This window comes from Lygodium microphyllum, chromosome 18 (genome assembly GCF_053477565.2).
Source record: "Lygodium microphyllum isolate KBCC chromosome 18, Lygodium_microphyllum_v1.1.10, whole genome shotgun sequence".
NCBI lineage: Eukaryota > Viridiplantae > Streptophyta > Polypodiopsida > Schizaeales > Lygodiaceae > Lygodium > Lygodium microphyllum.
The window spans coordinates 79155827-79300005 of NC_141152.1; the positions used below are offsets into that span (position 1 = coordinate 79155827).

The following is a 144179-nucleotide window of genomic DNA, read 5'->3' on the forward strand; positions in this document are numbered from 1 at the left end:
TCTTGCACTTTGCCATTGCCTTTTTCTTTGTGCTTATCATCACGCATCTTATAGCACTACAATTGAATATGACCTTGCTCTCCATAGTAATGATATGTGAGAGAGGACTTACGACCACGGGACTTACTATGAGACTGCTCGCAAGAATGAGACCTCTGTGAGTCTCTACCATGACGGTCATTACCACTTTTACCATCATGTCTACCCCTAATAGTCAAATGTATGAGAAGTACAAGTTGCCGTATTCTTTCTATTTATCTCCTTTGTGATGAGTAGCGTACTCTTAACATCTTTGAGTCTCAAGCCATCCTTAGGCATATTAGCACACATGGTAGTGTGAAAAGTATCCCATGACTCAAGAAGTGTCACAAGCAAGAACAAGGGAGATAAATTATTCTTGAAATCAATACTTTGTAAAGTCAACTAGCTAAAAATCAAACGAAATTCATTCATATGTGCAAACACACTAGTCCCTTCCTTCATGCAAAGATCCATAAGTTGCTTCAACCAATACATATGTTAAACAAGGCTTTGCTTGTTAATAAAGATTGCATATATTTTCCCATAACAATCAAACAATATCCTTAGGTGCCATAACATTGAAATAAGCCTATTTAGATAATGATAGTATAAGCATGGATTTATATAGCTCACCCAACTCATGCCAATCATCTTGATCCATGTCTTCCGGCTTTACACTCTTGGTTTTCAAAGGCCTAACCTATTTCTTTTGAACTAGGACTTCCCATACTTGCATCTTCCAATAGGTAAAATTAGTGCCATCAAGCCTTTCAATATTGAAAGTAGCACTATCATTTGAAGAATCAACCATAATGATAGTATACCAATGCAAAATCCAAGAGAATGAGCTATTGTAAATGACTACAAATTAGCCCAAAAAACTCAACCAAACCAAGGGTAAAATAGAAGGGAATACCAAAGTAGAAAGTTGTCCACTAATTGCAGACAATAGATTGGCAAAGTAAAATGTTTGCTCTCCAAGTCAATGCGGAAAATTGTAATTATAGCCCTATTGTAATAAATGCAATAGTATGACTAAGACCACCATGGGTAAGTAATCGTAAAATACCAAGCTCCCACTACCATAGATATTGGGGTAACAACCGAGATATGTAAAAGCAAGTAGCAGTGAATAGGCATACAACCGGTACTTATATTTGTCATAAACTCAAGGGAGTTAGTAACCAATACATTCCATAGGCGTAGACATCGTATATGTAAGAGATCTCAAGATCAAGCGTAGAGATATATCAAATACACAACTCACTAAGTAGAGAGTAATGAAGCTCAATACATAGCTAAGAAGAATGTATACATCATTGAATCTTGCTAACAAAGATAAGTGCCAATATCCAAAGCATATAAGTCAAATAAACCCATTAGTAGGTGTAACTACATCTAAAGATATCCAAGAGAGTAGGTATGTAAGGCAAGAGTCCCACTGTCTCTATAAATCAAGCTCAACTTCGTAGAAAACCCAACAGTCTAATGCAATGTATCCAAGTAAAGACAAATATCTTAGAAGTGCATCCACTAAAGCATATTTGGAGTGTGAAACAACAGTGCAAGGCTCAATACATCAAGTACATGACATCAGGATGACCACAGACATCACTTGATACATTTGGGAGCATAAAACCCATATAAGTTTTCAAACCCGTAATGTCAATCATTGAAGCATCTGAAGCATATATAGACAAAGTTGCATGTTAGGCTTTAGGCACTGTATGTTGGAATATATAAAAAATATAAAAATATCATTGTATCTTAGTTTTTGGTTGATTTCTCGATACAACATTATATATTTTCTACACTGCTTAAAGCAATATAGTCTATTCCTATAATATAAGGTAGTTTAGCTCTATTATGCACTCTGCATAGATTTGGGGTTGAAACGCTTTGGTGATCCTACCATGATCTTGCCATTGTCATCCTAAACCTCTTGGTGTGAAGCTTTGTGAAAAATGACTTTGTTTTATGGATGAAAAATGAATTTGCTATATGTAGTTCAAAGGGTTTTTTGTGTGTATACCCTGACATTGTTTCTCTGCATCTTTGGTTTTAAACATGGGCAAAAACAACTTTGTTTGATGGCAAAAACTCAAAATTTCCATATGAAGCAATGATATATTTCAAACAGTAAGATGATGCATTTTTATCATTGCTGCCCTCCTATATCTTTGATTTTATAACTTAATTAGAAATGTCTCTGTTTAATGCTAGAAATATGATTTTTTTGGTCACAACTTGCAGTAGTAACAATTGTCTGAAGCAGGATGATGCAGTTCACAGGGTTGATTTTACATTTCTTCTTGTATAATAGACAATTACTTTGTTATTTTGTCTAGCAACATGCCTTAGGAATTGAAGAAACCATTCATAAAGCAATAACAACAAGAGTTTCAAAAGATTGTAGGAGGAGAGAATGAAGATTTTCAACCTTGGATGAAAATAGAGACATGTTGTTCACATAAATATTTCAAAATGCAAGCACTATTGTAGGAATATCCTCTCTATGTAGCAAACTCTGGCTAAATCTACTAAGAAAGAGGAAGCAATATCTTTTGCTTGCTATAGGAAGCCTATGTAGGATTAACAAGAGAGCATTCGTGTTTCATTTTCAGTTTTGAAGTTTAAAATTTCAATATGATTAACCACAATGGGTAAATCAAAGGAGAATAAAAGAGGTGCAAAGTTTGTTTTTAGTTTGGACATACTTCAAACAATTGTTCTTATATTCATGGGTCTTGTGAAGAAGGAAAATCATGCAAGTATTTTTACATGTTTGATTTATGTAATGAGTTTGATGGTATTCGCAAGAGGTTTTTAGTAATAGCAAAGAAGGGTTCAAGTTCGAAGATGGATAAAGCATGGGAGAAGTTGGATTCTTTTGAGGATATTCTTCATGATGCTTATGAATGGCATGCTAATCATGAAGGTAAGAAATTCAAGTCTTGTTCAAGTGTTAAGCATGTTAGGAGATTGCTTATAGTGGTTGAAAAGCTCAAGGAAAGATATGAAGATACTTTAGATTCCGAATCAAAATCTGATTCAAGTTCAAGTGATGATGATGATGATGCTTGGTGCTCTTTACTCATGGTCTTGCCAAAGATTGAGGTAAAGGGAGCGAGAGAGGACAAGAGCCAAAGAAGCCAAGAATCCTTGAGTGCCCTAAATCCAACATCAAAACTTGCCAATGAGAGAGTGGATCATCACACACTTCACATCAATAATCTCAATGTAGTTTCCATATTTTGGTATTTTTCAAATTGCCATAATCAATCTCCAATTAGCTTTAATTAAGAAGAAAATAAGCCAAAACTTATGAACAATGAAGGTGATCGATTGGTGATCAAGAACATTAGTTATGTATTCAAGATTGGTGATGTTGTTATGGATGATAAGTTTGAGGATTATGATTTTTGCAATGAGGATATCATTGTGGATGATTTTCTTAGCTCTCTTATTGATGTTAAGGAAGATAATGCAACAACTAAGTTGGATTTCGATGAAGGAACTTTGTAAGAACTTAAAGAAGTGCCACTACTCTAGTGCAAAATGCACCATCTTTGGAAGAGAGAGAGAGAGAGAGATTGAAAAAGAAAGAGTGAGAGAGCTCTTGTAATGTGCAAAGGTTCATTGTGGATTCATCTTCTAATTTCCATCCTTCTATCCCTCTTTTCGAACTTCCATCTTCCTATCCCCCAAAGACATGTCAAGATTGCAAAGCCTTCTTCCACAAATGAGTGCAAGCTACAAGCTGCTAATAATATTCACGTGAGCTCTTGCCCTAAATTATATATCTGCCACCTCATTAAAATAGTTCATGATGTTATACTTATATGGAATTATGCAGATAAATTGATTTGCCCAAGAAACATTTGAAAATTTAGTTAGGATCTCATACCTAACATTTAAAATCAAAACTTGCCAACTACTATTTTAATTCTAATATTAAAAATAGTATATTGTGCTAATCCTAATAATCAAAATATGGTTATGACTATCCATGTAGGTTTCTAGCATCACAATAATATTTTATTTATTAACTTGGCTCAATGTTATCTCAAAAAACAAATTCATCTACATGGAAGTAACTATAACAATTCATGCAATACTATTTGTTTGCTAAAGGTCGCATAGATTATTGAGTTAGAAAATTATTAGTAAGGTTAAATAATTTAAAAATAGGCATGATATAGAGATATTTAAACTTTTATTTCATAATAGGGTAGATATTAAAATTTTTCTTTATTTTATTTTATGTTAATTGTAGCGATGTGCAACAATCTAACAATTTTATATCAAGCCTTAATATCAAAAGGTCACGCACACGCACACATTTATATAGCTGATTACATCCTCCAAAAATAAGTCACATAAATAAATCTTCACAACTAAACATATATGTATTTATATATATAAATATGCATATATATATATATATATATATAAAATATAGGTTTCACCAAAAAGTTTTTAAATATATCAATATAAATATTACATGGATACTAAGGAACCATATTTTGAAATAATTAATTGGACCTTCTATAAATGGAAGAGTTATTAAATAATAGTTTTATCTTTTAGCTCTATTTTTCAAATTAAGTCATTTATTTTATTGGGTCTTGTTTGAAATTCTTTAAAGTCATTGACAAAAGTTTTTTTTTTAAAATTAGAAACCATGAAAATTTCCCTCCCCTCCCCTCTCAAAAACATCAATGTACCGCTTCTTTGGAAAAAATTTTAATCCATGACTCTAGCACAAAAATGAGTTGCATCAAAGGTTTGAGGATTTTGATTTTTGGAAATAGGACAAATTGACAATTACTAAGAATTTGCTAGTTACTTTGGAGTTTTGTAATTTAGAATATAAATTGTATTGTTATTAGATGCTCAGTGGTTTCAAAATTTGTTTTCCCTATTGTGAGAAAACTTTCTTTGTCTTGGAAAGATTGCATGGTAATTTATTTTTCCATTAGATATGGTTGTGATTTCCACCAAAAATTGTAATGACAATCTAAGCCTATAGAAGCCAAATGGGGATAATGGCAAAATGGCTCCCCTAGGATTTCTCCATTGGGACTCTTCATCGAGAGTTGTTATAAACCACCTAACTTCCCAACTCCATTGATTAGGTAGAAGGTCTCTTGTATAAGTAAGTTCCCCCTTATGTGGGATGAGAACTAGCGGGGCTCTAGTCAAGTGTGATAATCTCATGCCCAATCCTTGAATGGGGGTCTAAACTTATAGGATCCCGATGTGACATAAAATTGGAAGGCTCAAGATCTACAAGGTAGGGTGGTAACCTAATTTTGTGTTGCAACTCTTTGGAGCAGACATGATGTAAATATTGCAATAAATTAAAGTGACTTGCTTGCAAATGAATGCTTTCGTGTACATGTCTAAGAACATGTTTAAATGAACCCCATGTAAAGGTTAATTAAGAAATTTATTTTTATATGTCCCAACATCATGATTAGTATACTTATTTAAGAAACTAAAGTATGCCACAATTTTATCTAAGGAAATTGTGTGGATAGACTCCCCAATGGGCATGACCTTGGCTGTTGGTGGGTGAACTCTGTTAGTTGGGTGGCTTCTCACAAAAAATTGGTCTACATCCATGTTAGATGTGACCATCCTAGGGTTGAGTCTTAGAACTAGGATAGTATCGTTTTGGGGACCAGTGTAGTGCTCAACTCCCCCTCGTTCCTTACTTCTATTGAACCAAGTGCAGTGCTTGTTCGCCTTGAGTCTTCAATGGGTTTCACAGTACTGACCCATCTTAGCTCAATGCTAGAATATTGTTAGAGACCTTAGTCATGTCTTTAGGAACTCACCGATCAATCCTTGTGGGATGAGGTCATAACGCTTCACTTGCAATGTAGACCTAGGGAATCCCTAGTCATTGGAATCTGAACATTCACAGTAACTTGGGTAATGATGGTAGGGATTATTTCCCTAGATGACTACCAAATGTCCCATCCTTGGATAAGGGGTCGGGTATGTCTCGTGTTCGTCAATACCTACTATGCACATTGTAGCTTTGTTTATTTGCACTTTGTGAGGAAAGGTTTTTATCAAGTATTAGTGGGCTTTCAAGTTGAGAGGACTAGGATTCTCTCACTTGTAATGAAGATTCAAAGATAATCTAGTACATAGCTTGCGTTTAGTCAATGGCTTTCTCTTAAGATGAGATTTTGCTATTGGAATGCCCTATATGGGTGTCCTGCAGTGTTGGGCCCCTAGAGGTGCTTGAGATTCCAGATAGAGAGTGCTTACCATGGTATGCATAATTAAGTTCTCAAGCTTCCCTAAACTTTGCTATATATACAAACAATCTCACCATTTTGCCCAATCTTGTCCTCAAAAGTAAAAAAAGTGAGCAAAACATTTTTGCTATTGATCAAAAGGCTATGCATGAGGGAGAAAATATGCAAAGAGAAGGCATATTCATTCAATAACATGCATGAAAAAATCCTAGCAAACTCAAATAGACTAGCAAATTCAAGGGTAAAAGATCTAACTATTCAAGCAAATGAATACAAAGGAAAGCAAGTTGTCAATTCAAGGATGAAAGCTCCAATTGTTTAGGTAAAGGAGTTCAAACGAAAGAAGGTGGTGAATAGTGATGGTAGAGCTTTACAACTTGTGGATTCAAAAAAAGATAAGGTGGTTAAAGGAGAAAATAGAGGGATGGGTAAAGATAAGGTAGAAAAATCAAAGTCAATTAACAAATTGGACAGGGCATACATGCATTTGCAAATGTGTATCCTTATTATGAATAACCAAACTCCTAATCTATTTGTTAAAATGAAATAGCATCTAACCATATATCAATCCTTGGAATGTTAGGTGGCTCTATTCCAAATATTGTCCCAATTAGAGCTTTGTCTTTGTTGAGAAGATGTAAACTTGGCACAACAAGAATTCAAGAAACTTAGGAGTAGAGGATAGACTAGAAGTAGATTTACCTAGCTCCTACATCCTTTGTAACTTTGCCATGGGTAGTGGTACTCAGAGAAAAATTGAGTGATCATTGTTGATTAAGGATGAAGATGGAGTTGTGTTGGGGATGGTACTATGTCATAAAGTTCTTTGGCTTTGGGTTCATGTTTTGTAGACTGATGAAAGTACATTTTGCTCATGCATCAACAATATTTCGATCAATGGGTATACATTTTGCTCATGCATCAACAAATATTTCGATCAATGGTGGGTATGCTTTAAGCAAGTTTGAACTTGAAAGGAGTATTAAGAAAGCTTTCCCCTTGGAACCCTTATTATTTTCATTGATAAAGCACCACAACTATGTAATATTGATTGTGCTATCAAGAGGGGAATCATCAAGCCTCTCCCAATGTCGGATGGGCAATATTGTTGTTCCTATCATGGGGATGCATGCACAATATAAGCTTAAATGAGATCACAAAAGGAAAAATGATTCATTATTTAGGCTTTCTTATCAATGTGGACATCTCCATGGAGCAATGTGTTGAATGGTTTAGGAAGAAGATGTGTTCAAAGATCAAAAGTAAGCTGGGTCCCACTTTTGGCCTTTCAAGTAGATTAGTATTGTTGAAATCTATCCTCTCCCCTATGCTTTTGTTGCAATAACCTTGCCATTTACAATTGCACAATGGAATAAAATTGAAATCTTGTTTAAGAATTGCTTATGAAGCTATGGAGAGGGCAGATGCTAGCATATGATTCCATGGGATTGGATCACCTCACTAGTATTTGAAAGTGGAGTAGGTCTAGAACCTATTAGGGAGAAATCCATGCAATTGACATTTTCTAGAATCAAGAGCATATTCAAGGGTTAGCCTTAAACCAATATATTGGTGCATTAGATTGTTGCTAATAAAGCATTTATTAAGGTTTGAAATTGCTATAAATGGCATGAAATCATTGCTACTGATTCAGATAAAATAAAAACTAAGCAATCTCAAGCTACATGATAGCTTATCAATGCTTGGAAGGAAGTTATTCCAAAGCTAAATTCAAAGGAAGCTTATGATGTTGCAAAGTAGACCACATGGTGAATCTAGTGTCTCAAATCTTAGATATAAGCAATTGAATTAAACATAAAAGAATTTAAATAAGTTAGCAAATTTATATAGAACAAGAGAAAAACATATTATAGGGCCTAATCTCCCCATAGCAAAGCTATGATTTGCCATCCACCATTATGGAATATTGATTTACATAACTATTTGCATTTATATCATATATCTAATTGCAAAGAAAATACAAATATAAATCAAAATACAAAGTTTTGTGTCTCAAAAGATTTCACGTAGCTTGCTATAATTATTACCGATGAGCTACACTATTATAGTAGAGTGATAGGCATTTGGTCGTGCATTTGGCTAGATAATACCATGAATTTATTGCATTTTCTTATACGAGGGGCATTTTGGATCATATGTTCAGCCACATAATGCCCTCACCTATAAGAGGTTTTAATAAAAAAAGTTGTACTATTTTTGCATTTTTAACTTTTGACATGTAATTTATGTTACATTACGAATGACAATGTTGCATGAATGGTAAAAAATTAATAGAGCTTATACAATCTAACACCAAACATAAAATGTAATGATACTTTTTCCACGAAAATAACAAATTCCAAGATCAATTAACTCATTGTTAGCATATTTGTTACCTTGTAGTCTTTATCACACTATATCCACGTGAGGTAAAACACTAGATTTTGATTCTTTTTCACTCACACACACACACACACACAGACACACACACACACACACACACACACACACACACACACACACACACACACACACACACACACACACACACACACACACACACACACACACACACACACACACACACACACACACACACACACACACACACACACACACACACACACACACACACACACACACACACACACACACACACACACACACACACACACACACACACACACACACACACACACACACACACACACACACACACACACACACACACACACACACACACACACACACACACACACACACACACACACACACACACACACACACACACACACACACGTGTCTCTTTACGTATACACTCTCTCATCTCGCACATCTCTTTCTTGTCTTAAATTTCATATAAATTGTTCTTACTAAAAATAGTTAGTTTTGTCCAAGACAATAATATCAACACATTTATAATGGTCACCTTCCTTCGTTGCTATATCTTGCATTAACTAATGTTTATGTAAATTCCCAATTCATGTATATACCTTGATTCTTAATAATGTTTACACTAATACCTTGCGGCTCTCACAACCTTCATTAGATAAAATAATTGTAACATCCTTATCTTTAACTTTCCTAGGAAAATCAACTCGTATATTAGCACACACTCTCGCTCTATCTTCTCAATACTAATTGCTATAGTTAATCTATCCTTATATGTAGTACCACAAATGATATTAATTTCCACACGTGAGCACATCTCTTCCTTATCTTATCCTAATTGTGATAACGCTTGCACATATATTTGATACCTTAGTAACGAACCTCTATTACCTTATAATGTTAATACTCACAATTTCCCTATACTTCTCGCATAAACAAAATAGGCCTATGTACTACAAACTTTACAATAATCCCAACCTTTTTATTCTATTCGTGGTGTTACCATATGTAACCCATCCCTCCCTCCTCCTAGCCTTTTTTGTTTTTTTTTTGGCCTTGGGTACTTTGTACTCCATGTCCCCTCTTTATCACCTCAATTATCCTATCTGGCCAAAAGTACTCTTAAATAACCCCCCCTTTTTTCCCATTTTGCCACATTTTTTTAAAATGCAATAATGTATTAAGATTAAGATAATGGTAAATGTACATCCTCCTAGGAGTAGGCCAAGGCAAAGAACCTTTTGTTCAACAAAACTAGAGGTGTGGAATTACATTAGTTTAGTTAGCTAAAGGCCTTGCAAGCTATCTTATTGGTATGGGCTCTAGGCCTTAGCACCTTGAAAATGCTCTTGAGCTCTAACAAGCATTTCTTTGTCAGGCTGTCTACATCAAACCTAGTAGCTCCTCCCACTTTATGCAAGGTTGCATTCCTCATTCTCCATACTTCTTGTAGCATGATTGCCCAGATCTCACAGCCCACATATGCCAAGATTTGTGCGTCATAGGCCCCTGATTGCCTAGTAGAGCTTGTTTCATTGTTATGGTGCAATGAAATCCCATCTAGAACATCTTCCTCTCTATTTTTTTGTATGCAACCCTTACTGGTTGGCACTCCTAGAATAAGTGTGTTATATCTTCCTCCTTCCTCCTACACAACAAGCACATGGAGCTCACTCCTTTAAATCTCCCCAATTTGTTCTTTGTTGGCAGCTTCTTGAAAAGCACTCTCCATGGGGTTAGGTTAATATGTGGGACATGGTAGATTTAAATATGTTTTTAACCCTCCTCTTCCATGCCAGAGTGTCATTGGGAAATCTACTTCCCTAGTTATCCTTTAACTTCAATAATAGCTCCACGCTTCTTCCTTCAAAGCTAGGATGGCTTGCTGGTTTGCTTGACCACTCCCCCTCCAGGGTTTGCCAAAACTTGAGTGGTGAGTCCTCAATTAGGGTTAATGATGTGAGCCAATTTGGCAAGTTTTTCTTTTCACTAATTCAGTATCAAGATGATCACATCTTCGAATGCTGCAGGTTGCATCAAGCAGGAGTCTTCCCTGCCGTCTCCTTGCCATTCAGCTCAAGCAAAGGTCTCCTTCCATCCCTTCTGAGCTTGGAGGTTGTAAGCGGCTCTAGACCCCATCCTGCCGCCCTTGTCGTTGGCAGGAGTAATCTGGCTCCATCCCAGCGCGTGCCACCTCCTGATCTGCTCGCGATAGCTCCAGAGAAATGCTCGGGATAGTCTCTCTACATGATTCTAGTTAGCCTTGCTGAAGGGGAAGATGGCTCGCTCTCAACTCTCGGGTTTTCCTGTATAATAAGGGACCCGCCTCGCTCATCTTCCTCCCCTTCTTCACTAATCAGCACTCCACTTAACTTCCTGCCTACTACTGATCATCATGCCGCTTCCTGCACTCCCAAAACTTCTACTGCCTTCATTCCTCTATTCCGCTGTCTTTTTCCTCCACCAACCCCTGGTTCATGTGTACCACCTCTCTCCAGCTCGTAACGCCAACTTCCTGCGCTCCCTACTCAGTACTACCGCTTGCTCCATTCCTGATCCCCGCCATCTCCTTCCACCACCAACCACCTGGTTGCGTTCCCCTTCTCTCTCTCTAGCAACGCTCATACACGTAGTGTTTGCTAACTTCTAGTCTTATTATATTTCAAGGTTTTCCTCTTTAATTTTTTAAAATAAAAAAACTTCATATTGAGAAAAAAATCTCTCAATCCTAACCCTATATTGATATATCCTTTCTTGGGATTTCACAAAAAATAACTTTTTTACAATAGTATAATAATAATATCATAATCCACCATCCCTTGCATCATAAATTTCCTTCTTTCCAAAGCACCTACTCTCAAAAAGTTATACTAGCCAATTATAAATGCCCCTCTTTTTTTCACCTATATAAAGGGAACCCCACGAGGCATCTTACTCCCCATGATACATTTGCAATAGTTTAACAACAAGTGGCAAGTAGTGTTTCTACTCATGGATGTCAATAAGGTAAAAAGCCATATGAGTGGACATGGACAACAACTAGGTGGGTCTAACGCTTGTAATACTCAATAGAAGTCATGGTTGTTCCTTTCTTCTCTTGTATGGATGTAAATGCTATACTTCACCTCTGTTCATATTGTAGTACATCATTATTGGATCTATATTCATTGTAAAATGTTGCAAGTTTAAAACTTCATTTTTCAATAGATTTTTTTTGTAGGACTATCCTTTTGTTGTTGTTGAGTTTATTATTGGGCCTAATATAATTTTAATCTCCTCTTTTTCCCTTTAGTACCTAAATTTTTCATTGTTACGAATGCTCATTTTAAAATCCTATGTTTATGCTTTTGGTGGTAACACACTCATGTGGGAGAGTGTAACTTGTAGCTCATCCTCTAACTTGCAATATGAGTTACTTCCTTATTACTGCCCCCTTCTATCTTTGTACAAGCAATACTTTGCCACATCAACTTTGTGGAGCTACATTGAACAATTATTAACAATGATTTCATTGATCACCAAATACTTATTGATCTAGAACGGCTTTTGTTATTGCACATGGACACTTCTAATTGGTTAAAAATCTAACTCATTGCTCTCTCCAGCTTAGGAAGTGCAATTTCTAAATTGAAACTTTTTGCTGACAACCTAAACAATCTTATCAAAGAAGATGAAAGAAATCACAACCAATAGATGGAATCCTTCAAAGGTATTGTCCACAAACTTTTCTCTCACACTAATATAATGTTTATGGATGAAAACCCTAGACCAAGGAAATCTATGGAGGTTTTCACCCCTTCTCTTTACTGAACCTACCTTGAGGAAGGATCTTATCCCCTTGGAGTTCTTTGAATCTGATGTCAAAATTTTCAATGCCACCTGGGATACTCCTAAATGGCTTAAAGGTAGTGACCAAGACTCTTATGTTGATGCCTTCATCCCTCCTAGGCTCCTTGAACTCTCTCTCAACTCTTATAGAAAATAGCATTGGGCTTATGGGGTGTTCACCCTCACATCTCCTATCCCAATAGAAATGTGGCTCTTGTTACTTTGGAGAAGATGATGTTCTTAATGCACCTAAGTACCATGTTGGATTGAAGGGGCATCATCTCTTTCAAAGACTACTATATTAAATGGGCCTTTAACAATGGGTCTATTTGAGGTTGGTAGATGTTGCTCACCCTATGGTGTATGTATACCTACCAAATCCACCAAGCCTAATGAAGGCAAGCATGACTTCAAGTTTCTATAGAGTCTATTCAACTATCTAAGACATTTTATTAAATGTTGCTGTGATTTTGTTGGTCACAAATCTGAAAGCAAAAACAACTCAATATCATATATCACTTGATCATGTAATTTGGATTGTCATGCACAATATTGACTAGGTTTTCCTAGAAAAATCCCTTCGACGCTCCATGATACTCTTTTTTAAATGGCTTTCCACATAGGCACATGGCCCTCTTAAGGCCTCCTTGGTTTTTTCATACTTTTGAGAAATGGTGCTTATTATGGCAAATAAGAACATTATGTTCAATAATGGTCCTCAAAGCATTCTTGACAAAATCAAAGGTGAACGGGCTAGACGTATTGAAAGATGCTTATGCAACAACAAAGTTTCTAATCCTATAAATAGTAGCTCTATGCAAAGAACTCACAAGCTTTCTCCCATGGTAGCTAATGACCACCACAAGGTCACTATAAGCCTAAAAGCTTTGGCTCAAGGAGCATAATCAATTTTGCTCATTGTTCCAACAATAGTCTCAACACTTTGACTGCAATTCAATGGCTAAACACTTGTTGTTTGACTATAGATTACTCTTATCTAGTATCATTGTTGTAAGGAATTATTTCTATCAAGTCTCATGTTAAGACCCTTCACATTTCATCTTGTAATGGCTTACTAGGTTTAGATAAAGCCAAAAAGCTACTCTAAAGAAATCTTCTACTTACTAAATTAGCCACTCCCCCCAAATGTTTTTGATGATCTCATCCTTGGATGGATATTTTTCCCATCCCTTAAAGGATTCATATACAAACCCGTGGCATAAAATATCTCATTTCAAAGAAAAGAAGGGAGTTATCAAAGTAATCAAACTTGAGCACCCTAATAGATATTAAGGATAGAGTTCCAGATACTACCACGAAATATGGTAAGGTTAGGTATATTGATCAAAAGGAGATCATCCTAGTACCAAAAATATGGTAAGGCTAGGTATATTGATCAAAAGGAGATCATCCTAGTACCAAAAGGGTTGGATAAAGTTTTTAAGAATGTCATACATATTAAGTATATTAATCTCAAAACGACATCATCATATCTATTAAGAGAGCCAAGGTTTTATAGAAGTTGTATTCAAAGCCAGCCAAAAAGTGATTGTACCATAATGGTGAGCAAATGAAGCCCATAAGAATACCTTTATTTTGTCTTTTAATGGTAACATCCACTATGATAAATGCATTGTTAATGATCCAAGAATTGAGATATATGCAATCTTCAAGGGAAAGTGAAAGATCCTTAGAAGTTTTTTTGTTAGTCCAAATCCAAGCCTTCTTGAAAAGAGAAGAAACTTTTTTTATTGTGACTAAAAGGCCACTTGATAATAATAATTGTGGTAAGGCCTAACTTACCATCATATGGAATATTTTTCATAACATTTCTTGATGTCTAATGAAAAGGCACTAAGTATTTTATTCAAAAGTTTAATAAACACATGTTCACTAGAATCAAACATTGAAAATGATTGGATATTAAGTCCAAATAAAAGGGCTATTTTCTTATTGAGTTCAACACATGGACCCATTAGTTCGACCTTGCAAGAAGAAAGAACTTTGGAAGACTTATGAATTATTGTGAATAGATATAGTTAGACACATTTGTAATCCATCTAATGTTAACTTTTGTGAGCTTTGTAAATACACCATTAAGAAGGGTACATTTTCAAAAGAGTAAGCCTTATCTAAATTAAGATAGGGAAGTGATACATGTAGCTTTTCACAAATTGAGTAGCATAGAGAATGTGTTATTGTTAGACTCCTGATAATTAGTGTAACTAGCAGAGGTCAATGCTACTTTTAATTTTTGAGTTATATACAAGGAACAACCTTTTAGATAGCAACTTGTATTAAGCTTTAGAATATACAATAATTTGTCAAATCCAATAATTAAATAGTCACATGCCTCTTCAAGATTATTAGAAGATTATAACCTCTAAAAGACATGATTTAACACTTTAGGCATGAGCAACCTAATACTTTGATTAGTAATAATGGTAAGCTCCACAGTACCAACATGTCGTGAGTCTTTAAAGTAGAAACTATTATAATAGGAATTGCAATCATAGGAAGATCGGGTGCAAGTCTTCCCTACCCCACCAGGACCAAGTGGAGTGCCCTTGTGAAGGGTTGCAACCAAGCATTCACCCCAAGGAACATCTTGCAATTTGTGGCGCATTTTGTGATGTTGTTCCCTACTCTGCTTGCCCCATTCTCAACTCTACTCAACCTCCTTTGTGATTCCCCATGGCATTGGTGGTATTCACCTCCTTGACCAAGTATTGGCCCTCATTTTGCAAGGAAAGGTCCTCAAGAAACCACAATTCCTAAACAATTCTTATTAGTCTCTAAAGAGCCAAACCTAGTCTATTGAAGGAAAACCATGAGACCCACAACTCTAGGGCTCAACAACATGAATATATTGATCCACTAGTAATGGCCAAAGCTTTGAGAGAACCATCCTCACAAGCAAAAGAGACTATTATCTTCTTGAATATGGAACTCTCTTGTGCTAATAGTCCAAACCTTATAAAACCACGATAAAGCAAAAAAATTCCCCTTCACTCACAATAGGTACCTACATCAACCAAGCAATCGCCCATAGCGAAGCACTTGTTGATGGAATGGATGCATGTTGATGGGATACTGAAAGTGGAGAAAGACTTGTGTATAAAGCTTTCGTTGAAATGTTCTTCTAGATTAGATAAGAACTACACATCCCCTTTGCTTTGGGTCTAAATCATGCTTGAAGATTTCAAAAGTTACAGATGCATTGCCACATGGACTAGCGCTCTAGATCATAATAGTCATTACATTCAAAGCAACAAGCTGCAATAATATGTGGTCTACTAGTGTCAAGTGATTTGTGTTACCATGGTAGCTTACCACTCTATTGTACTAGTAGAAAATGACGAATTAAAAAATATAGAACCTAAGTGTGGGCTAAGTCCATAGCTCTCTCTCTCTCTCTCTCTCTCTCTCTCTCTCTCTCTCTCTCTCATATGCATTGCTTGCATGCATGCATTGATCAATAGGCCCTACACTAACAGTGATAATGATGGTGTCTACGATTTGTATGTAAACTTGCAAGGCATAGTTAAAAGTTTTAACTCCATTCAAATTATTCATTTGACATGATTAATAAAAACATTGTTGCTTGCAAGTTGCTCATCAGCGGGGAGAATCTTTATCGTTGGTGGCATCATTCACGCACGAGGTTGTGATCACGTAGAATGTTCAGCCACTCTGTATGAAGTGGTCCACCAGTCTGCACCATTGTGCAGCTTGAGTAGCTCTTGTATCTTGGGGGATTATATAGGGAACAGCACCCTCAGGTTGGGGTAGCATACACCGGTGTGATACGCTTATTTGCTGGAAGTTGGAATACTCTGCAGAAGAATTTGCAAAATCATAAGAATGTGGCACTCCTTTGAAGTAGGGATGAAGTGTAAAATGAAATTCTACTTTGTGTGTGTGCTCACTACTAAGATTTTCTGGTTCAAAAGAGGGGTTGGGGATCAGTCATATCCTAGGTGTAGATTGCATTCTGAGACACCTGCTCATGTTTTCTAGAAATGTGCTAGGATCTGGAGGCTTTGTTGCTGACATGCTATGGAAAGCTTTTGGATGCAAGATCTTCCCCCACACAGTAGGTTCTGGGGATTTCAATGTCTTGGATAAAGATCTTTTTGTGGTTCTTCAATTTTGTAAGGGAATTGTTTTGCTCAAATTTGAAACCAAAGAGACAAACGATAGTTTGTTTGAGATCAGGATTATCAAGCTTAGGGTTCATCTCTTTTGGTTCTAGGATCTGGTTGCCAAGCTGAAAATTCTGAAGAGGGGAAATGTGAAAAGAAATTGCTCAGAGTTTAGTTCTGGCCCTGTTATTTGGTTGTAGTTTCTTATGTGTATTTGTGGTATAGGAGTCGGTGGTAATGTGAAAGAGTGACTGATATGTCTCAACTTTAAAAAAGAAGGTATGAAGCCTTTACCTAGCTCACTGTTAGACCGGATTTTCTCGCTAAGTTTGAAAACACTTGACCCCTGTGCTCAAAGTTCTGAAACTCGTCAAAGCTTGCACAACCAGGACTCAACACTATGGCATCCCCTGCTTGTCAAACACACATAAAAAACAGTCTAAATAATCTCCCTGCTTGTCAAACACACATAAAAGACAGCTCCACGTCCGAGTTGGCCGCCTGGTATTTATGTTAAAGGGAGAGAGAGAAGCCTGGCTACTTTAAGAATCAAACAGGTAACACACCATCAGATCATTATACTACACCCCAGCCTCTCTTTCTTGTGGTCTATCCCACTCGCATTCTGGACAAGAATCCACCAATATTACCACACAACAGTTTCGTTACCAGCAAGTGTGATACCTACAGCCTTTTTTCTGAAAATGTGGAGAGTCTTTTCAAGGGCTTGCTAAATTCCAGAACTTTAATGGAGAGAAGAGTAAGGTTTTGACTCTGTTCTTCATGGGTCCTTATATGAACAGTCGAATACATGGTCCCCAGGTTTTTAGCTATACATTGGTTTAGTCAATGCCACTTTGCCAAGGGGCTGCTCTAGCATGGCAAAGAGAATGTACTAGAAAGAGAGGGCCTTCCAAAGTCCCAGAGTTCAAAATGAACCCAAGGTTACTTCCACCAACTACAACTCATTCCAAACAGACAGCTTCGTCATTCATGAAGGCCCTCCCTCACCATTTTTATTCTTGGTTTATGTGCAAGACTAGCAACAGTAGACCCTCCCTTACCTTCCGAGACCAATATTACTTATCTTTGTGTCAGTCCTAAAATTCTTATGTTACACACAAGCACCAACTATGCAATATGACATCCTCAATTTCTTGCCATACAACACACACACACAGACACATTGATCTTACCGTGTTGAGCAATGGATTTTGCAAAATCTACTGCCTCAGATAAATCTTTGCTCAGTAGACAAGGTATTCTCAAGCCTGCTTTTACAAGATCTTCATGTATCTTCCTTCCAGACACTCCAAACTACCCATGGAGAACACAAAACAGCCCAGACTAACAAAAAAATTAGCTCCAGCACTAATGCCCACTTCCATAATTGTTCTTCAAATTATAATCAGATGGTCATAACACTCTTGAGCACAAAACCCCAAATAATCAGGTGTAAAGAGAAGGAATGGAAAACCAAAAAGAACGCAAAAAAAAAAGTCCCAGCAGGAATTTCCTGAAACATAAGAAAGAGACCTGTAAAATACTTGAGAAAATCTTTGCATATGATAATAATAAATAATTACCGTAATCACAGCTCTGTGACTTCGCAGAACTTCAACAAGATTTTTGAACCCAATATCTCCACCTTCATTCAAAATCTAACACAAGAATCATGACACAGCTTCACTTGATCTGATACAGTACTGAAAAGCACAAAACACTCTTCTACCATAACTCAAAAAGTAGTGAAAAAGTAACACACTTTTGCCAAACCTCCAAGAAGCACCACACAATGCTGCTTGCTGAGGCCCTTCAAGCCTGCATAAGTGGCCTCAACATTTGTCGCTTTGCTGTCATTTATCCAAACAATACCATGTTTGTCCTGGAAGACTGCGAACAATCAATGTCACCACATTTTCTTTCTTTCTGAAACTGGTGAAAACTTCTTATAGAACTTTTGCCACGCTTATAAAATAGTAACACAGTTTGAACTACCATATTACCACCCAAAAACACCACTAATGGACATTTAAAAAATCAAATGTAAAATATGATATCTGACCAACTTGCATGCGATGAGGAGGTGGCTTCAGCATTGGAATTGCAGATTGAATATTGCCTTCATTGAGCCCTACATCAATTCCCAGTGCCAACAAGGCAGCAGTTCCAGCATTGTGCGCATTATGACTACCAAACACCTTTAAAGCCTTTAGATCTAGACATGCCCCTTGGGATGTGGTGGGGACATGAATCATTGCACAAGTTTCTGTTTCATCCAGCTTCACCAAAACCTCAGTCAGTTCATTATCCTTGTAACAGAAAATTTGATTGATGTGCTTGAGTTGATTTAATGTCGTGCACATATCTATAAAGAGAACAACATACCTACTTGCACAGTACCTGCACACCTGGAAGGTCCCCAAGCCAAGCTCTTGTCCCATGACCTCCTGCTTGAAAAGCCAAGTCTTCCAGCAGTTTGTCCTCTGTCCTTGTGCATGCAAGAGAATTAGTCAGCAGGAAATCATGAAATCAGCATTGCTAGGTTATTATGCCGAAACAGTAAGTTGGAAAAGTCCACTCATTGTGGTTCAAACCCATCTCATTATGCATAGGGCTTACTGAATGCTGAAAATTCATACTCACGCATCATCAAAATTCCAGAGCAACTTAACAACTTTATTCTGATAGATAAGATGGTCTAATGAAACAGGTTAATCTAGGAGCATACTGGAAGAGGGCTGGCTTTATCAATTTCTAAGACTGCACCTTACCATAGGAGTCATGAACACCTTGCAGGAACGCTAATCACTCAGGATATCCAACATGCTTTGTTCATGATTAGTTTCAGTCACAGAAGGCCCCCTTCCATTCCCAGATGACCAAGAGATTCAGCTGGCTATTGGGACTATTTGCATTCTCTGAGTAACAAACATGTACAAATACAAGATGGTCTAATAAAACAGGTTAATCTAGGAGCATACTGGAAGAGGACTGGCTTTATCATTTTCTAAGACTGCACCTTACCATAGGAATAATGAACACCCTGCAGGAACACTAATCACTCAGGATATCCAACATGTTTTGCTCATGATTAGTTTCAGCAACAGAAGGTCCCCCTTCCATTCCCAGATGACCAAGAGATTCAGCTGGCTATTGGGACTATTTACATTTTCTGAGTAACAAACATATACAAATACTTGGATGTCTCCATCCACAGCTGACCTGTTTTGGAATCAGAAAGCTGTTGCGATTTTAGTTACACCACCTTGTCGGATTTCACATTGTTGGGCAGGAGCTCAGCACCACACACAGATGGCTGGCTGAATGAACAATAGATGATGGAGGAGTGGAGTGAGGGGCCAGGCTACCTATACACAGGCAAACCGAAGCTACAACTAGTATATTAGCTGGCTATGCCCAAAATATGGGTGCCCGAGTCAGCCTGCCCAATTGACAAAATCTCCACCGTGCTAGAAATGAAATGCACTGTCACCTCCACCTAAAGTGTCTGAGACTGATAGAATGATAGACAAACATTGTGTTAGAACTCCAAATGTACTGATCTGACTCTGACTCACTCACATGCAGGAGATGACTAGACATGACACACATGGCAGATAACGCCCCTGCTGGATGTGGCAAAACGCCAAAGAAGATGGAATGGATCGAAGGGCCGCAGGAGAAGTGCCACTACCAATGAAGTTGGTTGATGATGATTGCCAGCCAAGGAGTAAGGCCCCCTCTCCAAATGAAAGCCTCATCTAGTGGGAGGCCATCATAGACCAAGGGAGTGGAGAGGCCTCCAATTGATCACTCTAAAATTGTCTAGTCAAGAATGGGGGAACCATGCCTCTGACCCACAAAAAAGGATAGTGAGGAGCTATTGAAGGTGCCATAACCTACCAAAGGAGGACACCAAAGACCAAGGGCCATGGGATAGGCATGCAAGTGGCAAGGAATGGTGGCTCGACGAGACAAGAAGAAACTATTGCAAGATCAAAAGGCCCATAGAAGATTGCAAGCCCTAAACGATCTCCTCACAACCCTAGGAATCCTCCTTTGAAACACAAAGGGCCATGGAATCCATAGCTGCATCACCAAGATCTTCCTCCTCCAAAAGGGATGGGGGTTAGAAGAGAACCACCAAAGAAGATGGTGGGAGATGGAATAGAACTTATGGGATGGATGGTGTACAAATGGGCACACATGCAACAAGAGAAAACTACCGCAAAGGGCCCTTCACACACGAAGGGAAATGGAGCCTGCATGGCCTCCTCTCTTACCAACATGTCGCAAGAATGGCTCCTCAGGAAGAGTCCTCACAAATAAAGCCTACTCAATGAAGACAACCTGGGTATCAAGTTTTGAAAGGCAATGAACAAAGATGAGATTGAAGCCCAAGTTGGAATATAGGGCTTCCAAGATAGAGCTCGAAGATGAATGGTTGTGCAATAGAGGCAAGGTGCTAACACCACAAATAGGCACAAAAGTAATGTCACCAACACTAGTTATACCCTCCTAAGTATGAAGATCCTAGGGCCCATCTCCTGAAGGAATCATATGACGTGATGCACCACTATCAATGAGCCAAGGCCTCTTAGAATACAAGACAACCAAAGAAGGCTCCTCCAATTGATGGGTGTGAAGGAATACAAATAGCACATGTATAAGTAGAGGTAGAGGGAGCCTCCAATGTAGCTCCATCCTTCGCTCCCAAACAAAGGTGAGAATGTTTCTTTCAACACTTCTCCTCATGGTGTGAGGTCTTCCAATAGTTCAGACAGGATATCTCGGCTGAAGTTGTTCACCATTTTCTTCTACCTTTGGTGCTCGCTTCTCCACATCCATCGTAGATTTTTACTATTTCCAGCCATCTCCGCATTGCTGGTCAACCAATCGGCTGCTCTCTACATTAGATCTTTGCACTTGCTGCTCTTCATCGCTGGAAAACTTTTGTTTCAGCTAGATTTGCAGCTGCCCGCAGTTGATAATAGCCTAGACAGCTGCATTTTGTGTGAAGAAATACTCTTATGCAGAAACATACATGAAAGCATACGAACAAGTATAAACTCAAAAAAACACAATTAGGGTTAGGGTAACATATAGACAATGAACATAGTGGAAATCTAAATGAATGACTGAATACTAAATGTACCATGCTCATGCAGCAAGCAAACCATATAGGAATGAAAACTGTACGCCGAACTTGTGTCTTGAGGACTAAGGTAGAGATGCTGTGTGGGAGAGTGTGTTGTACTCCTGACGAATCTCAAAACGCAGCAAGGCAGCCTCCAAATGTTAGGCAGCAACAAACACAGCAATGTGTGCTGCCGGATTAGGCGATGGAGAGAGAGAACAGCAAATGTAGATTTGTTGATGATGTGGATTGTCAGGAGGCAGTAAAAACTGGTCAAACGCAGCAACAATTATGGGATGGACTGCAAGGCAGCAACTGGACTGGTCAAACACAGTCTACCTGGGAGTGTAGACAGCAAATGCAGCCTGTGATCAAGTAGCCAAGCTTTCTAGACAAGGGCTAATAGCTAGCAACAACAAACATGGCTGAAAAACTACGTGGGAGGTTGGAAACAAGCGCCTAATGGATGTGGACAGCAACGGGCAGCTTCAGCTAAGATGTCCTCCACGAATGGGGTGTGGGCAATGAAGCTAGAGGGCTTGAAACCTGCCAAACCGAGATTGGACTGAATGGAGGGCTGTTAGAGCTGGTTAGCTGATCATTCCCTAGATAGGAGCAGCAATTATAACAGCTGGTTAGCAAGTGTCAAGTGCAAGAGGCATGCCATGTGGCAATTGACATGGCACAAGCAATCAGACAGCAGTTTGTAGCAGTTGGACGGGCTGCATTTAATGCAGTCAGACAACGTTATTTGTTGTGTTTTTCTCGGCCCATTTATAGGCCGTGGTTTAAGCAGTCTTGATCAGTTGTTTTCCACAAATTTCAGGCTGCAAACCATGGAGACTGCTCTCAGGGCTGACAAAGACTAAGATCTTCAAGGTGGAGACATACATAGATATTCTCTTTGCACCTATGTATATTTCTGCATTCCTATACAGCATTCTTCATTACAGATTTCTGTGTATCACTCGCTCTCTCTCTCTCTCTCTCTCTCTCTCTCTCTCTCTCTCTCTCTCTCTCTCTGTGTTCACCCTTTGTCCTAGTCATTTGCTTCCGCATTGCCTCACTCTTACATGATATTAGAGCATTGAAGGACTAACCTAGGGTGAGGCCCATCTGAAGAGGAGATTTCAGCACGACACAAGACTATGTTTTCAGCGTTGAAAGTGCGAGCACGAGGGCTGCGCATCAAAACAAGGCTGAGGCAAGTGTAGACGTGCGAGAAAGGAGAAGATTTGCTGAAGCTACAACTCGTTTTTGCTGTTAGAGAAGGAAGAGGGCTGCGTTTTGGGCTTTCAAGTGTAGATTTTACATTTTCATCGCCTCTAGCAGGTGGAGGAGGAGCGAGATAAGCAATCAAGAGCCCTAGAAGGCTGTATTTCCACAATCAAAGGGGGCTTCTTTTTGTGTTTTTTGCAGGCATTGTAGGTAAAGGTGTCTTTTGAGGCCGAGACCGAGTTTCAAGCAATCATGGACCGGAAGGTGCCCATCTTACTGGCTCTTCCATCAAATCAAAAGCTTGATGGCGAGAATTACCACATCTGGCGGGTCATGATGCTTGCCATTCTGGAGTCATATGATTTGGTGGAGCTTGTTACAGAGGCTATTCATCGTCCTTCTTCGCAAGACAAGTTCAAACTCTCTTCCAGTGATACTTATGTTACGTTGTAGGTGTGTTGGCCAAGTTCATGAGTGAACCCGGGATGGTGCATTGATAGGCTGCTCAGAGGATTTTGCGGTTCCTACGAGGGACTCCTGATCTTGGGATCTATTATCTTTCTGATACCGGTGTTATAGCCTTGGTATTTACATGTTGGAGTGATTCTGATCGAGCTAGTGATGCAGATCATCGAAGGTCCCTTGGCCTTCTATCATGTCCAAGATCTGAGAGGGGTGTTAGAGCTGCTTAGACAATCATTCCCTGGATAGGAGCAGCAAATACAGCAATTGGTTAGCAAGCGACAGGTGCAAGAGACGTGCCACATCGCAGATGACGTGGCGCAAGCAATCGAACAGCAGCTGGTTAGCAGGCGATAGGTGCAGAAGACGTGCCACATGGCAACTCACGTGACGCAAGCAGTCAGACAACAGTCTACAGTAGTCACCTACATTTGATGCAACCAACCTGCATTATTTTTTGTGTTTTTCCCGGCCTATTTATAGGCCCTAATTTTAGCAGACTTGATCAGTTGTTTTTCGCAAATTTCATGCTACAAACTGTGGAGACTGCTCTCAAGGCTGACAAAGACTGAAATCTTCGAGGTGGAGGCATACGCAGATATTCTCTCTGTACTTGTGTATATTTCTACATTCCTATACAACATTCTTCTTTGCAGATTCTCTCTCTCTCTCTCTCTCTCTCTCTCTCTCTCTCTCTCTCTTTTTTCGTAAAAGGTCATTGTATTAATTACGAAAAAAGAGTACAAGTTTTCATGATTACAAGATACACGAGGGCTCTAAGCCAACGTGTAAGATCCCAGTACTAAGCCACACAAAAGTTACACAAGTGATGGCAAAGACCCAAAGGAAATTGCCATATGCCAGGTAAGCAAATCCTCCCGAGGGAGCAAGTCGGAGTGCCGAATGAGATCTATCTGCCAATGCAAGAGACCTTTAAGCCAGGCAATGTGTTTCGGTACATTAGAGGCCGAATCAAAAAGAAAGGCATTCCGAGTGGTCCAATTGTGCCAGCATCCCCAGAATCTGAAGAAGTGAAACAAGATCTTCATATGCAACTGTGGCGGCGTGGGGTATTTTGGTCGCACAAAAACCCAATCGAAAGGGGTTAGCAAGGACCCCACCACTATATGCCAAACCTGTGACAAGAGCGACCAGATCCTCTTGGCCAGCGGGCAAGAAATAAATCGATGGCGGGCCGATTCCACAGTAGTGGTACAGAAGAAACAATTGCTATTCGAGATTCGACGCTTGGAAAGGGCCGAGGCAAGAGGAAGACCACCAATCATCACCCGCCAAAGAAAGACCTTGCATTTGAATGGTGTCTTATTCAACCAGCCCTCCATCACCGTTGCCTTCCACCATGACTGAGATTTCCGCAAACCCCATACAGAATTAGCTTTAACACCCAGCTATTGATGATCTTTCATCAGAAGATGATACACGTGATTAGCAGAGGCCTTTTCCAAACTCAACCAACCTGTAAGGTCCCAGTCCTGCCAAGGACGATCCACCGCAAGGGCAAGAGAAGGTTGCCTCGCCTGAAGTACAAGCAAAAGCTGCTCCCATAAGTCATGATATCCACGCGGGATTCTGAAAAGTCTCCTGGCCGTACGAAACGATGCGAAGACATGACGACTGGCAAGGGTAGCATCCGCAACTGAAGTCACCCCCAGACGGGCCATGCGGTTAAATTTTGGTCGAAGCTCATGTTTGTCTTCCCACAAAAGTAATCTTGAGACTGCCAACAATTCCAGTTGGAAGGAGTTAGCATGCAATCGGTCCTCCGCTGGATGTCAACTCGCCTTTTGGAGCACCACTTTCCAGGAGCCGACCAAATGCAATAATAGAGAAGAGGCGGGGCTGGAAAACCGAGAGTCTGCATTAAGGACATGCCACCAAGAGCCCCGAATTTGTGTATTGTCATGTCGAAGTTCGCTGTCCTCCAAAAAATAACGGGCTATAATGGTCCAGAGGTGATGATCCATGCACATAGCGCGAGAAAGTGACCAACGAAGTGCCAGCATATGAGATTCAGCATCCAAAATAGCCCCACCACCCAAGCGTTTGGGGGTACATGTATGTGACCACGAAATCCACGAAATACCTGCGTGCAAAGAATCCTTCTTCCATAACATGAAACGAATCGGGCGAGTGAGAACCTTCAAAGTAGTAGGAGTCCAGGGCAGCAATGGCAAGAAATATGTGAGCATTGGTAGCATAATTGTTTGCGCCACTTTGAGGCGGACATGAAAGGGCCACGCTTGCAACTTCCAATACATAAACTTAGCTGCCAGTTTCTGTGAAATCCACTCCAGTAGCTGCTTTGGCCAAACATCAACACCCAATGGGTACCCAAGATGCCGGACAATGGAGCCACGGGGAACAACCTGACCTTGCCAGCCCAATGACTGTAAATCCGACTCCGTGCAGCTGAGAATGGCTGATTTGAAGGCATTGATGCGAAGACCCGAAGCCTAACCAAAGAGTGTCCAAACATCTAATGCCTTGCGAATGTTGTCATTGTCTGCACGCAAAATCATAAAGCTATCATCAGCCAAAGATTGGCTAATGAAGTGCTGCCCCAAAGGAAGAGACAATCCGGCCAGCTAATCAGAAGCTGCCATTGAAGATAACATTGAAAGAATCGGGTGAGTCGCCAGGGCAAAGAAGAGAGGACTCAAAGGGCAACCCTGTCTCACCGAGCGTGCAAGAACAAATGGCTCTGTAACCCCACCATTGAGCATAACACGCGAAGAAGCCTCAGTACTAATGGTGTAGATCAATCGGGACATTCGCGCACCAAAACCCCATAGCAAACATAAGTTCAACAATGGAGAGAGAGAGAGAGAGAGTCAGAGATAGTCAATTCTATCAAAACTGTATGACTGTATGTGAGAGATTGAGAGAGAGAACTATGAAGATATTGAAGATGAATAATATGTGATTGATTTCCATTCAAAGATGGTGTATTCCCTTGTGTTCTTTGTTCTATTGATGGATTTTGTGAAGATGTTGGAGAATATGGTTGATTCTATCAAATCCGTGGGAGATATCTACTATGATCATGTATGAAGAATTGCTGTTTTCTTTGTTTTAATGATCAAAAGAATGAAATAAAAAGACCAATCTAAATAGTCAAAGGCCTTTTCCAGATCCAACTGAATCAATACCACTTCCTGGCTAGTGTGCCTTGCATAGTCAATGGCCATTTGCACATTTAAGATATTATCCAGAATGTTGCGGCCCTTAATGAAACCATATTGAAGAGGATGCACAATAGCTGGAAGGTGCTTGTGGAGCCTATTCGCCAAGACTTTGGAAAAGATTTTATACATCGAGCCCATCAATGAAATTGGTCTCCACTATTGCAACATTGACAGCGAAGGAACCTTTGGAAGCAATTTGATAAGGCCTTCTTTCCATGAGCAAGGCATGACCCCTGTTACCCAAACCTGCTGAAACATAGCCACCAATGGCTTCACCAGTTGGATAGCCGAGCACTCAAAGAATTCATTGGTGAGGCCATCCCCACCAAGGCTTTTATCCTTGGGCAGATGTAACAAAACATCCATAACCTCCTCCTCACAAATATCTGCCTCCAAAGCAGATCGCATATCAAGTGAAACCTGATGGCGGACCAGATCATAGAAAACTGAACGTGCATACATAACCTTGTCAGAAGGCGACGAAGAAGAACCAAGAAGATCCCGAAAATAATTCCTGCACATATCGACAATGGTGCGCGGATCAGTAACCACGCGACCTTCTGAATCCTGAAGTCTGGTCATATTTTCTCGAGCAGAAGAAGCATGCAAGGCGCGAAAGAACTTATGAGTCTGGCAAGCATTATCTTGCAAATTGTCAGTCAAATTGTGTAATTTGGCCTGCTGATAGGATTTCAAGTGAAATTCTTTAATGAGATCGGCCAAACGCTGCGCCAGTGATAATAAAAAATCATCATCTGGGATATCCATCAGAAGCGAACGAACCAAAGCCAGTAAGCCTTCCGCTGCATGGCGACGCCGCCGACAAAGAGAGAAATGATGTATCCCATACTGGCGAGCGACCCGTTGCACATTAAAGACCAGTCGTTCAAAAGAAACTGTGCCTTCAGAGGCAAAGTCCAATAAAAATCTCTCAATCAATTGTTGCATATAGCCCTGAAAGATTGAATGCTTCAAATAAGACGAGTTGAAACGTAAAGGGAGTCTATCCAACAACTACATAAAAGGTGCAATGGGTTGTGCCAGTATCTCAAGTTGGAGAGGGAAATGGTCGGACAAGGCATATTGCTGCTGTGCTGAATGAAAAGTAAACCCTAGAGAGGAAGGTTGTAACCACGACCATAGATCTTGCTTAAGAACCACAAGAGCAAAGGCATTCCACGCCCGATTTTCCGGAGCGTCCATCACCGAATGCCCTGAAGTGGACTGCGAAGAGTCAACACACATATTGAAATCTCCCATCAAGAAACCCCTTCTGCCAAGTGACATGGAGCTCTGTACAGTCTTCCAAAGATCCTGGCGAGATACAGGGTCATTCGGAGCATAGAGGCCCAGCAACCATAAGATCTCTCCTTCAAATAAAATTTCAATTACCACAAAGCAGCCCTGCACATCATTTCTAATAAAAATAGGCTGATATTTCTCATGGACAATCATAAGTACTCCAAAATAATGCATAGCATGTGTCCCTGCATAAAATAAGTGAAAACCATGGCAATCCACCACTTTTCCTACATCACCGTGACTCTTGTGCTCCACCGCACACAAGGCATCCCACTGATTCTCATGCAAGACAGTCCACATGGCATGTTGCTTATGGCGAGAACAAATGCCTTGCACATTCCACGTGACTATCTTCATATATCTGTAAACAGAAAAATCAGGAAGGAGGCACCGTTTGCCTCGATTTTACCTTGTCTGCTAGAATGTCAAGGACACCATCATCCAGAAAATCAGCCAAGACTGCAAAAGAATTCGGCCGGCCAGCTTTAGAAGTAGATGGGATATCCACTGTCTTGGGGGTGGCACGGGGATAACGACGATCCCAAGGTGTAATCACATTGCCTTTAGAATCAAATGCCAACTTAGCAGGCGGGCCCTTGGGCCCGTCTGTATATACTTTCCTCGTAGACTAATTACGGGGAGCAGAAGGAGCCATAGTACGCGCAGCATGCTGTGAAGAGAACATTTCTTTCCTGCGCATATAGGTGCGCATTGAATCCTGCGACACAGTAGGCCCAGAATCCGGCAAAACAGCATCCAACTTCTTACCTTTTTTGGGATGTGCCTCTATCCATTCATTGCTACGAGAATCCAAACCCAAAACCTGTTGTTTACCTTTATCCAAAACACTGGATGGTTGGGTTTCCTCCTGTGAGGGAGCATCAAGCACCATGTCATCCCTGGGCGGCACAACATGCACATTATCTGAAGACGGTTGCCTTTCTGGGCATTCGGCCATAAAGTGTCCCAATTTACCACACGAAAAGCAATGTCCCGCAAAGTTACCCCATTTCAAGCGAAAATGCAAAGGATGCATGCCGGAGCAATTAAGGCGCAGCCACGCGGGCCTCTTCCTGGTAGTGTTCCATAACATACACAAACGGTTTCTATTCATTGCCCTTAGGCTTGGGGGGACCAGGACCGTTCCCACTACGGCCATGGCATCCTTTAACAATGGCCAATAAACAACCGGGCAATTTTCCACCTCAACCCACACCGGGCATTCACGTTGAAGTAGGCGCTGAAAGTCTGCCATAGGGCGCCATGGCACAACATGGACCAAGCGGCGATCAAAAAATAATGGTAGTTTGGACAGGAGCTCAGTTGTCCAAGTTCAGCAGTACCTCATAGAAGCCTCGAGGGCCCACAAAAATCTCCTCAACACACTCCCCTTGCAGTAAATGGTGCAACCACTGGCCAATATGGGAAAGCACTGGGATCCTGCCAGTGAAGAAGAGTATAATTGCACGGTCATAAAACACTGAAAAAGAGCGCAGGACTGTTTTCGGATCCACCGTTGCCTCCAAAACCTCTTCAGTTCCCGTGTCAGAAAAAGCTTCATGATTATGCTGGACATAGTCACCAAGCAACGTATTATCAAACTCCAGCAAATGCTCCCAGTCAATCTCCTGGGAATCCACAGAATCAGAGGCTACCTGAGCATAAGAACGATCCTGATGACCGATTATCTCTTCGGGCGTATGCTTGGAGCGTTTACCCGCAGGCTGAAAGTCACGAGCAGGCAGCATCTCCTCTGTACACGGCACCATATCCTCCGGTTCCTCTGCATCAGAATCCGGACCAAGAACGGCCACCGTTTGTTCAATAAAAGCCATATCCAAGCCAGCGATGCTTCTCTCTGATTAGAGGTGGAACTGCAAAATCAGTGCAACACCCGGATACAGCAAGCCGACTGCAACGGAGAACAGGACCGACACGCGCAGATGAACCGAGGTGCCGGGCAACGGGTCAACCACAGGTGTGGCTCACACGCGGCTGCGATAGGCCTGCACACTGACGCAGATCAGTCAATGGGGCAGGCGCCAAGGGATCAGGCACAGGCGGTGCAGGCACAACTCTCTCTCTCTCTCTCTCTCTCTCTCTCTCTCTCTCTCTCTATATATATATATATATATATATATATATATATATATATATATGTGTGTGTGTGTGTGTGTGTGTGTGTGTAGACCAGAGAGCACTCTGAATTGTGCAGGATGCTATCTTGCACTGAAAGATGATGAAACTCGCTCACCCTTCTCAGCACCGCAGCTTGCAGAGTGGCGCCCAGGAGCAGCAGGACGTAGAGCAGATGGTTAGCGGAGCAACAGATGCAACATACCTGGACGAGATGCTCTATTTGTCTGACAACCGTCGAGATTAGGGTTACAGCAGGTCGGCCCTTCTGCAAAAATGGGCGAACGCGAGCAGGAGGGCCAAAGGACAGCCGGATGATCGAGTCAGGGCAGGCGTCTGCGACGTGGCAAAGAGATGGGGCAGTAGTAGATAGGCATGACGGAACACCCAACAGGTCCCGCAGGTCTAACAAGCGACAGCAGCGACAAGCAACGGTCGCGATCACGACCTGCAAGTCAGATTGGCGGCGGCAGGTCAGACGGGCTCTCCTCCCGCCATCGCTTCTCTCTCTCTCTCTCTCTCCCTCCCTCTCTCTCTCTCTCCCTCTCTCTCTCTCTTTCTCTCTCCCTCCCTCCCTCTCTCTCTCTCTCTCTCTCTCTCTCTCTCTCTCTCTCTCTATTCACCCTTTGTCTTGGTCATTCGCTTCTGCTTTGCTTCACTCTCACAAGGGCAACATGCCCATTTATAGAAAGCTTCAGTGTTGTCATGGGCACGAGGATTCAGATAGAGTGCAGCTGAGATATGCACAGTGAGAGGGGGAGTGACTACAGAGTAGAGAGTGAAGGAGAAAGTGAGCATGACTCGATGTGGGTACAACCGTTCAAGTGTACCACTTTAGGTTTTTTTATAATATATATATAAAGTACATGTATAAAGGTGCGTGCACACCCAAACATTGTAAAAGGCACGGTGACCCTTTATTCCCAACAACCTCCTATCTAAAGGCAATGTGCCTAAAGAAAGAGGAAAGAATCAGCTAAGTCTATGTATGTACAAAGTTGAAATATACATATACTATCCAACCCCCATCATCTGGCGACAATAAGCAAACCGCTTTGCTGGAAGACCCTTCGTGAGAAGGTTTGCACAGTTATCATCGATATATACCTTGACAAACTCAATGCTCTTGTTGTCAAGTACATCCCTAATAAAATAATAATTTACATATATGTGCTTTGTCCTTGAATAAAGAGCAGGATTCCATGCTAGCATGATAGCACTTTGACTATCACAGTGGAGGATAGGAACCTCTGTAATGCCAAGCTCTCTCACCAAACGTGAAAGCCATAAAGCCTCCTTGCATGCCTCAGTAGCAACCACATACTCTGCCTTTGTAGTAGACAATGCAACACACTTTTGCAACCTGGATATCATGAGAGATCCCATCTTTGACAACACAGCCTTATGCCATTTCTTGATGTCTTCTCTGTCCATTGCTTCCTTGAAGCATGACGGCTCACCACAATCTATCAACATGACATAATCAGCCACATAACTGATACCAAGAACAAACCTATCTGGCTGTCTTTGCATTCTGGTCGACTTACAAACCCAATGATCAAGATTTACTGGCTGTTTAGCTTGCAAATCTACATTAACAGCTTGTTGTTCTACAGGTCCAACATGCTTTACAGCTGGTCCTAGTTGTTCCAAACATAATTTTTTCATATGGCAATCATACGTCATACGCAAATGGGTATGAAGTATTATTGGAGTATGATCCACACCTTGGGGCTGAATCATATGTTGCCCTAATTTTAATTTTAAAAATTTGTAAAAATACATCTAGATCTGGTATTTTATAGTAACTTAAGCAAGCAAGCTAACAAGCTGAATGAAAACTAGAATCCCAAGTGTTCTAACACCACTTGCACTTGCATACCCCTTCCACTGCTTCACAGTCGTTACAAATTCCCACTTTTTTTCTTTCTTCCCATTTGTGTTTCCCTAAAGCAGAAGAATGGGGATGAGACCTCCTCACATGAAGACATTACAACTAATTTAGTTTGCTGAAATGTCAATTTCAGCTGTAAAATCAGGAATATTAGAAATTTTTAAGCCAATACTAAAGGGAAAAAGAGTGTTTCTCAAGAAATTTAATGGCTGTTAATGTCAAAAATCTCTGAAAATTTCAGATTTCTAATCAAAGACTTCAGAGATCCTTAAGCTAATACTAAAGGGAAAAGGAGTGTTTCTCAAAAATTTGAGAGTTAAATGGCTGTTAATGTCTGAAATTTCTAAAAAATTTAGAAATTTCGGACTCTAGTCCAAGGAAATTTGCAACAATGATCAGCTACTCAGAGTTGAGAGTCAAGCTACGAGAGAGAGAGAGAGAGAGAGAGAGAGAGAGAGATGCAGTCTGAAAATTCAGACAGACAAAAACAGCACATTTAAAAGATGAGAGAGGGATAAAACAGCAAGAAAAAGCACTCAACTCTGGGGCGTCAATATCGAGGCTGAAGGCTGAGTCAACCTGTTGCACAGTCCACAAGCAAGTTTTCTAAGTTTTGCGGCAAGGAAAAGAAGTGACAGCAAGTGACACCTTCCAAGGTGAAATCGTCAAGTGGTTTTTAATGTTTTTTTGCCAAGCAACAGTCTTTTTGGCAAAATTGTGATGTTTATTTCTGTTTCCAGTCTGTTTTCTTCCTAAAAAGTATGTCAAGTATGAAACAGGATTTCATACTCCTGTTTTCATATGTTTTTCATATGTCTCATTAGGCAATCAAACGCATCTAATAAAAACTATGGTTTCAAAGGCATCTGTTCTTGCTGAAATTGTGGTACATCATGGGCAATATCTTGCTAATCATTTTCGGCATCATTGCGTACAATTTTCCTTTTTTCAAGATCCCATAAACTATACCCCATTTCACCCTCATCACCATATCCTAGAAAAATACATTTACAAGACTTGGCTCAAGTTTGCTGCGTTCTTCCTTGCGAATGTGCACAAATGCCTCACAACCAAACACTCTCAAGTGAGCATATGAAGGTGGCTTGCCCCCCTCCCAAAGACCTGTTGGGTGACCGATTAATCAAGTGTACGGCTGTCATAACATCCTTTGCCCAAAATCCATGAGGTAAAGCAGCATGTGACAACATTGTACAGACTCCGTCTTGAATGGTCTTGTTCATACACTCTGCAACACCATTCTGGGGTGCATTGTGAGGCGTAGTGAGCTCCCTTTTAATCCCTTTACTGTCACAAAAGTCATAAAAGACTTTGGACACATATTCCCCACCATTGTTGAAGCAAAGACACTTTAATGTCTTGCTGGTCTAATTTTCAGCAAGTGCCAAGAAATTTTTAAATTTATCCAAGGCCCTATCTTTACGACGGATTGGATAAACCCATACTTTGCGTGTGGCCTCCTCAACAAAGGTAATGAAATACTTCTTTCCCCCTAGAGATAACCTTGGCATCTGACATACATCTGAATGTACCAACTCAAGGTGAAGACTTTGGAGAGAGATTTTTTTAATGTGACGTTTGAGCCTGCTTACCATAAATACAATGATCACATTGTTCAAAATTAGCATACATCAAAGACCGAAAATAACCCAAACAAGAAAGCACTTTCATTCCAGTTTGACTCATGTGTCACAACCGGCTATGCCACAAAGAAACACTTGGCTGCTCAATTATGGCGACTACATGGTCGCACGCTAGATACATGCAAATGATATAAAGTATCACTTTTGGAGCCCTTGGCAACAATGCGAGAGCCCTTACAAGTTTTCCATTTGCTATCCCCAAAGGTGATGTGATAGTCTTCATCATCTGCATCACCCAAAATTTAAAAAACGGCTCCCGACCATGTGTGCCGACACCCCACCATCGTGCCTCCCCCGTTTCTCTTGCCGCTATAGAGCCTTCCCTCCCTCTATCCGTCAGCGTGCCCCCCCTCCCTACCCGCCATTGCACCGCCCTCTCACTATCTAGTCATCTCACGATTCCCCCCCTCCCGGCAACCACCATGCCCCCCTCCTTCTCTGGCCGCCAGTACGATCCATCTTCCCCCCGGCAACCATCACACCCCCCCCCCTCCTGTATGCCTGCCTCTATGCCTCTCTCTCTCCACGCCTGTCCACCTAGGCCTCCCCCTGCAGTGCACGCCCCATCATCGTGATAGGCACCCCCCCCCAACCCCTTCTCACCAACCTTTCATCACACGCTCCACACCTCCCCCACCTGCTAACAGCCAAAAAAAACCCCCCTCCCCACATTCCTCACAATCACCCCCCTTGTTGCTCCCTCCTTTTGCAGCGACACACCCCTCCCCCCCGGTCAACAACACTACAACGTGTTTGGTAGGTTCTCAGCAAAGACGCACAATGGAAACCCCTGGTCAGACGCCGGTGCATTCAGCGAGTGCCCCTCCAATCAAACACCTTGCGCGTCATCCTCTCTAAGGAACAGCTCTTAGCCGTTCGTGCCACAGAGCTGGAGCTTTAAAAAAACAACAATCTTTGGTCAGGTAACAGGACACTCCCCATCCAAAGCCCAGCTTTGGGACTGGCTTCACTCCATGCTGCGCATCGGCACAGCGCAGATCGTGGAGGCAATTCTAATGGGCCAAGGGATTTTTATGGTATGGCTCACCTCAACAAACGCAACCCGTGAGTTACTGGCCAATTCGCCTTATGCTTCTACGAAGGGGATCATTTACATGATCCCTTGGTGCAGAGGCTTCACAATGGAGACATTCGCGCTCCACAATAGGTTCCTTCGATATGCAGTCACCCTTCTCTTTCCCGGACTGGCGATAGAGTATCGCCAATTGGTGAAAGACTTTGAACGGCTCTTCGGCACTGTCCTTCCCGCCTCTTTCACCGACACAATGACAGCTACAAGAGTCCCAAAGGTACGGGTGGCAATGAAAGTGATAAAGAACATACCACAATTTCTAGAGATTGAGGCAGGCAGACACTCCTTTAGGTAGTAGATCATCGTGACTAGACAACCAGGGCAATGCCTGTGTTGCTATGACTTTGGGCACCAGGCAGCAGAGTGCACACACTTCGGAGCTAAGGCGGCGTTGTCGACAAGCCCACAAGTGGACACGGATGGCTTTACACGAGTACAAAGACGACAGAGAGAGAGATGGTAGGGGGGGTCGCAGGCAACCCCTCAGATACAACCACGGCAGCAGGGAACAGAAGGGCGAGCGTCTCCCCACCGGCAAAGCACCACGCCCCCCCCCCCTCCTCGCCCTACCCGACAGGACCACATGCCTACAGATCCACCCCCCACGGAGGCGTCACAGGTTGCCTCACTTGACGGCCCAAACCCCCCCTCCCCCCCCCCCCTCTCCCCACAGCTCCCCGCCCCAACCCTAGTTCACACCCCCCCCCCAGAGCTACCAGCCTCTCCTCACACCCGCCAGGTGCCTCCGTCGATCCTCCCCCAACCCCCACCTAGCACAAGTGACCTCCCCCCAACCCATCCCCCCTCTCCCACAAGAGATGAGGAGCCCCATACGCGACATCCTCCACCCACCGGCAATCTAAGCCCCCCTCCCCTCCCCACACAACCACCAGTTCATTCGTCCATGCCGCTCGTCACACTTTTCCGAGTCAGACGCAGCTAGTATCATAGGAGTTTTTTCATAGCGGGCCGTGGTTCTACCTGAGAGTTGCGCAGTGTAGAGAGTCCCCACTACCCTTGGAGGTGGAAATCTTCGTGGTACATAAGTCTAGGAGCGGCAAAGTCCATCTACTAGCACCACTGGATGGACCAAACTATGCCTTCTTCCTTCAGACCTCTTACATTGGAGACTGGACGACGACTCAGATAGAGGAGGAGGTGAAGAGCCGGGTGGCAGACCACATCGCCCAATGGATGGGAGAAGGTGGACTGACACTTTTCTCCCAGCAGTGGCCAAGTTGCATGATGGACACTAACTGGTGGACTGGGGCCATGGTCCCTCATCTGAGCATTATCTTTCGAGCTCCTCCGCAATGGAGAGCGCCGATGGATGTGATAGAGTGGCCCATGGCACAAGCGGCCCGTTTCTACCAGTGTACAAAGTCTCGCCTCTCAGCTTAGTCGATTGATGCCCTAGTGGTGCCACCAGGCGCATCCATCACGCCCATGGTCCGTGCCCGAGGGCTACCATGGGGGAATGGAGTTCACCGTCCCGGCTGACAGTGAAGCGTATACGCATGCCTCATAGTTCCTCTTTTTCGTCAACAGCTTCCACACCGAATAGATGCATGTTCCGTCAGTCACAGGTTTCCCTATAAGTTTATACCTTGCATCTTGGAATGTGGATAGCCTCCACTATAGTGGGGCACGAGGTTCCAAGAAGTTGATTGTTTGGCGGGAGTTGTAGCTTGCCCTTGCCGAACGGATCGACATTTTAGTCCTACAGGAGCACAAGCTCACTCCTACCCAAGCCCAGCGGGTAGGGAAGGTACTCTCGGGCAATTCACACACTGGGAGCACGGCATCGATGCCCACGGCAAGAGTGGAGAAGTATGCACCTCTATTGGCCCGAGTCTCACCGCCTATGTACGAGACCACAGAACGATAGTCGCAAGGAGGGTTCTATGGATCAGATTGGAAGTTGATTATTCGGCAGGAGCTGCAGCCTGCCCTTGCCCAAGGGATCGACATTTTAGTCCTACAGGAGCACAAGTTCACTCCTGCCCAGGCCCAACGGGTAGGGAAGGTACTCTCGAGCAGTTCACACACTAGGAGCACGGCATTGATGCCCACAACAAGAGTGGAGACATATGCACCTCTATTGGCCTGAGTCTCATCGCCTGTGTACGAGACCACGGAACAATAGTGGCAAGGAGGATTCTATGGATCAGATTGGATATTGGGGACTCGTGCCTTGGAGTCCTCAATGTCTATGCCCCTACTAAGGTTAGGGTACGCAACAGGTTCTAGGTGAAAATCGCAGCAAGACTCCCAGAGGTGGACTCTTGGATTGTTGGAGGAGACTTCAACAACCTGGAGGCTTTAGAGGATTAGCAAGGCAGAGGCAGAAACTATTAGGGCATGGCTGGGGAGAAGCAAGAGGCATGGGAGACCTTTCTATTGGCAGTAGGAGCACGCGATGCTTGGAGAGACCCTGCCTTCCACAAGAGGGAGAGGTCGTTGGACTTCTCGTGGGGATACAAGCGGCTAGGTGAAGTCTTGTTGGAGCGGTTGGACAGGTTCTATGTGGGAGAGTGGGGATGCTCTCGTGGAGGCCAAGTTGGGCAGTTAGTGGGCACCACGTTGTCCAATCATTGCCCGGTCCTCCTGACACTTGATCCCCCGGCACCTGACCTAGACACACGATCTTATCCGATCCTTGATGCAATCTTTTTAGGAGGAGGTGAAGAGACAAATTGAGCAGATTTGGACCAGGAAGTGGGGCAAGAGAGACAAGATCGCAGAGGAGGTTGCAGAGGTCCTAGCCGAGTCGAGCAGTATCTACTAAGAGGCAGCTCTACAGGCCAAGCAACAGAGCTGGGAGAAGGCGAGAGCACTCCAACAGGACCTTGCAGCCACACAAAGATTATTACAGGAGGCACCAAGGAATCCTACCCTCCACGCACAAGAGGTGCGCGCATGAGCAGCCATTGCCGGCCTAAAGGACAGGCACTCGGAGTTCTCATTCCACACTTCAGCAGCCTTCTAGGCACGAAAGGGAGACACAATGTGCAGGGAGTTTTTCCAAGTGCACCAGCCTCGCACCTCAAGAGAGCACATACGCAGCCTTTGGGATAAGTATGGAAGGACTCGTTCTAGCCTAGATGAGGTGATGGAGATTGCCACCGACTACTACAAACGCCTTTTCCAGCAGGAGACAACCTCAGCTAGAGGACAACGATGTAGACAGTAGGTCTGGGGTCACATCCCGTCCCTCGTCACAGAGGAGATGAGACGCTCCCTCCTAGCCCCCTTCACAGAGAAGGAACTAGAGGAGACTTTCCATACACATGACGGGCAGAAATGCCGGAGAGAGGATGGCCTTTCTAAGGCCTTCTTCACTACCTACTAGGAGGTGGTGAAGGACCCCTTATTGATGGCCTTCCAGGAGAATTTCACTTCAGGACAGATGCCAAGGAGTCTTTCGGTAGGACTCATCAATCTTCTCCCCAAAGGGGAAGACAGGTTGGAGCTTTCCCAATGGAGACCAATCACCTTCTTGTTAGTAGCCTATAAGGCATTGGCAAAGATGATTGATAGACGACTCCGCCCTGTGCTTCCAGACATCATTCATGACACACAGACAAGCTTTGTCCAAGATAGAAGCATCCTAGACAATGTGTCCACTTTCTTTGAGGCGACTGAGTGGGCTCAGCACAGTGGGCAAGAACTGGCCATACTACTCCTGGACTTCGGGAAAGCTTATGAAAGGGTGGACTGGGATTTCCTAGAGGGAACCACACCAGAAGGGCAGACCTGGAAGGTCCTATCACAAGAGGGCCTTCAGAATTGTAGATTGAGGCTTGGTGGTGAGTGGAGGCCATCCTTGAGACACATCTTCACGATAGTCCACATCACCTCCCTCCCCCCCAAATCCCCCTTCCTACGCAACTTGCTCCGTGTGTGGCAGGGCTTCCGTAAGGCCCTAATCCAGAGCCCCCCAGGCTGCCACGAGGAGATAGACCGTCACCGGGTGATCTGAAACCCCCAAATCAGAGATCGGGATGGGGCACAGATTAGCTAGCGCCCCCACATTCAGTGGGCAAGTTGGGAGACCGGCCCGGCTCATACCATTCGGACATGGCAGGAGATGTACAGGATGGTGGATGAGGAGGTGCTGCAGCAAGTATCAGGATGACAGAGAGGAGTTGAGTTGAGGAGAAGGAAGATAGACGCAACAATACCTTAGGAGTGGCTTGCTCCCTTGATACGAGAGCCGATAGCGCCTGGGGAGATATGGACCGCTGGGTTTTCACCAACAAGTAATGGCCAATCATGGACTGGTGACCACAGAAATTGAAACAAGGGTAGAATGATATGATGGTAGTTGGGAAGGAAATTAGTCACAATCATAGAAGAGGGAAACGAGGAAACGGAGACAAAAATGGAAATAGAATGTTTAGAGGAGGAAAACAGAAACACGATGTCATCAAGGGGGGGAGGGCAAAAGGATAAGGGCTGAGAAGAGGGGGGACGAACTTAGATCCTAAGTTCTTAGATGTTAGAACTTAGAATACAAGTATTGGTATATCCATCATGTAACATTTCTTCGTATAAGAAGCATGGAGAGGAACCAAATATTACAATTTACAAACTTCATGTCCTTATGGAGAAGACAAAATGTAATAGATTCCAAGGTAAGCATTGTGGCAATCAATAGAACTTCTTTTATGGTCAGTATAATAGCAAATTCCTTATTGTCTTGCTCCCTTATATAGATCGCACTTGGTCTCAACTTTATTTTGAGACGTTTCGTGTTGAAAAGGAGCACTTATGCCCTTTCTATAATTGAATGTCATCTCCAAAATGCTCAAGGAGATATGTTCTTTCACATATTGCATTTCTAGTAAGTATATGGTATCTCGCCTTTAAGACAAGTGATACACGTGCCAGTGTAAAGTAAGACACTTGTTTACTTAGGAATACACCGTGCACATTAAAAATCATAAAATACATATTACAAATTACAATGAGCCTTCGCCTGACACCATGTTTGCATCCATGTGGTTGTGGTAGCAGTGACATGTCTCCTACCATGTCACCTAAGAAACATGGTAACCTCATTGCAGTTGGGCCAAATGGGTTAACCTCATGATTTTAATTGAAATCCTATATAGTCACTGAAGATAGAAAAAGGCCTCAAATCAAAGTCCAATTTCTTCGATACACTTTATAATTCATCCACTTGAAGAGTAAAGTCATCAATCATGCTTACCTATTTAGATAGAAACGAATCCAGCTTTTGCTCTCCCCATTGAAGTAGAACATGTCCAATACACTTTCCCCAAATAAATAGAGATAAATAGCACTTCCCCATTACAAATCCCTTCCATCCATCTTAGGTTGAGACATATGTTTCTCCCTAATCTCCAACCCATTCTCAAAATCCTATTCAACCAATATCTTTTCCTGATTCTTTTCCCTCACTGTCAGGAGCCTTACCTCCATATGGCACGTAACCCAACTTAAGTAACAAAGTGTCTTTACTCCACCTATTGGTGATCCATTGCCAAGACCTCTACGTGTGCACAACGCACCTTATCCTCAAGTGAGTCCATTTAGAATTCAATTGCCAAGAAACTCACCTACAAACAATATACCTTACTCCCAATTCATTATGTCCAAGTTGCCCCTTATAATCCTTATGTGCCTATACGAGCCACCTTGCAAAAACCTCCTTTGCTTAGTAGGCATTGTAGGACTATTCCCCAAGTGTACCATGCTCTTGTGAGAGCTCTTCCTTTATTGCCTCCAATTCCCATTGCTACAACTCAGAATGCTTTTAATGACAAAACTATTTTAATAGGGTTAACTTTACTACCTAGTTAAGTCATCACTTCACAAGGTCTATGAAACTTAGTATGAGAGTTAAACCACAATCTAATCTATGTCTTTAGAACTCTAATTTTATCCATCAATGGGAAGCTCATTATGCTAAGTATTTTGACTTTATCCAATTGCTAGCCTTCTATGAGTACGAGTGTCATCTCTTGTTGGGAATATAGGGCCATCGTGCCTTTGATATGTGCATAAGTGTGAACGCACCCTTAGCACTTGTACTTTACATATATCTATCTCCAAAACCTAAAAGAGGTACAACTCTATTGTACCCACACATCGTGCATCTCACACTCTCTACTCTCTACTGCTGCTCACGTTTTCTCTCTCTCAACCATTACCATTGCTAACCGTTGCTTCTCTATTGCACATAGAACACTTCAAACTGGCATTAAAGCATCAATCATCCTAAGCGCACTTCCCAGAGTTTGCTCGAGTTGTATCAGCTCATCCCATACAGGGGAACAACAAGTCGCCTTCAGTTCTAATCAGGCGCACGTCACCAAGGGCAGCTCGCAGGTCACAGGTCGCAAGCTGCACTCAGTCATAGGGTGCAAACACAAGTCGCAGGTCAAGCGTCAACTCAAGCAACAAACTTTCTGGTCAACGCAAGTCCACAAGTCAATGTAGGTGCCCGGTAGTCAAGTGTCAACATCAGCAGCAATTCTCGAGCAGCCAAGTGCAAGTCGCACGCAGCATCTCGATGGTCCACATTTTTTCTTCCTAACAAAATCATGTTTTTTTTCTCAAAAGGTTTTATCCTTGGTAAATTTTGCAGGTTGTCACGTGTTTATAAGCACCGATTGACAAATCTAAGAGATTGTGTATGCATTTACTCTTGGAATTTGGGGCTTCTGGCGTATGCTCGAAGATTTTACTTGGCTGAGTAAAATTTGTGAAATTTGCACACATTCAAATCTCAAAATTTGGGTTTTTTCATGTATTTAAGGAAATTGCAGTCTAACAAGTACAATTTCCTGAAATTTTGATCCATTGGACCCTGTGCAATTTGGGGCTTTTGCAAAATTTGTGTCAAAGTTGGTCTTGGTATGTACTTGCAGTACAATTTCAATGCAAATTGAGCACATTGGACCCCGAGCAAATTGGGGCTTTTGCAAAATTTGTGAAATTTTGGCAAAATTGGATTGTGGAATCTACTTGGGAGTTATGTTTGATGCAATTTGAGCAGTTTGAGGAGAGAAATTTTCGGGATTTTGTCCATGTGAATCAAATTTGTTGCAATTACTTGTGGTGTGCTATAGCAAACATTTTGTGACACTAAAAATTGATTTGCAGATCTGAAATTTCTGCAATTACTTGGTTTCTTCATTGCTGGTTGATACTTGTTTTGTACCTTGGTCATTTGTGTGACACTTGGGCTTACATTTGTTGACTTTTCAGTCACTTTTGGGCTGTAAATCATGGCTGGTAGCAACATCAAGATGAGTGGGATGAATTAGATGAGCAAAGCTTTCAATGTCAAACACTTTGCTATTTAACACAGAGAAATTGAAATCTGCTTATGATATGTAGCAAAGACTTGAGGAGTTGTATGCTCAGAAAAGTGCAACAAGCAAGGTTAATTGGTTGAAACTTTTGATGGACCTTTGTATGAAGGAGGGCACAACCACGTCTATGCATGTAAATGAGCTTAACTCTATTCTCAACCAAATGATTGCTTTGGAGTTCGACATTGATGAGGAGTTCAAGGCTTCTTGCTATGCAGTTTGCCTAAAAGCTGGGACACTTTTAGGACAGCAATGAGTAACTCCAATGCCATGCTGTTATATTCAGATGTGGAGAGCTCTTTACTCGTGGAAGAGCAAAATAGGCAAAATAATTCAGCAAACAAGTCTTCCAATGCACTGCATACTAGAGGTTGATCCCAGCAGAAGGGTAATTTTGAAAACAAAGCATGCAGCAGGTCTCTTGGAAAAGATGTAGAGTGCCATCATTGTGGCAAGAAAGGGCACTTCAAGCAAGATTGCTTTAAGTGGAAGAAAGAGAAGAACAAGGACAAAAGAACTAATGATAGCAAAGATGAGAAAAAGGACAGCAAACATGCAAAGAAGTGCAGTGGGATAATAGAGGAAGTCAATGTAATCAGTCACAAGAATGATAGTGGCAGTGATGTACTCTTTGCTTCTTCTTTTAGTACACGGTCATTGATTACACATTCTCATGATGACATGCACACTTGGATTCTTGATTCAGGTGCCTCATTCCATATGACACCACACCGTGAGTGACTTTCTAACTACAGTTGTGGTAGACATGGTGTCATCCACTTGGGGGACAACTATGCATATGACATTGTAGAGATTGGCAATGTAGTTGGCATTTCAGCATGGTTCAATGTTCATCTTGCATAATGTGAGGCATGTACCCCAGCTCAAGAAGAGCTTGATAAGAACATTGCAGCTAGATGATGAAGGCTATCACACCATTTTCAAAGATGGCAAATGGAAGATATTAAGGGATCTAGGATTGTAGTAAAGTAGTATAATCTTGTGTAACATTACTTTATTTTGAGAGTTTTTGGGACGTTTTGGATGCTACTATTCATCACTTAAGAGGAACGTGCTAAGCCACCAAGGCACTTGGCAAGATGTTCCTTGAATTTGAGTGCATAGTCGTTCATAAGACATGTTAGCAACCTAATTGAAAGTGGAGGGTGAATTTTGTATGCAATCAAGTGCTAAGCTTACATACATGAAACGATGCTAGTACTAAGCATATAGGTATCATAAAATTCATGGTTTGAGGGCACTATGTCCATAATAGTAATATTGGAGAGTATACTTGTGGGAGAGAAGAGATAAAGGAGCTGCTTAAAAGTTTATTAGGTATGTACTTAACAGCAAAAGCATTGACCTTGTCAAGGTACATACAAATGATGGGAGTTGGATAGTATGTGTATTTCAACTTTGTACATACTTAGACTTAGCTGATCTTTTTCTCATCCTTAAGGCACGCTGCCTTTAGGTGGGAGGTTGTTGGCAATAAAGAGCTGCCATGCCTTTTATATGTGCACGGGTATGAACAAACCCTTAGCATCTGTACTTTACATATATCTATCTCTAAAACCTAAAAGAGGTACAACTCTCTTGTACCCATACATCATGCATCTCGCACTCTCTACTCTCTACTATTGCTCACGTTTTCTCTCTCTCAGCCATTACCATTACTGACTATCACTTCTCCATTGCGCATCAAAAACATCATCTCCTTCATGTTGAAACATTGCATGACTAAGTCTACAAGATACAAGCTTATTCCACCTCTTCTACTCAAGTGAAGGCCTTGGTTCCACTTCCTCAAAGGAAAAGTCAATGAGTCAAAAGAACACTAAAGATAAGGAAGCAAAGAAGAGTAGATCATCTTTGCTAGGAGATACCCAACTAAATGAGCAAGACCTCTAGCACTACATTCCTTAAAAGAATAGGTTTCTACCCATTGCCAAAAGCCCGATCATATTAATGATAAATGCAAGGTTAGGCAACCTCAAGGCAACAAATCACACAATTCTATTGTTCCTTGCATCTAAACTCTACGTAGAGAGAGTAATGTTATCCCTCCCTAGTAACCAAGAAGGGATAATAATCTCGTATCTCAAACATAAGGTCCCCATTGTTGAGCTAAAAACACATTAGCTTTCATTAAACATCCCCAAAACTCAAATTAATTAATGAATTCAACCTCTTTATTTAAAACAAACACAGTCCTATAGATTTTCAGTGTCCCACCTACAAACCCTAATTTCGGAGCCCCAAACTTTCTATAAATAGACACACTACCCTCCCACTCAATCAACCTCGTTTTTGCAAATTGTAGGTGTCAGAGCTTTGCTGCCCAAGCCCCATTCACAAGAGACATCTCAGCCGAAGGTGCCCCACAGTACCTACTATCATCTAGCGCATGTTTGCAGCCTTCTTCTCATTGTTCTTTCCCTTACTATTGTCGCCAACTGTCCATCACAGCTCACACTTTGCATTTACTACCTGGCGTCAGTTTGGAGGCTGTGTTTACTACTCGACAGGCTCTATCTAAGATTGGCAACCATGCCCAAGTTGGGCTTGCTGCATAGAAGACCTCATCTACTACTAGCGTCACCTCCCCAAGCTGCATTTTGCCAATCTACTGCCACCTATCACTAAAGATGCTCTCCATTGCTACATTTATAATTTTCTCTCTCCTCTACATGTCTCTCACTAATCCAACCACCCACAACTATGTTTGTTGCTGCCAAGCACTTACAAGGGCTGCCTTGCTATGTTTTGGGATTCTCAATACGACAGACTCTCCAACTCACACTCCCTGACCCGGTCCTCAAGACACGGGAGTTCAGTGTTTTTGTTGTATGGACATTCTATTCTATCCACATTCATTCAGTTCATTATTCTCCATGTTCATTGTCTCTAAGTTACCCTAAATCGGCCCTTATCACTTTGTGCTTTGTTATACAATTGTGATTAAGTTTCTATGATATTGTATTTCTCTGTTAGATATGCTCAATGCCCCACCATCGTAAGGTGCCATCGATGATCCATGGTGCTCTAAGTTATAAGGCCCTCATTATGAGGAGAAGTAATGTGTGAGGTTGGGTCCTGACATATATGTCAGATGAGGTCTATGTGGCCGGATGGAAAAAAGCTAACCTTTGTGGATCTAACCTTTGGGTTAGATAGAGTAGTTATACTGGTAGCAACTCAAGGCACAATGCATCGAGTTGCGAGATGTGGGAGTTAGCAAGGACCCCTATTTTGGGGTCTAGAGGATATGGAAGTGGCTCTTGGATGGGGCCCAACGACCCCCCCAAACGAGGGTTAGAAGGCAATGCTTGACACAGTAAAGGGAATATTCCTAGAATATTTCCTGACCGACTAGGTAAGGTTCATAATATGGTCGGACGACAAGCCTAGCTAGACTATCTTCCCAAGCTATAAAAGAAAGACCCCTCCAAAAACATCATCAATCTATCTTTCACCCAATCAAAGTTCTTCCAACAACCCTTAAGCTCTTCGCTTGGATCGCCATTTAAGTTTCACAGTGGAAGTGCACAAGTGGAAAGAGAGCCATCTTTGTATCAATTCATTTGGATTTAAAGTAGTTTCTATTATTCACATATTTGTTGTGTGTTCTCTGCTCCTTGTTCAAATTTTGTCCATTGTGCCAAGTAATTTCTACATTTTTCACATGGTATCAAAGCTAGGTACTCTCTAAAGAAACCTAGACCTTGATATTAAAGCTCTTCTATAAGCCAAGAACTATAGTATGTCTGATGAGCTTCACTCGGGCACACTTGACTAACCGTTATGCAACTTAGGATAGGACCCATCACACTTTACCATAAACTCCAAAACTTCAAAATCACTAACAGGGATAACCTCAAGCATGACAATCCCATCTACCAAGACCACATTTGAGAAGGCCACACCATAGCCGGATCAGAGCCACTATCACAAGGCATCGAAGAATCACCACTAGGCATATTAGTAGACCAATTAGGGACCACATCATAGCTGAGCCACTAATGGTTCTATCACATTCTCTCTCTCTCTCTCTCTCTCTCTCTCTCTCTCTCTCTCTCTCTCACTCATGTGAAGGGTAATTATATTAATTACTGAAAAAATACAAGAGTCACAAATGAGCTAAAAGGACAGCAAAATAATAGAGAAAACTGTCATATACCATGAGACCTAGGGTTTTTCGTTTGTTACCTCTTTTACTCATCTTATCCTCTAATGGCACTGTTATTTTGGCTTTAAGCATGTGTTCTGTCATCTATTGTCCAAAATTGTCAAGCTAATTTTTTAACATATTTTCATATACCTTATAAAATCTTCAGGTACCACTTAGCACCATTCAGTATTGCATTGTACCATATTGTACCTTCATACCTGATAACTATGTCTATGACTTATATGTTTCCGACTTACAGGTGATTTGAATGCATGCATGGTAATTCATTGTGCATATCTGATTCAAGACTATGTTCAAGGATTTCTGACAGTTCTGCTCTTACCAAAATACAGAAAGCTCTATCTATTCACTTATCGCAATCTTACAAATTTCAGCAGTTCAATAGTAGCATATCTAGTAGTGTCAGAGCATAATTGAAAAACACTTTACTTGCAGGGATAATTGCAAGTTGTGATGGCTCCATGCAAGAGAAAACTTGGCATTTGCATGCTCCATACTCTCTCAGGTTCTTATGCCTTTCTAAATGATCAGGAGAAAGATTCAACACCACTGCCACCTACAAAAAATAACTAAGATTAACCTTGCAAGAAAAGAACAGCATTACCACATCACCTTGACATGAGACGGTTGTCAAATATCAAGACTCACAGATGGCAAGAAATTTTTGCCTCGAATCTCCATTTGATAACTGCTCACTTCAACAACAGCAACCTGTGATACAGACAATATCTTGCATGACATCCAAAGGAACAGGGCTGGAATATGCAAGTAAAAGCTCACAAAGGATTTCTTTAGAAAGCATCTCTGTACTTGAATAGGTCGTCTCTGTGCAGAAGACTGCAAACATTGATATGCAGCATCAGATAAAGGAACCCCTAAATTCCCTCCTATAAAATTAGGTATATTGCAGTGCTCCAGGATCTGTGCATGGAATAATATGTTAGTTCTCTACTTTGGGATACACGTACGATTATTTTGATAGTTCTGGATCAAAACCTGTCCAGTAAATGTAGTCACAGTAGACTTTCCATTTGTACCAGTGATAGCTATAACCTTGAGTCCTTTTGGAAGCTTTTCGGAAGCAAATTCCAACTCTGAGATGACAGGATGTCCCTGCATTTCAAAGTTCAATCTTCTTGTAAGCATGTGCAGAACTGGACCAACAGCAAAATAAAGGTCACAAATCAGATTCAAATCAGTAGCTTACAGGATAAACTTTAACCATAACCTTACCAGCTGTATCAGATGACGGAGATTATACTGCTCCAAAGACACTCCTGGAGAGACAACTACTCTGTCAGCATTGCAAATGCTCTGCTGATCATAGACTCCTAATTGTAATTGTAGACGAGGATTTTCCTGCTCACCAATCAAATAAACCTATGACATAGCCATCCATAAATATCATCACTAATTGTTTGTCTAGAATAGCTAGAAAATGCTCTGGATTAGTCTGTTGAAAGATTAGGTCATGTGAGATCTCATGGTGGATCAATAACAACAGTCACATGGCAACTTGCAAGACATGAGAGCTATACCCACCACTGCACATATGTGAAAAAGATTTACAAAGTGGAGATCAGAAAAAGCTAAGAAAACAGATTTATTACTCTTGCATTTGCCCAATAATGTATAATTGCCCAGTGTGGCAGAGCCAGGCTTGATATATCCTTTACAGCCTTGGACATAATAAATGATACTTTCAAAAGAACGAGGAGGAAAGACACATGCAACAGAGTAGCTGCTCAACTGTGCAGTGCAATTGGAAAAGGGAATTTAAAAAAAACTCCTCTTCTAAGGCACAATCAAATCATAGCTAGCTATAAGGCCATAAACATGGATAAGATAGCAAGTCAACCAACATGCACATAATTGGTAAGGCTAGAAATGGCTATTCTTCATTAGAGCCACAAAACAATTTGAAATTCTAATAAATCAATGACAAATAACAGCTAGAAATAATAAGCCAACAATATGATATGACCTACAGTGTAGCCTTAGCCAATATCTTTAAATCAGGCAACATCCTTTGCCACTGACTTAGATCCTTAACACAAGCCTTGTTTCATATAGCCAAAAATTAAGCACATAATAAGGTAACAATAATAAGTGCCTCAGTTAAACCAGAAGCAAAGTGCACAAAACTAAGCAAACAATCCCAGATAAGTTTCAAGGAACTTGAATGGAGGATACAGGAGAGGTCTTAGAAAATATATATTTTTTATTTCAGTTGTTCTTCTAAGACCATATTTTTCATTTCATTTATTCCATTAGTTTTCTAATCCATCGCTTTTTAATTCTAGATCAGGCTACATTTTATTAGATAACATCTTAAGGCTTCTATAACAAACATAAGATCACCAAAAAGTATGGTAGAACCAGGGATCCTGACTACTTTTAAAAAAGACAAAAAAAATGTTTATGATTTATTAACTATCTGGCCTGGGAGATGTCATCTTTATGCTAATTTTTAATTGTGCCATTCTGTGATACAATTTCACTTGGTACCCTACTTATTCACCAAAGTTGAGCCTCTTTGATCTAAGAGGAGATACATTGCTATTTGGCTCCACATTGGTCACATGCAGACCAAAATTTATCTTGTAAAAAAGTCAGATTACTCAGAGAAATAAGATAGATTTTACATTCTACAGCTTGCTCCTCATTGTTCAGAACAGCTATATCAAACTCAACAGGGATTGCAAGAAAGTAATATCACATGACCAGTCAAGTTCAGTTCCAATGAAATCTGCATCAGAAACATAAGAGCCCACACTGCTGCATCATATACTGAAAAAAGACGCCTGCTAATGATATGCAATCAAAGACCCATTCTCTAAGCACACACTGAACCAAGAAGAGAAAACACACATACACACACAGAGATACCATATAATGCTATAATTGGAAAACTGGAGAAAATCAGGTCTGGAGACAAGCTAACACCAGGATCAAAGGTGATTACCTGAAATAAAGGCTTGCATTTGTCTCTGTCAATACCAACAACAAAAGCACCTCGCGCAAGTGCAAGCTTTACTGCTGCTCTGCCAGAAACTCCAAGACCCAATACCTAAGCTGAAGCTTCTAATTAGTTACACATTATTTATTGTGCTTACAGAACGTCTGCACAGTCATACACTTGATAAAATGCAAGCATTCTGATTAGAAACTATTAATATATGACAAATTATAATAACCACCTCTTGGCATAATGCATTTACAAGAAACAGTAAAACACCCAAAATACTAAAAAATGTAGCCCATACTCATTAATATGTAGTGACGGGTTAGGCATGAAGATCGAGACAGTAGGAGTTCCTTAGGCACAAAGAGACAAAGAGAGTGGGAGAGAGAGCAAAGCAGAGAGTGTGCACGATTTAGGTACAATGACGAGTGTGTACCTTTAGGTTTTTAGATAGATATATATGGGTAAGTACAAGTGCTAAGGGTGTGTTCACACCCGAGCACATATAAAGGCACGAGAGCCTTTATTCCCAACAACCTCCCACCTAAAGGCAATGTGCCTTAAGAGGAGAAAAGAATCAGCTAAGTCTAGGTATGCACAAAGCTGAAATACATATATCTATCCAACTCCCATCATCTGTCGGCAATGAGCAAACCGCTCTGCTAGAAGACCCTTCGTGAGAAGGTCTGCAGGATTATCATCTATATGCACTTTGACTAGCTCAATGCTCTTGCTATCAAGTGCATCTCTAATGAAGTGGTACTTCACCTGTATGTGCTTTGTCTTTGCATGAAAGACAGGATTCCGTGCTAGCATGATAGCACTTTGACTATCACAATGAAGAAGAGGTAACTCTGTGATGCCAAGCTCTCCCACCAGATGTGAAAGCCATAAAGCCTCCTTGCATGCCTCAATGGCAGCCACATACTCTGCCCCTGTAGTAGACAATGCAACATACTTTTGTAGCCTAGAGATCCAAGAGACTGCTCCTCCTGTGAAAGTAAACACATACTCAAAAGTGGACTTTCTACAATCCACATGACCAGCATAGTTTGCATCCGTAAAGCCAACAATAGATGCTTTCTGCTTTTCCAAGCAGATGCACAACTCCTTTGTGCCTTTGAGATATCTCATAATACCTTTCACTGCATCCCAATGCTTCTTGCCAAGGTTTGCCATGTATTTGCTAACCACTCCCACTGCAAAGGCAATGTCAGGATGTATAGCAACCATAGCATACATCAAACTGTCAACAGCAGAAGCATATGGTATCTTGGCCATTTTAGCCTTCTCATCATCAAATGCAGGGTTGTCCTCTGCACTGAGTTTCACATGTGGAGGCAATGGAACCCTTTCCCCCCTCCATATTGAAATGCTGCAAAACTTTGGAGATATACTCTTGCTGAGATAGATAGAGCAATCCTTTTGACCTATCTCTGAGTATTCGCATACCAAGAATGTGATTTGTATCACCAAGATCCTCCATACCAAAGTTGCCATGAAGACTTTGCTTCAGTGAATCCAAGGCATGAGTATCCCTGCCAGCAATCAGCATACCAAGATAATCAGGCTGCCATCTGCCTTCTTAGTGTACAAGCAGTGATCCACTTAACTTTTATGGAAACCTTGAGATTGCATAAATGTATCAAACTTATGATACCATTCTCTTGGTACTGGTTTCATCCCATACAAACTCTTTTTAAGTTTATATACCATTTTTTATTTCCCTTTTTCAACAAAATCTTCAAGCTGCTGCATATATATGTCCTTATACAAATCACCATGTAAGAATGCAGTCTTTACATCCATCTGTATGAGCTCCATATCTTCAGCTGCAACCAAGCCCAAAATGGTTCTCAATGTAGTCATCTTGACTACATGAGAGAAAATCTCATCAAAGTCAATTCCATGCTTCTGCTTGTACCCCTTTGCAACCAATCTTGCTTTGTACTTTGGTGAGAAACCAGAAGTCACCTTCATCCATAGTTGTCAGGTATAAAAGGTACGATACGGTATGGTACGATAAAATACGGTACTAATTGGGTACCTTATGATTTTATAAGGAACGGTACGATATTAGTACGAAAAATTTAAGATGATTTTTTAAATAACAAAAACCATAAATCATTAAATGGTAGATCATAGAATACATGTTTAAAGTGAAAATAGCCATTTCATTACAAAATAAGATGAATACATGAGGGTGACTATTGTGGTCCCATGGGCTACGCAAAATATGCAATACATCATACAACTACAGTCTAGTATATCCGATACAAAAAAAAAAAAAGACCTATGTCATATGAATGATGAATCTATGATGAGGCATCACTATCATCATCAGAACCATCTGAGTGCTCATCAAGAGAGTCTGAAGATGACTCCTCGACATCCAATGATGAGACAGACCCATACTCATCCTCACTGATGAGGTTACCATCATCATCAAATGATGGCTCCCTAGGTGGCAGTTGTGTAGGCAAGGGGGGAATGTCATCATGAGGCACAGGATGTGAGCTACTAGAGCCCCACCTTACATATATCTAAAAGCCACTTGAACCATCCCTCCTCAATGATGGAGGGCGTCGAATGACCATGCCTCTGCTATCACCTACTCGAACTCCTCGCCCACGAGCATGTTGACTGCGAGTGTCACGAGTATCTACTACTATAAGCTCTCTATAGAGCTCTGCAAAAATCATCTCCTCCTCCTCCACCTCCTTATGTACACTTGAAAGAGTGTCACCTGTCAACTTGAATATATCAACATCCTCTGTTAGGCTTGCTCCACAAGTTCCCATCTTCTTCTACTTGTAGCAATAAGGTGCTCGGGAGCTTGGATAACCTTCGGCTCTTCTGGGGGTAGGTTAGGTAAGGGATGATTGGCCTCCCTGATTTGCGGTTCTTCCTCGAATGCTTGCTCGAGGTCAAGCCCTTCCTCGATGTCTTGTTCCATAGGGAGTTGGATTGGGGGTGGGTGGGGCTGCTCTTGTTCCTTGAATCCAAGTTCCCTAAGCTCATCAGTGGAGAGGCCGACTTGTCGCAAGTAGCTATGTTCCTACTCCTTGGTTATGCCCATGCTGGTTGGAAGTGTATGGTCTTGCAAGCCCTATCTTAAAGCTCTAGTTGTCAATTCCAGCTTCGTCCTCACACAATGGAGTGATGCACGTAAGATTGATCATGATTTGCTAAAGTCTAAATTGTAATGTATAAAGTTTAAACTTCAAAGTTTAAAGTTTAAAAGTTAAAACAACAAATTTTAAATGTTATGGTTAAGTGTTTAAACTTTACCTGCTTCGGACTACCCATGCTCATCATAGCCCTCATCATGCGTAAGTTAGTGCGGCAATAGACTAGCCGCTCTAACTGTCATGTGCTAAGCCGATTACGAATCTTTGTGTGAATGAGAGAATAGACACTCCAGTTTCTCTCACATGCACCCAAAGAGTAATCCTGAGCAAGAACCCTCATGACTAAGGGCTGAAGGGTCTCCATTGCATATCCAAAGTTTTGCCACCAAAATAAAGGCTTCACAAGTGACTCTCTCCTCCAACAAGTGAGAGAAGCAAAAGCTTCGTGCTCTCTCTGATCTGCATAGCATCCTAGCTTCTCTAGCACTGCATTGTGATTATCAACAGGGACCACACGAGTCAAATAAGCAAGCTGGTCTGAACGGAACTCTCTATCATCCATGACCGCCAGTGACTTGTCCGGTGACTTGTAGCTTGGATGTACCAATGCGGCAAAACCATGGATGGGCTTATACATCCACGCCCATCTCCTCTCTGCTATCTCTAAAACATGTGCACACTGTCTCTGTGATCACTGTACAAGCACGTGCCTCCACCAATGCTACTCTAAAGAAGTGAACGAGAAAGCCCATGGTGAACCCCTTGCAATCACTCATAGGTAACACCCTATAAAAGGGAGTCATGACAATGACAACGGCACGGACTTTTTGCCCAAACTACTCATTAAGGCACAAGCGCTGCATGGCTTTCGCCTCCTCTGTCTTATGCTCATCCCACTCATTCCATAGAGTGGGCACTACTGTATGGCGCAAGGCGGACCGCACCTCATAAAGGCGCTCCAGCAATAACCACATGTAAGCAAAGCGAGTTAAAGAAGGCTCCTTCAACTCAAGTGTGCTATGCTCACGATACATCGCAAGCACCTTTACCTTTACCGTAAAGAATGTGACAATTGATGTAGCTTTGCGGACCGCCCTCTTCACCCACTTGAGCTTCCCAATGTCCTCCATGAGCAAGTCCAAACAATGACTTGCGCATGGAGTCCACACAATGGTAGGGAACTCGGCCTCAAGCAAACGGCCCATATGCCGATAATTCAATGCATTGTCGGTAACAACTTGCACTACATTTGAGGGGCCACCAACAACCACAATTTATGAATTACAAGTTATGTATAAATCAAATTTCAATTATGAATCATGATATTATCATAATGAAAGAAAGTGAAACAAATTTAAAACACAAATTGCAATGTATACCTCAATGATAGCTTGTCGAACGTGGCGGTAGATGAATGCGCCCGTCGTTTTTCTCCCCCTCTTGCCGGTATCTACAGCCCGCAAAAGGTAAATGTCGAGTGGACATGAGACGAGTATATTGATGATGCCCCATTTCTTACAATCACTCCATCCGTCGGTGAGAATGAAGCAACCATATTTTATCCATGCGGCCCGAATAGAATCAAGGGCTCTATCAATCCTCTCCTTCTCTTCATCAATCTTTCTCATCCTCATGTCATTGTATGTGACACCGGTCCATCCTTCACATGGACCCACATTGGCAATGGCTTTTACCATATTCTTCCATTGCTCTTGCTTTAGGACATTGAATGCAAGATTGCACTCAATCACCATGCGTGCAATTTCAATGTCCGCAAGTCGTTGCCTTTCTCTAAGAAAGGCAACCGATCCACATACATGACCGGGTGCTTGAGAGAGAGACGATTGTCTCTCCGGCACCGCATGAGCCTCTACTCTTTGTCTTTTACCGGAGCTGGATGCAGATGTGGAGCCCCCACCACCAATTGTAGAGGCATCTTCTGCATTGGTTGAAGATATGCCCACATTAGATGCTTCCTCGTTAGTAGGCATAGGAGTTGGTGCCAATAAGCCACTTCCTCCTCCTCTTGCGGATCCCCCTCTCATCTTATCGAGAATCTCCTCCGCAATGTTTGGAGGGATCTCCTTACATGGAGCAACTTGCCCCCCCATCTTGGAAAGATGTTGGAGAAGCCAAGTTGCACCACTTGTATAGCGCTTCCCGCAATACTTGCATATCCAATGGTGGGAGTTGGACTTCTTTGTGTCCCTCTCCCCATGGATCACATGCAAATTGAAGGCCTCGTGCTTCTCACGAGTCATGGTGCCGATGACGAATAAAGAGGTCCGAGAGAGAGAGAGAGAGAGAGAGAGAGAGAGAGATGCTTGAGTCTCGACTCTCGACTCTTGAAACTTGAGTCTTCAAAGTTAAAAGGAAGGGAGACTCGAGAGGCCCGAGGGTTGGGGTAAAGTTGTGGGTTAAAGTTGAAAGAGCAAGAGTGAGAGAGAGGGAATGGGAGATGAGAATGGCAAATGCTTTGATAGGGTGCGGGATAAAGGGGATGGGAGATGAGATTTGACTCTTTGAGAATGGCAAATGCTTCGATAGGGTGCGGGAAAGAGGAAGATGAGAATGGTAACTTGTAAGTGCTTGCTGAATTGGTGTGGAAGCATGGAGGAGAGGAGCACCTTTTGTAGACGAGAGAAGGATCAAAGTTCAAAGTTCAAACCGTCAAAGTCTAAAGAGAGAGGGAATCCAAAGAGAGGGCTGCAAGCTGGAGCCTGGAAGGAATCCAAAGAGGAGCACCTTTTAAGTTTTGCATGGCTGGAATTTGGAAAAGGGGGGGTGGGGTGAGGTATCCAAGGCTTTCCACCCACCAAAAAACGCAAGAGTGCAGGAAAAGCGCGAAACGCAGCATGCGGGGCGCAAGAAACGCGAAACGAGGAGACGCAAGCCAAGTGGCTTTATACCGTACGGACCGTTCCGTACCACGTACGGAGACAACTATGCCTTTATCTTGTAAACCCATTTGCATGGAAGTGTTTTCTGGCCTTTAGACAATTGCACCAAGTCCCAAGTGTCATTTTTCTCAAGAGATTCCATTTCTGATAACATGGCTTTATGTCCTGTCTGTCCATTGCTTCCTTGAAGCAAGACGGTTCACGACAGTCTGTCAACATGACATAATCAGCCACATTATTTGCACCAGGAATGAATCTATCACGTTGTCTAGTAGCCCTACACGATCTCCTAACCCAATGATCATTGTTTGCTGGTTGTTGAGCATTTTCAGCTTGTTGTCCTGGCATTTCAGCCTACAAATCAACATTAACAGCTTATTGTCCTTGCTATTCTTGCACATGTAGTGGCTCATTATCATGGGCACTAGCTGACTGATCATTTCCAGCATTATTTTTTGCATTTACAGGTTCATTTACTATAGGTATTGGCTGCTGTACAGCAGGCACATTTTGCTGTCCAAAATGTATTTCTTCCAAGAATACAACCCTACGGACCTCCTCAATCTTTTCAGGTTGTTTATGCATGCAATCTTCCCAGAAGATAACATCATTGTTACGTACTACTTTCCTTTTCTCAATATCCCATAGTCTATACCCCATTTCACCCTCGTCACCATATCCTAGAAAAATGCATTTACAGGACTTTGGCTCAAGTTTGCTACATTTTTCTTTACGAATTGTGCACAAAAGCCTCGCAGCTAAACACTTTCAGGTGAGCATATGAAGGTGGCTTGCCCGACCACGCTTCTTGGGGAACTCCCCCCCCCCCCAAAGACCTGTTTGGTGACCGATTAATCAAGTATACGGCTGTCATAACAGCCTCTGCCCAAAAACCATGGGTTAATGCAACATGAGACAGCATCGTACAGACCTTATCCTGTATGGTCCAATTCATACGCTTTGCAACTCCATTTTGGGGATGGATTATGAGCCAAAATTTTTGTGCTCAAAAAATATGTCATGCATAAAACAGGCCAATTCTGCCAAAATAGAGCAATTTCAGTAAAACCCCCCAATTTTACCAAGTGTTGATGTCCAAATTGCATGGAATTGAGCCTGCATGTACATGACCAAATGGTGCACAAATTTTGCCCAAACTGCAAAAGCCCGAAATTGCATGGGGTCCAATGTGCATGAATGTCAACAAAATTGGGTAAATTTCAGCCCAATTTGTGCATGTACATGAAAAACCCCAAATGTCGGAGGCAAAATGTCACAGATTCTTGCAATTTCTAAGACAGATATCACTGTTGCATCTTGCTCGCACCACATCTGGACAAACCCCCAAATTTTCCAAGTCTTGCCTACACTAATTTCAGTGAAATTGAAAGAATTTCAATTGAAAGAATTTCACTAAAATGTGAAAAAACACTGAATTCCCAAGCAAATGTGCACCGACTTTGCAATTTCTGAGTCAGATTGTCCAGTTCTACGTTAAGATCCCCAAATTCGAGAAAAGCCCCAAATTTCTGGGCTTGGATTGTGCAAAAATTTGTGTTGTGCCTCCACACATGAACCCTTAGTAGGGAAACTTCAAGAAAAAGGAATTTCGAAAGGAAAAAAAAAAGGTTGAGCGACGGGTCAACGGACCTGTCGTGCAGGTCGCCGCCTGGTACCCGCTGTCCCATTGCGTGTCGACAGCGTGTGGAGGCTGCCACCAGTCCCATCGCTTGTGCAGCTCGCCAACTGCTGAGCTTGTCAGCGCGTATGCAGATCGCCACCCTGTCACGTCGTGCAGCTCGTTTGTCAGCTGCTTTACAGGCGCCGTCTGGTCCCATTGAAGAGAAAGTGCCGCCTGATGCCACAACTACAACTCCCACCAGCCGCCTGTCCGACTGGTAACACATCAGATGCCTGACGACTGACTACCTCACGCGTGCTTGATAGGTCAGAAAACAACCTCACAACCTGCATGCCTGCTTGTCTACTCCTGCCCGAACTCCAAGAAGTACAAACGCCTCAACCGCAACTCTGATACCAGTTTGTAGTGATGGGTTGGAGTTCCTTAAGTGCGAAAAGACAGAGAGAGTGGGGAAGAGAGCAAAGCAAAGCGTGTGCACAATTTTAGGTACAATGACGAGTATGTACCTTTAGGTTTTTAGATAGATATATATGTTTAAGTACAAGTGCTAAGGGTGTGTTCACACCCAAGCACATTTAAAGGCACGAGGGCCTTTATTCCCAACATAATAAGATGTCATGCAGTTCAATGTAAATTAGGTGTCTCTTGAGCTTATTTATAGCCCGAGGGGGTCGCCATGGGTAGCTTACGGGATCTCATAAGTGCAAGGGGGGGGTTTCCAATCCTTCCTTCTATTGTCCCCTTCCCACCTTGATCCTTGAGTGCTAGAAGTGATCATTTAGTCAATGAAAATGGTGAGTGGGGTAGTCAAGCTTATAACTAAAGTAGTTTCAGGAGCTGATACTACCACGGGTCTTTTAGGGCTTGGGCTCCATTACTTAGTAGAAGTCAAAATTACCCTACTGCTTCTCAAGCGATACAACTGAATGGGAATTGAATAACCCCTAGGCTTTTGTCTAGCTTGGATATCAAATATCTTTTCGATACTTTGTATCTTTGATATGCAAGGATGCGTTGTGCTCAAACATGCTTTCACAACTTTTCGCAAACAATGTGCCTTTATGCTCAAACAATTCTACAACGTATATTGGTTACCACAATGTCGATGTGTTGGTTCTGGCCTCATGTAATGCAAGGGTCTTTATGTCCTAAATGCACCTTAGGATGTAAACAAGAGTGCTTTTCCAAGATGGGTGATTCCCATGATGCCTAGAAAAGAATATCAGATAACCTTAGTTGGAACCTAAGTTCCCCCACAATACCTATAAAATAGTATTAAACACTCTTAGTTGAGACCTGGGTTCCAAGCACAAGTTGTGCAATGTGTACAAAGTCCAATGGTGCAAGGGCAGGTATCCTAATGTCATGCAAAGGATGGCAAGGATTTAACCCTTGTTACTCATTTTTATAAGCAGGAGGGTTGTGTTGAGCTAACATAAGCATTACATGCTGAATTAGCCACTTAAACAGCCCCAAAAATGCTTAATTCACGAAAACCCTAAAATGATGCATGGTTCAAGATAGTTTTAAAATGGTGCATGGTACAAGATCCTGAAACTTTCTATAAATAGGCATGTTACCCTCCATTCAATCCAATCTCGTTTTGCAATTTTCAGGTCCTTTGGCTTCATTGCCCACACCCCATTCGCACAGGACATCTCAAACGAAGTTGCACGTTACTGTCTGCATCCATTAGGCACCTGTTTCCAACCTCCATCACACAGTCTACATTGATTTTTGCTGCATTTGCTGATTAGCTACATCGTCTACAGCTAGCAACCTACTGAACTGTTGTGTTTGTGATCTATGGCTACTACACAGATTGCCACGGCATCATCCCAGCGTTTTTACTGTTGTCAACCTGCCATGTCATCATACCTACGTTTATGCTACCATCAATCCACCACACCATCATCAACTTGTTGTGTTTACAGTTTTCTCACCTTTGCATCTTCGATTCTAATCCAGAACCACACACTATAGCATTTGCTACTGTCCGACATCTAGAGGCTGCCTTGTTGCATTTTGGGATACATCAGCAATACAACACACTCTCCCGCTCAACACCTCTACCTCAATCCTCAAGACACGAGAGTTTGGGATACAGTTTTCATTCCTGCACGGTTCGTTTGTTGCAAGAGCATTGTATATTCAAGATTTAGTCATTCATTCAGATTTCCATTCTATTCATTGTCTCTAAGTTACCCTAACGGTCAACCCTAACTATGTTCATTTGAGTTTATGCTTTGTCGTACACTTTCATTTATGTTTTTGCATCAAGGTATTTTTTCACACGGTATCAACACAAGGTTCTTCTCTTCTCTACTCCTCTTGTCTCGCACGGCTATGGAGGATGGAGCTTGTTGGAGAGGAATTGAGGTTGCTTAAGCTTGCCTCAAGGATCGTGGAGCTACCGCCGTGCACGGGAGAGGAGGGTACTCGATTGGGCATCAACGTAAGCTCACTACACCCCATAGGTAGGGAGGGCGCATCGGCTATGTGAGAGGTAGCCATCGCCGCTCAGCTTGAAACGCTTGACCAATAAGCGGTCCGTAGGTCTCGGGGGTTGAGCTTGTAGCTCCCTTCATTTTGGTTCCATTGTCAGGGCCAACGGAATCGAGCTTTGAGCGCCGCACGCTTCGAATCGAGCATAGAGGTAGGGTTTTCAGCCCGAACCGGTGCTTGAGATAGATAGGAGATTTAGGTGGTTTGATCTTCGGAACAAGTATTTTGGTTTGTTGTTGAGTAGGCAAGTAGGTAAATCAACCTCAACCACTGTTTTTTATTTTTGTTACGATTGGATAGGATTAGGACCAAGGAAATAGGGAAAACAGAAGGGTTTTTTGCTGCTGAAAACAGGCTGAAAACTAGGAGAAAATGGCATAGAATCTAAATCTTGAGTAGATGGGTGCAAGAGGGGCAACCATAAGGTTGAAGGAGAATTGAGCATGGCAATAAGAGGCTCAAAAGGTCAGAGGAGGCCTCATTTTGCAATTAGACATCGAGAGAGAGAGAGTGTGAGTGCAGGTACAGAAGGGGTTCGATCCGGTCGTTTTGCTGTCGCCCAACCATTCCAGGTATTCCTTGACCTTCTCTAAGTTGTGCTTGTTTGATCTGGAAAGTTGGAGCTTGTAACACGACCCCCACACGTAGCATTCGTCACTTGCATCCTCGCAATTGCGCCGCAACAAACGCAATCGAACCAAGCTGCAGGTGTCTGATTCCCAGAATCGAAAACTCGAACTGTTCGACTCTCAGAGTCGGACCGTCTGACTCTACCAATCGGACCACTCGTCCAAACGGACGCACCACCTTAGACTCGGACCACCCGGTCCAATCGGACCAACTATGCGATCGAACCGTTCGACTCTGCCAGTCGGACCTTGCCACGTGGCAGTAGGACCCATTTTTAGACTCAGACCCACTCGTCCGATCGGACCGACAGTCGGACCAACTCCAATCGGACCAGGACTAGGATCGAACCACCCAATCCGATCGGACAGTCAGACCACCCAAAATCGGACGGCAGTCCGATTCTAGGAATTGGATCACCAAGGCAAAACATTTTAAATTGGTAGGTGAGCCACCTCCTCAGGCCAAGGCCACTCCGGACACATCCCCAAACATCCCTGAGTACCTAACCCGGCTCTCAGAAGCCAAAATTTGGAAAAACCACACCTGGGAAGCCTAGAGTCAACCTCTAGTAGCAGGCCATAGAACAAACGAGACTTAGAGCTAAAACTGACCCTCAGATTCCAATTCGGCCTTGACGGGGTGTAGAGTGTGTAGCATAGACCCTAGACAATACGAGAGGATAACCAAGAAATGCGCTTCGAGCCATATTAGGCTACGAACAAAAGGGAAAAAAGTAAGAACTACATTGTTCATTTTGCATTCGCACCCCATGCTAATTTCATCATTTAAAGTGCACTAAAGGGGAGAAAGCATGATTTGACACTGTACTTTGGAAAGTACTAAACACAAGTGTGAATAAAATTGACAGCTGCTTTCAATAACAAGGAACTCACGTAGAATCATAATAATTCAAATAACCCACTAGTAGGAGCAGACCCTGAGACGTAGCTGGGTGCCACAGGGCCCCGTTAATAGGACCCTGAAGACCCCGAAGAGTTTGAAGACAACAAGATTAAGGGCAAGTCGCTATTCGAGCTGATTGGACTGATCGACAACCGGGTGGAGCGAGAGGCTGCAGAAATGTCGGGAGCAGATGCAGACCAAGAGGATAACCAGTTGGACTTGGGCAAGTTCCCAATCGAATTGCAGCGTATGGTCAACCAATACGACCGGCTAACAAGGACCGTGATCCACGGCAGACCAATCAAGGAAGTAGTTACGAGCCTTGAGGAAGAGAGGAAGGCAACTAGGAAAGCGTTGCAGAGCATGACAGCATATAACCGCGAGCAAAGGACGAGGAAATTGCAGCAAGACTTAGAGGTGCACGAGACACAACGCATTCCAGCCTTAGCTGGTAAAGCCACAACAGGGCCGAACGCAGAGAGGAAGAGGGAGCTAGAGGCAGACCTGACGCTAACCAAGCTTGTCACCAAGCGGCTCATAGACAACACAACTACAGAACAAAGTGCAAGAGCGCTAGCCACCTCTTTGCTCACAGGCTTAGGAGTCACGCAGGGAGCGAAGAGCCACAACAAGATCCCTGCAGTGGCCAAGCAACTGCACAAGTACCAGCCCAGCAACAACCCTTATAGCTTCGTGGAGCAGTTTGAGCAGGTTTACGAAGCCAACGGTCTCACGGACCTCGCCCAACGCTCGCAGGCTTTTGGGCTTTGCTTGGGTGATAAGAGAAGGACGTGGTACACCAGTCTAGACACAGCAGAGCAAACGAACTTCAATCGCCTGAAGGATCTCTTCATCAAGAGATTTCAGAGATAGGGTATTCGGACAACCTCATAGTCCGACTGATAAATGTCAATCAGAAGGACAAAGAGGACATTAGAGACTACGTCACTCATATACATAGCTGTTTAAGAGAATCCCTACCAACGAACGACCAAACGAGAGAGCGGTCTCTACCGTTTTTATAAACGGAATCCACAACGAGGAACTTTACAAGGCACTAGCAAGAAACTCGAGCTTGCAGAGAAATGTGCTCGCTAGGGTTTTCAATAAGGCAATAAGGGTAGATGACCAGCTTAGGGAGAGAAGTGCTAGAAGCTCGAATCGAGATGGCTCTAGCCAAAGAACCACAGAGAAAGCCACAACCTATAGTGAGAGATCAGCCCCTGACATGCAGGATAAGGACAAGAGCACAACACAGGACCAAGAGCTAGCCGAAGTCAAGATAGAGCTAGCACGATTGCAAGAGTTGGTAAAGAGACCCACTAGACCGCATGTCTAGCGTGTGCACTGTGGAGACAACCACATCCTTGCCAAGTGCCACGATCCAAGATCCAGGCCTTGTGCAAATTGCGGAAGATTTGGCCACGACGCAATGCATTGTTGATTGCCAAGAAGGTTTCCTTACGCACAGTAGTACAACTCACCATACTATGGGAATAGGCCGCCTAACTTCTTCGGAAGACGAGCCCCATTGGCCCTTCCAACACCTAATGATGCAAAACTGGCCGTTCCTAGATTAGAGATCAATCCCACGAGCATACCCAGACCGCCTGGACCCTTCATGACACATCCACCGAGTGACGCTCCCATCCACTACGCGGAAGAGCCCAATGACGAGTCGTCATATGTGAACCCTTACATCTCGTATGATGAAGAGGGTAATCCGGTCATCATGGACTATCGACCAGTGCCGATGATGGCGTTAGGAAGGGGAAGAGGCAGAGGTTTTTCAGGGCCAACCCAAGACCTAGTCACGTGCTGGACTTGTGGTCACCCTGGTCACATATCGACACGATGCCCAGAAAAAGAGCAGGCTAATAGGGAGAGAGTTGATCTCAGGTGTACTGAGTGCGGCATCACCCATCTCTTCACGGAATACCCTAGACAAAAGCCGTCCTCGAGCTCAGACAATGTACCATCAATACCTTTGGGGCTGTTTGGCGTTGAGATATTCGACAGCGAGGATACACCCATCCCGCCGCATGTCATGACACGTGCACAAACGCGGCAAGCTGGCATATCATTGCCTGGGCCTAGCAACCTAGATGCTGCCTCAATAGGGAAGAAGAGTCGTAGGCAGCGAAAAAAGAAAACCGACGCTAAGATCACTCTCAAAACTGACAGAGAGACGGCGCTAGTGAGTGACAGGAAGGTAACTAATGCTGGGGCTACAACCACCACTCTGAAAACAGCAGAGAAAGGGAGTGCTAAGGTAGGGGAGTACCCCTGTCCGAAGAGCCGAGAAAGGGAGTGCTAAAGTAGGGGAGTACCCCCGTCCGAAGAGCCAATTAGAAGCGATTGAAAAGGTCAAGGAGTGGGTAAAGGAAGCCCAAGGTGTGGGAATGGAGAAGAGACAAATGACAAGTAACCTCCTCACGACATTAGTAACCACCCCAATAACCCTAATCCTAAAAGACCTGCTGAGGCAGCATCCGACGCTTTGGCTGGAACTGAAGCACTGGGTGGAAGAACCAACTGAGCAAATTGTTGCTGATCTACATGAGCATGATACACTCACACAGATACCGAGCTTGACGCTGCACTCAATGCCTAAATCTCTGTATGTAAATGTTTTTTGGAAGGGCACCGAGATGCACGCTATGCTACATATCCTGGCCCTAGGAGACATGATGCGGAAAGTATCAAAAGTGGAGCAGCGGTGGAAGCATAAACATGTGCTGAAATAAACTGCTGAAACACAAGACAAAAAGAGAAAAGAAAAGAACACGATACAGATGAGAACTCAGATGTATGCACGGGAAATGGAATCCATATATCTGAACACGAGACAGTCGCATACAACAGTGAGTCACTAGCTGCGTGGGCACTGGCACTGGCTCCTCTCTCCACAGAGTCTGCAGATGGTGAAAATGAAGTGACTGACTGAGGAGGAGCCACTGAGTATAAATAGGCTGAAAAAGTGGGGAGCAATAATGCTGGTCGGACAGCATTAAAGCTGGCCGACTGGTGCATAAAATGCTCCACTGGCATAAAATGCCACACCAGAAAAAAACCTAAAATACCTAATAAAAATGCCCAACCCACATCAAGCTCAGACTCACACATGAGCTGACAAATACTCTGCTAACACCCTCTCTCAGATCATGAGTGATCTGATACAATACAATAGTACAATGAAAAGGGATCAGAAACTATACAACATAGAACCACCAAGTAGAACCATGGATACCCAAGCAGTGGGTGATCAAGCCACCACCAAGGTGCCTCGGAAAGAACCTGATGTCGATGTCGATCGTACCAAACACCTGAAAATAGAGAAGATCATAGCATGTCTCTGTGTCCATCACTAATGTCTCGCAGTAGCATACAAGACCATCCTGTCAAAAATGCCCCTGAACATAGGTGACCATGGATTCCCTGCCTTTGGCCAGACCGCCAAAGTGTCCCCTCATGTGAGCTCCAGACGAAAGCCTCCCGCTCTCTGTCAGATAACCAGCTCAGCATGAACCAGGATGTCAATCCCAGCTCCAGGATTTGATTCCGCCAGACTGAAGTCGATGCGTCAGGGACGTCCCTCTCTGGAACCTGTGCACATGTATAAAAGTATAGATGAGGCGTGGCTGCCCCATCTGAACACCCGCTCACACTCCCTCTCTGGCACAAGAGAGTCGTGAGGGATGACCTCATCACCACCACTAGAAAGCAGCCGAGGAAGGGGCCACCAAGCCCTTCCCGCAATCCAAAGAAGAGGATCCCTTCCGCGCCTTGGACTTCACCTTGGTCGGAGGATCGGAGTCGGAGTCTGATAAAGGAGAGGACTCATCGGTAGAGTCAGCATCCCGCTTCGTCTTCTGCTCCGTCTTCCTGGAAGCCGCTAACTTCTTGCAGTCCTTCCGCAAATGTCCCTTCTTGCCACAGTGGTAACATTGGGCCTTCGACTTCTTCTTCCCGTCACCCCTCTCTGAAGCTACATAAGCCTCACCTCCATAATGTGCCGGAAGCCGCCCCTGTAATCTCAAGGATGCCTCATGCTCAAGAAGCATCGAGGTCATATGTGTAAAACTGACAGGAGTCGATGATGTCTGCGCCCGCAAAGCATTGGCCACTCCATCAAACTCCGGGGGGAGCTTGTAGAGGACCGTCCCGACAAGATGCACCTCGGGAAGAGCAGATTGCATGTGCCGAAGCTGGTCCTGTATCTGCAGAACACGAAGAAGAAAAGATTGAAGAGTATCTTTCGGCTCAAACTTCATCTGCTGGAGCTGGCCATAAAGTGTGACGGCCCGCATGGTGGAAGGTGCCTCGTACATCTGCGGCAACTTCTGCCATACTTCAGGAGATGTCCTACAGGAGGTAACCGCCGGTAAGACCGCTTTAGAAATACACCGAAGCAATGCCGAGTAAGCACGGGCATCGTCCGAGTCCCATGTGAACACCGCTTCCTCATGGTTGTCCTCATCAAAGTCTTTAGGAAGAGGAGAAGGACGGAGAGGTCGAGCAATAGCTCCACAGACGATGTACCATAGCCGCTTCTGCACAAACCAAGCTTTCATGACAGCACTCCATGTGAGATAATCAGGTCCATGTAACTTATCATCAGTGGAAGTGCACGGAGGAGCCATATGGAGAGGATAAGGAGAGAAGTAGAGAAGAGATGGAATTTAGAGAGGAAACACAGCCAAAACACAAGCACAGACTACAGAAAATGAGAGTTCACATGCAATATAACCCAAAATCTGATCAATAGAAGACAAAATCTGCTGCAGAAAGTTAAAAAATCAGTCAAAAACTGCCAAAAACAGCAAAAACGGCCTGAAGTAACAGTCACCCAGCCACGAGAGACGCTGAACCAGCAAAACGCAGGCTGTAAACTGGAGAAAAACAGGTAGAAAACTGTCGCCAGCAGCTGCAGATGAAAAACGCAGGCAGCAGAGGGTGCGTAGGCAGCAGGCGATGGCAAAACTGCAAAAAACGCAGGCTGAAAACAGCCCCAAAACAGGTCGCCTAGCTGCGACAGCAGTCGTCTGATCAGTAGGGGTACAAAACAGTCCTGAAATCAGCAAGAAAACACAGCAGAAACACAAATCCTGAAAACTGATACCATGTCAGAAGTGGAGCAGCGGTGGAAGCATAAACATGTGCTGAAATAAACTGCTGAAACACAAGACAAAAAGAGAAAAGAAAAGAACACGATACAGATGAGAACTCAGATGTATGCACGGGAAATGGAATCCATATATCTGAACACGAGACAGTCGCATACAACAGTGAGTCACTGGCTGCGTGGGCACTGGCACTGGCTCCTCTCTCCACAGAGTCTGCAGATGGTGAAAATGAAGTGACTGACTGAGGAGGAGCCACTGAGTATAAATAGGCTGAAAAAGTGGGGAGCAATAATGCTGGTCGCGGACAGCATTAAAGCTGGCCGACTGGTGCATAAAATGCTCCACTGGCATAAAATGCCACACCAGAAAAAAACCTAAAATACCTAATAAAAATGCCCAGCCCAGATCAAGCTCAGACTCACACATGAGCTGGCAAATACTCTGCTAACAGAAAGAAATCGTAGACGCGGGCGCAGGGGTTAGTGTCTTGAGCCACACAATCTTGCAGGCCTGGGAAAACCCTCCCGTCAAGATTGCTAGGTTCAATGTCACATTAGCAAATGGAATGAAGGTAAGGCCGTTCGGAGTTTTAAATAATTGGCCGGTGAAGATTGCAGGTGTCCAATTCTCTGTACACTTCATTGTTATGAAGGGAGTGGACTACGATATCCTGCTAGGCCAACCCTGGATGAGGAATGCACAAGTCATCAAGGACTGGGGCAATGATCTAATCTTCTTAGGAAATCGGAAGAAAGCAGTAAGGGTGGAGATGGATACCTGGAAGACAACACCTGTTGATCTAGATGCCATCTCAGCCACATTGAGGGGTGACCCGCAACCAACCACATCGTATGGGCCGCTGACCAAGTGTATCCCCTACCCTGAGGATGAGCGAGATTGGTTGCATGTCCTTGCAACCATCGATCTCCCATTCTCAAACGATGAGGAGTATAAGAAAGCCGCACAAGCCATGTGCACGCCAGATGAGGAACACTCAATACCACTCTGCATGATGGCAAGGAGTGCGTGTGGTCAGCCCAAACCTGTCACTTTCCATGTCCCAAGTAATAAGCTAGAACTCTAGGAAACCCTGGAGTATTTGACAGGCACAAGTGGAAGTGGACCAAAGTTCACGACCCAAACTTGCTATACAATTGGGCTCTAGTCACCGACGAGAAAGAGGCTAAAAAGGAAAACCCAGGAGACGACGAGCAATCAGGGAGTGATGGTTCTGACGATGAATGGGGATTGTCCCTCCATCAGTGAGGAGAGAGAGGAGGAAATGGATACTGTGGAGTACGATACTGATGGAAGGGTGATAGAGCAGATATGAGCAGACTTCAGGACCCGAGAAAGGAATGCATATGAGATCAAGAGAGGAGTTATGATATTGGATTGCGATCACTCTTGATTGGAACGCATAGGGATAGTGGATTATGAGCAGGTTGGAATTGCCCAACCACCAGTGGTACCTGTGTTTAGGACAGACGCACCTACTGAACTACGACCACCCGGAGAGACTTCTTCCTCCAGTGAGGGCTGTGAGTTCAACTCGGAGTCTAAAGTCAGTACGGAGAGCGACCCTAAAATACCCATGCCATCCAAAACCAAACGCACCAAGGGGGACTTGCAGGTCCACCTAATACGCAATCGGTTAAAGGAGGAAAGAAAGAAACGAACAAAAGAGTCAAACGCAGAACGACAAAAGAAACTGCAGGACCTACCCAAAGGCTTCACTAAGTTCAAGAAGGGTGACAGAGTGGTGGTCCTGCTAGGAGCAAAGAGGTAGGGCCAAACCAGCGAGCCTATTGAAGGACCCGCCAAGGTTAAGCAAGTCAACCTGATAGGGAAAGGTGAGAAGCCTCGACCTGTATTCATAGCGGACGACCTGACCAAGGATGAGGAGGCTAGCCTTGTTGCTCTCCTACGAGAGTATGTGGACTTGTTTGTCTGGTCTCTGGATGAATTTAAGGGAGTCGACCCTAGGGTTGTGACCCACAATATCCCTATGGTCCCTGACACTGTCCTTGTAAAACAACGCCCTTATCCCATGAATCCAAAGCATGCCCATGCAGTAAAAGAGGAGATTGATAAACTCATGAGAGCAGGATTCATCTACGAAATAGAGCACACGGACTGGGTATCACCAATAGTGATCGTTATGAAGAAAAACGGAAAGATCCGAGTGTGCGTCAACTATAAGAAAGTCAATGCCGCTACAAAGAGAGAGAACTACCCATTGCCATAGACCGAGCACATGCTTGAGAGGGTGGAAGGTAAAGAAGCCTACAGTTTTCTGGACGGCTTCTCAGGCTACAATCAAGTGCGAGTACACCCCGACAACCACAAGACTGCCTTCGCTACAGAGTGGAGGGTATTCGCCTACATCGTTATGCCCTTTGGGCTAATAAGCGCGCCCGCAACCTTCCAACGCCTGATGTGCACGATCTTCAAAGACATGCTCAGACATGAGCTAGAGGTGTTTGTGGACAATCTATGAGTACACTCTAGCTGGGCGGAACACTAAGAGAAACTATGGGCAGTCTTTGAGCGGTATCGACTTTATAATCTCTCATTGAACCCCCTGAAGTACCAATTTTGGGTGAAACACAGATGCATCCTAGGGCACGTGGTGTCCAAGAACAGCATCGCCACTGATTTCTCGAAGATCAGGGTTATTGTCGACTTGCCACCACCTAACAATTGTAAGGGTGTTCAGTGCTTCTTAGGTCACACAGGGTACTATCGGCACTTTGTACTGAATTATGCACTAATTGCAAGACCATTGTACAAGCCGCTAATTGTATTCGAGTGGACGGAAAAATGCCAACGTGCTTACAAAGAATTGAAAAAGGCTCTTACCACCGCACCTATCTTATGAGCCCCAGATTAACTCCATGTGCATATAGATGCATCTAAGTTTACCATTGGAGTTGTTATGTGCCAACCTGGCGAACACAACCTTCATTACCCAGTGAGCTTTGCTAGCAGGCATCTCATTGCCACGGAGATGAACTATTCCACTACGGAAAGGGAGGGGCTAGCCATGGTGTTTGCCATTAAGAAATTTAGACATTATCTTTTGGCCACACCCTTCACCTTTCTTGTTGACCATCAAGCATTGCTCTATCTAGTGAACAAGCCTTGCGCTACAGGACGCATTGCATGATGGTTATTGCTTCTTCTAGAGTTTGACTTTTCTATGGTTGTACGCAAAGGGAAACAGCATTACATGGCAGATCACATGTCCCGCATACCCACAGGTGAAGCCGCTGAACAAGGCATAACGGACGACCTTCTAGATGCGCATCTCTTTGGCCTGTCCAGTGACAAGGAATTATTCAAGGCTGATTTAACACCATACTAGGCTGACGATATCGTCCACGTGCTCGAACACGGTCTACCCGAGAGACCTATCGAGAAGGCCAAGATTAGATCCAACCTATCAGCTAATTACCGGCCAACTCTATAGGTTAGGGCAAGACGGGTTGCTACGCAAGTGTATGTGTGAACATGAGATGCACAACACGTTGAGAGAGACACACGTCAGAATCGCTAGGGGGCATTTCAATGGAAACACGACAGCCTGTAAGGTACTATAGTCTCAACTGTGGTGGCCCACGCTATTCCGTGACGCAGCTAGATTTGTCAAGCACTCTGATGAGTGCCAAAGGACCAAGGTCTCCGTGCGGAAGGACAAAATGGAATTGACCCCTGTAATAGCACGACAACCTTTCGAGAAATGAGGCATTGACTTCATCGGACCCATTAGTCCTATGGCCCAATATTCACAGGCTCGATATATCATCGTAGCAACTGACTATTTGACGAAATGGACTGAAGCAAGAGCCACAAGGAAGAACGACGCAAGGACCACAGCGAAGTTCTTATGGGAGCAGGTCATCTTGAGATTTGGTTGCCCTATTGAGATAGTGAGCGACCAAGGCACCCACTTCATCAATGAGCTGATTGCCCACCTGCTCTCAACCTTCTTGATCATCCATAGGAAGTCTTCACCGTACTATCCCCAAGCCAATCGCCAAGCAGAATCAACGAATAAGATCCTGGTCAACGTGCTCACAAAGGTGGTTTCCATTTCTCGGAGCGACTGGGATAACAAGCTCATGGCAGCTTTATGGGCCTATCGAACAGTCTATAAAACGACTGTGGGACAAACGCTCTTCAGGCTGACATACGGAACTAAGGCTATCCTGCCTTTTGAATTTGTTATCCCTAGCTTGAGGATAGAGGTGCAGGAGCGTTGGGAAGAGAAAGACGCTTGGACTAACGGTCTTATCGAGTTGGAACGCCTCACTGAAACTAGACTCATCGCCACCCACGCTCTAATTTGTGAAAAGGCGCGAAGAAAGATATGGTTTGACAAGCATGTCAAACAACGTGATTTTGACCAAGGCGACCTTGTGTTGTTGTACTCTGTGAAGGGCCATAAGCAGAAAATGAAGTTCCGAGGATTAGGACCTTTTAGAGTGCGTGCCATCAGTAGGACGGCGGGCAATGTCGAACTTGAAACACTGAAGGCGAGGGAATAGGCTTTTTCAATGGCAGTCGCATGAAGAAGTACTACCCTCCCACACATCCTTTACATGAGCCCCCTATGATAGAGGCCCCTGTCAATGTCTGCGTCGCAACCATCACCGAGATAGAGGATGATGAGGAAGCTGTTGCTCCAACTTATTTACGAATCATGGCCACAGCCCAAAAGACACATTCTTTTGATGCTTTGATCGATGAGGGAGCTAACTTCAATATCCTAACCCATGCTCATTGGACCCTCATTGGTCAACCCCAATTGCAGCCAACTAACGCTAAACTTAGCCCATTTGGGGACGAATCCTATGCACTCCTTGGGAAGTGCAAAGTCGTTGTCTCTATTGAGTCTGAAAGTTTGCCAATCATCTTCTATGTGTTGCCCAATACGAAGGAGGTGAGCAAGGCGTCGCTGCTAGAGCGCACTTTCAAAAAATAAACCCATTGTTACGTCGATTACGACCTGCAGCGTATCCACCTCGCCATAGGAAATGTGCACATCATGACAACTTTCAGCAAGGGCAGTGCAGGTCCCTCCAAGACCGCCACTCCACCAATAGAGAAGACCATGCCTAAGCCTAAGGAGGGAGTTCCTGATGTGTCACACCCCACTCAGTCCACAAAACACCACCCCACCAAACCCACTCCTAAGGTTAAGCAACCTACATTTCAATGGGTACCTAAACATCAAAGCGAACCATTCCCACAATAAGCAAACGCGACCCTGCAAACCTAGGAACTCTCATGCAAAGCCTAGAAAGCAACCTAGATGCCAAAGCCGTAAACACACCCTTAAGCCGCGATGGGTCCCCATAACCCTATTATGTACTCAAGGATACTGTGAGGGCAACAGCTGGATCTGGGTGCCCTAGACATCAGTCCTTAAGAACAAACCCCTTAAACAGCTTACGGCCACACCTGCTTCAAGCAACGTGTTCACTAAACAACCAGCCATACCTAAGACCCAAGCTGTCAAATCTATGACAACCACAAAGGCTGAAGCCCCAAAACCTAAGCCCATCTATCGGCCAAAGCCGCAACCCGTTGGCTCTAAACCAGCCACTACTGATGCCAAAGTAAAGTCTCTAGGCACTCGACCAACCAATCCCGTGCAACCTGAACCCACTATGTCTCTCGAGATCTCACAAACCTGTCAACTTACGCAGTAGCTAGATGTCCCGCAATCATCTAATGCGACCGACTCTTGCATGCTCAAAGCAGCTCACGATGAAGATTGCACGTCTTCCAAGCCGCAGACACACAACTAGCCTTTCAAGCAGATGCTCATCCCAAGGAGCAATCTAGCAAAACATCATCGCTAATGCATCCATCTAGTTCTATTTCACTGCAGCCACCAGCAAGTCTTAGGCCTTCATGAGCGACGCTCATTTCTTGCTATGGCCAAGGACCTTGCTGCCAATTCAAGTGTTGACTTGGTTACTTGCATTAAAATGCTGGACAACACATTCACGACCTTCGCCCGAAGTTATGAGCGGCTAGACCTTGGCCTTCTTGATGAGCCACTTGCTTCTGAAGTCCGTGCTTTACCATGCACCTGGAAAGAGTACGAGCTCATGACCATCGAATTCCCCAAGGTTGCAGCTGAGCTTATCACTAGCGGTGAAGTCTCAAAGGAGTAAGCAATCATCGGCATGATGTTGACCTCATACCGAAAACCTACCGGCTCTGCACCAATCCAAGAGCTTGAAGAGCTCGTGAGTCTTGCAAACTCTACCTCTTCATTCTTACAGCGATGGTACGCCTTACGCCTCCAATGGGAGCGGAAAGGTTGCCAAATTATGACGAATGCCGAGCAAAGACGCGCAATCAAGGCTACGGAATATGACCCACGTACGTAGCTCCTACTTCTTTTAGGGTTATGGCCATCCTGCGTAACAAACTGCATGACAACCATTTATTGGCCCATCCTTACATCGACTAAGTCCTTACAGAAGAAGAGCTACACGTTGCTAGCCGCCTCAAATCTGGTGATGTGCTACACGATGTCCTAACGTATATCACGCAAGCATCCATTAGACCACATGAACTTGACCGTCATGCCCAATTGGAATACAACCCAAATTTCTACCAGTGGCTTTGTCAAATTAAACACACCACGCTGTGCTTTAACGCTCTTGCCTCGTCCTATTCAATCCTAGGAAGGATTTTCATCTTTCCACGAGGGCCAGGGGGTAAGGTGATCAGGAAAATATAACACAAAGGAAAAACATAATGAAGAGTTGAACTACGCATAAAAACTTAAGAGCAAAGCGCACTTGGAAAATTCATGTCTTTTCTTTCAGTTTGTTATTTCTCAAATTTCACGTTCTTGTGCAGCCTTTCTAATTGTTCAATTCTTTCATAATGCCATAATTTAGTCTTGCCTACCCCATCAATACTAATTATGGGTATTGTTGCATGGCAGGTACCCACAATGGCAGGACAGGAAAAAGGCGGTAAGCTTCCGTTCACGGAAGAAGAACAAGCCAAGTACGAGATAGGTGTGGAGACACAAGGATTTAATCAGTTCACCTTCAAGCACACTCTAAACTTGGACGAAGCCATCCTAGAGGAGCCAGCAGTAAAGCAGCTGGTAGACAAGTGTACTCTCCGGAAGTATGTGGAGAAAGTGGGACAAGAGGTGGATTACAGTGCATGAGCAAAGTTCCTGAGGAGTTTTGATGCTCGTAGGAACTGTGGCACAGTGACAGTAAAAAGAGGGGATATTGCCCACCAAGTGGGGATACCGCTTAACGCTAAAGTGATGGAGAAGGCCCTTGGCTTGGCCCCCAAGGCTGTGAAGCATCATAGAAGAGACGTACATGCCATGCTGGGGATGAACAGGAGTGAGGTGCACACAATGGATGGAGTAAGTTTGGCAGACATCCCAAACCCGGAAGTAAAGATGCAAGCAAAGATGGTCCACGCTCTCTTTTTAGGACAGAGATACAATGCTTTGATGAACAAGATCAGTGTCCCGGTGTTGGAAAGCATAGTGGCAGGGTCCCCTGAGGAAGTGGATTGGAGCGGGTTCGTCATAAAGACCATCGAGACAGCAGCAAAGGCCCTTGCTACGGGTGCAGCAGCACAACTGGAGGAGAGTCCCTAGCCTCTACAGCAAGATCAGCCCGCAAGAAGTCCTCTGCCAAGGCTTCTACCATCAGATACGGTGATGTACTGACTACCATTATTCACGAGGCCACCAAGGACGCAGGGGGAATTGAAGAGATAGTAGCACCCTCCCAACCAATGCACTGTGAGGAAGACAGATCCAATGAATGCACCATTAGTGACAGAGAAGAGCCTGAAGCACCATCCACTCAAGCCGAAGCTAGGGCACAAGAAAAGGCGAAGACTGTCAAGATCCAAAAACAGAAGAAGGAAAAGTTAAGCAAGGAAGAGAAAGCTGAGTTGAAAAGAGCACAAGAAGAGTCCAAGAGAATGGAGGAGGAACAAAGGAAAAAAGAAGAGGAAGAATTTGAAAGGATCAGAGAAGAGTCAAGAAGAGCCGAGGAGGAGAGGAAGAGAAGAGCTGAAGATGAAGCTGAAGAAATGAGGAGGAAGAAAGCTGCGGAAGAGAAGAGCCCGCATCATGAGGCTGGAGTTGGTGGCAGTGTAGAAACAGCCCCAGTGGTTGCAGGAAAGGGCAAGGCCCCACTGCAACCCCCTCCCCTCTTCCCTTGTGCCACTCCCAACTGAAGCCACACCCACCGCGACACAGGAGTCGATGCCAACTGTGGACACGACTCAATTAATGGCAATGATACAACTCCTAGCTAACAAAGTGGCGGAGATTACCCCCGAAGTAGGAACAAAGAGGCTAGCCGCAGCAGATGTAGAATCACGGCAAGACCCTAAGTGGCAGAAGCTAGAAGCATCAACCACTACGGCCCCTCTCACAATGTCACCAATAGCAGACTACGACGCATATGTGGCTGAACTCCTCACTCAATTGAGCAAGGTCAGAGAGGAAAAGAAAGCGGCTGACGAACGAAACCTCGGCAGCTTTGAGACTCAATGTGTCCAAGAAAGCCGCAGATCATCAAAAAGAGCTTAAAGCCCTAAAAGAACAGTTGGATGCCAAGACCAAGGAAGCTCAAGAGAATGAGGATCATTTGAGGCGAAGATCGGAGGAGGAAGAACAGGATTTACTAGCTCGTCTAAAGAGTCAGAAAATGTTAATTCAGAAGTATGATGAGCTAATGGAAAGGACCGCTCGCTTGGAGAAGCACCGGCAGGAAGAAAGCCAGGAGTCGAAAGAGCAACGTCAAGAGCAAGAGGACGCCCTGGTGTTCTGGCTGTGGTATGAAATAGAGAAGCAAGGAAGACTCGAAATAGAGATCCAAGTCCTAGAACAAGAAAGGCAGGATGCCACAAGAAGAAGCACGCAGGAGCTGAAAGATAACTTGGAAAACACAAAAAGAGATATGGAAGCTCTCATGGCTATGGTAATAATAGAAAGAAGACTGCATTATGCAGAGTTAGAAAGCCGTGAGCAGATCCGGGAAGAGCTGTCAGAGAGATTTGCAGAGGCACAACTGTAGTTTACCATTGCGGAACAAGGAAGGAAAACAGCAGAAGAGCAGTTGAATCACCGCAATAAGGAGAAGAAGCAAATGCTAGACTTAGTGAATGAGCAGCAACAGGTGGTAGTAATGCTGTCTCGAGAAATGGAGGAGGAAAGGAAAAAGATGGAAGAGAAGGCACGGCAATGGGAGCGGCACAACTTCGAAAGAGTGCGTGGACTAACAGAACGCTTGGCGGCGAGTGAATGCGAAAGAGTGTTCGCAGAATCAAAAGCAAAGGCTGCTGAAGTGTACTCGGACACATAGAGACAAGCCTTCTTAAGCACGGTGTTGAATGTCACCCAAGTTGAAGGCGAGGACTCAATGGAAAGAATGAAGAGGAAGTTAGAATTGACATCTCGTGCCTTGAGATACGGCCTTCAAAATAACACCCTTCCAACCGGCAAAGGTATTACTGCGGCACAACAATACAGTTACCTACGGCAAGCCGGCCTTTCTGTTGACGAGCTCAAGGAACTAGGGTTTGAAGGACAAGTGCAACAGCCACCACCTGAAGACCAGCCGGCTGTAGAGCAAGCCACAGAAGAGGGACCGGACTTTAAGTAAGAATTCGAGGAAGAACAGCACAGAAAGTCCAGTCCGCCCCTGCCTGAATTGCCATCGGAAGAGCCAGAAGGGGTACAAATTCCTTAACACATGGTAGCAGCCCAAGGAAGAAGGCAAGAGCTTGCGGAGCAAGCCCAGAGGAGAGCGAGAGTACAGCCATAGCAACTCCCTGAAGAGCCCATGTCGATACGCGAGGATCCCCATCCTGTCAACTCGTCTCAGGAGTTGACTATATGGTGACAACAGGAGTTCTAAACACGACCATTTGAGCTGTCATTTTCTTATCCACGAGCTTTGGATCGTGTTCTATACCTGGAGACGGTGGTAAGAATCAACAGAATGGCTAATGACCTCACCAACAGATGGATAGAGGAGAGAAACATTGTAGTTACCATATGGAGGCACGAACCAGCAAATTATTGGCAGGACAAGGTGAACCGGGTTCCCAAGACCGTCCAAGGCTACGAGGCGCAACCAAAGTGGAAGAGGAGGATTTGGGATACCAACTTTGATGCCTGGACTGCTTTCTGCAGCTCATTTCCTGAAGAGCAGAACGACCCCATCTACATACCTTACCCTCGTAGACATGCAGTCGACATGACAAAAACCTACATTGGCCCCTTGACTTTCCAACAATCTACAATGTCAATGCACGGACTCCCGAGGGATGCTTGGTTTTTAGATTGGAAGATATCCTTCCATCCATCAACCGCTTCCTCGAGGATTTCTCCTCATGTCCAAACCCCGCATTTATAGTAACCTGTAATTACCTTAGGCTCATTAAGTTCTTGCTTAAGCAAAAGCCTGTAGCTGAGTAAGCCCACCTTCCCCTGCTCTTTTTTTATATCAACTTAAGCATCCATAGTCGCGCCATGGCTAGGCTCATAATGAGGGCGACCTTACTCCCCTCCTATACGAAAATCCTAGAGGACATGAGCGATACCCGCTTCACAAGGTGTAACCATCCCTTTTTGTCATCAGCACCTCTGAAGGTAAAAGCTAGCATCAAAGAATATCTACAAAGCCGCGCATTTTTGACTAAGTGCCTGAGGCCACCTCTGGACCATCCGAGGATGATAGGAATACAGCATAAGAACTCTTTTTGTATTCCAGTCGCAGCCATGATCAATAAGTCATCCAAACAAAAACAAAACAAAACAAAAAAAAACGAAAAAGAGAGAGAAAGAAAGAGGGAAAAAAAAAAAAAAAGAAGTGAAAAGAAAGAGGACGCTAGAGGACAAAAAGATGCAAGAAAGAGAAAAGCAAAGGTCTAAGCTCCCCATGAAACATCTTGAGTGCCACATTCACTGCACCTAGGGTTTCCACCTAGCCCCTTCCCCACCTCACGCTTAGGGCACATCAAGGGTAAGACTATCAAACTTGTCACCCTAAGCTCTGCACCGCACCCATGACGATGCACGAACTGGGTCCTCAAGTGTGAGACAACACCGTGAGCTTGCCCAAGGTTCGACCCAACTCCCAATTCCACTGCCACGTGCACTGCACGCACCACGGAGAGGCAGACACACCCCTTAAGAAGTGCACAACTTTGCCTTGCAGGTTAAGATCAGGCCGTATCAAGAAGAAAGCACATCAACCAATGGATCCGCCCCAACACCATTTTCAATTTCAAGGGCAGATCTTTGTCAAGACAAAGCACATCTTTGTCAAGACACGTTTTCGGAGGGACCCAATTCAACACCATTTTCAATTTCAAGGATGAATCCCTCCAACACCATCCTCTACAAGGGCATGAATACAAACTCAAAAGGCCACCCGGCCACCAACACTACCACCTTCCAAGCTACCACCCATCAGTGCCATGGGACTACCACTCGGCTAGGAGGGGGGTAATGTTTACTGCAACACTTACAACAGGAAAAAAGCCGGAAAATAGAAAAATCTGAGAAGTAGGAAAAGGCGTAGGGCAGGCATGGAGAAGGAGCCCAGAAGAAAATAAGTCCAAAAAAATCCAAAAGCATGGGAACAACCGCCAAAAGTCCAAGGCGCAACCGCCGAAGTCTAGAAGAGTTAAAAGCAAGAAAGCGCACCTTTAAATACAAAGGCGCTCTCAAATCCTTGTAAAAGAGCGCCACGCTCCACCCTGTGCAAATTGTAAACTTAGAAGGGTGGTAGGACTAGCTAGGAAGTAAAAGAATGGAGAAAAATGGCCTAGGCCATGGCTGGCCATGTAAAAATTGAGGATGACCACCCGTGGGAAGTAGGGCATGTATATAAACTTGAAAAGTGAATGAGAAGCTCATTCTATGTGTGGCAAAAAGCTTCTTCTTCTTCTTCTCTTCTTCTTGCCTTCTTACTTGTGCTTGAGAGAGGAAGTGAGTGAGTGTGAGAAAATGAGGGAGTGAGTGTGTGAGAGTGAGGGATCGAGGAGAAGAAGCTCCCCATCTCCTCTCTTCGTCTTCTTCTCTTCTCTACTCTTCTCTTGTCTCGCGCGGCTATGGAGGATGGACTTGTTGGAGAGGGATTGAGGTTGCTTGAGCTTGCCTCAAGGATCGTGGAGCTACCGGCATGCACGGGAGAGGAGGGTACTCGATCAAGCATCAAGGTAAGCTCACTACATCCCATAGGCAGAGAGGACATGTCGGCTATGTGAGAGGTAGCCATGGCCGCTCGACTTAAAACGCTTGACCAATAAGCGGTCCGTAGGTCTCGGGGGTTGAGCTTGTAACTCCCTTCATCATCACAATGCTCCCCAACTTAGCACATCAAGACAAGTGATGGAGTGGGCTTGCTCCTCCACCCGATATGGTTGGAGAGTCTTTAAACTACGATGGAGTCCACAGACCATACAAGATCTTATGAGCCGAATATGATTTCATTCTTACGTATTGAGCTCAACAATAGATTGAAGGTACATTTGAGTTTTCCCCTTTAGATTCAATGCACCAGTCTTATGATTTTGGAGGAAGGATGGAAATTCCACAATGGACTAGCCATCCTTACGTGGAAACTGGCATGGAGTACAAACCATTTTCCTCTCTACCACCATCATCTACTTCCATACCTCTTTTATCTTTTCCACATCCACCTTCATTCACTCCATGTCAAGTACACATGTTGCTATTTCTCAATCTTTTGATTTTATTTTCTCTTTTCCACAAGATATTGGTGATGCTTAGGATGAAGAAGCACTCAATATCAAGTTTTCATTCATAAGCCCTAAAGAGGATGGATTTTTCTTTTTGAACTCAAGCAAAAGGCAAATAAAAATTGCAACAATCTATGGTGCTCCTTCATCTTTTCCTTCCGCATTTACATCTCATGGTCAATTTGATTTTGATGATTCATATTTTTCATCATTTGCATTTAATGGACAAAAGGAACCTAACACATTTCCCATATCTACACAAATGACAAATCCCTTTAATCTCCCACCCACTAGTTCTATTGCACCCTCCTTTCAGCCTCCATTAGTGCACCTTACATGTCTTCACACATCACACTAGGGGGTCCATCCTTTAGAATCTGGTCTTTTCCTCAACCAAGTGGTGCTATGGTGGAGATTTATCCTCCCATCCCCACACTTTTGGGTTTTTTGCAGCTTGGAAATGCCAACCAACCCTTACCGAGTGTGGATCAATTGGTACCACAATTTCCCTCCATAGCATTACCTAGTGGGCCACTAGTTTCATTGCACCCTCCTTTCAACCGCCATTAAGTGCACCTTACATGTCTTCACACATCACACTAGGGGGTTCATCACCCTTAGGGACGTCCTTTAGAATCTTGTCTTTTCCTCAACCAAGTGGTGCCATGGGGGAGCTTTATTCTCCCATCCCCACACTTTTGGGTTTTTTGCGGCTTGGAAATGCCAATCAACCCTTACGGAGTGTGAATCAATTGGTCGCACAATTTACCTCCATGGCATTACTACTAGGCCTTCTCGTCATTTTGTCGTGCCCCACCTGACCGTTGAACGAGGCTTACGTGTCTCGATGCCTCCACCTCCACCGGCACCTTATGGAACCATTCATGTTCCAATGCCTCCACATTAATTGACGCCCTTTGGACCTTATCAACCTAATTCTCTCTACCCACCTTCCCCTCCTACTTATCCCCCTCCACCATCTCCTCCTCATTCCTTTTATCTGCCGCCTCATGGTTCTCCCTCCACATCAACACTAATGCAAGGTCTATTGCGGATCTTCATGTGAACCAAGGAGTAGGCGCTCCAATTGCGCTCACAAGCACCAGTAGAACAATCCTACGATCACGAATCACAATACGATTTTGGAGTCAAAACCCTTAATGAATTAAACTTTAAAGATGGATGCAATTGTGAAAGAGTCAGGAGTACCTGCAAGAGGATTCGAAGAGCAAGATGATTCAGCTTTGGAAGACCTTGTCTTCCACAGCTCTGCCACCACGTGAGAGGAAATTTCATCGCCTCCTCTCTCAAAACCACCGCTCCAGCAAAGGATGGTCCTAGATTGTTCATAAAACTCACCATCTCTGCATTAACCTCAAGTTCCTCATCCTCGTCATACATTATGTTGATGTGCTGGTCTTTCTGCGTGAGCAGAGTGCTCTCACTAAACAGCTCTAGCTTCTTGTAGAAGGGATGAAGCAATGCAGCCATCCCATGAATGGGACAGCTCATAAACGTCCATCGCCGCTCTACAATAGCCAAGATGTCACCCTGGCTACCAATTGACAAGCCAACATTCCAACAATCATTATATAATATAACTTTAAACATATTGTTGCAATGTGCATGTTATTTAATATTAATGTAATCAGCCAAGAACAACATTCAAGTGTACACTCACCGAGACTCCGTCAATGTCGTACAGGCGGCAATATGGCGCTTCATCTCCATGAAGAGATGATAGACCAGTTCAAGAGTAGAGCCCTCCATATCTGTGACACGGAGGAGGACATGGATAGGCTGCAATGCCACTATCAAGCTCTTTACCACTGTCCAGAAGGCCTCATCAAGCACTTTCCGCTGAATGTATCTAGTGGCCTCTGTCTACGCATGGTGCATAAACCTCTATTTCGGGTCCACCACAGTCTATAGTACTAGGTCCCGCAATCTAAAAAGCCTCTGCAAGACCAGGAACATATAAGAAAACCTGGTCTTCGAGGATCGCACCATATCAAGTGCACTATGGCTCCTAAAGATGGCCAAAGCCTGATGTTTTTTTCGGAAAAATGTAGTAATCTTCATGGCATGTGCAACATGAGATTGCACCCATGGCAACTTTCCAATATCCTCCATCAGCAGGTCCAAGCAATGTGCAGCACAAGGAGTCCAAGCAATGCGAGGAAACTCTGCCTCGACCAATTCACCCATACACTTGTAATTTGAAGCATTGTCTGTCACCACTTGGACCACATTCTCTGGCCCAACATCCAAAAGTGCATGTCTAATGTGGTGATAAATAAACTCAGCACTGATGGATTCTCCTGCCTTTCCTGCATCCACAACCCGCAAGAAGTATGTGCCAAGACATGAGGACACCAAAATATTGATAATGTGTCGTCTACGCGTATCACTCCAGCCATCAAATATGATGGTGCACCCAAAAGACTACCATCCTACCTTGACAGGTACCAACGCCTTGTCTATCAAGGCTTTCTGCTCTTCAAGCATCGTGGTACACATTTTGTTATACTCCAACCCGGACCACGAGTTTGTGTGGCCAACCTCTACTATGGCCCTCACCATTCTCTTCCATTGATCGGTCCTCAGTACATTGAAGGAGATGTTGCACTCCACAAGAGTGCGAGCAATCTCATCTCAGCCACTTTTGTCTCTCTTTCACCCACGAAAGAGATGACACACGTGAAGGAAAAGTACTCTGTCTCAGCACATGTGCATCATCATCCTCATCAACCTCCTGCATGACACGGACCCTCTTTCTTCCCCCTGTAGGCTGGCTATCCTGTGTGGAAGAATCACCCATCTCCCCCATAAGCACATCATGAAGTGCATCTTGAGTGTGCTGGCTGCCCCTTACCTTCTTTGAACCCTTTGCTGTTGATGAATTCTCAACAATGAGCTTGTCTCTGATATCCTGCGGCACCTGCTTTCACCCACCACAATTGCCGGTGGTGCCAATACCTCTCAAGTGTATCACAACACGAGAAATTGTGCTCGTGAGCTCGAAGTTGCAATACTTGCACTACCATCTACGCGTGCCAGAACCAGCTTGGGTCGGCATATTAATAACACGGATAACATTGGTGTGCTCCTGCTAGTAGGGGTTGCATAGCTTTGGTATATTGGATCCTGAAAGCTGTGACACAAAGAAAGAGAGAGACAGAGCTTAGAGCATACTCCAAAGGAAGAAAGAGAGAGAGGACATCAATCATGTAGTACATTGGCCGCTCACGGTTGTGAGAGGAGAGAGAGAGAGAGAGAGAGAGAGAGAGAGAACAGTACGAGACAGAGATGCATCATGAGGGACCAAGGCCATGAGCGAGAGAGAGCATGAGAATTACTTGGTTGCAATGTGCACAATGTGCAAAGACAAAGCGAAACAGAGCGCTGCAGGCGAAATTCCAAAATAAGCCCAAATTCGTTGAAGGTCAAAAAGGGGTTTTCAAAAAAATAAACGTACGGATCGATCCGTGCGCGTGCAGATCTGTACGGTACGGATCAATCCATACGTACGTACATACGGTTGCAACCTTGGGCCTTCAACTACAGATTTTACCTTTTCATCGCCTGCGGCGGCTGAAGAAGGTTTGCGAAGCGGAGGAAATAGCCCTAGCAAGCTATGTCTTCACAGTCAGAGGGGGTTGCTTTTGCATTTGTGCAGGCATTGCAAGTGAAAATGTCTATAGAGACCGACTTGGAGTTCGAGGCGATCATGGACCGGAAGGTGCCTATGTTATCGACTATTCCATCAGATCAAAAGCTCGATGTTGACAATTATCACATCTGGCACGTGATGATGCTGGCCATCCTAGAGTCTTACAATTTGGCGAAGCTCGTGACGGAGGAGATCGAATGGCCCTCGATGAGAGATGAGTCCAAACTCTCTACAAATGCTCGTGCAAAGTTGACCAAGGCCCAATCTCATTGGGACAAATTAAATGCCAAGTTTCGTTCTTTTCTTTTTTTGTCTTGTACTACAACCATAATAGCTCATATCGAGCACTTGACGGTGGCTCAAGAGATATGGCTAGAGCTCAACCAAATGTATAACCGGATGACCCTGATGAAGAGGGTTTCTTTGGAGGTGCAAAATGCGGACCCTGTCCGTGAACAAGTCTTCTTCGCTGCGGGAGCGCATCAACAAGCTAAGACAACTTCAGATGCAGATTCAAAATGCAAGGAAGCGGATTTCCTCCGAAGACATGGCGATCACGTTACTGTCCCAGTTTCCACCACGATCCGGTGCCTTTTATTCCGCTCTTACTGCTTCAAGGCGAGAGAAGACTCTTCGTTGGGAAGAGTTAGTTCCTATGGTCTTGGACCAAGAGGAACAGTTGAAGGGACGGAATGCTTCCAAATCGGAGGCATTGATAGGTCAAGCCTCTCAAAAGAAGGGAAGGACTAAAAGAAGGAGGACAACAAACCAAAGGACAAGGAGAAGGAATCAACATGCCATATTTGTAGTAAGACCGGTCATTGGAAGAAGGATTGCCTCGACAAGGATAAGAAGGACACTGAGAAGAAGGACCCGAAGGATTTTAGAGCGGTGGCTGCACCCTCAGCAACTACTTTTCTTTACTTAGCGATCGTTGAGAACTCTACACCGAAGACTTTTGATGCTACAATGACAGCCCACCAAGCTCGAGAGTGGATCGTTAACAATGGTGCCTCACAACACGTCTCCTACCATTGGTGTTGCCCATTTGCGACCTTCACATGGGCAAATTCTCATAGGAGATAGCTCTTCAGTGTCCATCGTTGCGTAGGGTGAGATACAAATGATTCCAAATGGACGTGGTGGTACCCATACTTACGAGGTGTTGCATGTACCAAGTTTAGGGTATCATTTACTTTCGGTACATAAGATTTGTTCTCTTGGCCTTTTGGTGGAGTTTGACAGTGATGTTAAAGAGTCCTTAATCGTGGATCGATAAGGTTCTCTCTTCAAGATATGAGGAGAACGGCATTTACAAATTGAAGTCTTCTACAGCTCTTACTTCTCTTCTTCTTACCTCTCAAACACAGTCCAAGCTATGGCATGCTCGGTTTGGCCACCTGAACTATGATTATCTTCAAAGGGCGTCATGAGGACAGCTTGTTCGAGGGTTATCGGACATAGTGGTGAGCCGGCAGCCTTGCGTCTCCTACATTCGTGGGAAGCAGCATAGGGATGAGATTCCCAACAAAGCTTCACGGTGGTCTACTTCACCAATGGAGCTTGTATCTACAGATCTTTGTGGCCCTATGAGGAACGAGTCCTTGAAGGGAAGCTCATGCTTCATGTTGATCGTAGATGACTACAACAGGATGACTTGGGCCTACTTCTTGGCGCTGAATTCGAAGGCTTTCTCCCACTTCAAGGATTGGCTTCTCTTTGAGGAGACCCAATCGAGCCGGCGATTGAAGACCTTGCGATCAGACAAGGGAGATGAATTTGTTTCTAATGATTTTGCTCGTTCTTGTGCAGATAGAGGCATTCACCAGGAGTTTGCTAACACCAATACTCCTCAAGAAAATGGCATCCTTGAACGGAAGAATCATAGTGTGATCGAGATGGCACGCACCATGATGGAGCACTGACAGACACCTCAGTTTCTGTGGGCCAAGGCTGTGGCTACGGCAATCCACATCCTAAATCAATCCCCCACTACGACTGTTGACGCGATAACACCTTTTGAGGCTTACTTTGGGACTATGCCTGATGTTTCTTATTTCAGGGTTTTTGGGCGTGACGCATATGTGCACATCCTCAAGACTTAACGAGACAAATTCAAAGCAACTTCCCGAAGATAGGTGTTCGTTGGCTACAGCTCCCAGTCCCAAGGATATCGCCTGTATGATCTCATGAAGTGGGATGTCTACACGAGCCGAGATGTGCGGTTCGTGGAAGGTCCGTGGAAGGTCCCGACCACAACAGGAGGTGAGGAGCACCCCGTACTTGGAGATCCAAGGGAGAGTTGGGCTCCCAGGACAATTCCTTTGGAGAGCTAAAGCCTCTTGATGAAGATTCTGCTTCAAATACAATCTCTTCTCTTTCACCGGCCACCCTAATAGAGCTTCCGCTAGTGGATGTACCCGAGTTTTCAGCAAATGGAGAGCGACAAGGAGAGATCCAGCCTCCTCCTCGTTGGGGCCATGATACACTCCGTGGTTTAGGGATCTAGGGGGTCCTTGAGAAGTGGGAACCACAAGATGAACTGCAGAGGTCACAGAGGCACCAAGCACATTTTGTTTGCTCTAACTATTGTTTGATGACCCGTGTTATGCAGGATCGAGAGCCCACCTCTGTGAAGGAGGCTTTGCAATCTAACCATTGGCAGAAAGCTATGGAAGCCGAGTTGGAGGCCATTGAGAGGAATGGCACTTGGTACCTCGTGACTCATCCCTCTCATAAGAAGGTGATTGGGCGTCAAGTGGGTCTTCAAGGGACCAAGTACCTTAGCGACGGTTCTTTGGACAAGCACAAGGCCTGCCTTCTTGTTGCTAAAGGTTTTGCTCAGCGCCCAGGCATTGACTTCCATGATACTTTTGCCCCAACTACTCATATGGTGACTATTCAAGTTGTTCTTGCGTTGGCTAGCTATAGGAGATGACATGTCTACCAGTTGGATGTGAAGTCGGCCTTCCTCAATGGTGACTTGAAGGAGGAGATCTATGTGGATCAGCCTTTTGGCTTTGGATCCTCGGATGGGAAAGTATACAGGTTGAAGAAGGCCTTGTATGGCCTAAAGCAAGCTCTGCGTGCATGGAACGAGAACATTAACTCGTTCCTTTAGTCAAAGTTGGGATATTAGCACTCCAAAGCCGATCCACAGCTTTATGTACACACTTCCGAGGCTGGTCGTGTGTTGTTTGTATTGTATGTTGATAATTTGATTCTTACAGGTAACCATGCATAGAAGGTCACAAAGACAAAGACAGCTTTACATCAGAAGTTCGAGATGATGGACTTGGGGCTTCTTCATTTCTTCTTGGGTCACGAGATTTATCAGTCTTAGAGAGGGATTTTCATCTCTCAACAAAGATACATTCAAGAGCTCTTGGTGACTTTTGAGATGGAGAATTGTCGGACCGTCAGCTAATTGATCATTGATTTGGCTCCTCAACACTCGTGTTGATCTTTGTTTTGCTGTAGGTATCTTGGCGGGGTTTACAAATGAACCAAAACAAGTGCATTGGTAAGCTTCCCAGAGGATTCTTCGGTATTTGAGGGGAACCTCTGACTTCAGGATTTCTTATCCAGCAAGTATAGGTGCTTCAGATCTTGTTCTTGCAAGTTGGAGCAACTCGGATTGGCCTGGCGATGTGGACCACTGGCAATCTACCACAAGCTATTGTTTTACCTTGGGTGTAGATGTTATCTCATGGAGTAATAAGAAGCAGCCCATGGTAGCCCTTTCTTCTACTGAGGTGGAGTATCGGGCCGCATCTTCCACCACATGTGAGGTTGTGTAGCTTCCGAGATTGTTGGATGAGCTTGGCTGCCCCCAGACTTGTCCTACTCTTCTGTAGTGCGACAACGAAAGTTGCATTGCCCTGGTACGGAATCCTATATTCCATGTCTAGACAAAACACATAGAGATCCAATACCACTTCATCAAGGAGAAGCTTCTGGATGCGACCATTGATGTGGAGTACTGCAAGACAGAGGATAATCTTGCAGATTTGTTTACGAAGGCACTTACCTAGACTCTTCTTCGAAGACATGCAAGATCCCTCAGCCTTATGCCTCGTCCAAAATCTGAGAGGGGGTGTTAAAGATCATCCCCTAGACACAAGCATTTTCCTCTTTCAGGCTGTGTACATATGTATTTTCCAGCCACGCAGTCGTTCGAGAGTATTCCAGTGTGCGGAGCAAGTTGTTGGATCCGTTGATGGATCCGTCAAGGTCAGTTTGAGTGCCACGTCAACAGCAGGGTGCCACATCATCATTTCTGCCAGGTCAACAGTCACATGTGTGATGGGAGATGCGGTCGCAAATGCCATGTGGCAGAGGCTGTGTAGTCGGACAGTTTTTGAGCATTTTTTATATAGTCAGCTGCAACCTAATGCTGGGCATTGTTTTTTCCTAGGCTATATATAGCCAGTCTCTTGCACACACTCAGATATACACAGGCACTCTCAAGAGATCGTGGAGATCAGATCGTGATTAGGCCTTGCTGTCCTCGAGGTGTGCGCATGTGGTGACATCATCGAAGAGGAGATACGCAAACATACGCATTGTGCCCGTGTACATATCTGCATTCCTTTGTATTCAGCATACTTCCTACAACAGATCTTGTTCTACTGTCTCTTTCTCTCTCTCCTCTTTGTGTTCACTCTCTCTCTGTCTTGGTCCCACGCTTCTGCATCGCCACACTCTGGCAGGTGGTTGGGTGTAAACTCCCATTAATCCAGTGTGTATAAATTTACGTACGTGAACACACCCTTTACTTGTACCCTCACATATAAGTACATTTTTATTCTTTGTGTACCGTGCAACAATGGTACACTCACATTCGATTCCCTCACTCTTAGTAAATTAATTAATTAATTAATCTGCAGCCTCCAAAGGTGGCCTGCAACAGCAAGCGCAGCTTTGTGAAGACTGGATCAATGATACATAAACAGTCGGAACAGGACAGCAAAATGCAACAACCTGATGACACAGCAACTGGGCAACTGGAGCAGACTGCAAATGCAGCCAGCAGGGGCCACGTGGCAGACTATGGCAGCAGCAGGAGCAAAAAATGCAGCATCGTGTGCCACATGGCAGTAAGATGATAGACTACAAGGCAGTGGCCACAGCTGCCCATATCCTTCATAGATCATCCACGTAGCAATACCAAGCATGAATCCATTCTAGAAGCCTAATATTTCTTATTTCAAGGTTTTCAAGTGTGACCCTGATAGACTCGACCTGAATAAACAGCCGACCAGCACACAAAATGCCCAGAATGATGGAGAGAATGCCACGTGTAACCTGCATGAGGTTGGGGACGTCCAGACAGGCACAAAGTGACCAAATCAAGTTCCCAATGTTCCCACAAAACCAAATCAGAGGTCTCTCCCCAATGTATGCATATGCATTTAGCTAGAATTATTACTTAAGCATTGAAAACGAACACCGGTCATCATGTGGTGGATCAGATTATTCAAGATACGACTCAACATTCTAATTGAGTTCGATACAAGATTGCCAAAGGCAACAGTAGCAACTGAAAACACTAGAAATTTGCTCTCCTTCAATAAGGTAAAATGGCTTACTTAAAGTTGCAAGAGAAAAGGCTGAAGAGCTTCCAAACAAACACTAGGGACCTTTCAAGATCATTCACACACCACACCCTGTCAACTACCTCTACAACTTTGAAGCAGTTCGAAAATAACTCTATTAGCCAGGTGCATGGATGTATGAAGCCGGGGGTTCCAGAAAAGCAAGAAAAAACCCTGACCTTCACAGCGAGCCACCTGTTGGGGACAGCATCATTGATGGCCCTGCTGACGTGGCAACAATCAACATGATACCTCATGACACAGTAGTGTGTCAGGGGACACATGCAGGAAGTCTAACTACAGGCAAAGGACATGTAGCAGGTCCAAACAGGTCAGATTGGTTCAGTAGATCAAACAACCAGGAGCAAGTTGGTTTGGGCAGAACAAGCCTATGCAAAGACTGCCCTAATGAACTGCTTTTCATCCTGCCAGTTTAATGTTCTTCCTGATGGTTGTATCTCAACCCTGCACTCTCCAATCTCTTGCCCTTTAAAATGGTTCAGTGTTCTACTTTCCTCCATATTTGGACACATACGGTGTGGCCAAGCATTGGGAATCCCACTTTTTACTTGAGCAACTTTATGTTTCAGCATTTTCACTGTGTTCTGATTTTTGTAAGCTTCACCAGTTTAGTTCATTGTTACACATCAACGAGCAACACGTCAACTTGTAATAAGGAAAGTCCTTTCATCATCAGAGAAGTCTTCTTGTGACATCACAACTCTATTGTGATTAATTGCGACCCGAGACTTCCTTGCAACATCGACTGAACCTCTAAGATGCGATGGATAGAAGAACCAACCATGTGATAGAGACAAGAGCAGACCCATACACAATTACCTCCATCTATAGGAGAGAACCTATTGCACTGTTGAAAGGAAACAGGATCACCAGATTGCGTCCGTGAAACCAGAAAACATATGTTGGGATTGCAATAGGCATAAAGTTCAAAGAGGTACTATCCTTCAGGAACATTCAGCTTACTGCGATATAAAGTGGAAGATCAAATGGCGCAGCTTACTGTGACAAGTTTTCCTTCAAGATCCCTGGTGGTCTGGTCAGCTGTGCAGGTAATGGCGCGAATGCACAAACTTAAGCACCTCGCTCCTGAACTTCCTGTCGAGAGAGATGGAGAAGGCCAGGATTTGTGGATGCAGCCACCTGTGGCTGGTGCGAAGACGCGAGAGCGCGTCCATGGAAATGAAGGCACGGATGCCATCGTCTCTTCTTCACTTCCACCGACCAAACTAAGACTAGTTACACACCAAACGGCAGACACCCAACCCCTGTCTAGAGTATACGCATGCAATTTTTGAAATAGGACGCGACATGGCCACAAACTTCAAAGCTTTTACACAAGGACACATTTTACAAAAATGTAAAAATTATTATATTTAAAAAATTATTGGTTGTAAATATAAAAAGTCCACACCTACTTTACAAACTGGGCAGAGGAAACTCCACACCTACTTTCACTTTATAAACTGGGTGGGGGAGACTCCCGCCCAAAAGTGGGTGGGGAGTTCACATGTTTAACAAGTATACAACATATCATGTCCTCTGGAGTGTGTAAAGGATTGTGGATGCCTAACTCTTAAAGAAGTATTGATTGGTTAATGCTTGCAAAGTGGGCATTTGCCATTTGGTGTGTAACCGGCCTAACTAGTGTTACCGTGCGCTTTGATTTGTGGCACCTAGCACAAAGAGAGAGAGAGAGAGAGAGAGAGAGAGAGAGAGAGAGAATCTTCTTCCTTCTATAGTTGAGGGTTAAAGATTCAATTTGTTCCCCCATTGAAGGATGCATTGAGGTGCATCTCACATAACACAACTCCACTAATCATCGACAAAAGAGACATGAATGGCCCTCTCCTGGTCTTTCTTTTTTTCAAGGCTCTAATTGCATGCTTTTTTCGAAACAAAGAATAGCCATTTGATAGATCTTGTAAGCCCCAATGTGATTAATCCTCCATTTTTTAAATATGCATAGAGAAGCTTGTAAGTATATATCTATAGCTAGCAAAGTCGTTCATCATTTCAATCATGAATCAAGCAAGGGGCTGAGAGGCATTGCAAATTTGAAAGTATGTGATAACACTAGCCTAGGCCTAGACCACCAATCCATGTTCGTGGCCACTCACCCATGAGACCTCAATTGTTGCTCTTCTTGAAACAAGAGCCAATCACTGGTTATGGTTGCCCACAAGTGCATGTACACACATGCTTACATGAGTTATCAATTAGCCTCATCGATAGCAAATGGCCACTTCAAGCCACCTAGATGCAACCTTCTCCTTCTTTGTCATGATACTTTCAACATGAATGATGTTGTTAGTGTAGATAAGGGAACCACACAAAAGTCAGTGCTAGAGGTAATGGATGTTGACTTTGATATTATCTATGGTGATCAAGTGAACATGCAAGCCACAAAAATGATGCTCAAATACATACCATGAATTCATAATGAGAGGGAGGAAATAGGCTTTGGGGCCTAAAAGAAGATTCCTAGAAGCTTTTACACCCTTTCTTCTTAATAAGTTTAAGCAAAAAGTATGCTCTTTATTTGTGGCTAATCTTTATTGATATTCATGATGAGAGTGCCAAGAGAAGAGGAGTTTGCTTAGTATTTCAAGCAAAGGCAACCATCCATCAATATTGGTTTGTGGGGAAAGGTTTCTTCTTTAAGATCATTGGTTCAATTTGTGGAAGGTGATTTTGTGCACAGGAGCATTGTTCACATGGGCTTCCCACTTTATGCTTCAAGACATCCTCATGCTCAAATGTCCCACTTGGATTTCTTTCCTAGAACTTCTTGATTGGCTTGAAGGAGAGGTGTGGACTTTGATAAAGGTATTCGCTAGAGTATTGTTTGTACCTTCTAGCTCCTTAGTCAAATGCAATGAGAAGCAAGCATGTTTTCTCTAGGATAAGAGGAAAGAAGCACTCGAGATATTGGAATTGTTTGATGCCAATGGATAAGAACTTGTCACATAAGTTAGATTCACAACATTTCCATATGTTTGCTATAGATGTAGAGCTTCGAAAAATTTTGCAAAAGCATGCCTTAAAAACACTTCCTCAAAGAAGCAAACGAGGAATAAGAAAGAGAGAAGATCATCACTAAAACTTGTTCAAACTAGAAGTCCTTTGTCCTACCAAGTGGACACAATTAAATTAATAGCCGAATAATAAGGTTGAACAAGCCTATTAAGTCTAAAGCCATTGACTATGGGTTTCAAGACACTACCTTGCAACTCTTTCAAGAAAAATGTACCCTATCTAATGTCCTTCCAAATAATAAATGGCCCCATATATACTGAAGCTTCAACTTATAGGAAATTTTCCAATTTGAGAATTGTAAACCACAACTCAATCCCCTTCTTCAAATATTTTATTTTTTGATATGCATGTTCACCCAAGCTTTGTCATTGTTGCTATGTAACTCTTGATATATAGGTAGCTAATACCCTATCTTCCTTGAACTTCAGAAGCTATTCCATCCTATGCTGTGTTGGGGGTAAAGGCGCCTCCGCCTAGCCGCCCGTGTATTACTACACTGACAGTCACCGCCACTGCACACTGTAGGTGTGGCGGGTGCCCATCACCATCACTTTATTCTTTATTCTTTTAGTGATAGTTTCAATAAAGGAAGGCCCAGTCATACATTGTGACTATTGGAGTTCCCATTTCTTGTCTCTCTCTTTCTTGCTCTTGCTCTCCCGCCATAGCTCTCAAGTGCAAGCTTCGATCCTTCTCACCTTTCAACTGGTATCAGAGCTCGGCTTTCCGACTCTTGAGCTTGGTTCTTGGCATTCTCAACTTCCCATTGACTCCCCACTCGCATTGGATCTCCTTCCCGACAGCCATATCTGACCTTCCCGAGCTCCCGTCACTCCTCGGCTTCTCGAGCTTCTTCTCAGCTTATTGAGGCACCCTCAGGGCATTCAAGCAAAGGTATTTGATCATTTTCTTCAGGGTTTACTTCACTTCTCAAGTCTCACAGGCTGTAAACAAGATTGGGGTAGCCACCATTGAAGCTCCCTTGCTTCATATCTCACTTGCCTTTGAACAAGACTTATTGGGGCTCATTGTGGGCCACCATTGGTCACTTCTCTTGCCCCCCAACACCTCAAACTTCAGCCACGTGAGCAGTAGGCCTCCCCTACAGATCTGGATAGTTTGCGTCATCTTCTTATAGCTTGTGTACAGCACCAAAGCAGCCCCCTACTTCCTAGTGGTCATTGGCATGATGTTTGGGCTTCATAATGCACTCTTGACATGGTCTATGGCTTGGTCTTGAAGGCTTGAGCATTGGACATTGATTTGGGGTTGATTCAAACACTATTTGGGACTGTTTACAGCAATTCACAGTCATGTTATGCTGATGCTACATTGATAGTAAATGCTGTGCTTGTCTAGGCATACATAGTCAACCAGTTTGATGCCTATTGGATGCTGATCGACTTGGGGATGGATTGCACATGTTGTGCCATCATTTTTTGGACTGATTTGCATACTGAAACTTCTCAGTTTTGACAGTCGTTCTTGGCTGCAATAACAATGGGCTGAAGCTCATTTGATTGCTTTGGGTTATGCCTATTGATTACGGGTTATGCCTTGGATATATGCAATGAAGTATTAATCTTTGGGGTACGACTTCGAGCTTGGATTCCATTCCGGATGCTTTTCGAAGAGCTTTGACATTATGCACTCATTGATATGGTTCATGCTTGATAGTGGTATATGCTTTGACAATGATGCTCTTTGGGTCTATGCATACCCGTTGCCTACTGCTTGATGCTCATGTCTCGGTTGATTACCCTATGCATATGTTGAGCTTGAGTGCTCATTGAATCTCTATCTTGGATGCATTTTGGATTATCTGGAGTTATCTTGGATGTTACTTGGCTTGTCAAACTTTATTGGGATGTATGTCTTACTCATGGATGCTACCTACAGTTGCTTTGTAGCCGTCATGCTCTTGGGATGCTATTGAGGCATTTTTTTGGTCACCTGTCTTTGGCATTTTGACTTGGTTTGATTGAGCTGTTGAGCTCGTTTATCCGCCTTTTGTGCCAGTGGGAGCATCTTGTATGCCTGACCGACATTGAGCAGGAAGTTTATGCTATTTGAGCATTTTACAGATACTTGAGACTTTGGGATCTCTTACACTTGGATGTTGCATGGTTCATGCAGCACTGATGTCTTGGAGTTGCTTTTGACTTGAGCTTGGGCTTTGCACTCTTGTGAGCATACATACACCTACTAGTGTCAGGTCTTGCCAATGTTATGTATACTTTGCCTTATTGTACAGGGGGTATGCCTACTCACTGACGGATGCTTTGGTGACATGTTTGGGTGTTTGCTCAGGGTTTTAATGACTATTTGGTGCTGATTTATGCCCGTTTATGGCTGGTCATGTCTTGGCTGTCATTTATTGACTTGGTGTAGTGATTTGGTCAACAGTTGACTCTCACAATACCCTGCTGTCATTTATTACAGCAAGTATATAACTCCAGACTGACATGGATTTCTCATGCTGAAATATTTTGAAATGATGTACTTTCACTAGTACTTGGTGGGTAGCAGCTTTGGTTACACTTTTCTCGCCATTTTCTCTCGATTTTGGTGATTTTTTTGTCATTTTCTGCAATAAACAGCAAGCAGTTTTGAGCTGTCTACAGTCTTCCAGCCTGCATTATGGCGAGTTCGTCCACTAATCATGTTATTTTCAACATCATAAGCTTGATGGTACGAATTACTCTTATTGGAAGAGCCAGATTTGGCATGTATTGGTGCAGAAATTGCAAATCAAACCATTGAGGTTCAACGGGGAGCCGCCTGCAACTATGCCAGATGAGGAATGGTTTGAGCTTGATGAGTTATGCAAGCCCACTATTGTATTATCTCTCATAGAACAGGTTCATTACAATGTATTTGAGGAAGAACAGAGTGCATGGCAATTGTGGGATAAAATCAAGAATCTCTATGGCAAGAAAAGTCCAGTGAGTCAGATGTATTGGCTAAAGCAGCTTATGGATCTGCGTATGGAGAATGTGACTATGTCTGCTCACTTGAGCCAGTTCCATGCTATACTCAAGAACTTGACTTCGTAGGACATCACTTTTGTAGAGGATGTCACTCCTCTTTTCTTGCTTGGTACTCTTAATGAGTCATGGGATGTATTTCGCACTGCATTATGTGCCTCTACTGCTACCTTGAAATTATCTGATGTTGAGAGTGCTCTTCTACAGGAAAAGGTTAACCGTAAGAATTTGGATGCCTCTCGTGTGTCGCATGCTATGACAGTTAGAGGCAGGAATGATGGATATGGAAAGCATGCCAGTGGCAATGGCAGTGGCCGTGGCCGTGGACGGGATTCTCAAAAATCTCGGTCCAAGTCTCGTGGGAAGTCACGTAGCAAATCGCGTGGCAGGAATGAATATGTTGCTTGTCACCATTGTGGGAAAAAGGGCCATGTTAGGCCACAATGCCATGAACTGTGCAATGAAAGGCGCAAAGATAAGGGGAAAGACAAAGTGCAGGATAAGTCTTCTGATCACAGCATAGTGCCTGCAAAGACCAGTGTTAAAATTGAAGAGATCAATGTTATGCAGCCCGAGGATGTTGATGATGATTATATCCTTGCAGCTTCATCTAGTGCTTCGCAGATGATAGAGATACATTCTATGTATGCACAGTGTTGGCTCTTGGACTCAGGTGTGTCCTTTCATGTGACACCTTGCCAAGAGTGGTTTCATTCATACCGTACTGTTTCAGGTTCTGTGCGTTTGGGTGATGACAGGTCTCTTGATATTGTGGGCATTGGTGATGTTAGGCTGGAGTTTTCTTCTGGCATCAATTTTGTTACGTAGGATGTACATCATGTCCCTGCTTTGACACGCAGTCTCATGTCAGCTGGACAACTTGATGACGTAGGATATCATGTATGTTTTGGAGACTCTGCATGGAAGATCACTCGTGGTAGACCTATGATTGCGAGAGGTGCCAAGGCTGGCAGCCTCTATCCCTTGATTGTATCAGCTTCTTTCCTTGATCATGTTTTGTCTGTGGGTTCTATCCCACATGTATCTCTTTGGCATGCCCATTTGGGCCATATGTCTTTGAAGGGAATGAAAATGCTTTCTGGCTTGCAGTACTTATCACCCCTTGATTATGCATGTTTTGATTCATGTAAGCATTGTCTTTATGGCAGGCAAACTAGATCTATGCATAAGAAGTCTAGTAGGCCACGCATGAGTGAGCCCTTGGCATTGGTACATTCGGATGTCTGTTGGCCCATGCCTTGTCAGTCTATGGGTGGTGCAAAGTATTTTGTTACTTTCATAGATGATTTTTCACGAGGGCTTATCCCATTAAGTTGAAGTCGGATGTCTTGGCTATGTTTCAGAGATGGCTTGCATTGGTTGAGAACCAGTCTGGGTCTAGGCTAAAATGCCTAAGGGGGTCAGTATGTCTCACGTGCTTTTGAGCAGTTATGTGATGAGAGGGGTATTAAGCGTCAGTTGACCGTCCCCTACACCCCCCCCCCCCAGAATGGTTTGGCTGAGCGGATGAATAGAACCATCTAGGAGAGTGTACGCAGTATGCTTAGCCATGTAGGCCTACCACAAAGCTTTTGGACTGAGGCAGTTAGTACAGCTATGCATGTCATAAACAGATCACCTTCTAGTGGTTTGGATTTTTAGGTTGTAGAGGAGGTATGGACTGGAAAACCTCCCTCTTATGCGCATCTCCGTGTCTTTGGATGTGAGGCATTTTGCCATGTGCCCAGGGACAAGAGAAGTAAGCTGGATCCTAAAAGTGTCAAATGCATTTTCCTTGGTTATGGGGATGCAGGCGAGATGGGTTACCATCTTTGGGATTCGCAGGCGCAGAAAGTCATCCGCAGTCATAATGTAGTCTATGCATCGGCAGCCTGAGAGAGTTGTTGAGATCCACAGGGTCATATTTTAGGAGGAGTCGAGAGCTCCCGCACAGCCAGTTGGACAGCCTATAGCTGTAGCAGATCCCCATGGTCATGGTGTTGGACAGGCAGCTGGGCAGGTAGCAGAGCCTATCGTGAGACAGTCTATTAGAGACAGACATCCACCTAATAGATTTCAACCCTCGATGCATTATGTCTTGGTTACAGATGTGCTGGAGAGCCTTTCACTTGTGATGAGGCTATACGCAGGGGTGACAGTTACTTCTGGGAGAGGGCTATGCAGTCTAAGATAGACTCCTTGTATAAGAATGACACTTGGGATTTGGTTTCCTTGCCTACGGGCAAGAAGGCTTTGCCATGCAAGTGGGTATACAAGCTGAAAAGTACCCCTGGACATCCCAAGCCGGCATACAAGGCTAGATTGGTAGCAAAGGGTTTTAAGCAGGAGCATGGTGTGGACTTTGATGAGGACTTTTCTTTTGTGGTTAAGGTTACCACCTTGCGCTTAGTCTTGGCTTTGGTTGCTCAGCTTGACTTGGATTTATACCAGATGGATGTGAAGACAGCTTTCTTACGTGGGGACTTGCATGATGAGATTTATATGGAGCAGCCTAAGGGCTTTGCAGAACCTAGCAGGGAGCACCTAGTGTGCAAATTGAAGAAAAGCTTTTATGGCTTGAAGCAGGCATCTAGGGAGTGGTATCATAAGTTTGATGCCTTTATGCAGTCAACAGGGCTACAGCAGGAGTGCTATGGATCTGTGTCTTTACACGAAGAAAGCCTGTGATGGTTCTTTATTGATTTTGGTACTCTATGTGGATGATATGCTGATAGTAGGGAAAGCTCATGATGAGCTAGATGCTCTTAAGGCCCAGCTCAAGAAGAGCTTTGAGATGAAAGATCTAGGACAGGCTACTCACAAACTTGGTATGCGCATTAGACACGGCAGGCATTAGGGACTCCTCTACTTGTCATAGAGGGAGTACATTCATAAAGTCCTTGAGCGCTTCCGCATGCATGACGTAAAGCCTATTGGCTGTCCATTGCCTTCTTATGTGAAGGTATTGTAAGAAGCTGGGAATAATTAGAATGCTAATAATATGCCATGTCACATTGACACTGGTATATAAGGAGAGAAATTGTAATTTTTCACATCTTTTGGCAAATCAATACATTTTACAATCTTTCTCTCCCTTCTTGCTCCAAGCTTCCATGGCTTCTACATCTTTCATGTCTTTCTCTCTCCAATTCTAGTCTTTCTCTCTCCTCGTCACTCTATTTCTCTCTCTCTCTCTATAGTCTTTTTCTCTCCTCTGCAGTCTTTCTCTCTCCTCTTTCTCTCTCCCTAGTTCTCTCTCTGACAAGTGGTATCAGAGCTTCAGTCTTTGATCCATTATTTTCTTCCATTTTCACTCCTATTTTCCTATTTCAAAACCAATTTCAGACAAAAATGGTACAAGACAGTGACTAATGGAGTGCTGCAGGACAACTACAGTTAGCAAATGACTACATCTGGAGATATCCAAGGTCAGATATGGCGGGTAAAGGCTTAAATGGCTGGACGTCATCAAATTTCATGCAAAAATGGAGGTAACTAGGGTAAAGAATGGTTAACCGGGCTTAGTTACAGACTAAACTACAGTTACTTTTCAAAAGAGAGCTTCTCTTCTCTCTCCTTCAAGCTTTTGGCTGAAGCTTTCATGGTGGATGTCAAGAAAGTCTCAAATATCTCTCTCTATTGAACTTATCTCTCTGTCAAAGCATGGGGCAAAGAATCTTGGTTGCATGAGCTATAGGTGGATTACCAATCTTGATCATTGCTGAGGAGTAGCAGCCCTGGAACAGCCCGAAAAATGCGCCGAAAAATGCGCTGAATTCCCTGGTCACTACTCCCTGCTCAGCTTGCTCCACAACCTCAGCCATTGACCACAACTCTTGAAGGCTTCATCAAGCACTGATTGGCAACAATCTTCAGCCTCTGAAGCATTCTGATCAGCCATTCCTCTGTTCAAACCCTAATACACAGCAGGGCAGCCATAGCCACAGACATGGAAGCTCAAATTTCTCAAAATTTTGGACTTCCCCGACCTTCAAGGCTTCTCTAAAGCTGAATACAAGCTGGATAGACTTCAAGATTGAAGACATTGAAGAGATTTCAGCCCGTGCATGTCAGTGAAGCTCAAATGGAAGGATTATTTTGGGGCTTTTCATCAAGGAGCTTGAATCTTTGAAGTTCAAGTGTTCAAGCAAGGCTGGAGTATTGATCTTTCAAGGATTTCATCATATTGAAGCATGTATGGACTGATTTCATAGAGATTTCAAGCTTTATGTTGGATTTATGGTGGATTATGAAGAACTCTTGCATCAACCGGGTTAAAGCTGATATCCATCATCATTTTCAAGCTTAATGGAGGTATTTTCTTTTGCTAATCTCTGAAATCTCTCAATAATCCTATTGCTAATGGCTTTTCCACTTGTTGATGAGAGGTTATTGATCAATTAATTCACTAGATTGATCAATAGATCAGAGAATAGTATTAATTTTCTTCAATCTCAGCCTATTTCATTGAATTCTTTTTGATTCAAAACCATTACTCATCTTAGGTAACATTTGATCAGCTTGATGCATAACCTTGGTCTGTTTTGTTGAAATTTTTCTCACCCAAGCTGAAATATTGTAAAAAGGTAAGTACTAGCAATCAGTGAGTCATTGAATTGCATAGATAAAACCCTTCTCCCATCTCAAGTTTTCTTATCAATCAATTGCATCTCATGAAAGGCTGAATGGATATTTTTCAATTGCATATCATGCTGATTGCTTAGCACACTAGCCTCTGCCATGTTGATATTCCCACCGAGGAAAAAGGTGGATGCCGGGGGAGATAGTGGGACAAAAGAGAGGTGACCCTCCCTCACTATCGAAGATCCCGAAGGGGTGCAACCAACCGACCCGGGGGGAACTTTGCCCACCTCCCGGTGATTCGGAGCCCGTGTAGGGAGCCCGTCCTGCCGTTTTATCCCTCACACAGGTACAGCGAGTGGAGAATTGAAGATTGAAGACTTTCCAACGACTCAAGTACCTACTGGATTAAAACAGGGTAAAACATGGCATTTTCAGGTTACCCACAGGGTATTTACAGGTGGATACAGGTACACCCTTTGATACTGAAGTACAGGTGCAGGTACTACAGGGTACCCACAGGTCCTATATACCCCTTTGCAGGGTTTGGTAGCCATTTGAGGTTACTTTCTTGCATTACAGAGTCAAAACAGGGCACTTACAAGTCTAAACAGGGTGCAGGACTGGACAGTTCAGACTCTGAAATTCAATTACAGAATTTTCTGTCCTAAACCTGTTATAGCGTGCTATAGCTCATCTCGAAGAGGGCATTGTTAGCTTCGATTCGCACAAAAAAATTTTGCAATCGGAGTTTTCTAGCCAAAGTTATAGCCGTTTTACTGACAGGGGGTACTGCAGGACTGCACTAGTATGCCAGGACATAAAGGCAAGAATAAGGTCTAGGAGGATTATGCACAGCAAATCAGGGATTCCATGATGGAAAGTACACTTCAAGAGAACCCTGAAGAGTTTCAACAACAAGGAGAAATTAGTATACTCAATGATACTTTGTGTGCCCATGAACTAAGACATAGAGAGCGACATGAGGCCATGCTGTCAAGAATGGATCAGATGGTTCAATCTACTGATCAGACCAAGGCTTCTATTGATAGATTGGTAATGTCCAATGACCTACTCATGGCACAAATCTCTAAACTTTTACAATTACAAGTGGCATCAAAAGAAGCTAATGAGAAGGCCTGTTCAAATACTGACCCTTCAGTCCCACTTCAGCCATCCAATCAAAATGGTCATGGAGATGGAATCATTTGAAGAAGAGGTATTCCAAATAGTCAGTATGAAGTAGGAGAAGCTTCACAAAGGCATGATGACTATTTGGGCAGTTTGAACGGAGCCAATACTCAAGCTTTTGGACTGCATACTCAGCATTCTAGGGATGCTTTACCAACAGGAAGATTACATGGTAATTCTCAGCCACCTGTTGGAAGATATCAGTCTCAATTTGGAGGTTCTGTACTTGGAAATCTTGATCAGCCAGTTTTGGGACAGCAACCCTTCCATGATAGAGAATTCAAGGACAAAATTGTTTTATCCAAATTCAATGGACAGTCATCTTCACCATCAGAATTAGAGGAATGGACCTCTAAGATGGAGTCTTATTTTGACATATTTCCTAAAACTGATGTTATGAAGATACACTTTGTCTCCTTGCACTTAGAAGGATTTGCCCACACTTGGTGGAGGTATATCAAGAAAGAGAATGTACTTATTGAGAATTGGGAAGCTTTCAAGGCACTTATGGCTGAAGTCTTTGTTTCACCTCTTGAAAAAGAGAAGTTAGAACGAAGATGGTATGGTTTGGAACAAAGGGGCCTAAGTGTAAGAGAATATACAAACCAATTCCTCAACTTGACCATGTATGTGGAAAACATCAGATGAGGCCAAGTTACACAAGTTTATGTATGGTTTAGAACCATCCTTGTCAGCTGATGTTATGGCGCAGAATCCTACTTCACTCTTCAAGGCTATTGAGCTCGCAGAGCGCTATGGAAGGAAGTATAGGAAAGAGTCTTCATTTCAGCCAAGTTATGGACAGCCAAGGACTGTTTTAAAACAAGGGCAAGTTGGTAACAATTATGGCAGCAATCATATGCCTAGTGGGAGCTTACGGATACCAACTTATCCTCCATTTAATGCTTCTAGGCTTCAAAGCAATTTCAGGACAACAAACAGTCCAAAGGTTGAATTTAAGCAAGGTGATAATAAGCCTAAGTCTACTTCAGCCAATACAAATTCCAGAAATATTCCCATGGATCTTTACAAGGAAAGAAAGGACAAAGGCTTATGCTTCAAGTGTGGAGAAAAGTATACTCCTGACCATGCTTCAAAGTGTGTATACAAAAATGCCAAGCCAAAAATTCAGAGTATGCTAGTTCTTGAGGACTTTGAAAATGACATAGATGAAGTTAATGCAGTCACAATCAATGCTGAAAATGAAGATTTCGAGGATGATGGTGGATATGAGTACTTCTATGATCCATCTGACTCTTTTCCTTTTGATCCAGGCAGTGATATCCCATTTGATCCTGGTGGATTTTGTAATGAGTTGCCTGCTGCCACTAATTGTTCTATCTCTATGGATGCTTGGATGGGATCTAAGAGCCCTAATACACTTCGTATGAAGGGAAGCATATGTGGAAAGCCAGTGTTCATCTTGATAGATAGTGGTAGTACTCACAGTTTTGTCAATAAATCTATTGTGTACAAGTTGAATTGTGTTCCCACCGACTTACAGCAGCCTATTCGAGTACAAGTGGCTAATGGTGAAGAGGAAACCAGTACACAGATTTGCCCATAGGTTTCTTTGTAGATGGCTGAAAATTTTGAAGTCAAAGTAAACCTGACCACTTTGGAAATGGGGCCCATAGATATTGTACTTGGTTGTGATTGGTTGATTCATATGGAGTTTTTCTCCAATGGACAGCTCATCCATTTACAGGGGATTCCTAGTAGATCTCACAGTTATATATGGAGTTTTTCTCCAATGGACAGCTCATCCATTTACAGGGGATTCCTAGTAGATCTGATTTTTAGCTTATCACCATTCAACAACTAAAGAAAGAGTACAAAAAGTGCTCACAGATATTTGTATTGCATTTGAACAAAGAAACACAAGATCAGCCCAACAATTTAGCAAACCATCCAGCCTTGACAGCTCTTCTTGAGGAGTATAGAGATTTATTTGAAGTACCTACTTCATTGCCTCCTAAGAGAGCGGTGGATCACCCCATTGATTTGGAACCCAACTCAAAGACAATCAATAAGCCACCTTACAGACTATCAAAATGTGAACAAGAGGAAGTAGCCAAGCAAATCAAAGAGCTTCTTGAAATGGGATTTATTGAACCCAGTTCTTCACCGTATGCATCCCCAGTCCTGTTAGTCAAAAAGAAAGATGGATCTTTCAGAATGTGCATTGACTACAGGGATCTTAATAAGATAACAGTGAAGAACAGGTATCCTATACCCAGGATAGATGATTTGCTTGATGAGCTTAAGGGGGCTCGATTCTTCACGAAGATTGATTTGAGATCAGGGTATCATCAGATTCGCATGAGAGAGGGTGATGAGGTCAAGACTGCTTTTAGGACTGATCGTGGGCTCTACCATTTCTTGGTGATGCCATTCGGCCTTACAAACGCTCCAGCTACCTTTCAAAGCCTGATGAATAAGATTCTACAACCTTTCCTCTTTCAGTTTGTCTTGGTGTTCTTCGACGACATTTTGATCTACAGCAAGATTTTTCAGGATCATTTGTCGCATATGAGGAAGGTTTTTGATGTGTTGAGACATCATAGGCTTTTTGCTAAGGAGAAGAAGTGTTCTTTCATGCAGACTGAAGTGGAATACTTGGGACATATAGTCAGTGAAAAAGGAATACAGGCTGATCCCAAGAAGGTGCAATGCATAAAAGATTGGCCAACGCCTACTAGTACTACCTCTCTTAGAGGATTTCTTGGTCTATCTTCATTCTATCGCAGATTTATAAAGCATTATGCGGCAATTGCAGCCCCTTTAACTAACAGGTTGAAGAAAGAGGCTTTCTTTTGGGATGCTCTTGCAGATAGCAGCTTCAACCAGTTAAAGGAATTACTTACCTCTGCTCCTATTCTTGTATGCCCGGATTTCTCTAAAGAGTTTACTATACAGTGTGATGCTAGTGGCCGTGGCATTGGGGCTGTTTTGCTTCAGGAGCATGGAGTAATTGCATTTGAAAGCCGTAAGCTTACTGATAAGGAGATGGCCATGAATGTTTATGACCAGGAAATGTTGGCTATTCTGCATGCAATCAAGAAATGGCACCATTACTTATATGGCAGCCGATTCAAAGTGCATAGTGATCATCGGGTACTCAAGTATTTCCTTACTCAGTCTATGCTATGGCAGCCAGGATACAGGAGTCGTGGGGTACACTGACTCTGATTATGCAGGACATGTAGATAGTAGGAAGTCCACTTTCGGCTATGTGTTCGCCTATGTTGGAGGTGTTGTTTCTTGGATGTCCAGGGTGCAGAAATGCATGGCTCTTTCTATTACAGAGGCCGAGTATGTTGCAGCCACTGAGGCTTGCAAGGAGGCCATTTGGTCAGGTCGTTCGGTTGCTGACCTTGGTATTAATGCTATCCCTACATTGCATTTGGATTCTACGAGTGTTATTCAGTTAGCCAAGAATCCGGTCTTCCATGCGAAGACGAAACACATTGAGATCAGGTATCACTTCATACGTGGGGTCATTGAGGACAAGTCTATTGATCTTGTCAAGATCTCGACTGACCAGAATCCTACAGATTTGCTCATGAAAAGCCTCTCTACAGAGCGCTTTGCCTTCGTCAGGAGGTTGATGGGCGTGGGTTGAGATGACGTCTTTCCTCATCCTGTTGTACATGTGTACATGCTGTACTGTCTTCTTCTTTTTTCTTTTCACTCCTCACTAGGGCAGATTTGCCTTTAAGTGGGAGGCTGTTGGGGGTAAAGGCGCCTCTGCCTAGCCATTCGTGTATTACTACACTGACAGTCACCGCCATTGCACACTGCAGGTATGGCGGGTGCCCTCACCGTCACTTTATTCTTTATTCTTTTAGTGACAATTTGAATAAAGGAAGGCCCGGTCACACATTGTGACTGTTGGAGTTCCCATTTCTTTTCTCTCTCTTTCTTGCTTTTACTCTCCCACCATAGCTCTCGAGTGCAAGCTTTGATCCTTCTCACCTTTCATGCTGCACTGATCTTTAAGGATCCAGCTTATGTTCTATAGCAACTTTGGGACTCAAGACCACAAACTCCATAAGCACCACCACCTCTAATCCATATACAAGCCTAAAAGGTATAAGTCTAGTTGTCACCTTATATGCAGACTTGAAAGCCCATAATGTAGAATCTAGCTTTGCATCCCAATCTTTCCTATTATCCTCAACTATTTTCTTTAGAATAGGGAGTAAACTCTTGTTGGAACTCTCCACCTATCCATGAGCCTAGGGATGAGAAGGAGTAGGCTTCTTATGTAGAATCATGTATATAGCTATCAACTCTTAAATAACCTGATTCTTACCCCCTATCACCGACCAACTCTATAAGGCATTCGTGTTGAGATATCGAGCTCTACATGAGTTGGCATACACTATGTGCCTTGGTGATATGGCATGATATTATGCACTAGCATGTTAGGTGACCATCATGAGGATACTCTAATGATTCTATAGTTGGACTACACTCACATAGTCCATCATTGGTTATAGCACATTTATTGTTCCACCTCTTCCTTCCTAATGTGTTCACACTTAGTGACCCCATGTACATACATTGTGGTACTTTCATATTAGTCTTTTTATCATGTTGTAGACTTAGTTCTTTTGTGTGAAAGAAGAAGAAAGAAAAAGAAGAATATTTTAGCATGTCTCTGTGTTCTCAAGTCTCCATTTTGTGTGTGCATGTGCGCGCACTCTTGAGTGCTTCACCTCTCTCCCCTCTTGTTTGTTTTCATGGTATCAAAGCCATCCCATGGTTGTGCAAAGCTTGATTGAAGGCTGAGGTGAAGGCATAGGAGCACAGAAACAAGCAAGCAAGCAACGGTCTCCAGTTGTAGTGAAACTTTGTGAGCAAGAAGAATGGTGTATATATTGCATATAAGTCCTTTAGGGCATTTCTAGTAATCTTTGGCATTTGAGGTCACTTCGACCTCCGTATTTTGAATTTGTAATGTTTTAGGTGTTTCTTGGATTGCAGACACAAAAGGAATTTGCATATAGATTATAGATTGTAGTTATTTTTGTGCAATCAATGAAAAAGACTATGTGTTTAGTTGTGGTGCATCTGGTGTCAGCTTGCTTACAAATTGTAGGTTTTAGCAAGATTCTCTATTTTGTCAACATGTTTGATAACTTCAATCAAATTGTCAGTGAGAAGCTTGATAAGAACAATTACTCTACATGGAAGTTCAGGATGACAAATTTCTTGAAGGACAAAGATGTTTGGAATTACATTGAAGGAGACATTGCAGTAGCATTTGAAGTTCCTGCATGAAATGCTATTGCATAACATTTAAAGGCTAAGAAAGATTGGGAGAAAACACAGAGTAAAGTCGTGTATTGGTTGTCTATCAGTGTTACAAATAGCATGATGGGCTACAATGATTTTTTTTTGGGCGAAATTTTGTAAATTTGGCTATAAAACAAGTCCAAAATGCCAAGATTTAGCTATAATTCATGTAAAATTTTGCCTCTTATAGTCAAATATGGCTATAAGCAGAGTTTTTAAATATATTTATCACCAAGACTCATCTATATTGTAGTGTAAAGAGGCATAGTAACTCAAAAACTTTTTATTTCCATGTAATTTTTTTCTCATAAAGAAAACTTTCCACGTGTTATTTAACGTCATATAAGCAAGTGAGTACTTAAGTATATTCATGTATATGTATATATGGCTTACCTAACCATGATAAGTTTAGATTATAAATGGCCTTTGACTGCCAAATCTTTGAGTATACTTTTAGTAGGGGATCCAAAATATATATACTGATGGGCTATTCACAAGAATCTGAAACCCTCGTTATTGTATGGAAGAATTTGACACGATTGTTCGAAGCAAGTACAAAGGCCAGAAAGTTGCAGCTCAAGTCAGAGCTAAAACAAATGAAAACAAGGAACCTGTCCATTAACGATTATACCTTGAAAATCAAGAGTATTGTGAAAATTCTTGGATCTATCACTATGATAGTTGATGATGTTGTGTGTTCATGCTTAGATGGACTTGGAGATTAATACAAGAGCTTCATATCATATATGAATATGAGGGATGATATCCATAATTTTGTAGACTTGATTTCTATGTTGATCCTTGAGGAGAAGAACCTTGGCTTGGATTCCTCTTCTTCTCAAAGCAAGAATAAGTCTAAATAGGTGTTTTACTCTACTAGTAGAGATAAAGGTCATGGCAGAGGTCAAGGTAGTGGTTGTGATCAAGGTTATGATGCACAACAAAATAGAGGAGGATAGTCCAAGGAAGGGGGAGTCAAATAGAACAAGTTACATATTCTAATAGGATGCAAAATTTTGGTGATAACAGAGAATGCTAGCATTATGGTTTAAAAATGCCATATTTCTAAAGATTGCTTCGAAAAGAAGGTTGAAATTAAAAATGGAAAAAGTTGCAAGATAACTATGCATGTAGCAGAAACAATGATGACAGAAGTGAACAGCTATTTGTTATATGGCACTTTATGAATACTATGACTACTACTGATGGTTTATCAAAGAATGATGTATGGTATGTAGATTCATGTGCCTCTATCCACATGACTTCTGATGGATAGTTTTAGAGAGATGTGCAGTCTAGAGTCTCTCGGCTATGTGGAGACAAGGGATGATATAGCTCAACCCATTACTCATGTTGGAAATATTCCTTTGAGTATGCATGATGGCAAAACTAAGTACTTGGTTGATGTGATGCATGTATCAAATATTACAAAAAATTTGGTTTTTGTTGGTCATATGGTAGAACAAGGATTGCAAGTTTTACTCACATATGATGGTTGTTATGTAGAAGATCTAAAAAATGATTGTAGGTTGATTGCAAAAGGGAAATGTGCTGGTAGATTCTTTACTCTTGATGTAAATCTACCTGAGATGGATGCTGACGTGTTTACACAAGGTTCAGGTGTTGTGGTTGATATTGAAATTTGGTATGACAGAATTGGTTATGTGAATGTGCAATGGCTAAAAGGCATGCAACCAAAATAGATTGTGGATGGCTTTCCTAAGTTAGAGTTGATGGGATGCACAAAGCATGTGAAGCATGTCAACTTGGAAAGCAAGAAAGTCACATACTTCCACATGAAAAGCATGTATGCAAGAAGTCACGAAACTTGCCCCATTATTATTGGGATGAAGTAGTTGTCACTACTATTGCGTACATCATGAACAAGATACCCACTGCTACTATACATGGTAAGATACTTGAAGAGAAGTTCACAAGTAAAAATCGAAATCTGTCCCATCTGAAGGTATTTGGATGTATTGCTTATGTGCATATTCCCGATGAGTTGTGCAGCAAATTAGATCCCAAAGTAGAAAAATGTGTATTTATTGGATACTCTCTGAAGTAGAAGGGTTATAGATGCTACAACACCTATTGCACATGAGTTGAGAGTTAGTAGGGATGTTATTTTTTATGAAATGAATAGCTGGTATAGTAATGTGTAGAATGCAGTTGGGATTGATGAGCATGAGAGTGTGGCTATGCAGAAAACAAGTCAACAATCATAGACATTGAGTGGACCACAAGAGTCTCCTAGTCATGGTCTTGCTGATAAACCTTGGAGTGGCAGACTAAGGTCACATGTTACTTCACCAAGTACATTAAAGATGCCAAGAAAAGGAACAGAGAAGGTTGGAGACTCAGCTATCATGATAGATGTATCATCAGCTTTCTCTCATGTTGATGCTGATTCACATAGCTCTGAGAAAAGCTTGGATGAGGAGTTTGGAATTCTATCTATTAAAACACATGGTGTATCATCAGGTTTCTCTCATGTTGATGCGTATTCAAATAGCTCTAAGCAGGAGTTTGGAATTCTATCTATTAAAACACATGGTGTGTAGAAGGCGTAAGAGGATGTTAAGGCACTTGATAGTGATCCAAGTCCACACAGGTCAAGTAGAGTGAGAAAGCCAACACAATGATTGACATATAATAGTTATGGAGCTCATCACTATGTGTACATGGCTGAGGTTGTGCAGGATGTGGAGCCCATCTATTTTGAGGATGTAGTGGGTGATGAGTTTTGGGATCATGCTATGGATAAAGAAATGGCTGCACTTAAGGATAATGACATGTGGGAGTTAGTGCCCTTACCTAAAGGCAAGAAAGGGTTTACAAGGTAAGCATAAATTAGATGGATCTATTGAGTGCTATGAGGCACGACTGGTTGGCAAAGGGTATATGCAGACTCATGGTATTGATTATGAGGAGACCTTTGCTCCAGTGGCTAAAATGGCCACTATAAGGGCTATCATAGTGGTGGCTACATCAAAATATTGGATCATGCATCAAATGGATGTTAAGAATGCCGTCATGCAAGGGGAGTTGCAAGAGAAAGTTTACGTGGAGTAGCCACTTGGTTATGTAAATGAGAATCATTCACATTATGTGTGTAGGCTTCCTTGGGCCTTCTATGGACTGAAGCAAGCACCTAGGGCATGGCATGATAAGATTGCAGAATACCTTGTCAACCTTGGATTTTGCAAATCATAGGTTGATCACTCACTTTATATATGTGAGATTGATGCAAGTATGGTGGTCATTACTCTATATTTGGATGATTTGATTGTTATGGGTGATATTAAGACAGAGATTGGAAATGTGAAGTGTCTTCTCAAGGCTGAATTTGATATGAAAGATTTGGGAGAGTTGTGCTATTTTCTTGATATAGAGATTATTAGGACTCTAGAGGATATATATTGTCACAAAGACAGTATGCATTGGATATGTTGACGAAGTATGGTATGACTGATTGCAAGTCTATCTCTATATCTTTGGATATTAATGCTAAGCTTAGTGTACATGAGGGTAACTTGATTGAGGATGTTGTCACTATGTGTTAAAAGATTGCGGGTAGCCTTATCTATTTGGCAATTACTAGGCTAGACCTAAACTACATGGTTGGTTTTGAGAGTTAGTTTATGCAGCTTCCACAAAAGCCACATTTGGATACAATGCAGTGCACATTGCACAATGTCAAGTCCACATTAGACTATGCCTTATTCTATGGTGCATGTGTACCATTAGACTTGCATGGTTACACAGATGTAGATTGGGCTAGTATATTTCAGATAGGAGATCTACTAGTGATTTTATGTTCTCCTTTGGCAATGGTAGTATTACTTGGAGTAGAGAGAAATAGCCAATGATTGCCTTGTCTAATAATACAGAGGTAGAGTATAGAGGTGTTGCAATTGCAGCATGTGAGGTAGCTTGGTTACACAAGCTACTTGGTGATTTGGGGATTAAGGTGGATCATGTGTGAACCTAGTCTATCATGTGTAGACCAAACACATAGAGGTCCATTACCATTTCCTTCAAGAGCTGGTTCTGGCAAGTGATATTGACTTGGTTTATGCTAGCACGAGAGGATCAAACTATTGATATTTTTACCAAGGCCTTGGAAGGTAAAAAGTTTTGATGCTTCAGGACTACGCTTAGAGTTCACGAGCTCATGTTGAGCTCGAGGGGGAGTGTTGAGATGTCGAGCTCTACATGAGTTGGCATCCACTATGTGCCTTAGTGATATGTCATGATATTATTCACGGGCATATTAGGTTATTGACATAAGGATATGCCAATGATTCTATAGCTAGACTACACTCACGTAGTCCATCCTTGGTTATGGTACATTTATTGTGCCACATCTTTCTTCTTAGTGTGTTTACACTTCGTGACCGCATGCACATATGTTGTGGTACTTTCATATTAGTCTTTTTATCGTATTGTAGACTTAGTTCTTTTTGTGTGAAAGGAGAAGAAAGAAGAAGAAGAAGAAGATTTTAGCCCTATCTCTTTGTGTTCTCAAGTCTCCATTGATTTTGTATGTGCATGTGTGCTCTTGAGTGCTTCACCTCTTTCCCTCTTGTTTGTTTTCAATCAGAACCTGGTCATGATGTTAGAATATAAGAAGTTGGGTATACTATTTGCCTTTTCTTATCTTTTAAAGCTTGAGCTTCTACCCACTTCGTACAGTAGTCAGTGCAAACCAAAATATATTGATTATATGTCTTCTTAGTAGCCGTCGGCCTGATGGGTCCAACAAAATCTATCCCCATTTTTGGAATGGTTCAAGCGGTAATACATAATGGTTATGCATCCTATCCTTATCAAGAGGCTAATCCTCCTTCAGACATTACAAGCACTCTTTAGCATATTGATGAGCATCCCTCAAAATAGTAGGCTGCCATAATCTTGCATGCAAAATTTTCTTGCCTATAATCTCCCTCAAAATTTGATCTCCTAACAATTCAAAATGGCCTTCGTGAAGGACCATTGGTGACTCATACTTAGGCACACACCTTCTTAATACATTATCAACTTCTCTCCTATACAAAGTATTTATAATATCTTGAAGAATTTACTCTTCAAGGTAGACTTCCTTCTTTGGTCAACTGTAAGTGTGCTAGTATATCCCCTTCCTATATGAACTGTAACATCTAGTCATAATATAAATTAGGGTCTACAACTTAAGCTTCAAAGAGTTCAGCATTAGTTGATCAGGAACTCTTGCTTCTACATCATCATTGATCTCCAATTTGTTGAGATAATTAGCCACAACATGCTCTTTCCTTGGAGTATGAATAACCTTGAAGTCAAACTCTTGTAGCAACAACATCCATCTAGCCAATTTGTCTATCACAAACAACTGAGATTTATTGATTAAGAATAATAGAGCCTTATGGTCGACATGGAAATCACTTGATTATCTAGCAAATAATGCCAAAATTTTTGCATAGAATAGACCATGACAAGTGCCTCAATCTCTATGGCTGAATAATTCCTTTCAGCACCACTTAATCTACTACTTGCATAATAGATCGATCTATACCAACTAGATACTTTATCCTGCATGAGAATAACTCCCACAGAATAAACCATGACAAGTGCCTCAATCTCTATGGCTGAATAATTCCTTTCAGCACCACTTAATCTACTACTTGCATAATAGATTGATCTCTACCAACTAGATACTTTATCCTGCATGAGAATAACTCCCACATCCAAGTCAGAAGCATCAACAAGCACATGAAAAGGTATACCCCATGCAGGGGGCTATAAGATTGGAGCCACCACTAGCATCTTCTTAAGAATACCGAAAGCCTTTTTTTGAGCTTCCCTCTAGACAAACTGCATACCCTTTTGGTTAACATGCTAAAAGATGAACAAATATGAGATAAATACCTCAAAGATCTACTGTGCCACTTCACTTATCCCACAAATCTCATAATCTCCTACACATTAGATGGAGATTTAGCCTTTTGGACTGCTACTATCTTCTTGGGATCTATTGCCATACCTTCCTTGAACAAGACGTGGCCCAACAATACTCCCCTTTTTACTACAGATACTGACTTGAAAGAATTAAGTGACGTATCAAACTCCTTGCAACACTCTCAAAGCAAAGCCTAAGATGCTTCAGGTACTCTTACCTCTTACTGAAGACACAAAAATCATCAATGAAGACTCATATAAAGGATGTCAAGTATGGACCAAATGTCTTATTTGTGGCTCCTTGAAATTCTAGGGGTCCATTCTTGAGGCTAAAATTTATTAGGGTACTGACAAAGGCTCCCTATTCTATAATAAAAGCACTCTTATCCATGTCATGTAGATGCATTCTGATTTGATTGTATCCTGAAAATCCATCTAGAAAACTATACATCTCATGTCCTACTACATCATCAAACAAGGAATCAATAAATGCTTTTGGAAAATGATATGATATTGTAGCTACATTTATATTCGTGTAATCCACACATACTCTAATGATCTTCCCATTTTTCTTAGGTGCTACAACAAAAGAGGATAACCATGTCACCTCATTTCCTGGCCTGATCAACCCAACCCTCAACAACTTGTCAATTTCCTCCTTTACCTACTTGGCATAATTTGAATTCATCCTATATCTTTTTTGCATTATTGGCTTAGCATCCTTCTTCAAATTAGTCCTTTACTAACACACTACTGGATCAAATCCCTTTATATTTGTATAATCCCAAGCAAGGATGTCTTGAAACTCTTGACATAATTTGATAAGATCCTCCTTGAAAGCTTCCTCCATGTAGATGCTCATCTTGATGGGTATACTCTATCCTTCCTCATTTAGGTTGACCTCCTGAATTTCATTTCAACTGGTCTTGTAGATCTTCTCATAATGTGCTCATACCTATGTTAAGCTTGAATAATGGCTTTTTGTTCTTCCTCTTCTAGCACATCAAGGCTGTCCATACCCTTAGAATCCTTAGACTACTAATTTTTAGATTCCTCTTTCATTCCATTTTTAGGGTGACTAGTGCTTAAGTCTTGAATTAATTTAAACTTCTCATTCTGTGCCATTTCCTAAAAGTTAGCATGCTCCTAATCTTTAGGAATGCTATCCCAAGATTGGTTTCGGCTTGTAGAATGAACAATTTGCTATTCTAAAACTACATTTCCATCACTTGTGGGAGAATCTTGATACTCCTAGATAATACTATCAACATCTATCTCAAACACTAGAATTATAGAACAATTTGCTTGTAGGAATAATGCTGTCTCATAATCTTCCACTTCATCTACAAGGTTGATAGTCTAAGCTATCACATGCCTAGAAGAAATCTTTAAGAATACCTTATTGACTGTTGATAATCTGATCTCCTCGAGTCCTCTAGGAGTACATACATAATCATTCTCCTAGTCTTGCTTTTGTTGGGGGTAAAGGTGCCTCTGCCTAGCCGCCTGTGTGTTACTACACTGACAATGCCTGCCACTGCACACTGTGTTAGAAGATAGGCATAGGAACCCACTATAAGCAAGGGAGTATGAGGGAAAATGGGTGTGAATAGCCTTAGGGGGTAGGGGAAACCCTAATCCTAGCTTGGCAGAGGCTATATAAATAGCCTATCGGTCACTATCAAGTGAGGAAGAGTGTACCCAAGCTGTACTTCTAAGCAACTTAGTAACCAAGATGTTGTTCTTGTACTTTGAGCTCTATCCTTCCTCTTGTGCACACATTTCAATGATGCAACTCTGCTTTCTCACATGGTATCAGAGCCTTCTCTGATCTCTTCAGCTTCCTATACCCTCAGCCTCACTAAGTGCACAAGAAAATTTCCATCTTTCTCATTTTTGACCTTCAAGCTCCATAGGCAGCTAGACCCCCTGACCTTGGAGGATCTGGTGTGGGCAATAGAAGAAGTTTTATCCTCTAATTTCTTCTGGAGATTTTCTCCTCAACTCAGGGAGAATTAGGCTGGCACAACAAACCCTGGGATTCGTCGACATCGTGGGCATCATTCTTCAAATCTCAGAAACGGAGTAGTTTCTAACAGTGTGGCATCTTCAGGGTTGGTATGGGCAGTAGGCAGTGCAATCTCCTTGGCCACCATAGGGCTTCCATAGCCCCCCTAGTTGGCCATCTCCCCTTGAGAGGGCTTGGGGAAATTCCATCTCTGTTGGCTGCTAGAAGCCAAATCCTAACTGCGGGCCTCTGGCAGCCATAGCCAAGAGCTTCAAGCTTCATCCATTTTCAATTTTTTTTCAATGTTTGGTCATCAACAATGATTTTAATCACTGAGTCAACTCTTATAGAGTGTGTTATTAATCTAGGAATCTCATTTTAGAAGTTCCTCTACTTGAAGAGTCAACATCAAGCTCATTAAGACCGACATTTACCATCTCTAGCAACATGAGCTACAGATGAGTGCTTGTAAGCACTAAGGCACTTTGTTTAAATCATCATTGCTACTAATACCTACACAATCTAAATGCTTTTATCAAGAAATGAAAACAACTAAGTGCTCTGCTTAAAATTGTAAGGTTATGTGTACAATTATAAACACATAGACCATCATACACTAGAAGTGTATTGCATATCTTGAGTGACTTTGTTTCAAGTACACTGGTCAAAGAAATCAAAAGGATGAGTGTCATTGTACTCTCCTCGGAATCATCAGCAGCAAGCATTGAGATCATAGACAAACCTTGTCCAACACAAGCTTCATCCACTAAACCATACCACAAGGAGGAGCCTGAAGTCTAGTCTAGGTTTACTTCATTAAAACCTAAAAAGACTATTAAACCTCGAAAGAAGATTGCACATAAGAAAGGGCCACTGCAATCATACCTTAAAATATTACATCTGTATGATTTTCAGTCTTTCTCCTCATTGCAACTTTGATTTCAATTGTTTGATTTGATTTCGCATTCAGTGGAAAATTTGTAAGGGACTAGACACTGCCCTTGTCCTAACAAGTGGTAAGACCTTCCCAATGACCACAACATATGCTAATGTCCATCTTGAAATTCAAAAGTTTGATGGGGCAAAGATTTTCACCCATGGCAAGTACTTATAAAGTACAAAATGATGGAGAGAGGGTATTGGCCTCTCATTCAAGGCACTAGAGTTGTAAACTCTGCAAATCTGATTGATATAGAGGATGACCAACGTGCCCAAGAAATCATAATGCTGCACTTAGATGAGTCCTTGATTCATCATGTTGATCAACTAAACACTGCTAAAGAAAAATGGGATGAGCTTGAAAAGCTCTATGGAGCCACTAGTAAAAATACTAAAATCTTCCTTAAAATTGAATTCTTTAGCTTAGAATATAAATCATGAGAAGATTTGGGAAAATTCATCTCTCACATGAAGGGACTTATGGCATAGCTTGCCTCTGTACAAGCTCCAATACATGAAGAAGATGCTATTGCTATTCTCTTAAAAGCTGTAAAACAAGTGTTTCCTACTCTTGTAACCACTCTCACCAACATTCTAGATCCTACATTGGCAAGTACCATTCAATCCTGTTTGGATGAAGAAAAGAGGAACCACAAAGAAAGTAGCAACAGTCAGGCATCTTCAACTTCCCATGATTAAGTATTGGTACATACATCTCTCACTAGATGTTCTTTCTGTAAGAAAAAAGGACATCTTGTAAAGAACTTTTGGAAGAAGTATCCCGAGAAAATGAAATGTAACAAATGCAAGAAGATAGGGCATATCACTAGTAAATGCCCCAACACTCCTGATGTACCCAAAGAATTGGTGGCCAACTATGCCTCCAATCCATCTGAAGATCGACTGTTTTGACTCTTTAAATCATCTACCTAAAACACTCTTGTAAGCCTGATTTATAAAGGCATCCCAAGAAGGAGGGGGGACATCTTACATGCCTTGTAATCCAATGCTACCCTAGCATTGGGGGGGGGGTGTTAGAAGATAGGCATAGGAACCCACTATAAGCAAGGGAGTATGAGGTCAGATGGGTGTGAATAGCCTTAGGGGCAAGGGAAACCCTAACCCTAGCTTGGCAGAGGCTATATAAACAGCCTATGGGTCACTATCAAGTGAGGGATTGTGTACCCAAGTTGTACTTCTAAGCAACTGAGTAAGCAATATGTTGTTCTTGTACTTTGAGCTCTTTCCTTCCTCTTGTGCACACATTCCAATGATGCAACTCTGCTTTCTCACACATTGCAGGTCATGGGCCCCCGTCACTGTGACTTTATCCTTTATTCTTTTAGTGACAGTTTGAATAAAGGAAGGCCTGGTCACACATTGTGACTGTTGGAGTTCCCATTTCGTCTCTCTCTCTTTCTTGCACTTGCTCTCCCACCATAGCTCTTCCGAGCAAACTTTGATCCTTCTCACCTTTCAACTCGTATCAGAGCTAGTCCTTCGCGAGTGCTTCCGAGCATTGACATGAGGTATGGGAGTTCTTCTCTCACTCAATTTTTAGCTCACAGGTTCATAGTAGGGTTTGAGCTTGTGGCAGCCATTCGAGAGCTTGGTTGCTTACTTAGCTTGATTTGTGGCCTTCCTTGGCCCCTTGGGGATCCCACAACTTGCAACCTTCGTAGCAACCCCCCAGCCCCATATCTACAGCTGGCACAATTATGCCATGTTGACAGATGTTTTTTCTAGCATGACAGAGATCTACAACAGCTCCTCACCCACTTGGCACTTGTTTATGGTCTATTGAGACCCCTGGCAGTTGTTGGTATTGAGTGTGGGCACTTTCACATGACTTGGGGCTTTGATCTTGAGCTCCTCTTGGCTGTATAAATACCAACAGGCCTGATTTCAACCTCTCCCAGACATTTACAACAGCCCCCAGCTCATTTACTTTATTTGGTACTTGGTTATGGCTTGTTGAAGCCTCCCAACACTTGGCTTTGGGTTTGGGAACTGATATTTATGGTTGGCATTGAGCTTAGAGCTGATTTAGCTCAGCCATAGACTGTTTGAACAGTCCCAAGATTGTCATAAATAGGGCAGCACCCTGTCATTGATCTTTACAGGTACATGTGATGGTCATTTGATGCTTGATTGTGCCCGATTGGTGCCTATACATATGGGAAAGTATGCCTATGGTTTGTCTATGGTTTTGAGCTTGGATTGAGCCACTATTTGCTCAGTTTTGGACGTTTATTTGTTGCTAGAATATTCAAGGCTAAAGCTCTTTTTCCTATATTTGGATATGCCTATTGGATTTGGGCTATGTCTTGGATGTATACATTGATGTAGTGACTCTCGGGGATCGGCGTAGAGCTTGGATTTGCTCTCGAATCATTGGTTGAGCTTGAGCTCGCTTTGCATAGCATTTGGATCTTCATCTCTGATGTTCTTATGGCATGTGCTTTGCTTATGTTTGACCTGTCTTAACATGCTTGGCCTATGCCACTACTGCATGCCCATTACATTGTTTGGAGTTTGATGCTATTGAGCCTTGCTTTGGCTTTGATTGCCCAGAGCTTACTTTGGCTATTTCTTGCCTTGCCAGAGGTATAGTTTGGATGTACTTGATGTCTATGGATGCTATGTATAGATGCTACATGACCTTTATGCTCATGAGGTCTTATTGATGCTTGAGCTTGGATCTTCTGGCACTCGTGCTCTCATATGCCCTTGTTGAGCTTCCTTGCTTGATATTTACGGCTTTTGTGCCAGTGGGAGCACCTTGATATGCTTGACAGACATTGAGCATGTGGTTTATGCTACTTGAGCATTCGGATACTTGAGACTGGGATCTTCACTTGGATGTTGCATGTTTGATATACCGTGGTCCTCGTAGATGTATTGGGCTGATTTGGGCTTTGCACTCTCTGAGCATATACCTCTTTGTGTCAGGTCTTGCCAGTGTTGTGTACACTTTGCCCTATTACACAGGGGGTGTGCCAGTTTACTGACGGATTCATTTGACATGCTTGGGTGTTTGCTCGATGTTTGTATGATTGTCACATGTTGATTTATGCTCGCTTGATGCCGGTTATGCTTTGATAGTCAGTGGTTGACTTGGTGCAGTCATTTTGCCTACAATTCGCTCTCATTGTATCTGGCTGTAATTTATTACAGCAAGTAGTTGTGCATGGACTAACGTGGAATTTTCATGTTGAATCATCTTGATTTTGTGTACTTTTGATGTTACTTGGTGGACAACATCATTAGCTATCAGTTCGTGGTCATTTTACCTTGGTTTTGGTGGTATTTTGGTTGTTTACACAAAAAACAACAAGTAGTTTTAAAATGTATGCACTATTTTTGAACTGCAGTATGGCATCTTCTTCCACTGATAGTGCTATCTTCAACATCACTAAGCTTGATGTTATGAATTATGCCTACTGGAAGAGCCAAGTTTGGCAGGTATTGGTACAAAAATCACAAATAAAGCCACTATAAGGATGCATGGTGAGCAGCCTGAAACTATGACTGATGACGAACAGGATGAGCTTGATGAGTTATGCAAGTCCACCCTCATCTTGTCTCTCATTGAACAGGTGCATTACAATGTGGTTGAAGAAGCATAGAGTTCTTGGCAACTTTGGGATAAGATCAAGAACCTCTATGACAAGAAAAGTCCAGCAAGTCGTCAGATGTATTGGCTGAAGCAACTTATGGACCTGCGCATGAAGGAGAATATGATGATGTCTACTCATTTGAGCCAGTTCCATGCTATTCTCAAGAACTTGACTTTGCAGGCCATTACCTTCAATGATGAGGTTACTCCATTGTTTTTGCTTGGGACTCTGAGTCATGGGATGTATTCTGTACTGCCTTATGTGCTCTTGCTACTATTCTAAACTTGCCTGATGCAGGAAGAGATCAACCATAAGAACTTGGATGCCTCTCATGTGTCGCATGCTTTGACTGTTAGAGGCAGAGATGGTAATGGAAAGAATGACAGTGGGAATGGCAGTGGGGCAGAGACTCATAGAAGTCTAGGTCTAAGTCGCGCAACAAGTCTCATGGAAGAAATGCTAATATGACATGTCATCATTGCAACAAGAAGGGTCACATACGCCCATAGTGTCATGAGTTGTGCAATGAGAAGCGCAAAGAGAAGGGGAAAGACAAAGTACAAGAAAAGTCCTCTGATAGCAGCATGGTACCTACGAAATCCAGTGTGAAAATAGAGGAAATCAATATTATACAGACTGATGACTCCAATGGGGAATACATACTTGTAGCTAGTTCTTGTGAGGCTACGCTATTGACCAAGGTTCACTCTATGTATGTGCAGTGCTAGCTTTTGGATTTCGGTGCTTCATTTCACGTTACACCATGTCGTGAATGGTTTCACTTCTACCACACTGTCTCTGGTTCAGTTCACTTGGGTGATGACATGTCACTTGCTATTGTTGGCATTAGGTATGTATGGGTGTAGTTCTCTAATGGCAGTACTTTTTTGTTACAAGATGTACATCATGTACCTACGCTTACACGTAGTGTTATGTCTTCAGGGTAGCTTGATGATGCTGGATTTCATATTTTGTTTGGGGATTCTGCCTGGAAGATCACCTGTGGCAAACTTGTGCTTGCTAGAGGTGCCAAGACTGGCAGCCTCTATCCTCTTATAGTTGATGGGTTCTCTATTGACCATGTTTTGTCAGTCAGTTTCATCCCACATGTATCTCTTTGGCATGCCCGTTTGGGCTATATGTCCTTGAAGGGAATGAAAATGCTTTCTGGTTTTTGCAGTACTTATTGCCCCTTGACTATGCATGTTTTGATTTAAGTGAGCATTGTCTTTATAGCAGACAGACTAGGAATACAGATAAGAAGTCTGGTAGGATATGCATGAGTGAGCCCTTGGCATTGGTACATTCGGATGTCTGTGGGCCCATGCCCTATCAGTCTATGGGCCCATGTCCTGTCAGTCTATGGGTGGTGCAAAGTATTTTGTGACATGCATTGACCTATGATGAGGCTATGTGCATGGGTGAGAGTGACTCCTAGGAGAGGGCTATGCAGTCTGAGATGGATCTCCCTACATAAGAATATGACTTGGGATTTGGTTGCATTGTCTCAGGGCAAGAAGGCTTTGTCGTGAAAATGGGTGTACAACCTGAAAAGTACCCCTAGAAACCCCAAGATGGCTTATAAGGCAAGACTTGTTGCTAAGGGTTTTTAACAGGAGCATAGAGTTGACTTTGATGAAGTCTTTTCTCCTGTGGTCCACCCTACGCTTGGTTTTGGCCTTAGTCACATAGCTTGACTTAGACATTTATCAGATGGATATCAAGATTGCATTCTTGCATTGGGATTTGCATGATGAGATTTACATGGAGTAGCCCAAGGACTTTGTAGAACCTGGCATGGAGCATCTAGTGTGCAAGTTGAAGAAAAGTTTTTATGGCTTGACACAGGCACCTAGGGAGTGGTATCATAAGTTTTATGCCCTTATGTAGTCATGGGCTATAGTAGGAGTGCTATGGATCCGTGTCTTTACACGAAGATAGCCCGTGATGTCTCATTGCTTATTTTGGCACTTTATGTGGATGATATGTTTATAGTAAGGAAAACTCATGATGAGTTGGATGCTCTTAAATCTCAGCTGAAGAAGAGCTTTGAGACAAAGGATTTGGGATAAGGCCTCTCACATTCTTGGTATGTGCATTAGGGACTACTCCACCTCTCACAGAGGGAGTATATTCATAAAGTCCTTGAGTGTTTTCGCATGCAGGACATGAAGCCTATTGGCCGTCCATTACCTTCTTACATGAAGCTTTCACAAGCCGATTGTCCGCATACAGATGAGCAGGAGGCTAAGATGGCCAAGATCCCTTATGCATCAGCCGCGGGTAGTTTGATGTATGCCATGATACCCACTCGTCCAGATATTGCCTTTGCAGTTGGTGTTGTGGCACGTTATATGGCTACACCTGGCAAGAAACATTGGGATGTCGTGAAGGGTATCATGAGATACCTGAAAGGCACATCAGATATGCATATTTGCTATGGTAGCTAGGATATGGGATTTGTGGGCTACATTGACTCCGATTATACAGGACATGCAGATAGTAGGAAGTCCACTTCTGGCTATGTATTCACCTATGCTAAAGGTGCTGTCTCTTAGATGTCCATGGTTCAAAAGTGTATGGCTCTCTCTACCACTGAGGTCGAGTATGTTGCAACCACTTAGGCTTGCAAGGAGACCATATGGTTGGGCCGTTCGGTTCATGACCTTGGGATTGATACTATATCTACACTGCATTCAGATTCTATGAGTTCTATTCATCTAACCAAGAATCCGGTCTTCCATGCGAAGACGAAACACATTGAGGTGAGATATCACTTCCTACGTGGGGTCATGGAGGACAAGTATGTTGATCTTATCAAGATCTCCATTAGTGAAAATCCTGCAGATCTGCTCACGAAAATCCTTACTACTGAGCGCTTTGCCTTCCTTAAGAGATTGATGGGCGTTGGATGACATGATGTTTTTCCTCATCCTATTGCATATGTGTACATTGTAATATCTTTTCTTTTTCTTTTCACTTCTCACTGGGGCAGATTCACCTTTAAGTGGGAGGTTGTTGGGGATAAAGGCATTGCCGCCTAGCCACTCGTGTATTACTACACTGACAGTACCCGCCATTGCACACTGCAGGTGGTGTGCACCCGTTATCGTCACTTTATTCTTTATTCTTTCATTGACAGTTTGAATAAAGGAAGGCTCGGTCACATATTGTGACTGTTGGAGTTCCCATTTGGTCTCTCTCTCTTTCTTGCTCTTGCTCTCCCACCATAGCTCTTCCAAGCAAGCTTCGATCCTTCTCACCTTTCAGTTGCAATTTGGCCAATTTAAACCATGGATTGCCTAAGGGCATTTTATAAGAATCCCCAATTTTTGACATCCTTAGCACAATAAAACTTACCCTAAACTTCAAGTTAGCCACTTTAATTTTTCGATTCTTAAGAATACCTAATGGATATAAACTCCTTTTGTCTACTATCCTAACTTGAAGTGGGGTTGGTAGGAGTTTCTCATGCTTGGTGGGAAAATATGTAGGTTCAAGGAGTATGATTCCCCATCCACAACTTCAATAGTGGGCACATGATAATCCACAACCTTGTGTTGGGTTGGTATGACTGCCTAACATTCATAAATTACCTGATCCTAAACTAATTTATCCTTGAGAACTTCTTGTTGCTTTTGCTTGATCTTCATGAGCAACTTTTCCTTGAATCCTGGTATTAAGTCCAAGATTTGCTCCAAGGTTAATTGCAAATAACACTTTGCTAGAGCCTAAAATAGCTATTCTAAACCTCCTTCCTGAAATTTTCATGATATCATGTCTTTAGGATATTGATCTTATTGATTAGGATGCATGGTACCTTGTCCTTCCTAATCATCAAACTCCTCAAATATTGATTTCCCTTTTTGTAGCTTCCTAACTTGCCTTGTTGCCTTTTTCTTGGATTTCTCTTATTCTTGCCAATCAAGTTTCAAGCTTACTTAGCTTCTAACAAGAACTAGTATTATAGCTTCATTAGGACAATCCTCTAATTTAATACAATTAGAACAATCACATTTAACAAGCATACTTATAGTATTCAAGTTACTTGAAGCCTCCTCTGCCCTTTTTTGAACTTTGCCTTGATGAGTTTTCCTGTAATCAATGACAACTTGTACATTCAGGAAGTTGCCTTTGCTCATCTTGGTCAGGTAACTCTATGAGGACTATTGCAACTTAGGTAGGTGGATGTTGTGGATGAGGTGATCTTGTAGGTCTTTTTTCATTGTAGGTCCTTGCTATTGGCATTCCTCTCTCAATCCTAAGCCTTGCCCAAAGTTCACAGTTTGGTCCCACAAAGAGTCCTTGACCTCCACAATATTGGCATGCTCCCATTTGAGTAGTTTGCTATCGTGTGTGAACACTTCCCCAAGGTTGCCTTACCTACATTCTTCTACATGCCCTGAAGGGTCCTTGAGGCATTGTGTCAGCAATAACTTGATTGACTATAGCTGCCTGCATAGGTCTTGGCCTAGGTTGCATCACTAGCATCTACTATGCCATCTAAACTTATGATTGTACTAGTCTTGGTTTCATGGCCATGAGAGAGAGAGAGAGAGAGAGAGAGAGAGAGAGAGAGAGAGAGAGAGAGAGAGAGAGAGAGAGAGAGAATGCTATGGCGATCTCTGCAATTGCAATGTGAGAAGGATAGACAGAGAAAGAGAGATGCTAAATTCTAACCTTGACCCCTCCCTCCTAGCCCTACCACATCCACAATCACTTGCAACGACCATTAATAGGGGGGCATGGTACTTCAATCCTAAAGTTTAAATATTTTAATGCTTCCATTTTATTTTTAAGAATTTTCTTCTAGTCAATAGGATCACAACATAGTGATTAGTGCGTGGGTTGAGTTTCACCAAAGGCACAATCCTCAAATAACTAAAAATTGGTTTATTCTACATATAATTCACCAAACCATGGAAATTTCCTTTCGATGACTCTCTGAAAATATTCCCTCTTCATTTTCAAATCTTTGTTTTCGGGGACTCCAAACCATTGTAAGCATGGATCACTGCTTGTAACTCAATTGCAAACATGGCTAGCCACCATAAACATCTACCATCTCCATATTGATCTAGAAGATGAGTATGAACCCATTTACAAGAGAAACTAGATGTCTATTAACACATCAAGTATGCTAGAGGCAATGACATCAAAGGGTAGAAAGAATATTAATCTATAGAGAAGACTAACGGTAGGTTATATCCTGTGGATCCTAGAACGAGAAGCACCCCTCCATTCTCATCATGTTCATCTTTGCTTTATTAAAAACATTTGTGCTTTTTCAAGGTGTTTATGATTTTTTTAAAGTTATTGAAATATCATATATTACCACCTGCAAATACCATGCCTGAGTCTCGTGATGATGCACGACATGTTTTACGAAAGCTTGGCATGGACTACAACAACATCCATGCATGTATCAACGATTGCATACTATTTCGAGGAGAATATGAGACTATGGAGACATGTCCAAAGTGTGGTGCTCATAGGTATTACAGGACTTGCAAAGGGCAAACCATCCCTCAAAAAGTTCTCAGATACTTTTCGCTTATCCCCCGCATAAACCACATGTTTCGTACGTCCGGCATGGCGAGGTTGACAACGTGGCATGCGCAGAATAGGTCCACAAATGGAGTTCAACGAATATTAGCGGATTCACGCGCATGAAGCCACATTGACTCTACCTTCCCAGGCTTTGCCCGAGAGCCAATGAATCTTCGGCTCGGTCTTGCAATGGATGGTGTGAACCCATTTGGTCTGCGGTCAACTTCTTACAGTGTGTGGCCTATAGTCCTTGTCAACTACAATATCCCTCCATGGCTTTCTACGAAGAAAGGACATCTCATCCTTAGCTTACTCGTCCCCGGCCGCTACAAAGTCAAAAACATGGACATGTATCTTCGTCCATTAGTCGATGAGCTTAAGATTTTATGGGAGGAGGGGGTCACCGTGCAAGATATGAGCAAGCGCGATGGTCGGCAGTCTGCCAATATTCGAGCCATTCTCATGTGGATGATGCATGACTTTCCGGGATTCGGAGAGTGCACAGGTGAATAGGCCTCCATTCTCATTGGTAATATCTATATTTTATCTCGTTCAAGCTTGTATTCATTGGGTCATGGTGTTGGAACAGGTCTGGTTACCTCAGGTTATCATGCATGTCCATTGTGCAGGCCACAATTAGACTCCCGAAGGTCACAAACCATAAAGAAGATGGTATATCAAGGACACGCCGCTTTCTTGCTAGAGGATCATGAACTCAAGGAAGGTTTTCTTGGATGACCTCCAACACATATGAATGCTGCAAGCTGGTACGAGCTGAAAATGGTCCACGCGGAGTCACATCCAAATGGAATGCGACGGTTCTCAGTTTTCTACGAGTTGCCATATTGGACCCACTTACAGATCAACCACTTGTTGGATCCCATGCATATTTTTAAGAATGTGGGCAGCTTGCTATGGGACCACATCACAGGAAAGAGAGACACCATAGGGGCACGAATGTATTTGAAGGAGGTAGGTAAGATGGAGGCGCTTTGGCTGCTACAGTCGAGTGCTGATGGTTGCGTGCAGCTACCTTGCGCTCCTTGGGTTTTGTCCACTAAAGAAGAGCACCTTGTGAAGCAAGCAGTCAAGTCTATCTGCACTTCGACGGGTATGATGCGTTCTCTCATGTCTGCATTTTCTAAAGACGACCAATTATCAAGGCTAAAATCCCATGACTAGCATAAGATATGTCAGGATTGTACTACAAATGGATTGTAATTGGCATGTGCATTTTGCTATTTGGAGTGTAGCCATTATTCATAATGCTTTCTCATATGTGGCAGTTTGTACTACTGATCACGATCGCAGGATGTCTTACTCTAGAAATACGCGGGACCATTTACAGGTTGTCGACTTTGGTGCAATGGATCTCATAGAAGGATATTAAGACATCCTCTATTGAATCCGCGAGGCGGGAAGCAGTGGAGACAGTCTGTCTCTTTGAGAAATACCTGCCCACCAGCATGCTCACGATACAAATCCACCTTCTTGTGCATGTTGTAGATGAAGTGGAGATTGCTGGACCTGTCCATATGCGATGGATGTTCTTCTTGGAGCGCTTCATGAAAACCCTGAAAGGCTTTGTGCAACAACGAGCGGCCAGAAGGTAGCATGGCTGAAGGTTGGTTGGTGTCTGAGGTGCTAGTGCATATTTCACAATGGCTACCAACGGTGGATCCATACAACAAAATGCTATGGTCGCTGAAGGACGATGATAGACTGACTAGAGATGTGGTGGTTGGAAATGGGGTAGAAAAAAGAATGGATGCTACAATGGAGGAGAAGGTGAATCACTTTTGTATGTTGCACCATGCCTCTATGGAGACGTGGCTCGCCAAGTACCAGATCGCTAGGAAAGATCGAGAGGAAGCACGATCTGAATTCCGACGTAGTACGCATCATCGACCAATTCGATATCCTGAGGGCATGGAGGAGATGCCACGGTTCATGTCAACACGATGGTTGCATGGAGCTTTGACCGCAGCGTCTCACGAAGGGACAGAGGACTTAATGGAGGAGTGGGAATTCTCAAGGGGATGTAGTCCAAAGGTGATGAGGTGTTTAGGATTTGCCATATCTATATTTTATATGCGACATCTAATTTGAGTGTTTCAATGTATAGTACAAAATATATAGTGCAGCTGGTCGTGTGAACGGCATTTTCGCATGGAGCGTATTAACAAAATGCACTTCACAATGGACTGTGGTATCATGGTAAGGTTCGAGCAAGAGAGTCGGCGATGAGTGACGGATCCAAACACGGTTATAGATGAGATGGAGCATTTTGGGAACTTGTAAAGTATTGTTACGATGGATTACCGTAGCTTCTCCATGATACTATTTGATGCGCAGTGGTTCAAAGTGGTACTTCGAGGAGCTGGACCAACAGTTCGACGAGGCCCATCTGGATTTCTTGAAATAGATTCCAAAAAAAAAAGACAGATTTGCGCAACACCTTTGTGTTGTCGGCCCATTGTGAACAGGTGCATGGACTCATTTGTTTGTTAATTGTATTACGACATGGTACATATCACAATAGTTTAAACTCTCTTGTACGTGTTTGTGAACATGTAATTTTCTATCCAAACCCCCGACAACCTCGATGGTGGTATGTTATACCTTCAGCTCCCCGAAGTGCGAGAGTATATGATCAAACCGATGTTCCGAGCATATATGAAGAAAATATGTAAATAGAGGGGTTGATATTGCAAAGGGTGGAGGCCACCGAAAACTTGGAGCCAGCATCGGCTAATAATAATGGAAATATAGGAGTCCAAGAATTCTTTGAGAACGAGGTGGACTTATCCTTTTGTGGTGACATGTCTATCGACCTTCCAGTGTATGCGGAGTTGTGTCAGGAGATTGACATGGGACCATAGGATACTCCATACTTGGAGCATCCACTTACTCAATTCGTTGACCAATTGCTTATAAGGGTACATAAGATATGCATTTTAAGTGAGATCTTTTTTTAGGATTTATATTAGTGTGCTTTGTATGATTTAAATTGATTATTCTAACATAATTTTTTCTCTGTGCAGGTGACATTTTCAGGATGAGTCGAGGGATGAGCGATGAGGAGTTGCAGGATATCTTCACGTGCATGTATCTAGACTAGATCACGAGATTCAGAGACATGGCAGACCACAGGAGCTGTCTCGGACATCATCAGGCCGCTCTGCTAGATCTACTTTAGTGCGATTGGATGCTTCAGCTTCGAGCAGGCAAGGTCAACGCTCCAGACTTGGGCCAGAGGGAGGGAGTGCTTCAGGGTCAGGGGGATACTACAGAGATATGGAGGTAGTGAGCCCGTGGTCGGCATGGGATAAAGGTGCCACTCCTCGCGCTCGTGGCGGTTCCAGGGAGCATGGCTCAGGCTCAGGTGGATGCTGTGGAGGCACGGATGCGGTGTCTTTGTCTCGTCATTCAGCTGGAGTTGCGTCACCTCCAGGATTTGTCACACCTGTGGGGATGTCTAGTCTAGTTACTTCGACTTTTGCTCAGCCGTCTGCAGGTGGCACCCATAGTGCAGGTGGCACCCCTATGGGTGCCACTCCGACAGATATTATCCCGGTTGGTACACCGGATGCACAAGGGTCTCCTGGATATGCCCAGGAGCCTGGACGCAGATGGGAGAGGACCCATCTTAGGCATACCCCAGGGAGATATGGATATCTAGTCGATGATAGATCAGGAGCCATCATCATGAATGATGAGGGGAGGAGGGTGATGGCTCGCATGAGAGAGTTGTGCCAACAAGTTTTTCGGCACAACATCTTAGATCATTGGAAGAACATACCGGAGGGAAGCAAGGACTACATAATAGCATCCTTGCATGAGGAGTTTCCGGTTCCAGCCTCAGTAGATAGATTTTCTACGGGCTGGATGATGGATTGCATGCGTGCATATATGTCACACAGACGATCGGACGCACGCAAGGCACTCGAGAGTGGGGCTGCAAAGCCCGAGTGGTTAGATGTGGATGACTAGTGCCGACTGAGGAAGGAGGCTACAGATTCTCCAGGACGTTGGAGTCAGCAGCACGAGGCGGCGAGGGCACGACTTGAGGCCGGAGTGGTCCATCATCTTGGGAGTGGCGGCCACAGGACATATTTGGAGGACTTTGTAAGTTTTTCTTTTGTTTTGCTTGTTTATTTTTTTGCAATATCCTTTGTACTGACAATCATGTTTCTAACAATTAGTAATTTATTTTCTTTGCAGCACACCATTACAAATCGCGATCCGACTGACCTTGAGACTCGATATGCAGAGAGACACGGTCTCACTTCATTGATCGACTGATTGTATAGACGCGGTGGCCCTGTAAGTTACTCATCTTTCATGTCCGTAGTTACCATGTTTAATTAGAATGCATTATTATATGGTGGACTGATGTGTTGTTGTTTCTTTTTTTTGTAGAGTCCGTTCGATACTCCTTTGCGGCGGGACGAGCTTTTGGTTGGGAGGATATGTAGCTCGCCCTTGGATCCCTGGAGCTCACACATCTTTATTTTTTGGTCGCCTGATCTGTGTAGACATTTTCTATGTATTAGTGATATCTTGTCATGATTGTACCAATCACTTTCATTATGCAATCATGTATTTATTTCATGTATCACTGCTATGATTTCAATATACTTTGTTTTTGTTTGCATGAGCATTGTACACAGTGCAGAAACTATATTGTATGGCTCAAATAAAGCACACAAGCTGCCTTGCCACAAATTTTTTTCCCCTGTTACCGTCGCTATTAGCGTCGCAAATTTACTGGTCGCGTCGTTATTTTTGTCGCAAACCGTCGGTATCACTGATACCGACACCAATAAGGACGATGATACCAACTGTTCTATGGCATCGCCAATAACGGCACTTTTTGCGACGATGGGGGCAAATTTTGTTATTTACATTTTCGTTGCTTTTAACGTCGGTATAGGGTCTATATCTTGTAGTGGAATAATATAGTTTTCCAAGGCTCCTAAGGTTATTGGCCCTAGTATCATTAGTATTATATATTATTGTTCTAGGATAGTATCTACTTGTTTTATAGGAACTTGAAAATTTCGATTGTTCTAGCTCTTGCATTTATGGGTTTGTTGATAAATGACAAATGATGTATGCTCCAAGAAGAGATGTCTTGAATCGCACATGCATACTAAGGAGAGTGGAGAAAGGTCAGAGAGACTATATAATGATGTACTTGGTTCACTTTTTCAATGCAATGTCATAGTACTTTTGTCCTTCAATCAAGTGTCAGTGTCATTGTTAAACACATAAGATTGTTTTTATGAGTCCAAATCTCAATCTTGGAACTTGATTCACTTGTGTGACAGTTGATCTTGTCTGTGTCTATGTCTGCATGAGTCCTGTCTACATCTTCCATCCTCCATAGCTCATGCCATGCTCTAGATCCACATCTTCTGACAAGGTATTAGAGCTCAACTGAGCATGGCCCAACTTAATCTAGCTCTCCTCTCTACTTCCTCAAGCCTTCTTAACTTTAGTCAGCTCAATGCTAGCTTATGACCTCATTTTCACCTCTACCTTCATTCCACATCTCATGGCTGCCATAGCCAGGCTGGACTTGCAAGATTTGGAGCCTTTGAATCTCCCAAACCAAGAAATATCTATTGAATCTTTCTTCTAGACATATCCTCTACACCTTAGGGCACTTCTCTATACCACTTTACAGCTCGACATTAGCCCCTATATAAGCCGACATTGCAAAAATTTAACCTTGTTGTTCAAATCTACGCCTCCTATGGTAGTCGTACTACTGTTGTTGTGCGCACAGGTTGCGATCCTCCCTGTGACCATAGGGCAATTGAAGATTGGCTAATGAGATTACTTCCCATTAAAGGATTCATCAAATGGTTGCCTCTACAAGCTGTTGTGACCAAAAAACCTGTCACATCTATCAAAAACCCTAAAAACTCCATAGCCAAAGCTTCAAAGCTTGACATTTTTCACTGTTTCTTCTCACTAAAGCTATCAATAGTGATTGTAATCACTAAGCTACAATCTCTAAAGTTCACTACAAATCTAGAAGTGCTCGAGTAAGCTGAGAAATCATCCACAAATATTCAAGAGAAGACCAAGATTCCATACCCATTTCACCTCAATCTTTTTTTTTCACTTCATTTTCACACCTCTCTTAGCTCAAGGAAGTTCATGCAAGTTTGATTTGGTGATTCACTCAGTTTCCAACAAGTTCTTTTTCATCAAATCAAATAGAAGGGGAGAAATCACTAGCAACATCAAGCTCAACATAAAGACCTCAAATCTTCAACCATAGTATCTATTGATACTCAACTAGTGTTATTTGGCACTAATCTACTTGTGTTCTTAGGCAACTCACTTTCTAGTATTATCTTAGCTATTTGAAGTTGATCAACATGGTAGAACAACTTGAGCAAATAGCCAAGTTCAATGGAGAAGGCTTTCATGCCTGGAAGGAGAAGACCATGTACCACCTTATGCGGAAGGACTTGTGGGGCCTGTTTGAGGATGATGTAGAAAGCAAGAAGGAAGATGATAAAGATGGGTTCATTGAAGAAGACCAACTTAAGACAAAGAAGTGGAAAAAGATGAACAACAAGGCTCTAGGCATCATTACATGGGGACTATCTGATGATGTATTGCACCATATCTCTGGCATCAGAGATGCTAAAAAGGCTTGGGATGAGCTTGACAAGATCTTTGGAAGTCAGGCAGAAAATTCTAAGGTCAAGTTTTTAATGTAGTTTTATAAGCTTAACGTAAAAAACAACACTTCAATGACTATGCATATTAACAAATTCAAAAGTCTAAAAACTCAACTTACCACTCTCAAGAAAACAATAGATGAAGATGAAGCCATTGTTGTACTCCTTGCTAGTGTAAACCAAGATCCTTATGAAAATCTTGTCTCTACTCTCAGCAATGTACCTAGTTTGCCACAAAAAGATATTGAGCACTCTCTTCTTGATGATGAAGAAAATAAACATAAGAATAAGAATGCAAAAGATGGCGTCCCATCATTTAGGGAAAATCTCTTATACACCAAAGGAGATGCAAGAGCAAAAAGGACAAGGCTGAGGATTCAACTTTGAAAAAAAAGATTGGATGTCATGTCATCATTGTGGTAAGACTGGCCATATAGCCAATGAATGTTTCCACCGTAAAAGAGCACAACAGGTGTAGAATGGTAACCACTAGAATCAATTCATGAATGAAAGAGAATAAGAAGATGATGATGCCTTCGCTATCAACAACAACTCTAACAAATTGTTTTGAAAAAATTATCTTTCCCATAGTGGATTTTGTTTTCCTTAGTGGATTTGCTTTGTAAAACAAAACCCTTACCAAAGATGTAAAGTTTCAAGCCTTAACTTGACTAGGCTACCAAAGAGCTAGTCTCCTGGGCCATGTCATCATGGAGGGGGGGCAAAAGCTAGCAAGGGTAGAGACTCATCATTTGAAGGGGGGTGTTGAGAAATGACAAATGATGTATGCTCCAAGAAGAGATGTCTTGAATCCCACATGCATAGTGAGGAGAGTGGAGAAAGGTCAGAGACTATATTATGATGTACTTGGTTCACTTTTTCAATAATGCAATGTCATAGTACTTTTGTCCTTCAATCAAGTGTCTATGGCATTTTCAAACACACAAGATCATGTTTATGAGTCCAAGTCTCAATCTTGGAATCTAATTCACTTGTGTGACAGTTGATCTTGTCTGTTTCTATGTCTACATGAGTCATGTCTACATCTTCCATCCTCCATAGCTCATGCCATGTTCTAGATCACGTCCTCTGACATGATTTACCCTCAATCTTGGAACCTAATTCACTTGTGTGACAATTGATCTTGTCTGTGTCTATGTCTACATGAGTCATGTCTACATCTTCCATCCTCCATAGCTCATGCCATGCTCTAGATCCATGTCTTTTGACACAATTTACCCTCAAGTATTTATTAAGAACAACACACATGATTTCCTTCTCATAGTACTATAAATTCTAGTCTCTCTTATTTTATGTTTTGTTCAATTCTCAATGTAAATAGTTCTAACTAATGTATCTAGCATATTGAAAATCCTTACTTGGCTTTTCAAGCTTCATTTGTATCCAAGTTTGAGAAAACATATCCCACCCTAGAATTTGATGCTCTTTAATATTATCATTAATACTTTCGGCAGTCTCTAACTTTTCTTGATTTGTCAGCAGGACTCCTAACGGTCTTTAGAGCCTCCTATGTTGATAATGTTGTTGGAATAGGTGTTGGGATACTATGTGTCTCCTTGAAGCGATAGAATTCATATCTGTGGGTGGTAACATATTGATAGTTATTGGAAACACCAAATTAGAGGGTAGGATGATGATTATCATGATGAAAAAGCTCTCCCTTGGTGTGCCAATTATGATGGGAAGAATAACCCTTTTGTGCCAAAGGGTTTTATCTTGCACATACAAGTGCCATTTCTTGATCCCTATCTTTATTCAAGGTATAACTACACCAACATTAGGTGTTGCAATGATCTCCCATATACTCTTCTTGCCTCGACCATTCCCTCTAAAAGGGAGTAAATTATGCATGTTTCTAAAGTCCACTTTCATCACATCCTTAAGTGTAATCCTCTTCTTAATAAGGGTTCTCATTTCTAGACATACTCATAGCTCTATACCATATTATCTCTAGGTCTCTTCCCCTTATATTAGTCTTACCTAGAATTATTTCAAGGATTTTCTTAGAGTACAAAAAGGATGCCAGCTTCCTCTTGTGTTCATCATAAGTGCATCTAAAGAGAGTCCTATTGATGGCCATGTGCAAGCATCTACATCTTTTCAAGAATACTAAGCTATTATGTTTGTAAAACAACTTGGTCCCTAGACTCGTGTTTCATATTTTCTTATCTCATTCTTTTCCCTAGGGTCATATTGACTTAAGGTTCCTTCTAGTCTAACAATTTTCCTCAAATTGTCTCCTTTCAATGAGGATATGCTTCAAAGCGGGATTCCAATTACTAGATCACTTGTACATTCCACTATTGCTTGCATATCCCCCTTGGTTATTACTCCCTAGATAATTCTAATATTATGTAATGCACTACTGTAACCTTCTCATAATCTAGCAAGAGTATCGCATTCATTAATGAATATAACATGTTAGGTTAACACCTAGAATAATTGTTGGAGATGGTCTATGATAGTCATATTTAGAGAGGATATCAACTTAGGGTTATTTCTTTGCCCTGGTCTTAGGATAAGTTCCTTCATATTGGGTCCCTTTTCAAATGGGGTATTCTCATGGATGACCTAAAGTAGTCCCCATGTAAGCTAGTGTTTCCCCCCACTAACTTAGAACTATCTTTGGAAAGTAAAAAAAATGAAACAATTGTCATAATGAAATATTGAAGAATATAGTTTAGGTAATTCACCTATGCTCTTCCCCTTACCTTAGACACATTTTTGAAAATTAAATTGAAATAATATAATGGTGCAATATTGGAAAAAAAATAGAGTTGCAATTACCTAAGTGGTGAGGTTTACTATGATTGGTGTGATTTGTTGAAGTTGTCTTAGATGTAGACCTCAAAGTCTTTTCACACCTCTTTAGTACCATGGTCTTGAGTCATGCATTGGTCAAACTATCAGATGTTCTTCCTAGTATTGGAAGCCCATAAAGCTTGAGTGGTTACAATACACAATTGATGATTGAGAGGAGAGGGATTACCAAGGTAAGGAAAATTGATGATGTGAGTACACAGCCATTTAGTGCTTTGTTCACTTTAGAAACATTGGAGGTAGCCCTCAACAAGATGGCTAATGGAAAAGCATGTGATACATTGCAGTTGAATGCGGAGATGTTGAAATGGACAACAAAGGAGACGAGATTGTTTATGTTGCATGTGATACATCATGCTTTTGCATATGGTTTTCCCCAAGAATGGCAGGAGAATTGGATACAACCCTTGTATAAGGGAGGAGATCACAATTTGCTCACAAACTACCAGATGATTATGGTCAGTTTAGCCATGGCAAAGCTATTCAGCACTATCTTGGAAATGCAATTGAGTAAATGGGCAAAAATTAACAACAAACAAGCTTATGGACAAGCATGTTTTTGCCTGGACATAACACCATAGACCATTTGGTTACTTTACATGTGCTTATGGATGAGAGTCAACTTGAGGGAGCAACCTTGTATTGTTGTTTTGTGGATTTTAAGAAGGATTTTGACACCATATACCAAGATTTGGCTTATGGCAACAAATGCAAGAATTAGGGGTCCCAAATGATCTATGTGATGGACCTACAAACGGGCCGGCACTGGCTCATGCACTAGCCGGACCTCGTCACTATGCACAAGACAACCCCTCGGCCTCGCGGTCAGGAGCGTCTATCAAAATCTCTGCCTTCCTAAACATTGCGTTTGTAATACGTTGTAGTCCAACTGATCCTAACCCAATATTGCTCCTCAGAGGGAGTCCCTTCCACATAGCCAAAAGGCTCGAATCACATACACATATGGGGTTCCTCCTACGGCTGAATGCCGTCAACCCTCTGCGACTCTCCTACACCTTGGGGATTGGCCCCTCGATGCGTCACTCAACATTTAGACATTTCGCACAAACGTCACTCAAGGTACCAAATGAGCGTGTCCAGGAATGTACCATTTCCTCACTTGACTTCCCCTTTAACCCTCGTCTATCCCACAGCATAGGAACCTCACGCTCTCAACGGTGGGTCACAGGCCTACTGAAAACAATTGCTATGCATATCCAGGAGCTAACTCTGATACTTTTAATTTCCTCTAAATGATCATGCAAAGAGGTGGATGCCTAGTGCTCAAACATTTTAAAAACCAGCAGCGTGCAAGTGCAAAACATCTCTTTCATGCTTTTCTTTCTAACCGCTTTGTGCTTCGCTGCAACACCTAGCACCGAAGTGATCTTCGTGCTACTAGGTTTTAATTTTTATCATTATTATTCCGTCCTAGATGCAATACATATAAAATCAGCAAATTATTCATCATGCTCAGCGGCATTTAACCATTTTTTCCACACCTCTACCCTTCCCCGTTTTGATAGTGCATCATTACATTCATTTCTTTTAGGGTTTCCTCGTCATTTTATGTGGAGAAAGGAAGGAAACACGCACTAAAACATATAAACAAGGCTGAACTGAAGCATAACTTCATTCCCTAGCCTTGCTATACATCAACAAACATAAATCCTATTTTTCTATATTTTTCGTAGCCCCAAATGTATTTTTCCCCTATTTTCCATGGTGTTTTTATCATTTTCCTGCCATTTTTTCATTTTCTTGTATTTTTTAAATTGCTGAAAATGGAAACCAGTTTGTGGGCTGTGGCCCTTAGTTCATTTGCAACAAAATTGAAAGATTAGTTGATGTGTATCGACGATTTTCCCCATTTATATGCCCAAAACCCTTGTTTTTTCCCCTTTTTCATGCGTTTTCGGGTTTCTTGACATTATTTCGAGCCATGAAATGCATGTTTTTCATAATTTCTGGTTATAAACAGTAAGAACTCAGAAGAATCAACAGCATAATCAAATCTTAGTCCATATGAACGGCATTCCATCAATCAAAAGCATAAAACACTAAATTTTCTTTGTAATTTTTTGGTTTACCGCTTAAACGCGTGTTTCGGGTTTTGTGTCCATGGCTGTAGACTTGGAAAACAGCAACCCTTCATGTCCAGCAACATCACAAATCACCATTCTCAGCCCGTGGAGCAATCCGGTCCATGCCGGACAAGCCTCCATCATTCTTTCTTCTTCCTTCTTCTCCCCACATGATCTTGCCTTTAGAAGAGAGAGAGGGAGGAGAGAGAAAGACTAGAATCAGAAATTCCAAACCAGGCCATCATTCGACGGGCGAAGGGCGGCGATATGATCAGCAGGCAGAGTGTAGGCAAGGGCCAATGTCAAACAGGAGGGTTGTTTGCAGGCAGGGAGGAGCCATGATCAACATGGGGCGCAAATTTCGGCGCCTGTCTGCTCACGTTTCTTCCACGATTTCATCTCCCACACTTCATGTGAAATGTCATGCTTCATTTAAATGTTGGGCTCCCAAGGGTCACTTGCCCATTTTGGCCAAATTTTGTCCACCTCTTCAAATCTTGACCGGTTTCTTGGCCATTTCCCCGTCCGGACTCGGAATCGAGCTCTGAAAAATCCTGGGCGTCCGGCTTAGCATCCCGCATTGGCCAGTAGCTCGTGTCAACCCGCACGACTGTCTGAAAAATTATGAAAAATCAACAAGTGTCGCTCGGGCGCCTTTAAAGCACTTTGGCGCTTAAAATCGTCCTAGATCGAGCCGCCGCCTTTGACGGTGAATATTTTTCCCTTGATCTTCATAATTTTTAGCTATTTTTAAGCACTTCCCGTCACCTAAATTCCGCTCTCATTGGCGACCACGGGATAGGGCGACTCAGCCCGTCGAATCCACGAACAGATCTGCACATAAACAACCAAAGAAGCATCAAACTGATCCAAAACAATTATCATCATAAAACTCAGCACAATGCTCCCCCTACCCCTAGACAGAACCAAGGCATAACATCCACAAGGAGGAGGCCTAGCATCATCTAAGAGAAGATCCGAAGCAAGTCACTAACCAGCTGCTCCAACACAGCCAAACTAAAAAGAACTGTCAAAGAGGTGGCCCTAAGTAGTAGGCTGAACTACTGACCAACTAAAGACAACACAACTAGGAGCTCCTACAAGGCGAGGACTCCTATAGCCTGAGCAAAGGAATCTTTTCTTTCAGTATATCTCTTCTTTGAGGGTTTTGATTGGATGAACATACTTGGGCATGTAAAAAGGAGGGAGCTGAGCGTAGTGACCCAAGGAGAACAGGGCATCGGTCTCAGGACCTGTCTCGGCACCCAAGAACCTACCAAGCCCTCGCAAGGCGACACTTAATCCTTTTCTAATGCTCACTTTTATTTTCGCTCCAACCTTCCTTGTTTTGTCATTATTTTTCCAGCAAGAAGCCACCCCTAGGAAGACAAGGTATCGGCCCCGAGTCTGACTCGTCCCCAGGAACCTACCAGGCCTCCGCAAGGCAATGATCAACTACTTAATTATTTTCATTTTTTTCCTCTTCGTTGATAGGGGTTAGAACCCCTTTTTACACACCTTCGCATTTATATTCATCTTTTAGGATATTCAGGATTTCTTGACATCATTATTATTATCTTCTAGCAGGCTTCTCTAACTGCCTCACTACTAACAAGAACTCCTAGAACGGCTGCCTAGCAGGTTAGCAGAACAGGGCCACTAGGACTTCCTTCTAAAACAGGTCTTTCAATGTCGAACAATGTCTTTACAGGAGGCAATGACTACTCCGACCTCCCTCAAACATACTTAGCCTAAACCTGGGACGTCATGCCTTGGTTGCCGGTCCCCAAAAAAAATGTGCCCCCTCAACAAGTACAAATACACATATAACAGGAAAGAAAGGTACTCGTAAAGGAGAAATATCACCTGGAATGGCCACAAGAAGCTTCCATCGCAGCAAAGGCTCCTCCAGGCTCCACAAAATTCCACAACCCGCAAAACCTGTCCAGCACAACACTAAAACAAAAACCCAATTAAACGCACCCGCACTAGACAGGGAAATGGCCCTCTTGGCCTAATGAAATCAGACATGACTTTGCTACAAAACTGAATCGGCCCTCTTGGCCTAATGAAATCAAAAAATACTATGCATAACATCCTCCTGGAAACAACCATGATAGACATCAAAGCATACTATTCCCAGGGGAACAAAGGCGCATAGCCCTAAACTAGGTGCATTAAATTATGACCTATCCCTCCTGCGTATATCGCAAGAGGTGTTCGCATCACATGGCGTCGAATCAGTCTATGGGTCCCCGATAATAAAGGTAGATGAGTCTCGCTTACCCTCTGTATCACCCAAATCAACCATCGTCTGCCAAAGAGGGCATGTTCAGAAAGCATACCCCACAAACGACCAGGTCCTGTCTCACCATCAATAGATATATCGGGACAAGGGCCACAATTAAAGAAGAGGTCCTCTTCATACGCAAGATTAGCCAATGAATCGGCAAACTGATTCCAATTCCGTGGAATCAGCTGAAAAGACACTCTATCGAATTCGTCTAGCAGGGCTATGGCAGTGTGATGGTACATACAAAGGATCGGGTTCCGCACCATGTACGTCCCATTGAGTTGATTTAAAACCAACTGAGAGTCCCCTTTTATCAACAACTGGCGGATACCACCCTTTTTTGCAATATTCAAACCCATGATCAGGGCTTTGTATTCTGCCATATTATTGGTAAAATTCGCCCCGAGATAAGCAGCTAACTTCATGACAATGCGTCGGCGGGGGTCTCGGATGACAACTCCTACACTTCCTTTTTTGCATGGACCCCTGGACGCCCCATCAAAGTACAAGGTATACGTCCATAAAGGGTTTATATATCCCGCCATCCTGAACTCTACTCGTAATTATGGTAATTGAAATTCAGCATATTCAACGGGTGGACTGTAGGCTCCATCCCTCCATCATCATTGAATTCAACAGGGATGCTCGTCAAAATTTGTAGGCAGTGATGGCAGAAGACCTTGATTTCCCAAATAAATGTCCCGCCTTCTTGCTCAATCACCTTGTATCCTTTGCTCCACCAAATGAGCTTTCCCTGATGATACCTCTGTTCCAAATATGGGTGTTCTAAATAAGGGATCAGACGACCCATCAACCTCTATCACGATTTCCTTGCAGATGTTTGATCAATCTTGCCTAGACCTGCAAGGCAGTCATAGCATTAGTACAATCAGAAGTAATAAGGTTTAATCTTATTAAGATTAACCTTATTTTTAAATTCTATCCCTTCAAGGTCAGCTAACAACACTGTAGATTTATTCTTTCCTATCCTATTGATCCTATAGGGCCCATCCCATTTGGGCTCTAGCTTGCCTGGAAATAATTCACGTCGTGCATCATAATACAGAACAAGCTGTCCTTTCTTGAAGGTGTATTTCTTGGCTTTGAGGTCGTGTAGCTGCTTCATTCGGCGCTTCGCCACTTCTTGGTGCAATAAGCTCTGCAACTTAAGCTCATCTAAATGTGCCAGTGTCGTCAAGCGCTCAAAAAGAGCGTCTTCATCGCTCAAAGAATGATTGATGGCAAACCGAATGGTCGGCAGCTCAATTTCTAAAGGCAAGACACACTCCTCCCCATATACTAACTTGAACGGGGTATGGCCAGTGGCTCGTTTGAAAGTCGTATTATAAGCCCATACTGCCACGTATAACTTTTTATCCCAATCCCGTTTCTTTTCCGACACAATTTTGGACAGGATGCCCACAAGCTGCTTGTTGGTGCTTTCAACTTGCCCATTGGCTTGCGGATTATATGGGGTTGTCTTGTTATGCTTGATGTTCCACAACTCTGTCAACCCTTTGATCACCTTATTCAGGAAATGGGTTCCGCGGTCCGACACTAATTCTTTCGGTGGACCAAACCGGCATATTATCTGCTCTAAAAGGAAACTAGCAGTTTCTTTAGCATCATCTTTCCTTCCTTGTTGCACGTGCTTCTGACCACTTTGTGAAGTAGTCAGTTGCTACAATGATGTACCTCTTTTGCGTAGTCGATGACGGAGTAATAGGACCCACAAAGTCTATTCTCCACTTCTCAAATGGAAGTATCGCCATAATAGGGGTGAGTGGTCGTTTCCTATTCTCTCGACTATCATGTCGTTGGTAAATATCGCATCTCTTAACATACGCAAACGCATCCTGGAAGATGGCAGGCCACCAATAACCTGCTCTTAAAGCCTTTTGTGCTGTAAGCCATCCAGCAAAATGGCCACCGCAAGCAAAATCATGGCACTCTTCCAAAATGAATGGCACCTCGTCAGGCGTCACACATCGGCGATAGATGTCATCAACCCCTTGCCGATATAATGTACCTGCGATCAAAGCAAACTTTAACGCTTGCTGCTTAATTTTCCTTTTCTCAGCCTTAGATAGTTCGGATCCCGCCTCGCCCGTTGATAAATAATGCGTTATTGCAGCATACCAGGAGGGAATAGATGCCGTATCTATTTTAAATATCATCTCCATGTCACTACCTTCAGCCACAGATTCTTTCGGCTCCCCAAAGTCCACTAGACATTCCACGATGCCTTGCAACCTTGGTGGCTTACTCTTGATTTCATAATCAAATTCCTGCAAAGTGATCAACCACTTCGCTAAACGATCAGGCGGCTGTAACTTGTTCATCAATAGTCGAAGTCCCTCCGCCTTCGTATAAAGCACGACTTTCTCATAGAGAATGTAATGCCTGAACTTCTTGGTCCCAAAGACCATCGCTAGACACAGCTTCTCCATGTAGGTGTAATTGATTTCGGATACCCCCAGCTTCCGACTGGCAAAAGCAATTGGGTGGTACCACTTCTCTTCCCAAATTTGGGCTAAACAGCAGCTGATACTATACATGGTGGCTGCTGAGAATATATAGAACACCTCACCTCTTTTAGGTGCTTTTAAAACGGGCGCTCTTGCTAGCTCTTGTTTCACATCCTCGAATGCTACCTTACAAGGGTCACCCCATACAAACGAACAGCTAAAGGACAATAAATTTGTAAGCGGCAACGTTCTTTCTGCTAAGGCGTTAATGAATCTACGGTAGTAACCAACCGAAGACAGAAAGCTATGAACTTCTTTCGAAGTGCGTGGTGGACCCATGGCAACTATAACTTTGACCTTCTCAGGGTCTGTCGCAATTCCTACCGAACTGACCACATGGCCCAGCAATAGCCCATAAGGTACTCCAAAAGCACACTTCCGTGGGTTTAGGGCGATGCAAAATTGTCTACAGCGCTCAAAGCATTTTCTCAAAATGATCAACTGCCTTTCTCTCACGGTGGCGGCCCCTAAGTCATCAATAAACACCCTCAACTCTTCAGGGGATATGTCACCGAATGTCTTATCGGCTGTTCGTTGCCACGAACCAGGCGCATTGCATAAACCAAAAGCCATCACGTGGTACGCAAAAGTACCAAATACAGTGATAAAAGTTGTTTTCAACTTGTCCTCTTCTGCAATTGCCATTTGGTTGTATCCTGCAAAGCAATCCATAAATGAATATATCTCCCTACCCGCTAATTGATCCAAAATCTGGTCAATAAATGGTAATGGGTAGTAGTCCTTAACTGTCTGCTTATTCAACTCCCTAAAGTCTACACATAAACGGATTTGATTATTCTTCTTCTTTCTAATCACAACTGGCGAACACCATTCCGTGTGTTGCACAGGAAAAATCAAACCCGCTTTTCGAAGCTTCTGTAACTCTTCAAACAGCCCGTCCCTCAATTCGAAAGGCATACGCCTTACTTTCTGCCGTACAGGACGACTGCCCTCTTTCAACGGAATTGTATGAACAGCAAGACTAGGAGGAATGCCTCTCAACTCATCATAACTCCAGGCAAAGATATCACGGAATTCCTGGATCAAGGCCACATAGTCCTCCCTTTCTGCTGTGCTGAGCATAGAGCCTAATTTGATTGGCCGCGAATCATCAAGCGTACCAAGGTCTAGCTCGATAACATCTGCATCTCTTATACGATCTTGGGCCTCTATCGGCTCGTTCAAAGTGATCTGATAGATGTCCTCCGTGGTGGATCCCTCTTTGGACTCATCACTCGATGATGTCTCACTAGCAAATAAATCTTCTAATGTCTCCAATTCTGTAGAAGATAGAGGAGCTCGCTCACTCTGCGGGGACTCAGGATAAGCATCAACCACCACACGCTGGGCACCTCTGCCAAATATTAATCGACCGGCGGGTATATCCACTTGGCAATCCGCTTGCAAGATCCAAGGTCGTCCAAGTAATACTTGGTAACTTGGCCGCCCTGCAAAACGAATCACCCTAAAGTCCAACATGCATTCTACATTTGCAACAGTGACATGGACCTTAGTAATGCAGCCTTCCGGCTGTCTCAAACTGTCATCTGCCATTCTGAGAATTGTGGAAGTATCTTTCTGAATCGCAAGACCCAACCTTTCCATCAGTTCAGAACTCATAATGTTAATAGATGATCCCGTGTCGACAATGGCATAATCTACTAATATCCCATCGACATAGGCTGCAACCCTTGGGCAATGCTTCTCAGCATGCTCAAACCAGTCATCACCAACTCGTGCAATACCCAAAGGTTCTACGATGTACCCGGTACGTAGGATCTTTCTAAATTCCTTGCGTACTCCTGGGGAAAGCTTAATAAGCTGCAAAAGGTTCACATCCGGTTTGACTTCGCAAAGAGAGCCCGCCAAATCGAATTCATGATAGTTCGATAGAGCTCGCTTTTCACGCCAAATCATCCGCTCTTTAGGTTGCTGAACTGGCTTTATTGCCTCTTTCTTAACTTTCACCTTCTTCTTTGGTGCTTCCTTATCGGATTTACTTTCTACGGGCTTCAAAGGTCCCCCTTCTAGGGCAGGGTCCAAAACTTGCGTTCCTTTGTCGCCTTGTTTAGGGTTTCCGTCGACAGGCTTATCCATGTCGGCTTCTCTACCCTTTTTACCTCTTGTAAGGACAGCTCGCAGATTAGAGGTTTCAGCATCATTAACGCGTACAGCCTCAATCAAACTAACCCCACTACCACTTGGTAGCTCTTCCACTGTAGTCTTTGGTCGTTGAAGTATTTGTTTAGGCCCATTTTCTGGCTGGGAATCATTTCCTTGAGCACGATGATTAACAGGCCCTGGTTGCCGACTACCCCGCTGGAGAGAACTGATCTTACTCCAGCAAGTAGCCGCTAGATGGCCGGATTTTCCACAAATATCGCACTTAACATTTGGGCAATTTCTTGGATAGTGCTGCCCGCCACACCATTTGCAACTAAACCTCGACGGTGCACCCTCCTCCGGGTATCTACTTCCTATCAAATTTTGTTGTTTTTTAAGGAAGTTGACATCAACCGCTATTTGTCGATACTGCTCCGTAATCATGTCGGTATAATGCTTCATCATGTCCTTAACCTCGCCAAGAACATTGGAAGAACTCGACTCATAGCCTTGGTCATTACCATGTCGTTCAATCGGCCTAACAATTCGATTAGGCACAGGCTGTTGAGCTGCAGGCATGGTGTTAGAATTGACCGCCTGGCCTCCACTATTTGGAGCCATTTGACTGCCCATCGGCATCGACATGCTAGGGGGAGCTGGTAATAAAGGGACATTCTGTATCATGTTCCCTCTCCCATTAGGGTTAGCCATCGCTATCCCTTGGCCACTACTGCCATTGGCCATTGCCACATTGTTTCCCAATACTAAACCCATATTCGAATTGCCGCGAGAAGCATAGGCTGCTTGTAGTCGGGATTCCACCTCTTGTGCTCGTGTAATGGCAGTATCTATATCCCCCAAGGGAACACTACTCAACTGCAATTGGATATTAAAGTCCAACCCATGTAGGAAATATTGTAATTGGGCAGCTGCGGGAATAGGGATAGAGGTGTCCAACTTACGGAAGACCTCTTTTATCTTCTTCGCATAAGCACGAATATCCTCGTGTGGATCTTGGCAGGTCACGTTGAGTACACGCAACCAATATTGCCCACCCCTTTCAGGGGCAAACTCCCTTCGAAAAGCTCCATAAAATGCATCAATGTTCAATATGGTTCCGGCTTCTAAACCATGATACCATATAGCGGCTCTTCCTTTGAGAGTCATATTGAAGAACATCATTAAATGCCCTTCTTCTTGAATGCGACAGTTGAACATCAACTTTTGAAACTCCCTAATGTGGAGTTCCGCATCTTCCTCAACTAGCCCATTAAAAATGGGTAGCGGGTAACCTAGAGCCGGCAAATCCGTCGTTCCTGCTGGAATTGCAATAGGCTGCGCCATGACGAGGATTGGATTTGCACTAGGAATAGGGGACGGTGGGGTTACACCTCCCGTACTTGACGTGGACTGACTTATCGAAGGAAGGGGAGCACTAGAGCTTCCACCTTCTACTAACTTACTTCTTGTGGTCCTAAGACCACTAGATCCACTCCCTCGTAAGGGTTCAGCACCGCTACGCTTAGGGGAATATCTCCTAAAAATTTCAGCACGTCGCCTAGCTCTTTCGTCTCTTTCTTGCTTTTGGATTTCTGCTAGACGATGCTTATCAATCAACAACGGATCAAGCTCAGTATCCTCTGGCATAAACTGCTAGTTGGTCCTTAAACAACCAGGATTCGAGAACCGCCACTTTTAAGCGGCTCCCGGCAGACGCACCACTGATGGACCTACAAACGGGCCGGCACTGGCTCATGCACTAGCCGGACCTCGTCACTATGCACAAGACAACCCCTCGGCCTCGCGGCCAGGAGCGTCTATCAAAATCTCTGCCTTCCTAAACATTGCGTTTGTAATACGTTGTAGTCCAACTGATCCTAACCCAATATTGCTCCTCAGAGGGAGTCCCTTCCACATAGCCAAAAGGCTCGAATCACATACACATATGGGGTTCCTCCTACGGCTGAATGCCGTCAACCCTCTGCGACTCTCCTACACCTTGGGGATTGGCCCCTCGATGCGTCACTCAACATTTAGACATTTCGCACAAACGTCACTCAAGGTACCAAATGAGCGTGTCCAGGAATGTACCATTTCCTCACTTGACTTCCCCTTTAACCCTCGTCTATCCCACAGCATAGGAACCTCACGCTCTCAACGGTGGGTCACAGGCCTACTGAAAACAATTGCTATGCATATCCAGGAGCTAACTCTGATACTTTTAATTTCCTCTAAATGATCATGCAAAGAGGTGGATGCCTAGTGCTCAAACATTTTA

The 144179-nt window shown here is 43.0% G+C and overlaps 1 protein-coding gene and 1 pseudogene across 7 annotated transcripts; both read right to left on the bottom strand.

Annotated features, from left to right (window-relative positions):
* Positions 1-15654: 15654 nt before the first annotated feature.
* On the bottom strand, positions 15655-89481 carry LOC148021057 (uncharacterized). 7 transcript variants are annotated; one of them, XM_087698906.1, is made up of 14 exons: positions 53789-55908; positions 49279-49383; positions 47547-47693; positions 47310-47426; positions 47124-47234; positions 46962-47024; positions 46743-46869; positions 19064-19146; positions 18730-18942; positions 18426-18545; positions 18247-18321; positions 17857-17977; positions 16955-17070; positions 15655-16351 (listed from the first exon to the last, which is right to left on the bottom strand). In XM_087698906.1, the coding sequence occupies exons 1-13, from the start codon at positions 54668-54670 to the stop codon at positions 16955-16957; spliced, it is 2280 nt and encodes a 759-aa protein (XP_087555032.1). In that variant the 5' UTR covers positions 54671-55908; the 3' UTR covers positions 15655-16351. The 7 variants fall into 7 exon arrangements, 6 of the variants coding, with proteins under 6 accessions (XP_087555032.1, XP_087555031.1, XP_087555033.1 ...); XM_087698905.1 differs by having other exon boundaries at positions 15661-16351; positions 18426-18553; positions 18726-18942; positions 53789-55861; XM_087698907.1 differs by having other exon boundaries at positions 15661-16351; positions 18426-18553; positions 18726-18942; positions 47547-47672; positions 53789-55854.
* LOC148021058 (uncharacterized) lies at positions 79891-81840 on the bottom strand (annotated as a pseudogene).
* Positions 89482-144179: the final 54698 nt, after the last annotated feature.

Excerpts from the sequence above, each read along its gene's own strand:
- LOC148021057 (XM_087698905.1), bottom strand. The coding sequence starts at position 54,670 with ATGACTCGTGAGAAGCACGAGGCCTTCAATTTGCATGTGATCCATGGG. Across the intron at positions 47,235-47,309 it reads TGACTACATTTACTGGACAG|ATCCTGGAGCACTGCAATAT; the intron begins GTTTTGATCCAG and ends TTCCATGCACAG. Across the intron at positions 18,554-18,725 it reads TCCTCATCGCATGCAAGTTG|TCTTCCAGGACAAACATGGT; the intron begins GTCAGATATCAT and ends GATTGTTCGCAG.